This window comes from Ascaphus truei, unplaced genomic scaffold (genome assembly GCF_040206685.1).
Source record: "Ascaphus truei isolate aAscTru1 unplaced genomic scaffold, aAscTru1.hap1 HAP1_SCAFFOLD_325, whole genome shotgun sequence".
Lineage (NCBI taxonomy): Eukaryota > Metazoa > Chordata > Amphibia > Anura > Ascaphidae > Ascaphus > Ascaphus truei.
In genome coordinates, this window is record NW_027456235.1 from 1 (window position 1) to 113,328 (window position 113,328).

Here is a 113,328-nt window from a genome sequence, read left to right on the forward strand (position 1 = left end):
CCCTTTCCCCCCTTTCCCCCCCTTTTGTCATTTTGTGTTATTTTTTGTCCCTTTCCCCCTTTCCCCCCCTTTTGTCATTTTGTGTTATTTTTTGTTATTTTTGTCCTTTCCCCCCTTTCCCCCCCTTTTGTCATTTGTGTTATTTTTTGTCCCTTTCCCCCCTTTCCCCTCCTTTGTGTTATTTTTTGTCCCTTTCCCCCCTTTCCCCTCCTTTTGTGTTATTTTTTGTCCCTTTCCCCCCTTTCCCCCCCTTTTGTCATATTTAGGCCACTGGGGCTGATGTCACATGCATTATAACATTGTATCTTGTGGGTTTGTGGTAATTGTATCTGGGTAATTGAACAGAGAAAGATAGAAATTCTTGATAATAGTCCAGCACTATATTCCTGCACTTTATTTTGTCCCTTTCCCCCCTTTCCCCCCCTTTTGTCATTTTTTGTTATTTTTTGTTATTTTTTGTCCCTTTCCCCCCTTTCCCCCCCCTTTTGTCATTTTTTGTTATTTTTTGTCCCTTTCCCCCTTTCCCCCCTTTTGTCATTTTTTGTTATTTTTTGTCCCTTTCCCCCCTTTCCCCCCCTTTTGTCATTTTTTGTCCCTTTCCCCCCTTTCCCCCCTTTCCCCCCTTTTGTCATTTTTTGTTATTTTTTGTTATTTTTTGTCCCTTTCCCCCCTTTCCCCCCCTTTTGTCATTTTTTGTTATTTTTTGTCCCTTTCCCCCCTTTCCCCCCCTTTTGTCATTTTGTGTTATTTTTTGTCCCTTTCCCCCTTTCCCCCCCTTTTGTCATTTTGTGTTATTTTTTGTCCCTTTCCCCCCTTTCCCCCCTTTTGTCATTTTTTGTTATTTTTTGTTATTTTTTGTCCCTTTCCCCCTTTCCCCCCTTTCCCCCCTTTTGTCATTTTTTTGTGATTTTTTTGTCCCTTTCCCCCCTTTCCCCCCTTTTGTCATTTTGTGTTATTTTTTGTCCCTTTCCCCCTTTCCCCCCTTTTGTCATTTTTTGTTATTTTTTGTTATTTTTTGTCCCTTTCCCCCCTTTCCCCCCCTTTTGTCATTTTGTGTTATTTTTTGTCCCTTTCCCCCCTTTCCCCCCCTTTTGTCATTTTGTGTTATTTTTTGTTATTTTTTGTCCCTTTCCCCCCTTTCCCCCCTTTTGTCATTTTGTGTTATTTTTTGTCCCTTTCCCCCTTTCCCTCGTTTTGTGTTATTTTTTGTCCCTTTCCCCCCTTTCCCCTCCTTTTGTGTTATTTTTTGTCCCTTTCCCCCTTTCCCCCCCTTTTGTCATATTTAGGCCACTGGGGCTGATGTCACATGCATTATAACATTGTATCTTGTGGTTTGTGGTAATTGTATCTGGGTAATTGAACAGAGAAAGATAGAAATTCTTGATAAATAGTCCAGCACTATATTCCTGCACTTTATTTTGTCCCTTCCCCCCTTTCCCCCCCTTTTGTCATTTTTTGTTATTTTTTGTTATTTTTTGTCCCTTTCCCCCCTTCCCCCCCTTTTGTCATTTTTTGTTATTTTTGTCCCTTTCCCCCCTTTCCCCCCCTTTTGTCATTTTTTGTTATTTTTGTCCCTTCCCCCTTTCCCCCCTTTTGTCATTTTTTGTTGTTTTTTGTTATTTTTTGTCCCTTTCCCCCCTTTCCCCCCCTTTTGTCATTTTTTTGTTATTTTTTGTTATTTTTTGTCCCTTTTCCCCCCTTTCCCCCCCTTTTGTCATTTTTTGTTATTTTTTGTCCCTTTCCCCCCTTTCCCCCCCTTTCCCCCCTTTTGTCATTTTTGTGATTTTTTTGTCCCTTTCCCCCCTTTCCCCCCCTTTTGTCATTTTGTGTTATTTTTGTCCCTTTCCCCCCCTTTCCCCCCCTTTTGTCATTTTTGGTTATTTTTTGTTATTTTTTGTCCCTTTCCCCCCTTTCCCCCCCCTTTTGTCATTTTGTGTTATTTTTTGTCCCTTTCCCCCCTTTCCCCCCCTTTTGTCATTTTTTGTGATTTTTTTGTCCCTTTCCCCCCCTTTCCCCCTTTTGTCATTTTTTGTTATTTTTTGTCCCTTTCCCCCCTTTCCCCCCTTTTGTCATTTTTTGTTATTTTTTGTCCCTTTCCCCCCTTTCCCCCCCTTTTGTCATTTTTTGTTATTTTTTGTCCCTTTCCCCCCTTTCCCCCCCTTTTGTCATTTTTTGTGATTTTTTTGTCCCTTTCCCCCCTTTCCCCCCTTTTGTCATTTTTTGTTATTTTTTGTCCCTTTCCCCCCTTTCCCCCCTTTTGTCATTTTTGTTATTTTTTGTCCCTTTCCCCCTTTCCCCCCCTTTTGTCATTTTGTGTTATTTTTTGTCCCTTTCCCCCCTTTCCCCCCCTTTTGTCATTTTTGTTATTTTTTGTTATTTTTTGTCCCTTTCCCCCCCTTTTGTCATTTTTTGTTATTTTTTGTCCCTTTCCCCCCTTTCCCCCCCTTTTGTCATTTTTTGTTATTTTTTGTCCCTTTCCCCCCTTTCCCCCCCTTTTGTCATTTTGTGTTATTTTTTGTCCCTTTCCCCCCTTTCCCCCCTTTTGTCATTTTTTGTTATTTTTTGTCCCTTTCCCCCCTTTCCCCCCCTTTTGTCATTTTGTGTTTTTTTTTTGTCCCTTTCCCCCCTTTCCCCCCCTTTTGTCATTTTGTGTTATTTTTTGTCCCTTTCCCCCCTTTCCCCCCCTTTTGTCATTTTTTGTTGTTTTTGTTATTTTTTGTCCCTTTCCCCCCTTTCCCCCCTTTCCCCCCCTTTTGTCATTTTTTGTTATTTTTGTTATTTTTTGTCCCTTTCCCCCCTTTCCCCCTTTTGTCATTTTTTGTTGTTTTTTTGTCCCTTTTCCCCCCTTTCCCCCCCTTTCCCCCCCTTTTGTCATTTTTTGTCATTTTTTGTTATTTTTTGTCCCTTTCCCCCCTTCCCCCCCTTTTGTTATTTTTTGTTATTTTTTGTCCCTTTCCCCCCTTACCCCCCCTTTTGTCATTTTGTGGTTTTTTTTGTCCCTTTCCCCCCTTTCCCCCCTTTTGTCATTTTGTGGGTTTTTTTGTCCCTTTCCCCCTTTCCCCCCCTTTTGTCATTTTTTGTTATTTTTTGTCCCTTTCCCCCCTTTCCCCCCCTTTTGTCATTTTTTGTTATTTTTTGTTATTTTTTGTCCCTTTCCCCCCTTTCCCCCCCTTTTGTCATTTTTGTTATTTTTTGTCCCTTTCCCCCTTTCCCCCCCTTTTGTCATTTTGTGTTATTTTTTGTCCCTTTCCCCTTTCCCCCCCTTTTGTCATTTTGTGTTATTTTTTGTCCCTTTCCCCCCTTTCCCCCCCTTTTGTTATTTTTTGTTATTTTTTGTCCCTTTCCCCCCTTTCCCCCCCTTTTGTCATTTTGTGTTATTTTTTGTCCCTTTCCCCCCTTTCCCCCCTTTTGTCATTTTGTGTTATTTTTTGTTATTTTTTGTCCTTTCCCCCCTTTCCCCCCCTTTTGTCATTTTGTGTTATTTTTTGTCCCTTTCCCCCCTTTCCCCTCCTTTTGTGTTATTTTTTGTCCCTTTCCCCCCTTTCCCCTCCTTTTGTGTTATTTTTGTCCCTTTCCCCCCCTTTCCCCCCCTTTTGTCATATTTAGGCCACTGGGGCTGATGTCACATGCATTATAACATTGTATCTTGTGGGTTTGTGGTAATTGTATCTGGGTAATTGAACAGAGAAAGATAGAAATTCTTGATAAATAGTCCAGCACTATATTCCTGCACTTTATTTTGTCCCTTTCCCCCCTTTCCCCCCCTTTTGTCATTTTTTGTTATTTTTTGTTATTTTTTGTCCCTTTCCCCCCTTTCCCCCCCTTTTGTCATTTTTTGTTATTTTTGTCCCTTTCCCCCCTTTCCCCCCCTTTTGTCATTTTTTGTTATTTTTTGTCCCTTTCCCCCCTTTCCCCCCCTTTTGTCATTTTTTGTCCCTTTCCTCCTTTCCCCCCCTTTCCCCCCTTTTGTCATTTTTTGTTATTTTTTGTTATTTTTTGTCCCTTTCCCCCTTTCCCCCCCTTTTGTCATTTTTTGTTATTTTTTGTCCCTTTCCCCCCTTTCCCCCCCTTTTGTCATTTTGTGTTATTTTTTGTCCCTTTCCCCCTTTCCCCCCCTTTTGTCATTTTGTGTTATTTTTTGTCCCTTTCCCCCCTTTCCCCCCCTTTTGTCATTTTTGTTATTTTTTGTTATTTTTTGTCCCTTTCCCCCCTTTCCCCCCCTTTCCCCCCTTTTGTCATTTTTTGTGATTTTTTTGTCCCTTTCCCCCCTTTCCCCCCCTTTTGTCATTTTGTGTTATTTTTTGTCCTTTCCCCCCTTTCCCCCCCTTTTGTCATTTTTGTTATTTTTGTTATTTTTTTGTCCCTTTCCCCCCTTTCCCCCCCTTTGTCATTTTGTGTTATTTTTTGTCCCTTTCCCCCCTTTCCCCCCCTTTTGTCATTTTGTGTTATTTTTGTTATTTTTTGTCCCTTCCCCCCTTTCCCCCCCTTTTGTCATTTTGTGTTATTTTTTGTCCCTTTCCCCCCTTTCCCCTCGTTTTGTGTTATTTTTTGTCCCTTTCCCCCCTTTCCCCTCCTTTTGTGTTATTTTTTGTCCCTTTCCCCCCTTTCCCCCCCTTTTGTCATATTTAGGCCACTGGGGCTGATGTCACATGCATTATAACATTGTATCTTGTGGGTTTGTGGTAATTGTATCTGGGTAATTGAACAGAGAAAGATAGAAATTCTTGATAAATAGTCCAGCACTATATTCCTGCACTTTATTTTGTCCCTTTCCCCCCTTTCCCCCCCTTTTGTCATTTTTGTTATTTTTTGTTATTTTTTGTCCCTTTCCCCCCTTTCCCCCCCTTTTGTCATTTTTTGTTATTTTTTGTCCCTTTCCCCCTTTCCCCCCTTTTGTCATTTTTTGTTATTTTTGTCCCTTTCCCCCCTTTCCCCCCCTTTTGTCATTTTTTGTTGTTTTTTGTTATTTTTTGTCCCTTTCCCCCCTTTCCCCCCTTTCCCCCCCCTTTTGTCATTTTTTGTTATTTTTTGTTATTTTTTGTCCCTTTCCCCCCTTTCCCCCCTTTTGTCATTTTTGTTGTTTTTTTGTCCCTTTTCCCCCCTTTCCCCCCCTTTCCCCCCCTTTTGACATTTTTTGTCATTTTTTGTTATTTTTTGTCCCTTTCCCCCCTTTCCCCCCCTTTTGTTATTTTTTGTTATTTTTTGTCCCTTTCCCCCCTTACCCCCCCTTTTGTCATTTTGTGGTTTTTTTTGTCCCTTTCCCCCCTTTCCCCTCCTTTTGTGTTATTTTTTGTCCCTTTCCCCCCTTTCCCCCCCTTTTGTCATATTTAGGCCACTGGGGCTGATGTCACATGCATTATAACATTGTATCTTGTGGGTTTGTGGTAATTGTATCTGGGTAATTGAACAGAGAAAGATAGAAATTCTTGATAAATAGTCCAGCACTATATTCCTGCACTTTATTTTGTCCCTTTCCCCCTTTCCCCCCCTTTTGTCATTTTGTGTTATTTTTGTCCCTTTCCCCCCTTTCCCCTCCTTTTGTGTTATTTTTTGTCCCTTTCCCCCCTTTCCCCTCCTTTTGTGTTATTTTTTGTCCCTTTCCCCCCTTCCCCCCCTTTTGTCATATTTAGGCCACTGGGGCTGATGTCACATGCATTATAACATTGTATCTTGTGGGTTTGTGGTAATTGTATCTGGGTAATTGAACAGAGAAAGATAGAAATTCTTGATAAATAGTCCAGCACTATATTCCTGCACTTTATTTTGTCCCTTTCCCCCTTTCCCCCCCTTTTGTCATTTTGTGTTATTTTTTGTCCCTTTCCCCCCTTTCCCCCCCTTTTGTCATTTTTTGTTATTTTTTGTCCCTTTCCCCCCTTTCCCCCCTTTCCCCCCTTTCCCCCCCTTTTGTCATTTTGTGGGTTTTTTTGTCCCTTTCCCCCCCTTTTGTCATTTTTTGTTATTTTTTGTTATTATTTGTCCCTTTCCCCCCTTTCCCCCCCTTTTGTCACTTTTTGTTCTTTTTTTGTCCCTTTCCCCCCTTTCCCCCCCTTTTGTCATTTTTTGTTATTTTTTGTCCCTTTCCCCCCTTTCCCCCCTTTCCCCCCTTTCCCCCCCTTTTGTCATTTTTTGTTGTTTTTTGTCCCTTTCCCCCCTTTCCCCCCCTTTTGTCATTTTTTGTTATTTTTTGTCCCTTTCCCCCCTTTCCCCCCCTTTTGTCATTTTTTGTTATTTTTTGTTATTTTTTGTCCCTTTCCCCCCTTTCCCCCCCTTTTGTCATTTTGTGTTTTTTTTTGTCCCTTTCCCCCCTTTCCCCCCCTTTTGTAATTTTTTTGTTATTTTTTGTCCCTTTCCCCCCTTTCCCCCCCTTTTGTCATTTTGTGGGTTTTTTTGTCCCTTTCCCCCCCTTTTGTCATTTTTTGTTATTTTTTGTTATTATTTGTCCCTTTCCCCCCTTTCCCCCCCTTTTGTCACTTTTTGTTCTTTTTTTGTCCCTTTCCCCCCTTTCCCCCCCTTTTGTCATTTTTTGTTATTTTTTGTCCCTTTCCCCCCTTTCCCCCCTTTCCCCCCTTTCCCCCCCTTTTGTCATTTTGTGGTTTTTTTTGTCCCTTTCCCCCCTTTCCCCCCCTTTTGTCACTTTTTGTTCTTTTTTTGTCCCTTTCCCCCCTTTCCCCCCCTTTTGTCATTTTTTGTTATTTTTTGTCCCTTTCCCCCCTTTCCCCCCTTTCCCCCCTTTCCCCCCTTTCCCCCTTTTGTCATTTTTTGTTGTTTTTTTGTCCCTTTTCCCCCCTTTCCCCCCCTTTCCCCCCCTTTTGTCATTTTTTGTCATTTTTTGTTATTTTTTGTCCCTTTCCCCCCTTTCCCCCCCTTTTGTTATTTTTTGTTATTTTTTGTCCCTTTCCCCCCTTACCCCCCCTTTTGTCATTTTGTGGTTTTTTTTGTCCCTTTCCCCCCTTTCCCCCCCTTTTGTCATTTTGTGGGTTTTTTTGTCCCTTTCCCCCCTTTCCCCCCCTTTTGTCATTTTTTGTTATTTTTTGTCCCTTTCCCCCCTTTCCCCCCCTTTTGTCATTTTTTGTTATTTTTTGTTATTTTTTGTCCCTTTCCCCCCTTTCCCCCCCTTTTGTCATTTTTTGTTATTTTTTGTCCCTTTCCCCCCTTTCCCCCCCTTTTGTCATTTTGTGTTATTTTTTGTCCCTTTCCCCCTTTCCCCCCCTTTTGTCATTTTGTGTTATTTTTTGTCCCTTTCCCCCCTTTCCCCCCCTTTTGTTATTTTTTGTTATTTTTTGTCCCTTTCCCCCCTTTCCCCCCCTTTTGTCATTTTGTGTTATTTTTTGTCCCTTTCCCCCCTTTCCCCCCCTTTTGTCATTTTGTGTTATTTTTTGTTATTTTTTGTCCTTTCCCCCCTTTCCCCCCTTTTGTCATTTTGTGTTATTTTTTGTCCCTTTCCCCCCTTTCCCCTCCTTTTGTGTTATTTTTTGTCCCTTTCCCCCCTTTCCCCTCCTTTTGTGTTATTTTTTGTCCCTTTCCCCCCTTTCCCCCCCTTTTGTCATATTTAGGCCACTGGGGCTGATGTCACATGCATTATAACATTGTATCTTGTGGGTTTGTGGTAATTGTATCTGGGTAATTGAACAGAGAAAGATAGAAATTCTTGATAAATAGTCCAGCACTATATTCCTGCACTTTATTTTGTCCCTTTCCCCCCTTTCCCCCCCTTTTGTCATTTTTTGTTATTTTTTGTTATTTTTTGTCCCTTTCCCCCCTTTCCCCCCCTTTTGTCATTTTTTGTTATTTTTTGTCCCTTTCCCCCCTTTCCCCCCCTTTTGTCATTTTTTGTTATTTTTTGTCCCTTTCCCCCCTTTCCCCCCCTTTTGTCATTTTGTGTTTTTTTTTGTCCCTTTCCCCCCTTTCCCCCCTTTTGTCATTTTTTGTTATTTTTTGTCCCTTTCCCCCCTTTCCCCCCCTTTTGTCATTTTTTGTCCCTTTCCCCCCTTTCCCCCCCTTTCCCCCCTTTTGTCATTTTTTGTTATTTTTTGTTATTTTTTGTCCCTTTCCCCCCTTTCCCCCCCTTTTGTCATTTTTTGTTATTTTTTGTCCCTTTCCCCCCTTTCCCCCCCTTTTGTCATTTTTGTGTTATTTTTTGTCCCTTTCCCCCTTTCCCCCCCTTTTGTCATTTTGTGTTATTTTTTGTCCCTTTCCCCCCTTTCCCCCCCTTTTGTCATTTTTTGTTATTTTTTGTTATTTTTTGTCCCTTTCCCCCCTTTCCCCCCCTTTCCCCCCTTTTGTCATTTTTTGTGATTTTTTTGTCCCTTTCCCCCCTTTCCCCCCCTTTTGTCATTTTGTGTTATTTTTTGTCCCTTTCCCCCCTTTCCCCCCCTTTTGTCATTTTTTGTTATTTTTTGTTATTTTTTGTCCCTTTCCCCCCTTTCCCCCCCTTTTGTCATTTTGTGTTATTTTTTGTCCCTTTCCCCCCTTTCCCCCCCTTTTGTCATTTTGTATTATTTTTTGTTATTTTTTGTCCCTTTCCCCCCTTTCCCCCCCTTTTGTCATTTTGTGTTATTTTTTTGTCCCTTTCCCCCCTTTCCCCTCGTTTTGTGTTATTTTTTGTCCCTTTCCCCCCTTTCCCCTCCTTTTGTGTTATTTTTTGTCCCTTTCCCCCCTTTCCCCCCCTTTTGTCATATTTAGGCCACTGGGGCTGATGTCACATGCATTATAACATTGTATCTTGTGGGTTTGTGGTAATTGTATCTGGGTAATTGAACAGAGAAAGATAGAAATTCTTGATAAATAGTCCAGCACTATATTCCTGCACTTTATTTTGTCCCTTTCCCCCCTTTCCCCCCCTTTTGTCATTTTTTGTTATTTTTTGTTATTTTTTGTCCCTTTCCCCCCTTTCCCCCCCTTTTGTCATTTTTTGTTATTTTTTGTCCCTTTCCCCCCTTTCCCCCCCTTTTGTCATTTTTTGTTATTTTTTGTCCCTTTCCCCCCTTTCCCCCCCTTTTGTCATTTTTTGTTGTTTTTTGTTATTTTTTGTCCCTTTCCCCCCTTTCCCCCCTTTCCCCCCCCTTTTGTCATTTTTTGTTATTTTTTGTTATTTTTTGTCCCTTTCCCCCCTTTCCCCCCTTTTGTCATTTTTTGTTGTTTTTTTGTCCCTTTTCCCCCCTTTCCCCCCCTTTCCCCCCCTTTTGACATTTTTTGTCATTTTTTGTTATTTTTTGTCCCTTTCCCCCCTTTCCCCCCCTTTTGTTATTTTTTGTTATTTTTTGTCCCTTTCCCCCCTTACCCCCCCTTTTGTCATTTTGTGGTTTTTTTTGTCCCTTTCCCCCCTTTCCCCTCCTTTTGTGTTATTTTTTGTCCCTTTCCCCCCTTTCCCCCCCTTTTGTCATATTTAGGCCACTGGGGCTGATGTCACATGCATTATAACATTGTATCTTGTGGGTTTGTGGTAATTGTATCTGGGTAATTGAACAGAGAAAGATAGAAATTCTTGATAAATAGTCCAGCACTATATTCCTGCACTTTATTTTGTCCCTTTCCCCCTTTCCCCCCCTTTTGTCATTTTGTGTTATTTTTTGTCCCTTTCCCCCCTTCCCCCCCCTTTTGTCATATTTAGGCCACTGGGGCTGATGTCACATGCATTATAACATTGTATCTTGTGGGTTTGTGGTAATTGTATCTGGGTAATTGAACAGAGAAAGATAGAAAATCTTGATAAATAGTCCAGCACTATATTCCTGCACTTTATTTTGTCCCTTTCCCCCTTTCCCCCCCTTTTGTCATTTTGTGTTATTTTTTGTCCCTTTCCCCCCTTTCCCCCCCTTTTGTCATTTTTTGTTATTTTTTGTCCCTTTCCCCCCTTTCCCCCCTTTCCCCCCTTTCCCCCCCTTTTGTCATTTTGTGGGTTTTTTTGTCCCTTTCCCCCCCTTTTGTCATTTTTTGTTATTTTTTGTTATTATTTGTCCCTTTCCCCCCTTTCCCCCCCTTTTGTCACTTTTTGTTCTTTTTTTGTCCCTTTCCCCCCTTTCCCCCCCTTTTGTCATTTTTTGTTATTTTTTGTCCCTTTCCCCCCTTTCCCCCCTTTCCCCCCTTTCCCCCCCTTTTGTCATTTTTTGTTGTTTTTTGTCCCTTTCCCCCCTTTCCCCCCCTTTTGTCATTTTTTGTTATTTTTTGTCCCTTTCCCCCCTTTTCCCCCCTTTTGTCATTTTTTGTTATTTTTTGTTATTTTTTGTCCCTTTCCCCCCTTTCCCCCCCTTTTGTCAATTTGTGTTTTTTTTTGTCCCTTTCCCCCCTTTCCCCCCCTTTTGTAATTTTTTTGTTATTTTTTGTCCCTTTCCCCCCTTTCCCCCCCTTTTGTCATTTTGTGGGTTTTTTTGTCCCTTTCCCCCCCTTTTGTCATTTTTTGTTATTTTTTGTTATTATTTGTCCCTTTCCCCCCTTTCCCCCCCTTTTGTCACTTTTTGTTCTTTTTTTGTCCCTTTCCCCCCTTTCCCCCCCTTTTGTCATTTTTTGTTATTTTTTGTCCCTTTCCCCCCTTTCCCCCCTTTCCCCCCTTTCCCCCCCTTTTGTCATTTTGTGGGTTTTTTTGTCCCTTTCCCCCCTTTCCCCCCCTTTTGTCACTTTTTGTTCTTTTTTTGTCCCTTTCCCCCCTTTCCCCCCCTTTTGTCATTTTTTGTTATTTTTTGTCCCTTTCCCCCCTTTCCCCCCTTTCCCCCCTTTCCCCCCCTTTTGTCATTTTGTGGGTTTTTTTGTCCCTTTCCCCCCTTTCCCCCCTTTTGTCATTTTTTGTTCTTTTTTGTCCCTTTCCCCCCTTTCCCCCCCTTTTGTAATATTTGGTTATTTTTTGTCCCTTTCCCCCCTTTCCCCCCCTTTTGTCATTTTTTGTTATTTTTTGTTATTTTTTGTCCCTTTCCCCCCTTTCCCCCCATTTTGTCATTTTGTGGTTTTTTTTGTCCCTTTCCCCCCTTTCCCCCCCTTTTGTCATTTTGTGTTTTTTTTTGTCCCTTTCCCCCCTTTCCCTTCCTTTTGTCATTTTTTGTTGTTTTTTGTCCCTTTCCCCCCTTTCCCCCCCTTTTGTCATTTTTTGTTATTTTTTGTCCCTTTCCCCCCTTTCCCCCCCTTTTGTCATTTTTTGTTATTTTTTGTTATTTTTTGTCCCTTTCCCCCCTTTCCCCCCTTTCCCCCCCTTTTGTCATTTTGTGTTTTTTTTTGTCCCTTTCCCCCCTTTCCCCCCCTTTTGTCATTTTTTTTGTTATTTTTTGTCCCTTTCCCCCCTTTCCCCCCCTTTTGTCATTTTGTGTTATTTTTTGTCCCTTTCCCCCCTTTCCCCTCCTTTTGTGTTATTTTTTGTCCCTTTCCCCCCTTTCCCCTCCTTTTGTGTTATTTTTTGTCCCTTTCCCCCCTTTCCCCCCCTTTTGTCATATTTAGGCCACTGGGGCTGATGTCACATGCATTATAACATTGTATCTTGTGGGTTTGTGGTAATTGTATCTGGGTAATTGAACAGAGAAAGATAGAAATTCTTGATAAATAGTCCAGCACTATATTCCTGCACTTTATTTTGTCCCTTTCCCCCCTTTCCCCCCCTTTTGTCATTTTTTGTTATTTTTTGTTATTTTTTGTCCCTTTCCCCCCTTTCCCCCCCTTTTGTCATTTTTTGTTATTTTTTGTCCCTTTCCCCCCTTTCCCCCCCCTTTTGTCATTTTTTGTTATTTTTTGTCCCTTTCCCCCCTTTCCCCCCCTTTTGTCATTTTGTGTTTTTTTTTGTCCCTTTCCCCCCTTTTGTCATTTTGTGTTATTTTTTGTCCCTTTCCCCCCTTTCCCCCCCTTTTGTCATTTTTTGTTGTTTTTTGTTATTTTTTGTCCCTTTCCCCCCTTTCCCCCCTTTCCCCCCCTTTTGTCATTTTTTGTTATTTTTTGTTATTTTTTGTCCCTTTCCCCCCTTTCCCCCTTTTGTCATTTTTTGTTGTTTTTTGTCCCTTTCCCCCCTTTCCCCCCCTTTTGTCATTTTTTGTTATTTTTTGTCCCTTTCCCCCCTTTCCCCCCCTTTTGTCATTTTTTGTTATTTTTTGTTATTTTTTGTCCCTTTCCCCCCTTTCCCCCCCTTTTGTCATTTTGTGTTTTTTTTTGTCCCTTTCCCCCCTTTCCCCCCCTTTTGTAATTTTTTTGTTATTTTTTGTCCCTTTCCCCCCTTTCCCCCCCTTTTGTCATTTTGTGGGTTTTTTTGTCCCTTTCCCCCCCTTTTGTCATTTTTTGTTATTTTTTGTTTTTATTTGTCCCTTTCCCCCCTTTCCCCCCCTTTTGTCACTTTTTGTTCTTTTTTTGTCCCTTTCCCCCCTTTCCCCCCCTTTTGTCATTTTTTGTTATTTTTTGTCCCTTTCCCCCCTTTCCCCCCTTTCCCCCCTTTCCCCCCCTTTTGTCATTTTGTGGGTTTTTTTGTCCCTTTCCCCCCTTTCCCCCCCTTTTGTCACTTTTTGTTCTTTTTTTGTCCCTTTCCCCCCTTTCCCCCCCTTTTGTCATTTTTTGTTATTTTTTGTCCCTTTCCCCCCTTTCCCCCCTTTCCCCCCTTTCCCCCCTTTCCCCCCCTTTTGTCATTTTGTGGGTTTTTTTGTCCCTTTCCCCCCTTTCCCCCCTTTTGTCATTTTTTGTTCTTTTTTGTCCCTTTCCCCCCTTTCCCCCCCTTTTGTAATATTTGGTTATTTTTTGTCCCTTTCCCCCCTTTCCCCCCCTTTTGTCATTTTTTGTTATTTTTTGTTATTTTTTGTCCCTTTCCCCCCTTTCCCCCCATTTTGTCATTTTGTGGTTTTTTTTGTCCCTTTCCCCCCTTTCCCCCCCTTTTGTCATTTTGTGGTTTTTTTTGTCCCTTTCCCCCCTTTCCCTTCCTTTTGTCATTTTTTGTTGTTTTTTGTCCCTTTCCCCCCTTTCCCCCCCTTTTGTCATTTTTTGTTATTTTTTGTCCCTTTCCCCCCTTTCCCCCCCTTTTGTCATTTTTTGTTATTTTTTGTTATTTTTTGTCCCTTTCCCCCCTTTCCCCCCTTTCCCCCCCTTTTGTCATTTTGTGTTTTTTTTTGTCCCTTTCCCCCCTTTCCCCCCCTTTTGTCATTTTTTTTGTTATTTTTTGTCCCTTTCCCCCCTTTCCCCCCCTTTTGTCATTTTGTGTTATTTTTTGTCCCTTTCCCCCCTTTCCCCTCCTTTTGTGTTATTTTTTGTCCCTTTCCCCCCTTTCCCCTCCTTTTGTGTTATTTTTTGTCCCTTTCCCCCCTTTCCCCCCCTTTTGTCATATTTAGGCCACTGGGGCTGATGTCACATGCATTATAACATTGTATCTTGTGGGTTTGTGGTAATTGTATCTGGGTAATTGAACAGAGAAAGATAGAAATTCTTGATAAATAGTCCAGCACTATATTCCTGCACTTTATTTTGTCCCTTTCCCCCCTTTCCCCCCCTTTTGTCATTTTTTGTTATTTTTTGTTATTTTTTGTCCCTTTCCCCCCTTTCCCCCCCTTTTGTCATTTTTTGTTATTTTTTGTCCCTTTCCCCCCTTTCCCCCCCCTTTTGTCATTTTTTGTTATTTTTTGTCCCTTTCCCCCCTTTCCCCCCCTTTTGTCATTTTGTGGTTTTTTTTGTCCCTTTCCCCCCTTTCCCCCCTTTTGTCATTTTGTGTTATTTTTTGTCCCTTTCCCCCCTTTCCCCCCCTTTTGTCATTTTTTGTTGTTTTTTGTTATTTTTTGTCCCTTTCCCCCCTTTCCCCCCTTTCCCCCCCTTTTGTCATTTTTTGTTATTTTTTGTTATTTTTTGTCCCTTTCCCCCCTTTCCCCCTTTTGTCATTTTTTGTTGTTTTTTTGTCCCTTTTCCCCCCTTTCCCCCCCTTTCCCCCCCTTTTGTCATTTTTTGTCATTTTTTGTTATTTTTTGTCCCTTTCCCCCCTTTCCCCCCCTTTTGTTATTTTTTGTTATTTTTTGTCCCTTTCCCCCCTTACCCCCCCTTTTGTCATTTTGTGGGTTTTTTTGTCCCTTTCCCCCCTTTCCCCCCCTTTTGTCATTTTGTGGGTTTTTTTGTCCCTTTCCCCCCTTTCCCCCCCTTTTGTCATTTTTTGTTATTTTTTGTCCCTTTCCCCCCTTTCCCCCCCTTTTGTCATTTTTTGTTATTTTTTGTTATTTTTTGTCCCTTTCCCCCCTTTCCCCCCCTTTTGTCATTTTTTGTTATTTTTTGTCCCTTTCCCCCCTTTCCCCCCCTTTTGTCATTTTGTGTTATTTTTTGTCCCTTTCCCCCTTTCCCCCCCTTTTGTCATTTTGTGTTATTTTTTGTCCCTTTCCCCCCTTTCCCCCCCTTTTGTCATTTTTTGTTTTTTTTTGTTATTTTTTGTCCCTTTCCCCCCTTTCCCCCCCTTTTGTCATTTTGTGTTATTTTTTGTCCCTTTCCCCCCTTTCCCCCCCTTTTGTCATTCTGTGTTATTTTTTGTTATTTTTTGTCCCTTTCCCCCCTTTCCCCCCCTTTTGTCATTTTGTGTTATTTTTTGTCCCTTTCCCCCCTTTCCCCTCCTTTTGTGTTATTTTTTGTCCCTTTCCCCCCTTTCCCCTCCTTTTGTGTTATTTTTTGTCCCTTTCCCCCCTTTCCCCCCCTTTTGTCATATTTAGGCCACTGGGGCTGATGTCACATGCATTATAACATTGTATCTTGTGGGTTTGTGGTAATTGTATCTGGGTAATTGAACAGAGAAAGATAGAAATTCTTGATAAATAGTCCAGCACTATATTCCTGCACTTTATTTTGTCCCTTTCCCCCCTTTCCCCCCCTTTTGTCATTTTTTGTTATTTTTTGTTATTTTTTGTCCCTTTCCCCCCTTTCCCCCCCTTTTGTCATTTTTTGTTATTTTTTGTCCCTTTCCCCCCTTTCCCCCCCTTTTGTCATTTTTTGTTATTTTTTGTCCCTTTCCCCCCTTTCCCCCCCTTTTGTCATTTTGTGTTTTTTTTTGTCCCTTTCCCCCCTTTCCCCCCTTTTGTCATTTTTTGTTATTTTTTGTCCCTTTCCCCCCTTTCCCCCCCCTTTTGTCATGTTTTGTTATTTTTTGTCCCTTTCCCCCCTTTCCCCCCCTTTTGTCATTTTTTGTTATTTTTTGTCCCTTTCCCCCCTTTCCCCCCCTTTCCCCCCTTTTGTCATTTTTTGTGATTTTTTTGTCCCTTTCCCCCCTTTCCCCCCTTTTGTCATTTTGTGTTATTTTTTGTCCCTTTCCCCCCTTTCCCCCCCTTTTGTCATTTTGTGTTATTTTTTGTCCCTTTCCCCCCTTTCCCCCCCTTTTGTCATTTTGTGTTATTTTTTGTCCCTTTCCCCCCTTTCCCCCCCTTTTGTCATTTTTTGTTGTTTTTTGTTATTTTTTGTCCCTTTCCCCCCTTTCCCCCCTTTCCCCCCCTTTTGTCATTTTTTGTTGTTTTTTGTTATTTTTTGTCCCTTTCCCCCCTTTCCCCCCTTTCCCCCCCTTTTGTCATTTTTTGTTATTTTTTGTTATTTTTTGTCCCTTTCCCCCCTTTCCCCCCTTTTGTCATTTTTTGTTGTTTTTTTGTCCCTTTTCCCCCCTTTCCCCCCCTTTCCCCCCCTTTTGACATTTTTTGTCATTTTTTGTTATTTTTTGTCCCTTTCCCCCCTTTCCCCCCCTTTTGTTATTTTTTGTTATTTTTTGTCCCTTTCCCCCCTTACCCCCCCTTTTGTCATTTTGTGGTTTTTTTTGTCCCTTTCCCCCCTTTCCCCTCCTTTTGTGTTATTTTTTGTCCCTTTCCCCCCTTTCCCCCCCTTTTGTCATATTTAGGCCACTGGGGCTGATGTCACATGCATTATAACATTGTATCTTGTGGGTTTGTGGTAATTGTATCTGGGTAATTGAACAGAGAAAGATAGAAATTCTTGATAAATAGTCCAGCACTATATTCCTGCACTTTATTTTGTCCCTTTCCCCCTTTCCCCCCCTTTTGTCATTTTGTGTTATTTTTTGTCCCTTTCCCCCCTTCCCCCCCCTTTTGTCATATTTAGGCCACTGGGGCTGATGTCACATGCATTATAACATTGTATCTTGTGGGTTTGTGGTAATTGTATCTGGGTAATTGAACAGAGAAAGATAGAAAATCTTGATAAATAGTCCAGCACTATATTCCTGCACTTTATTTTGTCCCTTTCCCCCTTTCCCCCCCTTTTGTCATTTTGTGTTATTTTTTGTCCCTTTCCCCCCTTTCCCCCCCTTTTGTCATTTTTTGTTATTTTTTGTCCCTTTCCCCCCTTTCCCCCCTTTCCCCCCTTTCCCCCCCTTTTGTCATTTTGTGGGTTTTTTTGTCCCTTTCCCCCCCTTTTGTCATTTTTTGTTATTTTTTGTTATTATTTGTCCCTTTCCCCCCTTTCCCCCCCTTTTGTCACTTTTTGTTCTTTTTTTGTCCCTTTCCCCCCTTTCCCCCCCTTTTGTCATTTTTTGTTATTTTTTGTCCCTTTCCCCCCTTTCCCCCCTTTCCCCCCTTTCCCCCCCTTTTGTCATTTTTTGTTGTTTTTTGTCCCTTTCCCCCCTTTCCCCCCCTTTTGTCATTTTTTGTTATTTTTTGTCCCTTTCCCCCCTTTCCCCCCCTTTTGTCATTTTTTGTTATTTTTTGTTATTTTTTGTCCCTTTCCCCCCTTTCCCCCCCTTTTGTCATTTTGTGTTTTTTTTTGTCCCTTTCCCCCCTTTCCCCCCCTTTTGTAATTTTTTTGTTATTTTTTGTCCCTTTCCCCCCTTTCCCCCCCTTTTGTCATTTTGTGGTTTTTTTTGTCCCTTTCCCCCCCTTTTGTCATTTTTTGTTATTTTTTGTTATTATTTGTCCCTTTCCCCCCTTTCCCCCCCTTTTGTCACTTTTTGTTCTTTTTTTGTCCCTTTCCCCCCTTTCCCCCCCTTTTGTCATTTTTTGTTATTTTTTGTCCCTTTCCCCCCTTTCCCCCCTTTCCCCCCTTTCCCCCCCTTTTGTCATTTTGTGGGTTTTTTTGTCCCTTTCCCCCCTTTCCCCCCCTTTTGTCACTTTTTGTTCTTTTTTTGTCCCTTTCCCCCCTTTCCCCCCCTTTTGTCATTTTTTGTTATTTTTTGTCCCTTTCCCCCCTTTCCCCCCTTTCCCCCCTTTCCCCCCCTTTTGTCATTTTGTGGGTTTTTTTGTCCCTTTCCCCCCTTTCCCCCCTTTTGTCATTTTTTGTTCTTTTTTGTCCCTTTCCCCCCTTTCCCCCCCTTTTGTAATATTTGGTTATTTTTTGTCCCTTTCCCCCCTTTCCCCCCCTTTTGTCATTTTTTGTTATTTTTTGTTATTTTTTGTCCCTTTCCCCCCTTTCCCCCCATTTTGTCATTTTGTGGTTTTTTTTGTCCCTTTCCCCCCTTTCCCCCCCTTTTGTCATTTTGTGTTTTTTTTTGTCCCTTTCCCCCCTTTCCCTTCCTTTTGTCATTTTTTGTTGTTTTTTGTCCCTTTCCCCCCTTTCCCCCCCTTTTGTCATTTTTTGTTATTTTTTGTCCCTTTCCCCCCTTTCCCCCCCTTTTGTCATTTTTTGTTATTTTTTGTTATTTTTTGTCCCTTTCCCCCCTTTCCCCCCTTTCCCCCCCTTTTGTCATTTTGTGTTTTTTTTTGTCCCTTTCCCCCCTTTCCCCCCCTTTTTTCATTTTTTTTGTTATTTTTTGTCCCTTTCCCCCCTTTCCCCCCCTTTTGTCATTTTGTGTTATTTTTTGTCCCTTTCCCCCCTTTCCCCTCCTTTTGTGTTATTTTTTGTCCCTTTCCCCCCTTTCCCCTCCTTTTGTGTTATTTTTTGTCCCTTTCCCCCCTTTCCCCCCCTTTTGTCATTTTTTGTTATTTTTTGTCCCTTTCCCCCCTTTCCCCCCCTTTTGTCATTTTTTGTTATTTTTTGTCCCTTTCCCCCCTTTCCCCCCCTTTTGTCATTTTGTGTTTTTTTTTGTCCCTTTCCCCCCTTTCCCCCCTTTTGTCATTTTTTGTTATTTTTTGTCCCTTTCCCCCCTTTCCCCCCCCTTTTGTCATGTTTTGTTATTTTTTGTCCCTTTCCCCCCTTTCCCCCCCTTTTGTCATTTTTTGTTATTTTTTGTCCCTTTCCCCCCTTTCCCCCCCTTTCCCCCCTTTTGTCATTTTTTGTGATTTTTTTGTCCCTTTCCCCCCTTTCCCCCCTTTTGTCATTTTGTGTTATTTTTTGTCCCTTTCCCCCCTTTCCCCCCCTTTTGTCATTTTGTGTTATTTTTTGTCCCTTTCCCCCCTTTCCCCCCCTTTTGTCATTTTGTGTTATTTTTTGTCCCTTTCCCCCCTTTCCCCCCCTTTTGTCATTTTTTGTTGTTTTTTGTTATTTTTTGTCCCTTTCCCCCCTTTCCCCCCTTTCCCCCCCTTTTGTCATTTTTTGTTGTTTTTTGTTATTTTTTGTCCCTTTCCCCCCTTTCCCCCCTTTCCCCCCCTTTTGTCATTTTTTGTTATTTTTTGTTATTTTTTGTCCCTTTCCCCCCTTTCCCCCCTTTTGTCATTTTTTGTTGTTTTTTTGTCCCTTTTCCCCCCTTTCCCCCCCTTTCCCCCCCTTTTGACATTTTTTGTCATTTTTTGTTATTTTTTGTCCCTTTCCCCCCTTTCCCCCCCTTTTGTTATTTTTTGTTATTTTTTGTCCCTTTCCCCCCTTACCCCCCCTTTTGTCATTTTGTGGTTTTTTTTGTCCCTTTCCCCCCTTTCCCCTCCTTTTGTGTTATTTTTTGTCCCTTTCCCCCCTTTCCCCCCCTTTTGTCATATTTAGGCCACTGGGGCTGATGTCACATGCATTATAACATTGTATCTTGTGGGTTTGTGGTAATTGTATCTGGGTAATTGAACAGAGAAAGATAGAAATTCTTGATAAATAGTCCAGCACTATATTCCTGCACTTTATTTTGTCCCTTTCCCCCTTTCCCCCCCTTTTGTCATTTTGTGTTATTTTTTGTCCCTTTCCCCCCTTCCCCCCCCTTTTGTCATATTTAGGCCACTGGGGCTGATGTCACATGCATTATAACATTGTATCTTGTGGGTTTGTGGTAATTGTATCTGGGTAATTGAACAGAGAAAGATAGAAAATCTTGATAAATAGTCCAGCACTATATTCCTGCACTTTATTTTGTCCCTTTCCCCCTTTCCCCCCCTTTTGTCATTTTGTGTTATTTTTTGTCCCTTTCCCCCCTTTCCCCCCCTTTTGTCATTTTTTGTTATTTTTTGTCCCTTTCCCCCCTTTCCCCCCTTTCCCCCCTTTCCCCCCCTTTTGTCATTTTGTGGGTTTTTTTGTCCCTTTCCCCCCCTTTTGTCATTTTTTGTTATTTTTTGTTATTATTTGTCCCTTTCCCCCCTTTCCCCCCCTTTTGTCACTTTTTGTTCTTTTTTTGTCCCTTTCCCCCCTTTCCCCCCCTTTTGTCATTTTTTGTTATTTTTTGTCCCTTTCCCCCCTTTCCCCCCTTTCCCCCCTTTCCCCCCCTTTTGTCATTTTTTGTTGTTTTTTGTCCCTTTCCCCCCTTTCCCCCCCTTTTGTCATTTTTTGTTATTTTTTGTCCCTTTCCCCCCTTTCCCCCCCTTTTGTCATTTTTTGTTATTTTTTGTTATTTTTTGTCCCTTTCCCCCCTTTCCCCCCCTTTTGTCATTTTGTGTTTTTTTTTGTCCCTTTCCCCCCTTTCCCCCCCTTTTGTAATTTTTTTGTTATTTTTTGTCCCTTTCCCCCCTTTCCCCCCCTTTTGTCATTTTGTGGTTTTTTTTGTCCCTTTCCCCCCCTTTTGTCATTTTTTGTTATTTTTTGTTATTATTTGTCCCTTTCCCCCCTTTCCCCCCCTTTTGTCACTTTTTGTTCTTTTTTTGTCCCTTTCCCCCCTTTCCCCCCCTTTTGTCATTTTTTGTTATTTTTTGTCCCTTTCCCCCCTTTCCCCCCTTTCCCCCCTTTCCCCCCCTTTTGTCATTTTGTGGGTTTTTTTGTCCCTTTCCCCCCTTTCCCCCCCTTTTGTCACTTTTTGTTCTTTTTTTGTCCCTTTCCCCCCTTTCCCCCCCTTTTGTCATTTTTTGTTATTTTTTGTCCCTTTCCCCCCTTTCCCCCCTTTCCCCCCTTTCCCCCCTTTCCCCCCCTTTTGTCATTTTGTGGGTTTTTTTGTCCCTTTCCCCCCTTTCCCCCCTTTTGTCATTTTTTGTTCTTTTTTGTCCCTTTCCCCCCTTTCCCCCCCTTTTGTAATATTTGGTTATTTTTTGTCCCTTTCCCCCCTTTCCCCCCCTTTTGTCATTTTTTGTTATTTTTTGTTATTTTTTGTCCCTTTCCCCCCTTTCCCCCCATTTTGTCATTTTGTGGTTTTTTTTGTCCCTTTCCCCCCTTTCCCCCCCTTTTGTCATTTTGTGTTTTTTTTTGTCCCTTTCCCCCCTTTCCCTTCCTTTTGTCATTTTTTGTTGTTTTTTGTCCCTTTCCCCCCTTTCCCCCCCTTTTGTCATTTTTTGTTATTTTTTGTCCCTTTCCCCCCTTTCCCCCCCTTTTGTCATTTTTTGTTATTTTTTGTTATTTTTTGTCCCTTTCCCCCCTTTCCCCCCTTTCCCCCCCTTTTGTCATTTTGTGTTTTTTTTTGTCCCTTTCCCCCCTTTCCCCCCCTTTTGTCATTTTTTTTGTTATTTTTTGTCCCTTTCCCCCCTTTCCCCCCCTTTTGTCATTTTGTGTTATTTTTTGTCCCTTTCCCCCCTTTCCCCTCCTTTTGTGTTATTTTTTGTCCCTTTCCCCCCTTTCCCCTCCTTTTGTGTTATTTTTTGTCCCTTTCCCCCCTTTCCCCCCCTTTTGTCATATTTAGGCCACTGGGGCTGATGTCACATGCATTATAACATTGTATCTTGTGGGTTTGTGGTAATTGTATCTGGGTAATTGAACAGAGAAAGATAGAAATTCTTGATAAATAGTCCAGCACTATATTCCTGCACTTTATTTTGTCCCTTTCCCCCCTTTCCCCCCCTTTTGTCATTTTTTGTTATTTTTTGTTATTTTTTGTCCCTTTCCCCCCTTTCCCCCCCTTTTGTCATTTTTTGTTATTTTTTGTCCCTTTCCCCCCTTTCCCCCCCCTTTTGTCATTTTTTGTTATTTTTTGTCCCTTTCCCCCCTTTCCCCCCCTTTTGTCATTTTGTGGTTTTTTTTGTCCCTTTCCCCCCTTTCCCCCCTTTTGTCATTTTGTGTTATTTTTTGTCCCTTTCCCCCCTTTCCCCCCCTTTTGTCATTTTTTGTTGTTTTTTGTTATTTTTTGTCCCTTTCCCCCCTTTCCCCCCTTTCCCCCCCTTTTGTCATTTTTTGTTATTTTTTGTTATTTTTTGTCCCTTTCCCCCCTTTCCCCCTTTTGTCATTTTTTGTTGTTTTTTGTCCCTTTCCCCCCTTTCCCCCCCTTTTGTCATTTTTTGTTATTTTTTGTCCCTTTCCCCCCTTTCCCCCCCTTTTGTCATTTTTTGTTATTTTTTGTTATTTTTTGTCCCTTTCCCCCCTTTCCCCCCCTTTTGTCATTTTGTGGTTTTTTTTGTCCCTTTCCCCCCTTTCCCCCCCTTTTGTAATTTTTTTGTTATTTTTTGTCCCTTTCCCCCCTTTCCCCCCCTTTTGTCATTTTGTGGGTTTTTTTGTCCCTTTCCCCCCCTTTTGTCATTTTTTGTTATTTTTTGTTTTTATTTGTCCCTTTCCCCCCTTTCCCCCCCTTTTGTCACTTTTTGTTCTTTTTTTGTCCCTTTCCCCCCTTTCCCCCCCCTTTTGTCATTTTTTGTTATTTTTTGTCCCTTTCCCCCCTTTCCCCCCTTTCCCCCCTTTCCCCCCCTTTTGTCATTTTGTGGGTTTTTTTGTCCCTTTCCCCCCTTTCCCCCCCTTTTGTCACTTTTTGTTCTTTTTTTGTCCCTTTCCCCCCTTTCCCCCCCTTTTGTCATTTTTTGTTATTTTTTGTCCCTTTCCCCCCTTTCCCCCCTTTCCCCCCTTTCCCCCCTTTCCCCCCCTTTTGTCATTTTGTGGGTTTTTTTGTCCCTTTCCCCCCTTTCCCCCCTTTTGTCATTTTTTGTTCTTTTTTGTCCCTTTCCCCCCTTTCCCCCCCTTTTGTCATTTTTTGTTATTTTTTGTTATTTTTTGTCCCTTTCCCCCCTTTCCCCCCATTTTGTCATTTTGTGGTTTTTTTTGTCCCTTTCCCCCCTTTCCCCCCCTTTTGTCATTTTGTGGTTTTTTTTGTCCCTTTCCCCCCTTTCCCTTCCTTTTGTCATTTTTTGTTGTTTTTTGTCCCTTTCCCCCCTTTCCCCCCCTTTTGTCATTTTTTGTTATTTTTTGTCCCTTTCCCCCCTTTCCCCCCCTTTTGTCATTTTTTGTTATTTTTTGTTATTTTTTGTCCCTTTCCCCCCTTTCCCCCCTTTCCCCCCCTTTTGTCATTTTGTGTTTTTTTTTGTCCCTTTCCCCCCTTTCCCCCCCTTTTGTCATTTTTTTTGTTATTTTTTGTCCCTTTCCCCCCTTTCCCCCCCTTTTGTCATTTTGTGTTATTTTTTGTCCCTTTCCCCCCTTTCCCCTCCTTTTGTGTTATTTTTTGTCCCTTTCCCCCCTTTCCCCTCCTTTTGTGTTATTTTTTGTCCCTTTCCCCCCTTTCCCCCCCTTTTGTCATATTTAGGCCACTGGGGCTGATGTCACATGCATTATAACATTGTATCTTGTGGGTTTGTGGTAATTGTATCTGGGTAATTGAACAGAGAAAGATAGAAATTCTTGATAAATAGTCCAGCACTATATTCCTGCACTTTATTTTGTCCCTTTCCCCCCTTTCCCCCCCTTTTGTCATTTTTTGTTATTTTTTGTTATTTTTTGTCCCTTTCCCCCCTTTCCCCCCCTTTTGTCATTTTTTGTTATTTTTTGTCCCTTTCCCCCCTTTCCCCCCCCTTTTGTCATTTTTTGTTATTTTTTGTCCCTTTCCCCCCTTTCCCCCCCTTTTGTCATTTTGTGGTTTTTTTTGTCCCTTTCCCCCCTTTCCCCCCTTTTGTCATTTTGTGTTATTTTTTGTCCCTTTCCCCCCTTTCCCCCCCTTTTGTCATTTTTTGTTGTTTTTTGTTATTTTTTGTCCCTTTCCCCCCTTTCCCCCCTTTCCCCCCCTTTTGTCATTTTTTGTTATTTTTTGTTATTTTTTGTCCCTTTCCCCCCTTTCCCCCTTTTGTCATTTTTTGTTGTTTTTTTGTCCCTTTTCCCCCCTTTCCCCCCCTTTCCCCCCCTTTTGTCATTTTTTGTCATTTTTTGTTATTTTTTGTCCCTTTCCCCCCTTTCCCCCCCTTTTGTTATTTTTTGTTATTTTTTGTCCCTTTCCCCCCTTACCCCCCCTTTTGTCATTTTGTGGGTTTTTTTGTCCCTTTCCCCCCTTTCCCCCCCTTTTGTCATTTTGTGGGTTTTTTTGTCCCTTTCCCCCCTTTCCCCCCCTTTTGTCATTTTTTGTTATTTTTTGTCCCTTTCCCCCCTTTCCCCCCCTTTTGTCATTTTTTGTTATTTTTTGTTATTTTTTGTCCCTTTCCCCCCTTTCCCCCCCTTTTGTCATTTTTTGTTATTTTTTGTCCCTTTCCCCCCTTTCCCCCCCTTTTGTCATTTTGTGTTATTTTTTGTCCCTTTCCCCCTTTCCCCCCCTTTTGTCATTTTGTGTTATTTTTTGTCCCTTTCCCCCCCCTTTTGTCATTTTTTGTTTTTTTTTGTTATTTTTTGTCCCTTTCCCCCTTTCCCCCCCTTTTGTCATTTTGTGTTATTTTTTGTCCCTTTCCCCCCTTTCCCCCCCTTTTGTCATTCTGTGTTATTTTTTGTTATTTTTTGTCCCTTTCCCCCCTTTCCCCCCCTTTTGTCATTTTGTGTTATTTTTTGTCCCTTTCCCCCCTTTCCCCTCCTTTTGTGTTATTTTTTGTCCCTTTCCCCCCTTTCCCCTCCTTTTGTGTTATTTTTTGTCCCTTTCCCCCCTTTCCCCCCCTTTTGTCATATTTAGGCCACTGGGGCTGATGTCACATGCATTATAACATTGTATCTTGTGGGTTTGTGGTAATTGTATCTGGGTAATTGAACAGAGAAAGATAGAAATTCTTGATAAATAGTCCAGCACTATATTCCTGCACTTTATTTTGTCCCTTTCCCCCCTTTCCCCCCCTTTTGTCATTTTTTGTTATTTTTTGTTATTTTTTGTCCCTTTCCCCCCTTTCCCCCCCTTTTGTCATTTTTTGTTATTTTTTGTCCCTTTCCCCCCTTTCCCCCCCTTTTGTCATTTTTGTTATTTTTTGTCCCTTTCCCCCTTTCCCCCCCTTTTGTCATTTTGTGTTTTTTTTTGTCCCTTTCCCCCCTTTCCCCCCCTTTTGTCATTTTTGTTATTTTTTGTCCCTTTCCCCCCTTTCCCCCCCTTTCCCCCCTTTTGTCATTTTTTGTGATTTTTTTTGTCCCTTTCCCCCCTTTCCCCCCTTTTGTCATTTTGTGTTATTTTTTGTCCCTTTCCCCCCTTTCCCCCCCTTTTGTCATTTTGTGTTATTTTTTGTCCCTTTCCCCCCTTTCCCCCCCTTTTGTCATTTTGTGTTATTTTTTGTCCCTTTCCCCCCTTTCCCCCCCTTTTGTCATTTTTTGTTGTTTTTTGTTATTTTTTGTCCCTTTCCCCCCTTTCCCCCCTTTCCCCCCCTTTTGTCATTTTTTGTTGTTTTTTGTTATTTTTTGTCCCTTTCCCCCCTTTCCCCCCTTTCCCCCCCTTTTGTCATTTTTTGTTATTTTTTGTTATTTTTTGTCCCTTTCCCCCTTTCCCCCCCTTTTGTCATTTTGTGTTATTTTTTGTCCCTTTCCCCCCTTTCCCCCCCTTTTGTCATTTTTTGTTATTTTTGTTATTTTTTGTCCCTTTCCCCCCTTTCCCCCCCTTTTGTCATTTTTTGTTATTTTTTGTCCCTTTCCCCCCTTTCCCCCCCTTTTGTCATTTTGTGTTATTTTTTGTCCCTTTCCCCCTTTCCCCCCCTTTTGTCATTTTGTGTTATTTTTTGTCCCTTTCCCCCTTTCCCCCCCTTTTGTCATTTTTTGTTATTTTTTGTTATTTTTTGTCCCTTTCCCCCCTTTCCCCCCCTTTTGTCATTTTGTGTTATTTTTTGTCCCTTTCCCCCCTTTCCCCCCCTTTTGTCATTTTGTGTTATTTTTTGTTATTTTTTGTCCCTTTCCCCCCTTTCCCCCCCTTTTGTCATTTTGTGTTATTTTTTGTCCCTTTCCCCCCTTTCCCCTCCTTTTGTGTTATTTTTTGTCCCTTTCCCCCCTTTCCCCTCCTTTTGTGTTATTTTTTGTCCCTTTCCCCCCTTTCCCCCCCTTTTGTCATATTTAGGCCACTGGGGCTGATGTCACATGCATTATAACATTGTATCTTGTGGGTTTGTGGTAATTGTATCTGGTAATTGAACAGAGAAAGATAGAAATTCTTGATAAATAGTCCAGCACTATATTCCTGCACTTTATTTTGTCCCTTTCCCCCCTTTCCCCCCCTTTTGTCATTTTTTGTTATTTTTTGTTATTTTTTGTCCCTTTCCCCCCTTTCCCCCCCTTTTGTCATTTTTTGTTATTTTTTGTCCCTTTCCCCCCTTTCCCCCCCCTTTTGTCATTTTTTGTTATTTTTTGTCCCTTTCCCCCCTTTCCCCCCCTTTTGTCATTTTGTGGTTTTTTTTGTCCCTTTCCCCCCTTTCCCCCCCTTTTGTCATTTTGTGTTATTTTTTGTCCCTTTCCCCCCTTTCCCCCCCTTTTGTCATTTTTTGTTGTTTTTTGTTATTTTTTGTCCCTTTCCCCCCTTTCCCCCCTTTCCCCCCCTTTTGTCATTTTTTGTTATTTTTTGTTATTTTTTGTCCCTTTCCCCCCTTTCCCCCTTTTGTCATTTTTTGTTGTTTTTTTGTCCCTTTTCCCCCCTTTCCCCCCCTTTCCCCCCCTTTTGTCATTTTTTGTCATTTTTTGTTATTTTTTGTCCCTTTCCCCCTTTCCCCCCTTTTGTTATTTTTTGTTATTTTTTGTCCCTTTCCCCCCCTTACCCCCCCTTTTGTCATTTTGTGGGTTTTTTTGTCCCATTCCCCCCTTTCCCCCCCTTTTGTCATTTTGTGGGTTTTTTGTCCCTTTCCCCCCTTTCCCCCCCTTTTGTCATTTTTTGTTATTTTTTGTCCCTTTCCCCCCTTTCCCCCCCTTTTGTCATTTTTTGTTATTTTTTGTTATTTTTTGTCCCTTTCCCCCCTTTCCCCCCCTTTTGTCATTTTTTGTTATTTTTTGTCCCTTTCCCCCCTTTCCCCCCCTTTTGTCATTTTGTGTTATTTTTTGTCCCTTTCCCCCTTTCCCCCCCTTTTGTCATTTTGTGTTATTTTTTGTCCCTTTCCCCCCTTTCCCCCCCTTTTGTCATTTTTTGTTATTTTTTGTTATTTTTTGTCCCTTTCCCCCCTTTCCCCCCCTTTTGTCATTTTGTGTTATTTTTTGTCCCTTTCCCCCCTTTCCCCCCCTTTTGTCATTTTGTGTTATTTTTTGTTATTTTTTGTCCCTTTCCCCCCTTTCCCCCCCTTTTGTCATTTTGTGTTATTTTTTGTCCCTTTCCCCCCTTTCCCCTCCTTTTGTGTTATTTTTTGTCCCTTTCCCCCCTTTCCCCTCCTTTTGTGTTATTTTTTGTCCCTTTCCCCCCTTTCCCCCCCTTTTGTCATATTTAGGCCACTGGGGCTGATGTCACATGCATTATAACATTGTATCTTGTGGGTTTGTGGTAATTGTATCTGGGTAATTGAACAGAGAAAGATAGAAATTCTTGATAAATAGTCCAGCACTATATTCCTGCACTTTATTTTGTCCCTTTCCCCCCTTTCCCCCCCTTTTGTCATTTTTTGTTATTTTTTGTTATTTTTTGTCCCTTTCCCCCCTTTCCCCCCCTTTTGTCATTTTTTGTTATTTTTTGTCCCTTTCCCCCCTTTCCCCCCCCTTTTGTCATTTTTTGTTATTTTTTGTCCCTTTCCCCCCTTTCCCCCCCTTTTGTCATTTTGTGGTTTTTTTTGTCCCTTTCCCCCCTTTCCCCCCCTTTTGTCATTTTGTGTTATTTTTTGTCCCTTTCCCCCCTTTCCCCCCCTTTTGTCATTTTTTGTTGTTTTTTGTTATTTTTTGTCCCTTTCCCCCCTTTCCCCCCTTTCCCCCCCTTTTGTCATTTTTTGTTATTTTTTGTTATTTTTTGTCCCTTTCCCCCCTTTCCCCCTTTTGTCATTTTTTGTTGTTTTTTTGTCCCTTTTCCCCCCTTTCCCCCCCTTTCCCCCCCTTTTGTCATTTTTTGTCATTTTTTGTTATTTTTTGTCCCTTTCCCCCCTTTCCCCCCCTTTTGTTATTTTTTGTTATTTTTTGTCCCTTTCCCCCCTTACCCCCCCTTTTGTCATTTTGTGGGTTTTTTTGTCCCTTTCCCCCCTTTCCCCCCTTTTGTCATTTTGTGGGTTTTTTTGTCCCTTTCCCCCCTTTCCCCCCCTTTTGTCATTTTTTGTTATTTTTTGTCCCTTTCCCCCCTTTCCCCCCCTTTTGTCATTTTTTGTTATTTTTTGTTATTTTTTGTCCCTTTCCCCCCTTTCCCCCCTTTTGTCATTTTTTGTTATTTTTTTTGTCCCTTTCCCCCCTTTCCCCCCCTTTTGTCATTTTGTGTTATTTTTGTCCCTTTCCCCCTTTCCCCCCCTTTTGTCATTTTGTGTTATTTTTTGTCCCTTTCCCCCCTTTCCCCCCCTTTTGTCATTTTTTGTTATTTTTTGTTATTTTTTGTCCCTTTCCCCCCTTTCCCCCCCTTTTGTCATTTTGTGTTATTTTTTGTCCCTTTCCCCCCTTTCCCCCCCTTTTGTCATTTTGTGTTATTTTTTGTTATTTTTTGTCCCTTTCCCCCCTTTCCCCCCCTTTTGTCATTTTGTGTTATTTTTTGTCCCTTTCCCCCCTTTCCCCTCCTTTTGTGTTATTTTTTGTCCCTTTCCCCCCTTTCCCCTCCTTTTGTGTTATTTTTTGTCCCTTTCCCCCCTTTCCCCCCCCTTTTGTCATATTTAGGCCACTGGGGCTGATGTCACATGCATTATAACATTGTATCTTGTGGGTTTGTGGTAATTGTATCTGGGTAATTGAACAGAGAAAGATAGAAATTCTTGATAAATAGTCCAGCACTATATTCCTGCACTTTATTTTGTCCCTTTCCCCCCTTTCCCCCCCTTTTTGTCATTTTTTGTTATTTTTTGTTATTTTTTGTCCCTTTCCCCCCTTTCCCCCCCTTTTGTCATTTTTGTTATTTTTTGTCCCTTTCCCCCCTTTCCCCCCCTTTTGTCATTTTTTGTTATTTTTTGTCCCTTTCCCCCCTTTCCCCCCCTTTTGTCATTTTGTGTTTTTTTTTGTCCCTTTCCCCCTTTCCCCCCCTTTTGTCATTTTGTGTTATTTTTTGTCCCTTTCCCCCCTTTCCCCCCCTTTTGTCATTTTTTGTTGTTTTTTGTTATTTTTTGTCCCTTTCCCCCCTTTCCCCCCTTTCCCCCCCTTTTGTCATTTTTTGTTATTTTTTGTTATTTTTTGTCCCTTTCCCCCCTTTCCCCCCTTTTGTCATTTTTTGTTGTTTTTTTGTCCTTTTCCCCCCTTTCCCCCCTTTCCCCCCCTTTTGACATTTTTTGTCATTTTTTGTTATTTTTTGTCCCTTTCCCCCCTTTCCCCCCCTTTGTTATTTTTTGTTATTTTTTGTCCCTTTCCCCCCTTACCCCCCCTTTTGTCATTTTGTGGGTTTTTTTGTCCCTTTCCCCCCTTTCCCCTCCTTTTGTGTTATTTTTTGTCCCTTTCCCCCCTTTCCCCCCCTTTGTCATATTTAGGCCACTGGGGCTGATGTCACATGCATTATAACATTGTATCTTGTGGGTTTGTGGTAATTGTATCTGGGTAATTGAACAGAGAAAGATAGAAATTCTTGATAAATAGTCCAGCACTATATTCCTGCACTTTATTTTGTCCCTTTCCCCCTTTCCCCCCCTTTTGTCATTTTGTGTTATTTTTTGTCCCTTTCCCCCCTTTCCCCCCTTTTCGTCATTTTTTGTTATTTTTTGTTATTTTTTGTCCCTTTCCCCCCTTTCCCCCCTTTTGTCATTTTGTGTTATTTTTTGTCCCTTTCCCCCCTTTCCCCCCCTTTTTGTCATTTTGTGTTATTTTTTGTTATTTTTTGTCCCTTTCCCCCCTTTCCCCCCCCTTTTGTCATTTTGTGTTATTTTTTGTCCCTTTCCCCCCTTTCCCCTCCTTTTGTGTTATTTTTTGTCCCTTTCCCCCCTTTCCCCTCCTTTTGTGTTATTTTTTGTCCCTTTCCCCCCTTCCCCCCCCCTTTTGTCATATTTAGGCCACTGGGGCTGATGTCACATGCATTATAACATTGTATCTTGTGGGTTTGTGGTAATTGTATCTGGGTAATTGAACAGAGAAAGATAGAAATTCTTGATAAATAGTCAGCACTATATTCTCTGCACTTTATTTTGTCCCTTTCCCCCTTTCCCCCCCTTTTGTCATTTTGTGTTATTTTTTGTCCCTTTCCCCCCTTTCCCCCCCTTTTGTCATTTTTTGTGATTTTTTTGTCCCCTTTCCCCCCCTTTCCCCCCTTTTGTCATTTTTTGTTATTTTTTGTCCCTTTCCCCCCTTTCCCCCCTTTCCCCCCTTTCCCCCCTTTCCCCCCCTTTTGTCATTTTGTGGGTTTTTTTGTCCCTTTCCCCCCTTTCCCCCCCTTTTGTCACTTTTTGTTCTTTTTTTGTCCCTTTCCCCCCTTTCCCCCCCCTTTTGTCATTTTTTGTTATTTTTTGTCCCTTTCCCCCTTTCCCCCCTTTCCCCCCTTTCCCCCCTTTCCCCCCCTTTTGTCATTTTGTGGGTTTTTTTGTCCCTTTCCCCCCTTTCCCCCCCTTTTGTCATTTTTGTTCTTTTTTGTCCCTTTCCCCCCTTTCCCCCCCTTTTGTAATATTTGGTTATTTTTTGTTATTTTTTGTCCCTTTCCCCCCTTTCCCCCCCTTTTGTTATTTTTTGTTATTTTTTGTCCCTTTCCCCCCTTACCCCCCCTTTTGTCATTTTGTGGGTTTTTTTGTCCCTTTCCCCCTTTCCCCCCCTTTTGTCATTTTTTGTTATTTTTTGTTATTTTTTGTCCCTTTCCCCCCTTTCCCCCCATTTTGTCATTTTGTGGTTTTTTGTCCCTTTCCCCCCTTTCCCCCCCTTTTGTCATTTTGTGGTTTTTTTTGTCCCTTTCCCCCCTTTCCCTTCCTTTTGTCATTTTTTGTTGTTTTTGTCCCTTTCCCCCCTTTCCCCCCCTTTTGTCATTTTTTGTCATTTTTTGTTATTTTTTGTCCCTTTCCCCCCTTTCCCCCCCTTTTGTTATTTTTTGTTATTTTTTGTCCCTTTCCCCCCTTACCCCCCCTTTTGTCATTTTGTGGGTTTTTTTGTCCCTTTCCCCCCTTTCCCCCCCTTTTGTCATTTGTGGTTTTTTTTGTCCCTTTCCCCCCTTTCCCCCCCTTTTGTCATTTTTTGTTATTTTTTGTCCCTTTCCCCCCTTTCCCCCCCTTTTGTCATTTTTTGTTATTTTTTGTTATTTTTTGTCCCTTTCCCCCCTTTCCCCCCCTTTTGTCATTTTTTGTTATTTTTTGTCCCTTTCCCCCCTTTCCCCCCCTTTTGTCATTTTGTGTTATTTTTTGTCCCTTTCCCCCTTTCCCCCCCCTTTTGTCATTTTGTGTTATTTTTTGTCCCTTTCCCCCCTTTCCCCCCCTTTTGTCATTTTTTGTTATTTTTTGTTATTTTTTGTCCCTTTCCCCCCTTTCCCCCCCTTTTGTCATTTTGTGTTATTTTTTGTCCCTTTCCCCCCTTTGTTTTTTTCCCCCCCTTTTGTCATTTTGTGTTATTTTTTGTCCCTTTCCCCCCTTTCCCCTCCTTTTGTGTATTTTTTGTCCCTTTCCCCCCTTTCCCCCCCCTTTTGTCATATTTAGGCCACTGGGGCTGATGTCACATGCATTATAACATTGTATCTTGTGGGTTTGTGGTAATTGTATCTGGGTAATTGAACAGAGAAAGATAGAAATTCTTGATAAATAGTCCAGCACTATATTCCTGCACTTTATTTTGTCCCTTTCCCCCCTTTCCCCCCCTTTTGTCATTTTTTGTTATTTTTTGTTATTTTTTGTCCCTTTCCCCCCTTTCCCCCCCTTTTGTCATTTTTTGTTATTTTTTGTCCCTTTCCCCCCTTTCCCCCCCTTTTGTCATTTTTTGTTATTTTTTGTCCCTTTCCCCCCTTTCCCCCCCTTTTGTCATTTGTGTTTTTTTTTGTCCCCTTTCCCCCCTTTCTCCCCCCCTTTTGTCATTTTGTGTTATTTTTTGTCCCTTTCCCCCCTTTCCCCCCCTTTTGTCATTTTTTGTTATTTTTTGTTATTTTTTGTCCCTTTCCCCCCTTTCCCCCCTTTTGTCATTTTTTGTTGTTTTTTTGTCCCTTTTCCCCCCTTTCCCCCCCTTTCCCCCCCCTTTTGACATTTTTTGTCATTTTTTGTTATTTTTTGTCCCTTTCCCCCCCTTTCCCCCCCTTTGTTATTTTTTTGTTATTTTTTGTCCCTTTCCCCCCTTACCCCCCCTTTTGTCATTTTGTGGGTTTTTTTGTCCCTTTCCCCCCTTTCCCCTCCTTTTGTGTTATTTTTTGTCCCTTTCCCCCCCTTTCCCCCCCTTTTGTCATATTTAGGCCACTGGGGCTGATGTCACATGCATTATAACATTGTATCTTGTGGGTTTGTGGTAATTGTATCTGGGTAATTGAACAGAGAAAGATAGAAATTCTTGATAAATAGTCCAGCACTATATTCCTGCACTTTATTTTGTCCCTTTCCCCCTTTCCCCCCCTTTTGTCATTTTGTGTTATTTTTTGTCCCTTTCCCCCCTTTCCCCCCTTTTGTCATTTTTTGTTATTTTTTGTCCCTTTCCCCCCTTTCCCCCCTTTCCCCCCTTTCCCCCCCTTTTGTCATTTTGTGGGTTTTTTTGTCCCTTTCCCCCCCTTTTGTCATTTTGTGTTATTTTTTGTTATTATTTGTCCCTTTCCCCCTTTCCCCCCCTTTTGTCACTTTTTGTTCTTTTTTGTCCCTTTCCCCCTTTCCCCCCCTTTTGTCATTTTTTGTTATTTTTTGTCCCTTTCCCCCCTTTCCCCCCTTTCCCCCCCCTTTCCCCCCCTTTTGACATTTTTTGTCATTTTTTGTTATTTTTTGTCCCTTTCCCCCCTTTCCCCCCCTTTTGTTATTTTTTGTTATTTTTTGTCCCTTTCCCCCCTTACCCCCCCTTTTGTCATTTTGTGGGTTTTTTTGTCCCTTTCCCCCCTTTCCCCTCCTTTTGTGTTATTTTTGTCCCTTTCCCCCCTTTCCCCCCCTTTTGTCATATTTAGGCCACTGGGGCTGATGTCACATGCATTATAACATTGTATCTTGTGGGTTTGTGGTAATTGTATCTGGGTAATTGAACAGAGAAAGATAGAAATTCTTGATAAATAGTCCAGCACTATATTCCTGCACTTTATTTTGTCCCTTTCCCCCTTTCCCCCCCTTTTGTCATTTTGTGTTATTTTTTGTCCCTTTCCCCCCTTTCCCCCCCTTTTGTCATTTTTTGTTATTTTTTGTTATTTTTTGTCCCTTTCCCCCCTTTCCCCCCCCTTTTGTCATTTTGTGTTATTTTTTGTCCCTTTCCCCCCTTTCCCCCCCTTTTGTCATTTTGTGTTATTTTTTGTTATTTTTTGTCCCTTTCCCCCCTTTCCCCCCCTTTTGTCATTTTGTGTTATTTTTTGTCCCTTTCCCCCCTTTCCCCTCCTTTTGTGTTATTTTTTGTCCCTTTCCCCCCTTTCCCCTCCTTTTGTGTTATTTTTTGTCCCTTTCCCCCCTTCCCCCCCCTTTTGTCATATTTAGGCCCACTGGGGCTGATGTCACATGCATTATAACATTGTATCTTGTGGGTTTGTGGTAATTGTATCTGGGTAATTGAACAGAGAAAGATAGAAATTCTTGATAAATAGTCCAGCACTATATTCCTGCACTTTATTTTGTCCCTTTCCCCCTTTCCCCCCCTTTTGTCATTTTGTGTTATTTTTTGTCCCTTTCCCCCCTTTCCCCCCCCTTTTGTCATTTTTTGTGATTTTTTTGTCCCTTTCCCCCCTTTCCCCCCTTTTGTCATTTTTTGTTATTTTTTGTCCCTTTCCCCCCTTTCCCCCCTTTCCCCCCTTTCCCCCCTTTCCCCCCCCTTTTGTCATTTGTGGGTTTTTTTGTCCCTTTCCCCCCCTTTCCCCCCCTTTTGTCACTTTTTGTTCTTTTTTTGTCCCTTTCCCCCCTTTCCCCCCCTTTTGTCATTTTTTGTTATTTTTTGTCCCTTTCCCCCCTTTCCCCCCTTTCCCCCCTTTCCCCCCTTTCCCCCCCTTTTGTCATTTTGTGGGTTTTTTTGTCCCTTTCCCCCCTTTCCCCCCCTTTTGTCATTTTTTGTTCTTTTTTGTCCCTTTCCCCCCTTTCCCCCCCTTTTGTAATATTTGGTTATTTTTTGTTATTTTTTGTCCCTTTCCCCCCTTTCCCCCCCTTTTGTTATTTTTTGTTATTTTTTGTCCCTTTCCCCCCTTACCCCCCCTTTTGTCATTTTGTGGGTTTTTTTGTCCCTTTCCCCCCTTTCCCCCCCTTTTGTCATTTTTTGTTATTTTTTGTTATTTTTTGTCCCTTTCCCCCCTTTCCCCCCATTTTGTCATTTTGTGGTTTTTTTGTCCCTTTCCCCCCCTTTCCCCCCCTTTTGTCATTTTGTGGTTTTTTTTTGTCCCTTTCCCCCCTTTCCCTTCCTTTTGTCATTTTTGTTGTTTTTTGTCCCTTTCCCCCCCTTTCCCCCCCTTTTGTCATTTTTTGTCATTTTTTGTTATTTTTTGTCCCTTTCCCCCTTTCCCCCCCTTTTGTTATTTTTTGTTATTTTTTGTCCCTTTCCCCCCTTACCCCCCCTTTTGTCATTTTGTGGGTTTTTTTGTCCCTTTCCCCCCTTTCCCCCCCTTTTGTCATTTTGTGGTTTTTTTTGTCCCTTTCCCCCCTTTCCCCCCCTTTTGTCATTTTTTGTTATTTTTTGTCCCTTTCCCCCCTTTCCCCCCCTTTTGTCATTTTTTGTTATTTTTTGTTATTTTTTGTCCCTTTCCCCCCTTTCCCCCCCTTTTGTCATTTTTTGTTATTTTTTGTCCCTTTCCCCCCTTTCCCCCCCTTTTGTCATTTTGTGTTATTTTTTGTCCTTTCCCCCTTTCCCCCCCCTTTTGTCATTTTGTGTTATTTTTTGTCCCTTTCCCCCCTTTCCCCCCCTTTTGTCATTTTTTGTTATTTTTTGTTATTTTTTGTCCCTTTCCCCCCTTTCCCCCCCTTTTGTCATTTTGTGTTATTTTTTGTCCCTTTCCCCCTTTCCCCCCCCTTTTGTCATTTTGTGTTATTTTTTGTCCCTTTCCCCCCTTTCCCCTCCTTTTGTGTTATTTTTGTCCCTTTCCCCCCTTTCCCCCCCCTTTTGTCATATTTAGGCCACTGGGGCTGATGTCACATGCATTATAACATTGTATCTTGTGGGTTTGTGGTAATTGTATCTGGGTAATTGAACAGAGAAAGATAGAAATTCTTGATAAATAGTCCAGCACTATATTCCTGCACTTTATTTTGTCCCTTTCCCCCCTTTCCCCCCCTTTTGTCATTTTTTGTTATTTTTTGTTATTTTTTGTCCCTTTCCCCCCTTTCCCCCCCTTTTGTCATTTTTTGTTATTTTTTGTCCCTTTCCCCCCTTTCCCCCCCTTTTGTCATTTTTTGTTATTTTTTGTCCCTTTCCCCCCTTTCCCCCCCTTTTGTCATTTTGTGTTTTTTTTTGTCCCTTTCCCCCCTTTCCCCCCCTTTTGTCATTTTGTGTTATTTTTGTCCCTTTCCCCCCTTTCCCCCCCTTTTGTCATTTTTTGTTATTTTTTGTTATTTTTTGTCCCTTTCCCCCCTTTCCCCCCTTTTGTCATTTTTTGTTGTTTTTTTTGTCCCTTTTCCCCCCTTTCCCCCCCTTTCCCCCCCTTTTGACATTTTTTGTCATTTTTTGTTATTTTTTGTCCCTTTCCCCCCTTTCCCCCCCTTTTGTTATTTTTTTGTTATTTTTTGTCCCTTTCCCCCTTACCCCCCCTTTGTCTTAGTCCCATTCTTTGTGGGTTTTTTTGTCCCTTTCCCCCCTTTCCCCTCCTTTTGTGTTATTTTTTGTCCCTTTCCCCCCTTTCCCCCCCTTTTGTCATATTTAGGCCACTGGGGCTGATGTCACATGCATTATAACATTGTATCTTGTGGGTTTGTGGTAATTGTATCTGGTAATTGAACAGAGAAAGATAGAAATTCTTGATAAATAGTCCAGCACTATATTCCTGCACTTTATTTTGTCCCTTTCCCCCTTTCCCCCCCTTTTGTCATTTTGTGTTATTTTTTGTCCCTTTCCCCCCTTTCCCCCCCTTTTTGTCATTTTTTGTTATTTTTTGTCCCTTTCCCCCCTTTCCCCCCTTTCCCCCCTTTCCCCCCCTTTTGTCATTTTGTGGGTTTTTTTGTCCCTTTCCCCCCCCTTTTGTCATTTTGTGTTATTTTTTGTTATTATTTGTCCCTTTCCCCCCTTTCCCCCCCTTTTGTCACTTTTTGTTCTTTTTTTGTCCCTTTCCCCCCTTTCCCCCCCTTTTGTAATTTTTTGTTATTTTTTGTCCCTTTCCCCCCTTTCCCCCCTTTCCCCCCCTTTTGTCATTTTTTGTTGTTTTTTGTCCCTTTCCCCCCTTTCCCCCCCTTTTGTCATTTTTTGTTATTTTTTGTCCCTTTCCCCCCTTTCCCCCCCTTTTGTCATTTTTTGTTATTTTTTGTTATTTTTTGTCCCTTTCCCCCCCTTTCCCCCCCTTTTGTCATTTTGTGTTTTTTTTTGTCCCTTTCCCCCCTTTCCCCCCCTTTTGTAATTTTTTTTGTTATTTTTTGTCCCTTTCCCCCCTTTCCCCCCCTTTTGTCATTTTGTGGGTTTTTTTGTCCCTTTCCCCCCCTTTTGTCATTTTTTGTTATTTTTTGTTATTATTTGTCCCTTTCCCCCCTTTCCCCCCCTTTTGTCACTTTTTGTTCTTTTTTTGTCCCTTTCCCCCCTTTCCCCCCCTTTTGTCATTTTTTGTTATTTTTTGTCCCTTTCCCCCCTTTCCCCCCTTTCCCCCCTTTCCCCCCCTTTTGTCATTTTGTGGGTTTTTTTGTCCCTTTCCCCCCTTTCCCCCCCTTTTGTCATTTTTTGTTCTTTTTTGTCCCTTTCCCCCCTTTCCCCCCCTTTTGTAATATTTGGTTATTTTTTGTCCCTTTCCCCCCTTTCCCCCCTTTTGTCATTTTTTGTTATTTTATGTTATTTTTTGTCCCTTTCCCCCCCTTTCCCCCCATTTTGTCATTTTGTGTTTTTTTTTGTCCCTTTCCCCCCTTTCCCCCCCTTTTGTCATTTTGTGTTTTTTTTTGTCCCTTTCCCCCCTTTCCCTTCCTTTTGTCATTTTTTGTTGTTTTTTGTCCCTTTCCCCCCTTTCCCCCCCTTTTGTCATTTTTTGTTATTTTTTGTCCCTTTCCCCCCTTTCCCCCCTTTTGTCATTTTTTGTTATTTTTTGTTATTTTTTGTCCCTTTCCCCCCTTTCCCCCCCTTTTGTCATTTTGTGTTTTTTTTTGTCCCTTTCCCCCCTTTCCCCCCTTTTGTCATTTTTTTTGTTATTTTTTGTCCCTTTCCCCCCTTTCCTCCCCTTTTGTCATTTGTGTTATTTTTTGTCCCTTTCCCCCCTTTCCCCTCCTTTTGTGTTATTTTTTGTCCCTTTCCCCCCTTTCCCCCCCTTTTGTCATATTTAGGCCACTGGGGCTGATGTCACATGCATTATAACATTGTATCTTGTGGGTTTGTGGTAATTGTATCTGGGTAATTGAACAGAGAAAGATAGAAATTCTTGATAAATAGTCCAGCACTATATTCCTGCACTTTATTTTGTCCCTTTCCCCCTTTCCCCCCCTTTTGTCATTTTGTGTTATTTTTTGTCCCTTTCCCCCCTTTCCCCCCCTTTTGTCATTTTGTGTTATTTTTTGTTATTTTTTGTCCCTTTCCCCCCTTTCCCCCCTTTTGTCATTTTGTGTTATTTTTTGTCCCTTTCCCCCCTTTCCCCCCCTTTTGTCATTTTGTGTTATTTTTTGTTATTTTTTGTCCCTTTCCCCCTTTCCCCCCCTTTTGTCATTTTGTGTTATTTTTTGTCCCTTTCCCCCCTTTCCCCTCCTTTTGTGTTATTTTTTGTCCCTTTCCCCCCTTTCCCCTCCTTTTGTGTTATTTTTTGTCCCTTTCCCCCCTTCCCCCCCCTTTTGTCATATTTAGGCCACTGGGGCTGATGTCACATGCATTATAACATTGTATCTTGTGGGTTTTGTGGTAATTGTATCTGGGTAATTGAACAGAGAAAGATAGAAATTCTTGATAAATAGTCCAGCACTATATTCCTGCACTTTATTTTGTCCCTTTCCCCCCTTTCCCCCCCTTTTGTCATTTGTGTGTATTATTTTGTCCCTTTCCCCCCTTTCCCCCCCTTTTGTCATTTTTTGTTATTTTTTGTCCCTTTCCCCCCCTTTCCCCCCTTTCCCCCCCTTTTGTCATTTTGTGGGTTTTTTTGTCCCTTTCCCCCCCTTTTGTCATTTTTTGTTATTTTTTGTTATTATTTGTCCCTTTCCCCCCTTTCCCCCCCTTTTGTCACTTTTTGTTCTTTTTTTGTCCCTTTCCCCCCTTTCCCCCCCTTTTGTCATTTTTTGTTATTTTTTGTCCCTTTCCCCCCTTTCCCCCCTTTCCCCCCTTTCCCCCCCTTTTGTCATTTTTTGTTGTTTTTTGTCCCTTTCCCCCCTTTCCCCCCTTTTGTCATTTTGTGTTTTTTTTGTCCCTTTCCCCCCTTTCCCCCCCTTTTGTAATTTTTTTGTTATTTTTTGTCCCTTTCCCCCCTTTCCCCCCCTTTTGTCATTTTGTGGGTTTTTTTGTCCCTTTCCCCCCCTTTTGTCATTTTTTGTTATTTTTTGTTATTATTTGTCCCTTTCCCCCCTTTCCCCCCCTTTTGTCATTTTTGGTTATTTTTGGTTATTTTTTGTCCCTTTCCCCCCTTTCCCCTCCTTTTGTGTTATTTTTTGTCCCTTTCCCCCCTTTTGTCATATTTAGGCCACTGGGGCTGATGTCACATGCATTATAACATTGTATCTTGTGGGTTTGTGGTAATTGTATCTGGGTAATTGAACAGAGAAAGATAGAAATTCTTGATAAATAGTCCAGCACTATATTCCTGCACTTTATTTTGTCCCTTTCCCCCCTTTCCCCCCCCTTTTGTCATTTTTTGTTATTTTTTGTCCCTTTCCCCCCTTTCCCCCCTTTTGTCATTTTTTTTTATTTTTTGTCCCTTTCCCCCCTTTCCCCCCTTTTGTCATTTTTTGTTATTTTTTGTCCCTTTCCCCCCTTTCCCCCCCTTTCCCCCCTTTTGTCATTTTTTGTGATTTTTTTGTCCCTTTCCCCCCTTTCCCCCCCTTTTGTCATTTTGTGTTATTTTTTGTCCCTTTCCCCCCTTTCCCCCCCTTTTGTCATTTTTTGTTATTTTTTGTCCCTTTCCCCCCTTTCCCCCCCTTTTGTCATTTTTTGTGATTTTTTTGTCCCTTTCCCCCCTTTCCCCCCTTTTGTCATTTTTTGTTATTTTTTGTCCCTTTCCCCCCTTTCCCCCCTTTTGTCATTTTTTGTTATTTTTTGTCCCTTTCCCCCCTTTCCCCCCCTTTTGTCATTTTTTGTTATTTTTTGTCCCTTTCCCCCCTTTCCCCCCTTTTTGTCATTTTGTGTTATTTTTTGTCCCTTTCCCCCCTTTCCCCCCCTTTTGTCATTTTTGGTTATTTTTTGTTATTTTTTGTCCCTTTCCCCCCTTTCCCCCCCTTTTGTCATTTTTTGTTATTTTTTGTCCCTTTCCCCCCTTTCCCCCCCTTTTGTCATTTTTTGTTATTTTTTGTCCCTTTCCCCCCTTTCCCCCCTTTTTGTAATTTTGTGTTATTTTTTGTCCCTTTCCCCCCTTTCCCCCCCTTTTGTCATTTTTGGTTATTTTTTGTTATTTTTTGTCCCTTTCCCCCCTTTCCCCCCCTTTTGTCATTTTGTGTAATTTTTTGTCCCTTTCCCCCCTTTCCCCCCCTTTTGTCATTTTTTGTGATTTTTTTGTCCCTTTCCCCCCTTTCCCCCCCTTTTGTCATTTTGTGTTATTTTTTGTCCCTTTCCCCCCTTTCCCCCCTTTTGTCATTTTTTTGTTATTTTTTGTTATTTTTTGTCCCTTTCCCCCCTTTCCCCCCTTTTGTCATTTTTTTTTATTTTTTGTCCCTTTCCCCCCTTTCCCCCCTTTTGTCATTTTTTGTTATTTTTTGTCCCTTTCCCCCCTTTCCCCCCCTTTCCCCCCTTTTGTCATTTTTTGTGATTTTTTTGTCCCTTTCCCCCCTTTCCCCCCCTTTTGTCATTTTGTGTTATTTTTTGTCCCTTTCCCCCCTTTCCCCCCCTTTTGTCATTTTTTGTTATTTTTTGTCCCTTTCCCCCCTTTCCCCCCCTTTTGTCATTTTTTGTGATTTTTTTGTCCCTTTCCCCCCTTTCCCCCCTTTTGTCATTTTTTGTTATTTTTTGTCCCTTTCCCCCCTTTCCCCCCCTTTTGTCATTTTTTGTTATTTTTTGTCCCTTTCCCCCCTTTCCCCCCCTTTTGTCATTTTGTGTTATTTTTTGTCCCTTTCCCCCCTTTCCCCCCCTTTTGTCATTTTGTGTTATTTTTTGTCCCTTTCCCCCCTTTCCCCTCCTTTTGTGTTATTTTTTGTCCCTTTCCCCCCTTTCCCCTCCTTTTGTGTTATTTTTTGTCCCTTTCCCCCCTTTCCCCCCCTTTTGTCATTTTTTGTTATTTTTTGTTATTTTTTGTCCCTTTCCCCCCTTTCCCCCCCTTTTGTCATTTTGTGTTATTTTTTGTCCCTTTCCCCCCTTTCCCCTCCTTTTGTGTTATTTTTTGTCCCTTTCCCCCCTTTCCCCTCCTTTTGTGTTATTTTTTGTCCCTTTCCCCCCTTTTGTCATATTTAGGCCACTGGGGCTGATGTCACATGCATTATAACATTGTATCTTGTGGGTTTGTGGTAATTGTATCTGGGTAATTGAACAGAGAAAGATAGAAATTCTTGATAAATAGTCCAGCACTATATTCCTGCACTTTATTTTGTCCCTTTCCCCCCTTTCCCCCCCCTTTTGTCATTTTTTGTTATTTTTTGTTATTTTTTGTCCCTTTCCCCCCTTTCCCCCCCTTTTGTCATTTTTTGTTATTTTTTGTCCCTTTCCCCCCTTTCCCCCCCCTTTTGTCATTTTTTGTTATTTTTTGTCCCTTTCCCCCCTTTCCCCCCCTTTTGTCATTTTGTGGTTTTTTTTGTCCCTTTCCCCCCTTTCCCCCCCTTTTGTCATTTTGTGTTATTTTTTGTCCCTTTCCCCCCTTTCCCCCCCTTTTGTCATTTTTTGTTGTTTTTTGTTATTTTTTGTCCCTTTCCCCCCTTTCCCCCCTTTCCCCCCCTTTTGTCATTTTTTGTTATTTTTTGTTATTTTTTGTCCCTTTCCCCCCTTTCCCCCTTTTGTCATTTTTTGTTGTTTTTTTTGTCCCTTTTCCCCCCTTTCCCCCCCTTTCCCCCCCTTTTGTCATTTTTTGTCATTTTTTGTTATTTTTTGTCCCTTTCCCCCCTTTCCCCCCCTTTTGTTATTTTTTGTTATTTTTTGTCCCTTTCCCCCCTTACCCCCCCTTTTGTCATTTTGTGGTTTTTTTTGTCCCTTTCCCCCCTTTCCCCCCCTTTTGTCATTTTGTGTTATTTTTTGTCCCTTTCCCCCCTTTCCCCTCCTTTTGTGTTATTTTTTGTCCCTTTCCCCCCTTTCCCCCCCTTTTGTCATTTTTTGTTATTTTTTGTTATTTTTTGTCCCTTTCCCCCCTTTCCCCCCCTTTTGTCATTTTGTGTTATTTTTTGTCCCTTTCCCCCCTTTCCCCTCCTTTTGTGTTATTTTTTGTCCCTTTCCCCCCTTTCCCCTCCTTTTGTGTTATTTTTTGTCCCTTTCCCCCCTTTCCCCCCCTTTTGTCATTTTTTGTTATTTTTTGTTATTTTTTGTCCCTTTCCCCCCTTTCCCCCCCTTTTGTCATTTTGTGTTATTTTTTGTCCCTTTCCCCCCTTTCCCCTCCTTTTGTGTTATTTTTTGTCCCTTTCCCCCCTTTCCCCTCCTTTTGTGTTATTTTTTGTCCCTTTCCCCCCTTTTGTCATATTTAGGCCACTGGGGCTGATGTCACATGCATTATAACATTGTATCTTGTGGGTTTGTGGTAATTGTATCTGGGTAATTGAACAGAGAAAGATAGAAATTCTTGATAAATAGTCCAGCACTATATTCCTGCACTTTATTTTGTCCCTTTCCCCCCTTTCCCCCCCCTTTTGTCATTTTTTGTTATTTTTTGTCCCTTTCCCCCCTTTCCCCCCTTTTGTCATTTTTTGTTATTTTTTGTCCCTTTCCCCCCTTTCCCCCCCTTTTGTCATTTTGTGTTATTTTTTGTCCCTTTCCCCCCTTTCCCCCCCTTTTGTTATTTTTTGTTATTTTTTGTCCCTTTCCCCCCTTTCCCCCCCTTTTGTCATTTTGTGGGTTTTTTTGTCCCTTTCCCCCCTTTCCCCCCCTTTTGTCATTTTGTGTTATTTTTTGTCCCTTTCCCCCCTTTCCCCCCCTTTTGTCATTTTTTGTTATTTTTTGTTATTTTTTGTTATTTTTTGTCCCTTTCCCCCCTTTCCCCCCCTTTTGTCATTTTGTGGGTTTTTTTGTCCCTTTCCCCCCTTTCCCCCCCTTTTGTCATTTTGTGTTATTTTTTGTCCCTTTCCCCCCTTTCCCCTCCTTTTGTGTTATTTTTTGTCCCTTTCCCCCCTTTCCCCCCCTTTTGTCATTTTTTGTTATTTTTTGTTATTTTTTGTCCCTTTCCCCCCTTTCCCCCCCTTTTGTCATTTTGTGTTATTTTTTGTCCCTTTCCCCCCTTTCCCCTCCTTTTGTGTTATTTTTTGTCCCTTTCCCCCCTTTCCCCTCCTTTTGTGTTATTTTTGTCCCTTTCCCCCCTTTCCCCCCCTTTTGTCATTTTTTGTTATTTTTTGTTATTTTTTGTCCCTTTCCCCCCTTTCCCCCCCTTTTGTCATTTTGTGTTATTTTTTGTCCCTTTCCCCCCTTTCCCCTCCTTTTGTGTTATTTTTTGTCCCTTTCCCCCCTTTCCCCTCCTTTTGTGTTATTTTTTGTCCCTTTCCCCCCTTTTGTCATATTTAGGCCACTGGGGCTGATGTCACATGCATTATAACATTGTATCTTGTGGGTTTGTGGTAATTGTATCTGGGTAATTGAACAGAGAAAGATAGAAATTCTTGATAAATAGTCCAGCACTATATTCCTGCACTTTATTTTGTCCCTTTCCCCCCTTTCCCCCCCCTTTTGTCATTTTTTGTTATTTTTTGTCCCTTTCCCCCCTTTCCCCCCTTTTGTCATTTTTTGTTATTTTTTGTCCCTTTCCCCCCTTTCCCCCCCTTTCCCCCCTTTTGTCATATTTAGGCCACTGGGGCTGATGTCACATGCATTATAACATTGTATCTTGTGGGTTTGTGGTAATTGTATCTGGGTAATTGAACAGAGAAAGATAGAAATTCTTGATAAATAGTCCAGCACTATATTCCTGCACTTTATTTTGTCCCTTTCCCCCTTTCCCCCCCTTTTGTCATTTTGTGTTATTTTTTGTCCCTTTCCCCCCTTTCCCCCCCTTTTGTCATTTTTTGTTATTTTTTGTCCCTTTCCCCCCTTTCCCCCCTTTCCCCCCTTTCCCCCCCTTTTGTCATTTTGTGGGTTTTTTTGTCCCTTTCCCCCCCTTTTGTCATTTTTTGTTATTTTTTGTTATTATTTGTCCCTTTCCCCCCTTTCCCCCCCTTTTGTCACTTTTTGTTCTTTTTTTGTCCCTTTCCCCCCTTTCCCCCCCTTTTGTCATTTTTTGTTATTTTTTGTCCCTTTCCCCCCTTTCCCCCCTTTCCCCCCTTTCCCCCCCTTTTGTCATTTTTTGTTGTTTTTTGTCCCTTTCCCCCCTTTCCCCCCTTTTGTCATTTTTTGTTATTTTTTGTCCCTTTCCCCCCTTTCCCCCCCTTTTGTCATTTTTTGTTATTTTTTGTTATTTTTTGTCCCTTTCCCCCCTTTCCCCCCCTTTTGTCATTTTGTGTTTTTTTTTGTCCCTTTCCCCCCTTTCCCCCCCTTTTGTAATTTTTTTGTTATTTTTTGTCCCTTTCCCCCCTTTCCCCCCCTTTTGTCATTTTGTGGGTTTTTTTGTCCCTTTCCCCCCCTTTTGTCATTTTTTGTTATTTTTTGTTATTATTTGTCCCTTTCCCCCCTTTCCCCCCCTTTTGTCACTTTTTGTTCTTTTTTTGTCCCTTTCCCCCCTTTCCCCCCCTTTTGTCATTTTTTGTTATTTTTTGTCCCTTTCCCCCCTTTCCCCTCTTTCCCCCCTTTCCCCCCCTTTTGTCATTTTGTGGGTTTTTTTGTCCCTTTCCCCCCTTTCCCCCCCTTTTGTCATTTTTTGTTCTTTTTTGTCCCTTTCCCCCCCTTTTGTAATATTTGGTTATTTTTTGTCCCTTTCCCCCCTTTCCCCCCCTTTTGTCATTTTTTGTTATTTTATGTTATTTTTTGTCCCTTTCCCCCCTTTCCCCCCATTTTGTCATTTTGTGTTTTTTTTTGTCCCTTTCCCCCCTTTCCCCCCCTTTTGTCATTTTGTGTTTTTTTTTGTCCCTTTCCCCCCTTTCCCTTCCTTTTGTCATTTTTTGTTGTTTTTTGTCCCTTTCCCCCCTTTCCCCTCCTTTTGTGTTATTTTTTGTCCCTTTCCCCCCTTTCCCCCCCTTTTGTCATATTTAGGCCACTGGGGCTGATGTCACATGCATTATAACATTGTATCTTGTGGGTTTGTGGTAATTGTATCTGGGTAATTGAACAGAGAAAGATAGAAATTCTTGATAAATAGTCCAGCACTATATTCCTGCACTTTATTTTGTCCCTTTCCCCCTTTCCCCCCCTTTTGTCATTTTGTGTTTTTTTTTGTCCCTTTCCCCCCTTTCCCCCCCTTTTGTCATTTTTTGTTATTTTTTGTTATTTTTTGTCCCTTTCCCCCCTTCCCCCCCTTTTGTCATTTTGTGTTATTTTTTGTCCCTTTCCCCCCTTTCCCCCCCTTTTGTCATTTTGTGTTATTTTTTGTTATTTTTTGTCCCTTTCCCCCCTTTCCCCCCCTTTTGTCATTTTGTGTTATTTTTTGTCCCTTTCCCCCCTTTCCCCTCCTTTTGTGTTATTTTTTGTCCCTTTCCCCCCTTTCCCCTCCTTTTGTGTTATTTTTTGTCCCTTTCCCCCCTTCCCCCCCCTTTTGTCATATTTAGGCCACTGGGGCTGATGTCACATGCATTATAACATTGTATCTTGTGGGTTTGTGGTAATTGTATCTGGGTAATTGAACAGAGAAAGATAGAAATTCTTGATAAATAGTCCAGCACTATATTCCTGCACTTTATTTTGTCCCTTTCCCCCTTTCCCCCCCTTTTGTCATTTTGTGTTATTTTTTGTCCCTTTCCCCCCTTTCCCCCCCTTTTGTCATTTTTTGTTATTTTTTGTTATTTTTTGTCCCTTTTCCCCCCTTTACCCCCCTTTTGTCATTTTTTGTTATTTTTTGTCCCTTTCCCCCCTTTCCCCCTCTTTTGTCATTTTTTGTTATTTTGTGTTATTTTTTGTCCCTTTCCCCCCTTTCCCCCCCTTTTGTCATTTTGTGGTTTTTTTTGTCCCTTTCCCCCCTTTCCCCCCCTTTTGTCATTTTTTGTTCTTTTTTGTCCCTTTCCCCCCTTTCCCCCCCTTTTGTCATTTTGTGTTATTTTTTGTCCCTTTCCCCCCTTTCCCCCCCTTTTGTCATTTTTTGTTATTTTTTGTCCCTTTCCCCCCTTTCCCCCCCTTTTGTCATTTTGTGTTATTTTTTGTCCCTTTCCCCCCTTTCCCCCCCTTTTGTAATTTTTTGTTATTTTTTGTTATTTTTTGTCCCTTTCCCCCCTTTCCCCCCCTTTTGTCATTTTGTGTTATTTTTTGTCCCTTTCCCCCCTTTCCCCTCCTTTTGTGTTATTTTTTGTCCCTTTCCCCCCTTTCCCCTCCTTTTGTGTTATTTTTTGTCCCTTTCCCCCCTTTCCCCCCCTTTTGTCATATTTAGGCCACTGGGGCTGATGTCACATGCATTATAACATTGTATCTTGTGGGTTTGTGGTAATTGTATCTGGGTAATTGAACAGAGAAAGATAGAAATTCTTGATAAATAGTCCAGCACTATATTCCTGCACTTTATTTTTACACTACAGACATGCTAGCACTATGCGTTGGTGGTATAGTGGTGAGCATAGCTGCCTTCCAAGCAGTTGATCCGGGTTTGATTCCCGGCCAACGCAAGTTTTATTTAGCAAATAAGTGTTTTATTGAAAAATAGAAGGATATCTATTCTGGACCCAGGCTCATATGTGGCATGTGAGTATGTCCATGTAGCTTAACTCGTCCCCTTTTACAGCACGCAAAGTCCTTCTATTTTCTTCAACTTTATTGAGGGAGTTATAGCAGTTATAACAGGAGTATATAAGTTCTTGTATGTGGATTGTAATAGCAGATGCCCCTTGTGAGGAGAATTGCTTGATGAGAGAAAGGTGTCCTGCTATGTGGAAGTGCCTCTCTGAGGGGAAAGTAAAAAGGATTTCCTTTCTGAGGGAGCAGTGGAAGATGTGTCTACTCACTTTGGCTGCTTGTTGAAAAGAGGGAGCACACTTTCCTGACAAACAGGAACACACTAAGGGGCATAACAATATGCAGATAAAGCAGGGGGCGAGGACTAAAACATACTCAAATATGAGCTTTGGGAGGTTGCCAGGGCAACTGACTAGAAGCTGTGTAAAGGGTATTACTTGTAACAACTATGTTGCAATATACACAGCTCTGGCTTCTTCAGAGCTGGGAAAAAACATGTAACTTCCCTGGGGAGAGCTGACAGTGTGAGAGCAGAGACAAATATACAGAAAATATGCAATCCTGTTCCAGGACAATATTGGTAACAATACCTACCACATGGTGGCACTGTTGATTATATATCCAATGTATGTAGTCAGCTGGGCTCTAAATATGCAAAAATATTGTGTTTTAAAGCAAAGAATCACCTATGGGACTAAATATGTTTTCACTTGTTAGGAAAAAGAACAAAAAGTCTATTATTTCTATTACTATTGGGAAAAAAGTACAAGGGTGTATGGCATCCTAGGAATACGACAACGTTTGCCAGAAAAATGTGTATTTGTTCTAAATCATTCAGATTTAAGGGTAAATACGTGGTTGGAATGTAAAAATTACGTATGTACAAATAATTCTTTAATACCCATACTAGGAAAAGAAAGAGTTACTTCCTATGACAGTGCAAGGAATACCCATTAGCAATACTCAATTATTATTTTCTAATCTCCAATGTCCTGATTTTTTTTACACCATTCCATCAAGATTTGAACATGTAAATCTTACTGCTTGTTTACATTTGAATTCTAAATTAATTTGTTTATCACACCAGGCCAAGATTATTTATCACTCATGCTTTCATAATCACACTTCATTTTAGGTCGTATTGAGAATAATGAAATAGTGAAAGAATAATTTCCTATGTGTAAACTTTCCCAATGTTTTATTAAAATATATTATTGTATTAGAGGAAATCCAATAGGAATATATTTACATGAGATCCAGGTCAATATGTCACAAATTCTCTCGCGAGATCTAAATATACATCTATTACAATTTAATATATCTAAAATAAATGAGTTTCCTTGGGAGAAATGGACTGAAGAAATTGAGAAAGAAGAAGGTTAACTTCCAGTTTTAGAAAAACAATTAAAGGAAGGAGAAATTGTTTCTCAATAAGAACAGGGTAAATTAAAAAAGATTGAACATGAATGGTCAGTTATGACAGGTTCAGCTTGGTGGGCAAAGTTTAAAATAATCTGTTACAATGTGTCAGTATTGGGTAATTTTTTTTTTATTTATTTTTTTTTATTTAGCAAAAAAGTGTTTTATTGAAAAATAGAAGGATATCTATTCTAGAGAAAGATAGAGATTCTTGATAAATCGTCCAGCACAATATTCCTGCACTATATTCCAGCACTACAGATATTATTATATATTGTATATATTATTCTATTATATATAGACATTGATATAGGACATAGTTACAGTGTGCTTAAAACCAGCTTTTTCAAATGTGATATTGATTCAGGGAACTTGTTGATTTCTTTTTATATGCCTCATTAGCGCAGTAGGTAGCGCGTCAGTCTCATAATCTGAAGGTCGTGAGTTCGATCCTCACATGGGGCATTATTTTTTATTTATTTTTTTAATACAAATTAATTTCCTTTTTGTTCAAATTTGCATTTATAGTAGTAAATATTTTGTATTTTGTATGAATATTTTTGTATGACTTTTATGTTACCATTGTTAATTATAATATCTGATTAGTGTCTTAAAAATATCTTAACACATTTATTATTCAATACATTTTAAGTTCATTCACATTAACCTTTTTCTATTTCATACCTTCACATTATTATTTTTTTTATTATGTAATACAAATGTATTTCTTTTTTGGTCACATTTGCATTTATGGTAGTAAATAGTTTGTATTTTGTATGAATATATCAATGTTATTCACATGAGAAACAGAATATTTATATTTCTTGTTCAGACTAGTCTGTAATAAAATATACACAGAAAACACAGAAAACACAGAAAACACAGAAAACACAGAAAACACAGAAAACACAGAAAACACAGAAAACACAGAAAACACAGAAAACACAGAAAACACAGAAAACACAGAAAACACAGAATACACAGAATACACAGAATACAGGTTACGACAGATCCAATGTGATCCTTCTTCCTGTAATTATACAGGTAAATATGGATTTCCTTTCTGAGGGAGCAGTGGAAGATGTGTCTACTCACTTTGGCTGCTTGTTGAAAAGAGGGAGCACACTTTCCTGACAAACAGGAACACACTAAGGGGCATAACAATATGCAGATAAAGCAGGGGGCGAGGACTAAAACATACTCAAATATGAGCTTTGGGAGGTTGCCAGGGCAACTGACTAGAAGCTGTGTAAAGGGTATTACTTGTAACAACTATGTTGCAATATTCACAGCTCTGGCTTCTTCAGAGCTGGGAAAAAACATGTAACTTCCCTGGGGAGAGCTGACAGTGTGAGAGCAGAGACAAATATACAGAAAATATGCAATCCTGTTCCAGGACAATATTGGTAACAATACCTACCACATGGTGGCACTGTTGATTATATATCCAATGTATGTAGTCAGCTGGGCTCTAAATATGCAAAAAAATTGTGTTTTAAAGCAAAGAATCACCTACAGTATGGGACTAAATATGTTTTCACTTGTTAGGAAAAAGAACAAAAAGTCTATTATTTCTATTACTATTGGGAAAAAAGTACAAGGGTGTATGGCATCCTAGGAATACGACAACGTTTGCCAGAAAAATGTGTATTTGTTCTAAATCATTCAGATTTAAGGGTAAATACGTGGTTGGAATGTAAAAATTATGTATGTACATATAATTCTTTAATACCCATACTAGGAAAAGAAAGAGTTTTACTTCCTATGACAGTGCAAGGAATACCCATTAGCAATACTCAATTATTATTTTCTAATCTCCAATGTCCTGATTTTTTTTACACCATTCCATCAAGATTTGAACATGTAAATCTTACTGCTTGTTTACATTTGAATTCTAAATTAATTTGTTTATCACACCAGGCCAAGATTATTTATCACTCATGCTTTCATAATCACACTTCATTTTAGGTCGTATTGAGAATAATGAAATAGTGAAAGAATAATTTCCTTTGTGTAAACTTTCCCAATGTTTAATTAAAATATATTATTGTATTAGAGGAAATCCAATAGGAATATATTTACATGAGATCCAGGTCAATATGTCACAAATTCTCTCGCGAGATCTAAATATACTCCTATTACAATTTAATATATCTAAAATAAATGAGTTTCCTTGGGAGAAATGGACTGAAGAAATTAAGAAAGAAGAAGGTTAACTTCCAGTTTTAGAAAAACAATTAAAAGAAGGAGAAATTGTTTCTCAAGAGGAACAGGGTAAATTAAAAAAGATTGAACATGAATGGTCAGTTATGACAGGTTCAGCTTTGTAGGCAAAGTTTAAAATAATCTGTTACAATGTGTCAGTATTGGGTAATTTTTTTAAATTTATTTATTTTTATTTAGCAAAAAAGTGTTTTATTGAAAAATAGAAGGATATCTATTCTAGAGAAAGATAGAGATTCTTGATAAATCGTCCAGCACAATATTCCTGCACTATATTCCAGCACTACAGATATTATTATATATTGTATATATTATTCTATTATATATAGACATTGATATAGGACATAGTTACAGTGTGCTTAAAACCAGCTTTTTCAAATGTGATATTGATTCAGGGAACTTGTTGATTTCTTTTTATATGCCTCGTTAGCGCAGTAGGTAGCGCGTCAGTCTCATAATCTGAAGGTTGTGAGTTCGATCCTCACATGGGGCATTATTTTTTATTTATTTTTTTAATACAAATTAATTTCCTTTTTGTTCAAATTTGCATTTATAGTAGTAAATATTTTGTATTTTGTATGAATATTTTTGTATGACTTTTATGTTACCATTGTTAATTATAATATCTGATTAGTGTCTTAAAAATATCTTAACACATTTATTATTCAATACATTTTAAGTTCATTCACATTAACCTTTTTCTATTTCATACCTTCACATTATTATTTTTTTTATTATGTAATACAAATGTATGTATGTATGTATGTATGTATGTATGTATGTATGTATGTATGTATGTATGTATGTATGTCTTTATTTGTATAGCGCCATAAAATGTACATAGCGCTTCACAGTAGTAATACATGTCATATAAATAACAAATATAAATAACAGATCATGGGAATAAGTGCTTCAGACATACTGTAAAAGTAACATTAAGGAAGGAGTCCCTGCTCCGAGGAGCTTACAATCTAATTGGTAGGTAGGGAGAACGTACAGAGACAGTAGGAGGGAATACTAGTAAGTGCGTCTGCAGGGGGCCAAGCTTTGTGTCATGTGTCCATGATTATCCAGTGCTACTCATATGCTTCTTTAAGCAGATGTGTCTTAAGGTGGGTCTTAAAGGTGGATAGCGAGGGGGCTAGTCGGGTATTGAGGGGAAGGGCATTCCAGAGGTGTGGGGCAGAAAGTGAGAAAGGTTTAAGGCGGGAGAGAGCTTTAGATACAAAGGGGGTAGTAAGAAGACTTCCTTGAGAAGAACGCAAGAGTCGTGATGGTGCATAGCGAGAAATTAGGGCTGAGATGTAATGAGGGGCAGAAGAATGTAAAGCTTTAAAAGTGAGCAGTAGAATTGAGTGTGAGATACGCGATTTAATCGGAAGCCAGGAGAGGGATTTCAGCAGGGGAGACGCTGAGACAGATTTAGGAAAGAGTAGAGTGATTCTGGCAGCAGTGTTTAGGATAGATTGTAGGGGAGACAGGTGAGAGGTAGGAAGGCCGGACAGCAGGAGGTTGCAGTAATCGAGACGTGAGAGAATGAGGGCCTGAGTCAGAGTTTTGGCAGTTGAGTAACAGAGGAAAGGGGGTATCTTTGTGATATTGCGGAGGAAAAAGCGACAAGTTTTAGAAACATTTTGAATATGAGAGGAGAATGAGAGAGAGGAATCAAGTGTGACCCCTAGGCAGCGTGCTTTGGCTACTGGGTGAATGATCGTATTTCCAATAGCAATGTGGAAGGATGTAGTAGGGCCAGGTTTGGGAGGTAGTATAAGGAGCTCTGTTTTTGCCATGTTAAGTTTCAGTCGGCGGATGGCCATCCAGGATGATATTCCAGAGAGGCATTCAGAAACTTTGGTCTGTATAGCAGGTGTAAGGTCAGGGGTTGAAAGGTAAATTTGTGTGTCGTCAGCATAGAGGTGATATTTAAACCCAAAAGATGTGATTAGGTCACCTAGAGAGAGTGTGTAGAGAGAAAAGAGAAGGGGTCCCAGGACAGAGCCCTGGGGTACCCCCACAGAGAGATCAATAGAGGAGGAGGAGGTGTTAGCAAAAGAGACACCGAAGGTACGATGGGAGAGGTAAGAGGAGATCCAGGATAAAGCTTTGTTCCGAATACCAAGAGTATGGAGAATGTGAAGGAGAAGAGGGTGGTCCACGGTGTCGAATGCTGCAGAGAGGTCGAGTAATATGAGCAGAGTGTAATGACCTCTGTCTTTGGCAGCGTGGAGGTCGTCAGTTATTTTAGTGAGGGCTGTTTCAGTAGAGTGAGCAGTGCGGAAGCCAGATTGTAGAGGGTCTAGTACAGAATAGGTGTTGAGAAAGTGTAGCAATCGAGAGAATACAAGACGTTCAAGGAGTTTGGAGGCAAAAGGCAGGAGGGAGACAGGTCGATAGTTAGAAGGACAGGTAGGGTCAAGCTTGCTGTTTTTGAGTAATGGTATAACGGTTGCATGCTTGAAGGATGAAGGAAAGGTACCAGAGTAGAGGGAAGAGTTAAAGATCTGTGTGAGCATAGGGATTATAGAAGGAGCAAGAGGTTTTAGGAGATGGGAGGGAATGGGATCAAGAGGGCAAGTGGTAGAGGGAGAAGAGGAGATCAGCAGTGATACATCCTCCTCCGAGATAGCAGAAAAAGAGTCAAGAAAGACAGGAGGAGAGTTGGGAAGCATTGTGGGATGGGAGGAGGCAACAGATGGGATGTTCTGCCGTATGGACTCCACCTTTTTCTTAAAAAAGTCAGCAAAGTCCTGAGGTGAGATGGAGGAAGAAGAGGAGGCAGCTGAGGGTGGTCTGAGTAGAGAGTCAAAGACAGAAAAGAGACGGCGTGGGTTAGACTTGTGTGTGTTGATTAGTGATGAAAAGTAGGTTTGTTTAGCCTGAAAGAGGGCAGAGTTGAAACAGGATAGCATAAATTTGTAGTGAATGAAGTCTGTGAGCGTATGAGATTTCCTCCAGAGGCGTTCAGAGGAACGAGTGGAGGAACGCAGCATGCGTGTGTGGGAGTTTAGCCAGGGTCTGGGGTTAGAAGGGCGAGGACGGCAGAGAGAAAGTGGGGCATGAAGATCAAGAGAGGAAGATAAGGCAGAGTTGTAGTTCCTGACCAGGTTGTCAGGGTCTGAAGCAGAACTGAGAGAGGAGAGGGAGGAGCGTAAAGTGGAATCAAGAGCTGGTAGGTTAATAGAGCGCAGGTTTCTGCAAAAACGAGGGCGAGATGGAGATGGAGAGAAGCGAGAGAGAGAAAATGAGATGAGGTGATGGTCGGAGAGAGGAAAAGGGGAAATGGAGAAGTCGGAGAGAGAGAAGTTTTTAGTGAAAACCAGGTCTAAGTAGTGGCCATCCTTGTGGGTGCTGGCTGCAGTCCACTGTTAAAGGCCAAAAGAAGAGGTTAGAGAAAGAAAGCGGGAAGCCCAAGGGAGAGAGGGGTCATCAATGTGGCAGTTGAAGTCCCCAAGGAGAAGAACAGGGGAGTCTGAGGAGAGAAAGAAAGAGAGCCAGGATTCAAAGTGAGAGAGAAAGGCAGAAGGGGGATGAGTAGAGGAAGGTGGGCGATAGATGACCGCCACATGGACCGGGAGAGGAGAGAAGATCTGGACTGTGTGAGCCTCGAAGGAGGGAAAAGCAAGAGAGGGGGGAATAGAAACTGTTCTGTAACGGCAGAGAGAGGAGAGCAGGAGCCCCACGCCTCCACCCCTGCCACCAGGGCGTGGAGTGTGGGAGAAGGAAAGGCCACCATAGGAGAGGGCAGCTTCCAGAGCAGAGTCAGACTGAGTGAGCCAGGTCTCAGTTATAGCAAAGAGAAGCAGGGAGTGAGAGAGAAAGAAGTCATGCACAGAGAGGAACTTGTTAGAGAGGGAGCGAGCATTCCAAAGGGCACAGGAGAAAGGGAGAGAGGAGGGAGGGTGGCAGGGGATGGGTATGAGGTTAGAGGGTTTGACACCAAAGGAGTAGAAGTTGCATGTGGAAGGCGAGGACGAGAGCAAGTAGAAATAAGGCAGGGACCAGGATTGGGAGAGATATCCCCAGAAGCAAGGAGGAGAAGCATGGACAGAAAGAGAATGTGAGAGGATGATTTGTAGGGGTGTGTTTTAGTGCAGGCGGCATAACTGTGTGGTGTCAGAGGACGCAGGTAAGAGAGGAGTTCATGTGAACTGAGAAGTGGTGAAGTAAGGAGAGATGGCGAAATATGAATAGAGTTAGAGACATGATGAGGCTGGTGGAAGGAAGTGCATAATTTGAGAATAAGTGAGGTTACAGTAAATATAAAAAGTAAAGGTGGCATCACAGCAATAGTAATGTGTTGAGATGTGCAGTGTGGGATGATAACCTCCTTTCCAGCGTAGTTCAACTGCAGGAATCAGAAGCAGTAGATTGTGTTCACTTTTTCCACTTCTTTTTTGAACTTCCTTTTTTCTATTTTGGTCACATTTGCATTTATGGTAGTAAATAGTTTGTATTTTGTATGAATATATCAATGTTATTCACATGAGAAACAGAATATTTATATTTCTTGTTCAGACTAGTCTGTAATAAAATAAACACAGAAAACACAGAAAACACAGAAAACACAGAAAACACAGAAAACACAGAAAACACAGAAAACACAGAAAACACAGAAAACACAGAAAACACAGAAAACACAGAAAACACAGAAAACACAGAAAACACAGAAAACACAGATCCAATGTGATCCTTCTTCCTGTAATTATACAGGTAAATACGAATTTTAACCCAGGTGAGTGTTTGGACCTGCTAAGGTCCTGCCTTGTAAGTGGCAGCAGGCTTAAGGATTAAACGAAATGACCCTTTTACAAGAGATATATAGCTATTGCAGTGTGTATTTTTGTCACATTGGAAGTAGCTTTGGGCATTTTTCTTTTTTTTTGTATTTAAATATACACATTTTTAGGAAAAATAGGATCCTGTAATCTTGTCTGCACCCTGGTAAGCAGGCTTTTGACGCTTTGGCCAAAGGGTTTAACTAAATAACCAAAAAAATATTATTATTGAAGTATTTAACTTTATACTTATTACCATATATGTTTTGTCAATTGGATGTAGCATTGGGCTCACCTATCTTTTGTCATGACGTCATGTGGAACCACATTACGAGACACCGCGTGACTTCATGACGTCACCGCGTCCCATTGTCATTTGCCGCCGTGCAACCATTTTAGCTGGAGCTGCAGGGGAAAAGATGAATTTGCATGGGAGAAGACAGAGAAGGCCGCACCATGCTTTTGAATAAGATCCTGCAATCCTGTCTGCACCTGGGTTAAATACGTCAGATTGCTTGGTCTGTATGAAAACATATTTGGAATTGTTGTCTAATTTATTAATGATAAGTAACACCGGACTGAATATGTTTTTAAATAAAAACTTATGCTTTGTGGATAAAATGTAGCCACCCCAGATGGGACTTGAACCCACAATCCCTGGCTTAGGAGGCCAGTGCCTTATCCATTAGGCCACTGGGGCTGATGTCAAATGCATTATAACATTGTATCTTGCGGGTTTGTGGTAATTGTATCTGGGTAATTGAACAGAGAAAGATAGAAATTCTTAATAAATAGTCCAGCACTATATTCCTGCACTTTATTTCTACACTACAGACATGCTAGCACTATGCGTTGGTGGTATAGTGGTGAGCATAGCTGCCTTCCAAGCAGTTGACCGGGGTTCGATTCCCGGCCAACGCAAGTTTTATTTAGCAAATAGTGTTTTATTGAAAAATAGAAGGATATCTATTCTGGACCCAGGCTCATATGTGGCATGTGAGTAAGTCCATGTAGCTTAACTCATCCCCTTTTACAGCACACAAAGTCCTTCTATTTTCTTCAACTTTATTGAGGGAGTTATAGCAGTTATAACAGGAGTATATAAGTTCTTGTATGTGGATTGTAATAGCAGATGTCCCTTGTGAGGAGAATTGCTTGATGAGAGAAAGGTGTCCTGCTATGTGGAAGTGCCTCTCTGAGGGGAAAGTAAAAAGGATTTCCTTTCTGAGGGAGCAGTGGAAGATGTGTCTACTCACTTTGGCTGCTTGTTGAAAAGAGGGAGCACACTTTCCTGACAAACAGGAACACATTAAGGGGCATAACAATATGCAGATAAAGCAGGGGGCGAGGACTAAAACATACTCAAATATGAGCTTTGGGAGGTTGCCAGGGCAACTGACTAGAAGCTGTGTAAAGGGTATTACTTGTAACAACTATGTTGCAATATACACAGCTCTGGCTTCTTCAGAGCTGGGAAAAAACATGTAACTTCCCTGGGGAGAGCTGACAGTGTGAGAGCAGAGACAAATATACAGAAAATATGCAATCCTGTTCCAGGACAATATTGGTAACAATACCTACCACATGGTGGCACTGTTGATTATATATCCAATGTATGTAGTCAGCTGGGCTCTAAATATGCAAAAATATTGTGTTTTAAAGCAAAGAATCACCTATGGGACTAAATATGTTTTCACTTGTTAGGAAAAAGAACAAAAGTCTATTATTTCTATTACTATTGGGAAAAAAGTACAAGGGTGTATGGCATCCTAGGAATACGACAACGTTTGCCAGAAAAATGTGTATTTGTTCTAAATCATTCAGATTTAAGGGTAAATACGTGGTTGGAATGTAAAAATTATGTATGTACAAATAATTCTTTAATACCCATACTAGGAAAAGAAAGAGTTTTACTTCCTATGACAGTGCAAGGAATACCCATTAGCAATACTCAATTATTATTTTCTAATCTCCAATGTCCTGATTTTTTTTTACACCATTCCATCAAGATTTGGACATGTAAATCTTATTGCTTGTTTACATTTGAATTCTAAATTAATTTGTTTATCACACCAGGCCAAGATTATTTATCACTCATGCTTTCATAATCACACTTCATTTTAGGTCGTATTGAGAATAATGAAATAGTGAAAGAATAATTTCCTATGTGTAAACTTTCCCAATGTTTTATTAAAATATATTATTGTATTAGAGGAAATCCAATAGGAATATATTTACATGAGATCCAGGTCAATATGTCACAAATTCTCTCGCGAGATCTAAATATACTTCTATTACAATTTAATATATCTAAAATAAATGAGTTTCCTTGGGAGAAATGGACTGAAGAAATTAAGAAAGAAGAAGGTTAACTTCCAGTTCTAGAAAAACAATTAAAAGAAGGAGAAATTGTTTCTCAAGAGGAACAGGGTAAATTAAAAAAGATTGAACATGAATGGTCAGTTATGACAGGTTCAGCTTGGTGGGCAAAGTTTAAAATAATCTGTTACAATGTGTCAGTATTGGGTATTTTTTTATTTATTTATTTATTTTTATTTAGCAAAAAAGTGTTTTATTGAAAAATAGAAGGATATCTATTCTAGAGAAAGATAGAGATTCTTGATAAATCGTCCAGCACAATATTCCTGCACTATATTCCAGCACTACAGATATTATTATATATTGTATATATTATTCTATTATATATAGACATTGATATAGGACATAGTTACAGTGTGCTTAAAACCAGCTTTTTCAAATGTGATATTGATTCAGGGAACTTGTTGATGTCTTTTTATATGCCTCGTTAGCGCAGTAGGTAGCGCGTCAGTCTCATAATCTGAAGGTCGTGAGTTCGATCCTCACATGGGGCATTATTTTTCATTTATTTTTTTAATACAAATTAATTTCCTTTTTGTTCACATTTGCATTTATAGAAGTAAATATTTTGTATTTTGTATGAATATTTTTGTATGACTTTTATGTTACCATTGTTAATTATAATATCTGATTAGTGTCTTAAAAATATCTTAACACATTTATTATTCAATACATTTTAAGTTCATTCACATTAACCTTTTTCTATTTCATACCTTCACATTATTATTTTTTTTATTATGTAATACAAATGTATTTCTTTTTTGGTCACATTTGCATTTATGGTAGTAAATAGTTTGTATTTTGTATGAATATATCAATGTTATTCACATGAGAAACAGAATATTTATATTTCTTGTTCAGACTAGTCTGTAATAAAATATACACAGAAAACACAGAAAACACAGAAAACACAGAAAACACAGAAAACACAGAAAACACAGAAAACACAGAAAACACAGAAAACACAGAAAACACAGAAAACACAGAAAACACAGAAAACACAGAAAACACAGAAAACACAGAAAACACAGAAAACACAGAAAACACAGAATACACAGAATACACAGAATACACAGAATACACAGAATACACAGATCCAGGTTACGACAGATCCAATGTGATCCTTCTTCCTGTAATTATACAGGTAAATATGGATTTCCTTTCTGAGGGAGCAGTGGAAGATGTGTCTACTCACTTTGGCTGCTTGTTGAAAAGAGGGAGCACACTTTCCTGACAAACAGGAACACACTAAGGGGCATAACAATATGCAGATAAAGCAGGGGGCGAGGACTAAAACATACTCAAATATGAGCTTTGGGAGGTTGCCAGGGCAACTGACTAGAAGCTGTGTAAAGGGTATTACTTGTAACAACTATGTTGCAATATACACAGCTCTGGCTTCTTCAGAGCTGGGAAAAAACATGTAACTTCCCTGGGGAGAGCTGACAGTGTGAGAGCAGAGACAAATATACAGAAAATATGCAATCCTGTTCCAGGACAATATTGGTAACAATACCTACCACATGGTGGCACTGTTGATTATATATCCAATGTATGTAGTCAGCTGGGCTCTAAATATGCAAAAATATTGTGTTTTAAAGCAAAGAATCACCTATGGGACTAAATATGTTTTCACTTGTTAGGAAAAAGAACAAAAGTCTATTATTTCTATTACTATTGGGAAAAAAGTACAAGGGTGTATGGCATCCTAGGAATACGACAACGTTTGCCAGAAAAATGTGTATTTGTTCTAAATCATTCAGATTTAAGGGTAAATACGTGGTTGGAATGTAAAAATTATGTATGTACAAATAATTCTTTAATACCCATACTAGGAAAAGAAAGAGTTTTACTTCCTATGACAGTGCAAGGAATACCCATTAGCAATACTCAATTATTATTTTCTAATCTCCAATGTCCTGATTTTTTTTTACACCATTCCATCAAGATTTGAACATGTAAATCTTATTGCTTGTTTACATTTGAATTCTAAATTAATTTGTTTATCACACCAGGCCAAGATTATTTATCACTCATGCTTTCATAATCACACTTCATTTGAGGTCGTATTGAGAATAATGAAATAGTGAAAGAATAATTTCCTATGTGTAAACTTTCCCAATGTTTTATTAAAATATATTATTGTATTAGAGGAAATCCAATAGGAATATATTTACATGAGATCCAGGTCAATATGTCACAAATTCTCTCGCGAGATCTAAATATACTTCTATTACAATTTAATATATCTAAAATAAATGAGTTTCCTTGGGAGAAATGGACTGAAGAAATTAAGAAAGAAGAAGGTTAACTTCCAGTTCAAGAAAAACAATTAAAAGAAGGAGAAATTGTTTCTCAAGAGGAACAGGGTAAATTAAAAAAGATTGAACATGAATGGTCAGTTATGACAGGTTCAGCTTGGTGGGCAAAGTTTAAAATAATCTGTTACAATGTGTCAGTATTGGGTATTTTTTTATTTATTTATTTATTTTTATTTAGCAAAAAAGTGTTTTATTGAAAAATAGAAGGATATCTATTCTAGAGAAAGATAGAGATTCTTGATAAATCGTCCAGCACAATATTCCTGCACTATATTCCAGCACTACAGATATTATTATATATTGTATATATTATTCTATTATATATAGACATTGATATAGGACATAGTTACAGTGTGCTTAAAACCAGCTTTTTCAAATGTGATATTGATTCAGGGAACTTGTTGATGTCTTTTTATATGCCTCGTTAGCGCAGTAGGTAGCGCGTCAGTCTCATAATCTGAAGGTCGTGAGTTCGATCCTCACATGGGGCATTATTTTTCATTTATTTTTTTAATACAAATTAATTTCCTTTTTGTTCACATTTGCATTTATAGAAGTAAATATTTTGTATTTTGTATGAATATTTTTGTATGACTTTTATGTTACCATTGTTAATTATAATATCTGATTAGTGTCTTAAAAATATCTTAACACATTTATCATTCAATACATTTTAAGTTCATTCACATTAACCTTTTTCTATTTCATACCTTCACATTATTATTTTTTTTATTATGTAATACAAATGTATTTCTTTTTTGGTCACATTTGCATTTATGGTAGTAAATAGTTTGTATTTTGTATGAATATATCAATGTTATTCACATGAGAAACAGAATATTTATATTTCTTGTTCAGACTAGTCTGTAATAAAATATACACAGAAAACACAGAAAACACAGAAAACACAGAAAACACAGAAAACACAGAAAACACAGAAAACACAGAAAACACAGAAAACACAGAAAACACAGAAAACACAGAAAACACAGAAAACACAGAAAACACAGAAAACACAGAAAACACAGAAAACACAGAAAACACAGAATACACAGAAAACACAGAATACACAGAATACACAGAATACACAGAATACACAGAATACACAGAATACACAGAATACACAGATCCAGGTTACGACAGATCCAATGTGATCCTTCTTCCTGTAATTATACAGGTAAATATGGATTTCCTTTCTGAGGGAGCAGTGGAAGATGTGTCTACTCACTTTGGCTGCTTGTTGAAAAGAGGGAGCACACTTTCCTGACAAACAGGAACACACTAAGGGGCATAACAATATGCAGATAAAGCAGGGGGCGAGGACTAAAACATACTCAAATATGAGCTTTGGGAGGTTGCCAGGGCAACTGACTAGAAGCTGTGTAAAGGGTATTACTTGTAACAACTATGTTGCAATATACACAGCTCTGGCTTCTTCAGAGCTGGGAAAAAACATGTAACTTCCCTGGGGAGAGCTGACAGTGTGAGAGCAGAGACAAATATACAGAAAATATGCAATCCTGTTCCAGGACAATATTGGTAACAATACCTACCACATGGTGGCACTGTTGATTATATATCCAATGTATGTAGTCAGCTGGGCTCTAAATATGCAAAAATATTGTGTTTTAAAGCAAAGAATCACCTATGGGACTAAATATGTTTTCACTTGTTAGGAAAAAGAACAAAAGTCTATTATTTCTATTACTATTGGGAAAAAAGTACAAGGGTGTATGGCATCCTAGGAATACGACAACGTTTGCCAGAAAAATGTGTATTTGTTCTAAATCATTCAGATTTAAGGGTAAATACGTGGTTGGAATGTAAAAATTATGTATGTACAAATAATTCTTTAATACCCATACTAGGAAAAGAAAGAGTTTTACTTCCTATGACAGTGCAAGGAATACCCATTAGCAATACTCAATTATTATTTTCTAATCTCCAATGTCCTGATTTTTTTTTACACCATTCCATCAAGATTTGAACATGTAAATCTTATTGCTTGTTTACATTTGAATTCTAAATTAATTTGTTTATCACACCAGGCCAAGATTATTTATCACTCATGCTTTCATAATCACACTTCATTTTAGGTCGTATTGAGAATAATGAAATAGTGAAAGAATAATTTCCTATGTGTAAACTTTCCCAATGTTTTATTAAAATATATTATTGTATTAGAGGAAATCCAATAGGAATATATTTACATGAGATCCAGGTCAATATGTCACAAATTCTCTCGCGAGATCTAAATATACTTCTATTACAATTTAATATATCTAAAATAAATGAGTTTCCTTGGGAGAAATGGACTGAAGAAATTAAGAAAGAAGAAGGTTAACTTCCAGTTCTAGAAAAACAATTAAAAGAAGGAGAAATTGTTTCTCAAGAGGAACAGGGTAAATTAAAAAAGATTGAACATGAATGGTCAGTTATGACAGGTTCAGCTTGGTGGGCAAAGTTTAAAATAATCTGTTACAATGTGTCAGTATTGGGAATTTTTTTTAAATTTATTTATTTTTATTTAGCAAAAAAGTGTTTTATTGAAAAATAGAAGGATATCTATTCTAGAGAAAGATAGAGATTCTTGATAAATCGTCCAGCACAATATTCCTGCACTATATTCCAGCACTACAGATATTATTATATATTGTATATATTATTCTATTATATATAGACATTGATATAGGAAATAGTTACAGTGTGCTTAAAACCAGCTTTTTCAAATGTGATATTGATTCAGGGAACTTGTTGATTTCTTTTTATATGCCTCGTTAGCGCAGTGGGTAGCGCGTCAGTCTCATAATCTGAAGGTCGTGAGTTCGATCCTCACATGGGGCATTATTTTTTATTTATTTTTTTAATACAAATTAATTTCCTTTTTGTTCACATTTGCATTTATAGTAGTAAATATTTTGTATTTTGTATGAATATTTTTGTATGACTTTTATGTTACCATTGTTAATTATAATATCTGATTAGTGTCTTAAAAATATCTTAACACATTTATTATTCAATACATTTTAAGTTCATTCACATTAACCTTTTTCTATTTCATACCTTCACATTATTATTTTTTTTATTATGTAATACAAATGTATTTCTTTTTTGGTCACATTTGCATTTATGGTAGTAAATAGTTTGTATTTTGTATGAATATATCAATGTTATTCACATGAGAAACAGAATATTTATATTTCTTGTTCAGACTAGTCTGTAATAAAATATACACAGAAAACACAGAAAACACAGAAAACACAGAAAACACAGAAAACACAGAAAACACAGAAAACACAGAAAACACAGAAAACACAGAAAACACAGAAAACACAGAAAACACAGAAAACACAGAAAACACAGAAAACACAGAAAACACAGAAAACACAGAATACACAGATCCAATGTGATCCTTCTTCCTGTAATTATACAGGTAAATACGAATTTTAACCCAGGTGAGTGTTTGGACCTGCTAAGGTCCTGCCTTGTAAGTGGCAGCAGGCTTAAGGATTAAACGAAATTACCCTTTTACAAGAGATATATAGCTATTGCAGTGTGTATTTTTGTCACATTGGAAGTAGCTTTGGGCATTTTTCTTTTTTTTTGTATTTAAATATACACATTTTTAGGAAAAATAGGATCCTGTAATCTTGTCTGCACCCTGGTAAGCACGCTTTTGACGCTTTGGCCAAAGGGTTTAACTAAATAACCAAAAAAATATTATTATTGAAGTATTTAACTTTATACTTATTACCATATATGTTTTGTCAATTGGATGTAGCATTGGGCTCACCTATCTTTTGTCATGACGTCATGTGGAACCACATTACGAGACACCGCGTGACTTCATGACGTCACCGCGTCCCATTGTCATTTGCCGCCGTGCAGCCATTTTAGCTGGAGCTGCAGGGGAAAAGATGAATTTGCATGGGAGAAGACAGAGAAGGCCGCACCATGCTTTTGAATAAGATCCTGCAATCCTGTCTGCACCTGGGTAAAATACGTCAGATTGCTTGGTCTGTATGAAAACATATTTGGAATTGTTGTCTAATTTATTAATGATAAGTAACACCGGACTGAATATGTTTTTAAATAAAAACTTATGCTTTGTGGATAAAATGTAGCCACCCCAGATGGGACTTGAACCCACAATCCCTGGCTTAGGAGGCCAGTGCCTTATCCATTAGGCCACTGGGGCTGATGTCAAATGCATTATAACATTGTATCTTGCGGGTTTGTGGTAATTGTATCTGGGTAATTGAACAGAGAAAGATAGAAATTCTTAATAAATAGTCCAGCACTATATTCCTGCACTTTATTTCTACACTACAGACATGCTAGCACTATGCGTTGGTGGTATAGTGGTGAGCATAGCTGCCTTCCAAGCAGTTGACCGGGGGTTCGATTCCCGGCCAACGCAAGTTTTATTTAGCAAATAGTGTTTTATTGAAAAATAGAAGGATATCTATTCTGGACCCAGGCTCATATGTGGCATGTGAGTAAGTCCATGTAGCTTAACTCATCCCCTTTTACAGCACACAAAGTCCTTCTATTTTCTTCAACTTTATTGAGGGAGTTATAGCAGTTATAACAGGAGTATATAAGTTCTTGTATGTGGATTGTAATAGCAGATGTCCCTTGTGAGGAGAATTGCTTGATGAGAGAAAGGTGTCCTGCTATGTGGAAGTGCCTCTCTGAGGGGAAAGTAAAAAGGATTTCCTTTCTGAGGGAGCAGTGGAAGATGTGTCTACTCACTTTGGCTGCTTGTTGAAAAGAGGGAGCACACTTTCCTGACAAACAGGAACACACTAAGGGGCATAACAATATGCAGATAAAGCAGGGGGCGAGGACTAAAACATACTCAAATATGAGCTTTGGGAGGTTGCCAGGGCAACTGACTAGAAGCTGTGTAAAGGGTATTACTTGTAACAACTATGTTGCAATATACACAGCTCTGGCTTCTTCAGAGCTGGGAAAAAACATGTAACTTCCCTGGGGAGAGCTGACAGTGTGAGAGCAGAGACAAATATACAGAAAATATGCAATCCTGTTCCAGGACAATATTGGTAACAATACCTACCACATGGTGGCACTGTTGATTATATATCCAATGTATGTAGTCAGCTGGGCTCTAAATATGCAAAAATATTGTGTTTTAAAGCAAAGAATCACCTATGGGACTAAATATGTTTTCACTTGTTAGGAAAAAGAACAAAAGTCTATTATTTCTATTACTATTGGGAAAAAAGTACAAGGGTGTATGGCATCCTAGGAATACGACAACGTTTGCCAGAAAAATGTGTATTTGTTCTAAATCATTCAGATTTAAGGGTAAATACGTGGTTGGAATGTAAAAATTATGTATGTACAAATAATTCTTTAATACCCATACTAGGAAAAGAAAGAGGTTTACTTCCTATGACAGTGCAAGGAATACCCATTAGCAATACTCAATTATTATTTTCTAATCTCCAATGTCCTGATTTTTTTTTACACCATTCCATCAAGATTTGAACATGTAAATCTTATTGCTTGTTTACATTTGAATTCTAAATTAATTTGTTTATCACACCAGGCCAAGATTATTTATCACTCATGCTTTCATAATCACACTTCATTTTAGGTCGTATTGAGAATAATGAAATAGTGAAAGAATAATTTCCTATGTGTAAACTTTCCCAATGTTTTATTAAAATATATTATTGTATTAGAGGAAATCCAATAGGAATATATTTACATGAGATCCAGGTCAATATGTCACAAATTCTCTCGCGAGATCTAAATATACTTCTATTACAATTTAATATATCTAAAATAAATGAGTTTCCTTGGGAGAAATGGACTGAAGAAATTAAGAAAGAAGAAGGTTAACTTCCAGTTCTAGAAAAACAATTAAAAGAAGGAGAAATTGTTTCTCAAGAGGAACAGGGTAAATTAAAAAAGATTGAACATGAATGGTCAGTTATGACAGGTTCAGCTTGGTGGGCAAAGTTTAAAATAATCTGTTACAATGTGTCAGTATTGGGTATATTTTTTTTTATTTATTTATTTTTATTTAGCAAAAAAGTGTTTTATTGAAAAATAGAAGGATATCTATTCTAGAGAAAGATAGAGATTCTTGATAAATCGTCCAGCACAATATTCCTGCACTATATTCCAGCACTACAGATATTATTATATATTGTATATATTATTCTATTATATATAGACATTGATATAGGACATAGTTACAGTGTGCTTAAAACCAGCTTTTTCAAATGTGATATTGATTCAGGGAACTTGTTGATGTCTTTTTATATGCCTCGTTAGCGCAGTAGGTAGCGCGTCAGTCTCATAATCTGAAGGTCGTGAGTTCGATCCTCACATGGGGCATTATTTTTCATTTATTTTTTAATACAAATTAATTTCCTTTTTGTTCACATTTGCATTTATAGAAGTAAATATTTTGTATTTTGTATGAATATTTTTGTATGACTTTTATGTTACCATTGTTAATTATAATATCTGATTAGTGTCTTAAAAATATCTTAACACATTTATTATTCAATACATTTTAAGTTCATTCACATTAACCTTTTTCTATTTCATACCTTCACATTATTATTTTTTTTATTATGTAATACAAATGTATTTCTTTTTTGGTCACATTTGCATTTATGGTAGTAAATAGTTTGTATTTTGTATGAATATATCAATGTTATTCACATGAGAAACAGAATATTTATATTTCTTGTTCAGACTAGTCTGTAATAAAATATACACAGAAAACACAGAAAACACAGAAAACACAGAAAACACAGAAAACACAGAAAACACAGAAAACACAGAAAACACAGAAAACACAGAAAACACAGAAAACACAGAAAACACAGAAAACACAGAAAACACAGAATACACAGAATACACAGAATACACAGATCCAGGTTACGACAGATCCAATGTGATCCTTCTTCCTGTAATTATACAGGTAAATATGGATTTCCTTTCTGAGGGAGCAGTGGAAGATGTGTCTACTCACTTTGGCTGCTTGTTGAAAAGAGGGAGCACACTTTCCTGACAAACAGGAACACACTAAGGGGCATAACAATATGCAGATAAAGCAGGGGGCGAGGACTAAAACATACTCAAATATGAGCTTTGGGAGGTTGCCAGGGCAACTGACTAGAAGCTGTGTAAAGGGTATTACTTGTAACAACTATGTTGCAATATACACAGCTCTGGCTTCTTCAGAGCTGGGAAAAAACATGTAACTTCCCTGGGGAGAGCTGACAGTGTGAGAGCAGAGACAAATATACAGAAAAGATGCAATCCTGTTCCAGGACAATATTGGTAACAATAACTACCACATGGTGACACTGTTGATTATATATCCAATGTATGTAGTCAGCTGGGCTCTAAATATGCAAAAATATTGTGTTTTAAAGCAAAGAATCACCTATGGGACTAAATATGTTTTCACTTGTTAGGAAAAAGAACAAAAGTCTATTATTTCTATTACTATTGGGAAAAAAGTACAAGGGTGTATGGCATCCTAGGAATACGACAACGTTTGCCAGAAAAATGTGTATTTGTTCTAAATCATTCAGATTTAAGGGTAAATACGTGGTTGGAATGTAAAAATTATGTATGTACAAATAATTCTTTAATACCCATACTAGGAAAAGAAAGAGTTTTACTTCCTATGACAGTGCAAGGAATACCCATTAGCAATACTCAATTATTATTTTCTAATCTCCAATGTCCTGATTTTTTTTTACACCATTCCATCAAGATTTGAACATGTAAATCTTATTGCTTGTTTACATTTGAATTCTAAATTAATTTGTTTATCACACCAGGCCAAGATTATTTATCACTCATGCTTTCATAATCACACTTCATTTTAGGTCGTATTGAGAATAATGAAATAGTGAAAGAATAATTTCCTATGTGTAAACTTTCCCAATGTTTTATTAAAATATATTATTGTATTAGAGGAAATCCAATAGGAATATATTTACATGAGATCCAGGTCAATATGTCACAAATTCTCTCGCGAGATCTAAATATACTTCTATTACAATTTAATATATCTAAAATAAATGAGTTTCCTTGGGAGAAATGGACTGAAGAAATTAAGAAAGAAGAAGGTTAACTTCCAGTTCTAGAAAAACAATTAAAAGAAGGAGAAATTGTTTCTCAAGAGGAACAGGGTAAATTAAAAAAGATTGAACATGAATGGTCAGTTATGACAGGTTCAGCTTGGTGGGCAAAGTTTAAAATAATCTGTTACAATGTGTCAGTATTGGGTATTTTTTTTTTATTTATTTATTTTATTTAGCAAAAAAGTGTTTTATTGAAAAATAGAAGGATATCTATTCTAGAGAAAGATAGAGATTCTTGATAAATCGTCCAGCACAATATTCCTGCACTATATTCCAGCACTACAGATATTATTATATATTGTATATATTATTCTATTATATATAGACATTGATATAGGACATAGTTACAGTGTGCTTAAAACCAGCTTTTTCAAATGTGATATTGATTCAGGGAACTTGTTGATGTCTTTTTATATGCCTCGTTAGCGCAGTAGGTAGCGCGTCAGTCTCATAATCTGAAGGTCGTGAGTTCGATCCTCACATGGGGCATTATTTTTTATTTATTTTTTTAATACAAATTAATTTCCTTTTTGTTCACATTTGCATTTATAGTAGTAAATATTTTGTATTTTGTATGAATATTTTTGTATGACTTTTATGTTACCATTGTTAATTATAATATCTGATTAGTGTCTTAAAAATATCTTAACACATTTATTATTCAATACATTTTAAGTTCATTCACATTAACCTTTTTCTATTTCATACCTTCACATTATTATTTTTTTTATTATGTAATACAAATGTATGTATGTATGTATGTATGTATGTATGTATGTATGTATGTATGTATGTATGTATGTCTTTATTTGTATAGCGCCATAAAATGTACATAGCGCTTCACAGTAGTAATACATGTCATATAAATAACAAATATAAATAACAGATCATGGGAATAAGTGCTTCAGACATACTGTAAAAGTAACATTAAGGAAGGAGTCCCTGCTCCGAGGAGCTTACAATCTAATTGGTAGGTAGGGAGAACGTACAGAGACAGTAGGAGGGAATACTAGTAAGTGCGTCTGCAGGGGGCCAAGCTTTGTGTCATGTGTCCATGATTATCCAGTGCTACTCATATGCTTCTTTAAGCAGATGTGTCTTAAGGTGGGTCTTAAAGGTGGATAGCGAGGGGGCTAGTCGGGTATTGAGGGGAAGGGCATTCCAGAGGTGTGGGGCAGAAAGTGAGAAAGGTTTAAGGTGGGAGAGAGCTTTAGATACAAAGGGGGTAGTAAGAAGACTTCCTTGAGAAGAACGCAAGAGTCGTGATGGTGCATAGCGAGAAATTAGGGCTGAGATGTAATGAGGGGCAGAAGAATGTAAAGCTTTAAAAGTGAGCAGTAGAATTGAGTGTGAGATACGCGATTTAATCGGAAGCCAGGAGAGGGATTTCAGCAGGGGAGACGCTGAGACAGATTTAGGAAAGAGTAGAGTGATTCTGGCAGCAGTGTTTAGGATAGATTGTAGGGGAGACAGGTGAGAGGTAGGAAGGCCGGAAAGCAGGAGGTTGCAGTAATCGAGACGTGAGAGAATGAGGGCCTGAGTCAGAGTTTTGGCAGTTGAGTAACAGAGGAAAGGGGGTATCTTTGTGATATTGCGGAGGAAAAAGCGACAAGTTTTAGAAACATTTTGAATATGAGAGGAGAATGAGAGAGAGGAATCAAGTGTGACCCCTAGGCAGCGTGCTTTGGCTACTGGGTGAATGATCGTATTTCCAATAGCAATGTGGAAGGATGTAGTAGGGCCAGGTTTGGGAGGTAGTATAAGGAGCTCTGTTTTTGCCATGTTAAGTTTCAGTCGGCGGATGGCCATCCAGGATGATATTCCAGAGAGGCATTCAGAAACTTTGGTCTGTATAGCAGGTGTAAGGTCAGGGGTTGAAAGGTAAATTTGTGTGTCGTCAGCATAGAGGTGATATTTAAACCCAAAAGATGTGATTAGGTCACCTAGAGAGAGTGTGTAGAGAGAAAAGAGAAGGGGTCCCAGGACAGAGCCCTGGGGTACCCCCACAGAGAGATCAATAGAGGAGGAGGAGGTGTTAGCAAAAGAGACACTGAAGGTACGATGGGAGAGGTAAGAGGAGATCCAGGATAAAGCTTTGTTCCGAATACCAAGAGTATGGAGAATGTGAAGGAGAAGAGGGTGGTCCACGGTGTCGAATGCTGCAGAGAGGTCGAGTAATATGAGCAGAGTGTAATGACCTCTGTCTTTGGCAGCGTGGAGGTCGTCAGTTATTTTAGTGAGGGCTGTTTCAGTAGAGTGAGCAGTGCGGAAGCCAGATTGTAGAGGGTCTAGTACAGAATAGGTGTTGAGAAAGTGTAGCAATCGAGAGAATACAAGACGTTCAAGGAGTTTGGAGGCAAAAGGCAGGAGGGAGACAGGTCGATAGTTAGAAGGACAGGTAGGGTCAAGCTTGCTGTTTTTGAGTAATGGTATAACGGTTGCATGCTTGAAGGATGAAGGAAAGGTACCAGAGTAGAGGGAAGAGTTAAAGATCTGTGTGAGCATAGGGATTATAGAAGGAGCAAGAGGTTTTAGGAGATGGGAGGGAATGGGATCAAGAGGGCAAGTGGTAGAGGGAGAAGAGGAGATCAGCAGTGATACATCCTCCTCCGAGATAGCAGAAAAAGAGTCAAGAAAGACAGGAGGAGAGTTGGGAAGCATTGTGGGATGGGAGGAGGCAACAGATGGGATGTTCTGCCGTATGGACTCCACCTTTTTCTTAAAAAAGTCAGCAAAGTCCTGAGGTGAGATGGAGGAAGAAGAGGAGGCAGCTGAGGGTGGTCTGAGTAGAGAGTCAAAGACAGAAAAGAGACGGCGTGGGTTAGACTTGTGTGTGTTGATTAGTGATGAAAAGTAGGTTTGTTTAGCCTGAAAGAGGGCAGAGTTGAAACAGGATAGCATAAATTTGTAGTGAATGAAGTCTGCGAGCGTATGAGATTTCCTCCAGAGGCGTTTAGAGGAACGAGTGGAGGAACGCAGCATGCGTGTGTGGGAGTTTAGCCAGGGTCTGGGGTTAGAAGGGCGAGGACGGCAGAGAGAAAGTGGGGCATGAAGATCAAGAGAGGAAGATAAGGCAGAGTTGTAGTTCCTGACCAGGTTGTCAGGGTCTGAAGCAGAACTGAGAGAGGAGAGGGAGGAGCGTAAAGTGGAATCAAGAGCTGGTAGGTTAATAGAGCCCAGGTTTCTGCAAAAACGAGGGCGAGATGGAGATGGAGAGAAGCGAGAGAGAGAAAATGAGATGAGGTGATGGTCGGAGAGAGGAAAAGGGGAAATGGAGAAGTCGGAGAGAGAGAAGTTTTTAGTGAAAACCAGGTCTAAGTAGTGGCCATCCTTGTGGGTGCTGGCTGCAGTCCACTGTTAAAGGCCAAAAGAAGAGGTTAGAGAAAGAAAGCGGGAAGCCCAAGGGAGAGAGGGGTCATCAATGTGGCAGTTGAAGTCCCCAAGGAGAAGGACAGGGGAGTCTGAGGAGAGAAAGAAAGAGAGCCAGGATTCAAAGTGAGAGAGAAAGGCAGAAGGGGGATGAGTAGAGGAAGGTGGGCGATAGATGACTGCCACATGGACCGGGAGAGGAGAGAAGATCTGGACTGTGTGAGCCTCGAAGGAGGGAAAAGCAAGAGAGGGGGGAATAGAAACTGTTCTGTAACGGCAGAGAGAGGAGAGCAGGAGCCCCACGCCTCCACCCCTGCCACCAGGGCGTGGAGTGTGGGAGAAGGAAAGGCCACCATAGGAGAGGGCAGCTTCCAGAGCAGAGTCAGACTGAGTGAGCCAGGTCTCAGTTATAGCAAAGAGAAGCAGGGAGTGAGAGAGAAAGAAGTCATGCACAGAGAGGAACTTGTTAGAGAGGGAGCGAGCATTCCAAAGGGCACAGGAGAAAGGGAGAGAGGAGGGAGGGTGGCAGGGGATGGGTATGAGGTTAGAGGGGTTGACACCAGAAGGAGTAGAAGTTGCATGTGGAAGGCGAGGACGAGAGCAAGTAGAAATAAGGCAGGGACCAGGATTGGGAGAGATATCCCCAGAAGCAAGGAGGAGAAGCATGGACAGAAAGAGAATGTGAGAGGATGATTTGTAGGGGTGTGTTTTAGTGCAGGCGGCATAACTGTGTGGTGTCAGAGGACGCAGGTAAGAGAGGAGTTCATGTGAACTGAGAAGTGGTGAAGTAAGGAGAGATGGCGAAATATGAATAGAGTTAGAGACATGATGAGGCTGGTGGAAGGAAGTGCATAATTTGAGAATAAGTGAGGTTACAGTAAATATAAAAAGTAAAGGTGGCATCACAGCAATAGTAATGTGTTGAGATGTGCAGTGTGGGATGATAACCTCCTTTCCAGCGTAGTTCAACTGCAGGAATCAGAAGCAGTAGATTGTGTTCACTTTTTCCACTTCTTTTTTGAACTTCCTTTTTTCTATTTTGGTCACATTTGCATTTATGGTAGTAAATAGTTTGTATTTTGTATGAATATATCAATGTTATTCACATGAGAAACAGAATATTTATATTTCTTGTTCAGACTAGTCTGTAATAAAATAAACACAGAAAACACAGAAAACACAGAAAACACAGAAAACACAGAAAACACAGAAAACACAGAAAACACAGAAAACACAGAAAACACAGAAAACACAGAAAACACAGAAAACACAGAATATACAGAATACACAGATCCAGGTTACGACAGATCCAATGTGATCCTTCTTCCTGTAATTATACAGGTAAATACGAATTTTAACCCAGGTGAGTGTTTGGACCTGCTAAGGTCCTGCCTTGTAAGTGGCAGCAGGCTTAAGGATTAAACGAAATGACCCTTTTACAAGAGATATATAGCTATTGCAGTGTGTATTTTTGTCACATTGGAAGTAGCTTTGGGCATTTTTCTTTTTTTTTGTATTTAAATATACACATTTTTAGGAAAAATAGGATCCTGTAATCTTGTCTGCACCCTGGTAAGCAGGCTTTTGACGCTTTGGCCAAAGGGTTTAACTAAATAACCAAAAAAATATTATTATTGAAGTATTTAACTTTATACTTATTACCATATATGTTTTGTCAATTGGATGTAGCATTGGGCTCACCTATCTTTTGTCATGACGTCATGTGGAACCACATTACGAGACACCGCGTGACTTCATGACGTCACCGCGTCCCATTGTCATTTGCCGCCGTGCAACCATTTTAGCTGGAGCTGCAGGGGAAAAGATGAATTTGCATGGGAGAAGACAGAGAAGGCCGCACCATGCTTTTGAATAAGATCCTGCAATCCTGTCTGCACCTGGGTAAAATACGTCAGATTGCTTGGTCTGTATGAAAACATATTTGGAATTGTTGTCTAATTTATTAATGATAAGTAACACCGGACTGAATATGTTTTTAAATAAAAACTTATGCTTTGTGGATAAAATGTAGCCACCCCAGATGGGACTTGAACCCACAATCCCTGGCTTAGGAGGCCAGTGCCTTATCCATTAGGCCACTGGGGCTGATGTCAAATGCATTATAACATTGTATCTTGCGGGTTTGTGGTAATTGTATCTGGGTAATTGAACAGAGAAAGATAGAAATTCTTAATAAATAGTCCAGCACTATATTCCTGCACTTTATTTCTACACTACAGACATGCTAGCACTATGCGTTGGTGGTATAGTGGTGAGCATAGCTGCCTTCCAAGCAGTTGACCGGGGGTTCGATTCCCGGCCAACGCAAGTTTTATTTAGCAAATAGTGTTTTATTGAAAAATAGAAGGATATCTATTCTGGACCCAGGCTCATATGTGGCATGTGAGTAAGTCCATGTAGCTTAACTCATCCCCTTTTACAGCACACAAAGTCCTTCTATTTTCTTCAACTTTATTGAGGGAGTTATAGCAGTTATAACAGGAGTATATAAGTTCTTGTATGTGGATTGTAATAGCAGATGTCCCTTGTGAGGAGAATTGCTTGATGAGAGAAAGGTGTCCTGCTATGTGGAAGTGCCTCTCTGAGGGGAAAGTAAAAAGGATTTCCTTTCTGAGGGAGCAGTGGAAGATGTGTCTACTCACTTTGGCTGCTTGTTGAAAAGAGGGAGCACACTTTCCTGACAAACAGGAACACACTAAGGGGCATAACAATATGCAGATAAAGCAGGGGGCGAGGACTAAAACATACTCAAATATGAGCTTTGGGAGGTTGCCAGGGCAACTGACTAGAAGCTGTGTAAAGGGTATTACTTGTAACAACTATGTTGCAATATACACAGCTCTGGCTTCTTCAGAGCTGGGAAAAAACATGTAACTTCCCTGGGGAGAGCTGACAGTGTGAGAGCAGAGACAAATATACAGAAAATATGCAATCCTGTTCCAGGACAATATTGGTAACAATACCTACCACATGGTGGCACTGTTGATTATATATCCAATGTATGTAGTCAGCTGGGCTCTAAATATGCAAAAATATTGTGTTTTAAAGCAAAGAATCACCTATGGGACTAAATATGTTTTCACTTGTTAGGAAAAAGAACAAAAGTCTATTATTTCTATTACTATTGGGAAAAAAGTACAAGGGTGTATGGCATCCTAGGAATACGACAACGTTTGCCAGAAAAATGTGTATTTGTTCTAAATCATTCAGATTTAAGGGTAAATACGTGGTTGGAATGTAAAAATTATGTATGTACAAATAATTCTTTAATACCCATACTAGGAAAAGAAAGAGGTTTACTTCCTATGACAGTGCAAGGAATACCCATTAGCAATACTCAATTATTATTTTCTAATCTCCAATGTCCTGATTTTTTTTTACACCATTCCATCAAGATTTGAACATGTAAATCTTATTGCTTGTTTACATTTGAATTCTAAATTAATTTGTTTATCACACCAGGCCAAGATTATTTATCACTCATGCTTTCATAATCACACTTCATTTTAGGTCGTATTGAGAATAATGAAATAGTGAAAGAATAATTTCCTATGTGTAAACTTTCCCAATGTTTTATTAAAATATATTATTGTATTAGAGGAAATCCAATAGGAATATATTTACATGAGATCCAGGTCAATATGTCACAAATTCTCTCGCGAGATCTAAATATACTTCTATTACAATTTAATATATCTAAAATAAATGAGTTTCCTTGGGAGAAATGGACTGAAGAAATTAAGAAAGAAGAAGGTTAACTTCCAGTTCTAGAAAAACAATTAAAAGAAGGAGAAATTGTTTCTCAAGAGGAACAGGGTAAATTAAAAAAGATTGAACATGAATGGTCAGTTATGACAGGTTCAGCTTGGTGGGCAAAGTTTAAAATAATCTGTTACAATGTGTCAGTATTGGGTATTTTTTTATTTATTTATTTATTTTTATTTAGCAAAAAAGTGTTTTATTGAAAAATAGAAGGATATCTATTCTAGAGAAAGATAGAGATTCTTGATAAATCGTCCAGCACAATATTCCTGCACTATATTCCAGCACTACAGATATTATTATATATTGTATATATTATTCTATTATATATAGACATTGATATAGGACATAGTTACAGTGTGCTTAAAACCAGCTTTTTCAAATGTGATATTGATTCAGGGAACTTGTTGATGTCTTTTTATATGCCTCGTTAGCGCAGTAGGTAGCGCGTCAGTCTCATAATCTGAAGGTCGTGAGTTCGATCCTCACATGGGGCATTATTTTTCATTTATTTTTTTAATACAAATTAATTTCCTTTTTGTTCACATTTGCATTTATAGAAGTAAATATTTTGTATTTTGTATGAATATTTTTGTATGACTTTTATGTTACCATTGTTAATTATAATATCTGATTAGTGTCTTAAAAATATCTTAACACATTTATTATTCAATACATTTTAAGTTCATTCACATTAACCTTTTTCTATTTCATACCTTCACATTATTATTTTTTTTATTATGTAATACAAATGTATTTCTTTTTTGGTCACATTTGCATTTATGGTAGTAAATAGTTTGTATTTTGTATGAATATATCAATGTTATTCACATGAGAAACAGAATATTTATATTTCTTGTTCAGACTAGTCTGTAATAAAATATACACAGAAAACACAGAAAACACAGAAAACACAGAAAACACAGAAAACACAGAAAACACAGAAAACACAGAAAACACAGAAAACACAGAAAACACAGAAAACACAGAAAACACAGAAAACACAGAAAACACAGAAAACACAGAATACACAGAATACACAGAATACACAGAATACACAGAATACACAGATCCAGGTTACGACAGATCCAATGTGATCCTTCTTCCTGTAATTATACAGGTAAATATGGATTTCCTTTCTGAGGGAGCAGTGGAAGATGTGTCTACTCACTTTGGCTGCTTGTTGAAAAGAGGGAGCACACTTTCCTGACAAACAGGAACACACTAAGGGGCATAACAATATGCAGATAAAGCAGGGGGCGAGGACTAAAACATACTCAAATATGAGCTTTGGGAGGTTGCCAGGGCAACTGACTAGAAGCTGTGTAAAGGGTATTACTTGTAACAACTATGTTGCAATATACACAGCTCTGGCTTCTTCAGAGCTGGGAAAAAACATGTAACTTCCCTGGGGAGAGCTGACAGTGTGAGAGCAGAGACAAATATACAGAAAATATGCAATCCTGTTCCAGGACAATATTGGTAACAATACCTACCACATGGTGGCACTGTTGATTATATATCCAATGTATGTAGTCAGCTGGGCTCTAAATATGCAAAAATATTGTGTTTTAAAGCAAAGAATCACCTATGGGACTAAATATGTTTTCACTTGTTAGGAAAAAGAACAAAAGTCTATTATTTCTATTACTATTGGGAAAAAAGTACAAGGGTGTATGGCATCCTAGGAATACGACAACGTTTGCCAGAAAAATGTGTATTTGTTCTAAATCATTCAGATTTAAGGGTAAATACGTGGTTGGAATGTAAAAATTATGTATGTACAAATAATTCTTTAATACCCATACTAGGAAAAGAAAGAGTTTTACTTCCTATGACAGTGCAAGGAATACCCATTAGCAATACTCAATTATTATTTTCTAATCTCCAATGTCCTGATTTTTTTTTACACCATTCCATCAAGATTTGAACATGTAAATCTTATTGCTTGTTTACATTTGAATTCTAAATTAATTTGTTTATCACACCAGGCCAAGATTATTTATCACTCATGCTTTCATAATCACACTTCATTTGAGGTCGTATTGAGAATAATGAAATAGTGAAAGAATAATTTCCTATGTGTAAACTTTCCCAATGTTTTATTAAAATATATTATTGTATTAGAGGAAATCCAATAGGAATATATTTACATGAGATCCAGGTCAATATGTCACAAATTCTCTCGCGAGATCTAAATATACTTCTATTACAATTTAATATATCTAAAATAAATGAGTTTCCTTGGGAGAAATGGACTGAAGAAATTAAGAAAGAAGAAGGTTAACTTCCAGTTCTAGAAAAACAATTAAAAGAAGGAGAAATTGTTTCTCAAGAGGAACAGGGTAAATTAAAAAAGATTGAACATGAATGGTCAGTTATGACAGGTTCAGCTTGGTGGGCAAAGTTTAAAATAATCTGTTACAATTTGTCAGTATTGGGTATTTTTTTTTTTATTTATTTATTTTTATTTAGCAAAAAAGTGTTTTATTGAAAAATAGAAGGATATCTATTCTAGAGAAAGATAGAGATTCTTGATAAATCGTCCAGCACAATATTCCTGCACTATATTCCAGCACTACAGATATTATTATATATTGTATATATTATTCTATTATATATAGACATTGATATAGGACATAGTTACAGTGTGCTTAAAACCAGCTTTTTCAAATGTGATATTGATTCAGGGAACTTGTTGATGTCTTTTTATATGCCTCGTTAGCGCAGTAGGTAGCGCGTCAGTCTCATAATCTGAAGGTCGTGAGTTCGATCCTCACATGGGGCATTATTTTTCATTTATTTTTTTAATACAAATTAATTTCCTTTTTGTTCACATTTGCATTTATAGAAGTAAATATTTTGTATTTTGTATGAATATTTTTGTATGACTTTTATGTTACCATTGTTAATTATAATATCTGATTAGTGTCTTAAAAATATCTTAACACATTTATTATTCAATACATTTTAAGTTCATTCACATTAACCTTTTTCTATTTCATACCTTCACATTATTATTTTTTTTATTATGTAATACAAATGTATTTCTTTTTTGGTCACATTTGCATTTATGGTAGTAAATAGTTTGTATTTTGTATGAATATATCAATGTTATTCACATGAGAAACAGAATATTTATATTTCTTGTTCAGACTAGTCTGTAATAAAATATACACAGAAAACACAGAAAACACAGAAAACACAGAAAACACAGAAAACACAGAAAACACAGAAAACACAGAAAACACAGAAAACACAGAAAACACAGAAAACACAGAAAACACAGAAAACACAGAAAACACAGAAAACACAGAAAACACAGAAAACACAGAAAACACAGAAAACACAGAATACACAGAATACACAGAATACACAGAATACACAGAATACACAGAATACACAGATCCAGGTTACGACAGATCCAATGTGATCCTTCTTCCTGTAATTATACAGGTAAATATGGATTTCCTTTCTGAGGGAGCAGTGGAAGATGTGTCTACTCACTTTGGCTGCTTGTTGAAAAGAGGGAGCACACTTTCCTGACAAACAGGAACACACTAAGGGGCATAACAATATGCAGATAAAGCAGGGGGCGAGGACTAAAACATACTCAAATATGAGCTTTGGGAGGTTGCCAGGGCAACTGACTAGAAGCTGTGTAAAGGGTATTACTTGTAACAACTATGTTGCAATATACACAGCTCTGGCTTCTTCAGAGCTGGGAAAAAACATGTAACTTCCCTGGGGAGAGCTGACAGTGTGAGAGCAGAGACAAATATACAGAAAATATGCAATCCTGTTCCAGGACAATATTGGTAACAATACCTACCACATGGTGGCACTGTTGATTATATATCCAATGTATGTAGTCAGCTGGGCTCTAAATATGCAAAAATATTGTGTTTTAAAGCAAAGAATCACCTATGGGACTAAATATGTTTTCACTTGTTAGGAAATGCCTATATGCCTTTATATGCCTCGTTAGCGCAGTAGGTAGCGCGTCAGTCTCATAATCTGAAGGTCGTGAGTTCGATCCTCACATGGGGCATTATTTTTCATTTATTTTTTTAATACAAATTAATTTCCTTTTTGTTCACATTTGCATTTATAGAAGTAAATATTTTGTATTTTGTATGAATATTTTTGTATGACTTTTATGTTACCATTGTTAATTATAATATCTGATTAGTGTCTTAAAAATATCTTAACACATTTATTATTCAATACATTTTAAGTTCATTCACATTAACCTTTTTCTATTTCATACCTTCACATTATTATTTTTTTTATTATGTAATACAAATGTATTTCTTTTTTGGTCACATTTGCATTTATGGTAGTAAATAGTTTGTATTTTGTATGAATATATCAATGTTATTCACATGAGAAACAGAATATTTATATTTCTTGTTCAGACTAGTCTGTAATAAAATATACACAGAAAACACAGAAAACACAGAAAACACAGAAAACACAGAAAACACAGAAAACACAGAAAACACAGAAAACACAGAAAACACAGAAAACACAGAAAACACAGAAAACACAGAAAACACAGAAAACACAGAAAACACAGAAAACACAGAAAACACAGAATACACAGAATACACAGAATACACAGAATACACAGAATACACAGATCCAGGTTACGACAGATCCAATGTGATCCTTCTTCCTGTAATTATACAGGTAAATATGGATTTCCTTTCTGAGGGAGCAGTGGAAGATGTGTCTACTCACTTTGGCTGCTTGTTGAAAAGAGGGAGCACACTTTCCTGACAAACAGGAACACACTAAGGGGCATAACAATATGCAGATAAAGCAGGGGGCGAGGACTAAAACATACTCAAATATGAGCTTTGGGAGGTTGCCAGGGCAACTGACTAGAAGCTGTGTAAAGGGTATTACTTGTAACAACTATGTTGCAATATACACAGCTCTGGCTTCTTCAGAGCTGGGAAAAAACATGTAACTTCCCTGGGGAGAGCTGACAGTGTGAGAGCAGAGACAAATATACAGAAAATATGCAATCCTGTTCCAGGACAATATTGGTAACAATACCTACCACATGGTGGCACTGTTGATTATATATCCAATGTATGTAGTCAGCTGGGCTCTAAATATGCAAAAATATTGTGTTTTAAAGCAAAGAATCACCTATGGGACTAAATATGTTTTCACTTGTTAGGAAAAAGAACAAAAGTCTATTATTTCTATTACTATTGGGAAAAAAGTACAAGGGTGTATGGCATCCTAGGAATACGACAACGTTTGCCAGAAAAATGTGTATTTGTTCTAAATCATTCAGATTTAAGGGTAAATACGTGGTTGGAATGTAAAAATTATGTATGTACAAATAATTCTTTAATACCCATACTAGGAAAAGAAAGAGTTTTACTTCCTATGACAGTGCAAGGAATACCCATTAGCAATACTCAATTATTATTTTCTAATCTCCAATGTCCTGATTTTTTTTTACACCATTCCATCAAGATTTGAACATGTAAATCTTATTGCTTGTTTACATTTGAATTCTAAATTAATTTGTTTATCACACCAGGCCAAGATTATTTATCACTCATGCTTTCATAATCACACTTCATTTGAGGTCGTATTGAGAATAATGAAATAGTGAAAGAATAATTTCCTATGTGTAAACTTTCCCAATGTTTTATTAAAATATATTATTGTATTAGAGGAAATCCAATAGGAATATATTTACATGAGATCCAGGTAAATATGTCACAAATTCTCTCGCGAGATCTAAATATACTTCTATTACAATTTAATATATCTAAAATAAATGAGTTTCCTTGGGAGAAATGGACTGAAGAAATTAAGAAAGAAGAAGGTTAACTTCCAGTTCTAGAAAAACAATTAAAAGAAGGAGAAATTGTTTCTCAAGAGGAACAGGGTAAATTAAAAAAGATTGAACATGAATGGTCAGTTATGACAGGTTCAGCTTGGTGGGCAAAGTTTAAAATAATCTGTTACAATTTGTCAGTATTGGGTATTTTTTTTTTTATTTATTTATTTTTATTTAGCAAAAAAGTGTTTTATTGAAAAATAGAAGGATATCTATTCTAGAGAAAGATAGAGATTCTTGATAAATCGTCCAGCACAATATTCCTGCACTATATTCCAGCACTACAGATATTATTATATATTGTATATATTATTCTATTATATATAGACATTGATATAGGACATAGTTACAGTGTGCTTAAAACCAGCTTTTTCAAATGTGATATTGATTCAGGGAACTTGTTGATGTCTTTTTATATGCCTCGTTAGCGCAGTAGGTAGCGTGTCAGTCTCATAATCTGAAGGTCGTGAGTTCGATCCTCACATGGGGCATTATTTTTCATTTATTTTTTTAATACAAATTAATTTCCTTTTTGTTCACATTTGCATTTATAGAAGTAAATATTTTGTATTTTGTATGAATATTTTTGTATGACTTTTATGTTACCATTGTTAATTATAATATCTGATTAGTGTCTTAAAAATATCTTAACACATTTATTATTCAATACATTTTAAGTTCATTCACATTAACCTTTTTCTATTTCATACCTTCACATTATTATTTTTTTTATTATGTAATACAAATGTATTTCTTTTTTGGTCACATTTGCATTTATGGTAGTAAATAGTTTGTATTTTGTATGAATATATCAATGTTATTCACATGAGAAACAGAATATTTATATTTCTTGTTCAGACTAGTCTGTAATAAAATATACTCAGAAAACACAGAAAACACAGAAAACACAGAAAACACAGAAAACACAGAAAACACAGAAAACACAGAAAACACAGAAAACACAGAAAACACAGAAAACACAGAAAACACAGAAAACACAGAAAACACAGAAAACACAGAAAACACAGAAAACACAGAAAACACAGAAAACACAGAATACACAGAATACACAGAATACACAGAATACACAGAATACACAGATCCAGGTTACGACAGATCCAATGTGATCCTTCTTCCTGTAATTATACAGGTAAATATGGATTTCCTTTCTGAGGGAGCAGTGGAAGATGTGTCTACTCACTTTGGCTGCTTGTTGAAAAGAGGGAGCACACTTTCCTGACAAACAGGAACACACTAAGGGGCATAACAATATGCAGATAAAGCAGGGGGCGAGGACTAAAACATACTCAAATATGAGCTTTGGGAGGTTGCCAGGGCAACTGACTAGAAGCTGTGTAATGGGTATTACTTGTAACAACTATGTTGCAATATACACAGCTCTGGCTTCTTCAGAGCTGGGAAAAAACATGTAACTTCCCTGGGGAGAGCTGACAGTGTGAGAGCAGAGACAAATATACAGAAAATATGCAATCCTGTTCCAGGACAATATTGGTAACAATACCTACCACATGGTGGCACTGTTGATTATATATCCAATGTATGTAGTCAGCTGGGCTCTAAATATGCAAAAATATTGTGTTTTAAAGCAAAGAATCACCTATGGGACTAAATATGTTTTCACTTGTTAGGAAAAAGAACAAAAGTCTATTATTTCTATTACTATTGGGAAAAAAGTACAAGGGTGTATGGCATCCTAGGAATACGACAACGTTTGCCAGAAAAATGTGTATTTGTTCTAAATCATTCAGATTTAAGGGTAAATACGTGGTTGGAATGTAAAAATTATGTATGTACAAATAATTCTTTAATACCCATACTAGGAAAAGAAAGAGTTTTACTTCCTATGACAGTGCAAGGAATACCCATTAGCAATACTCAATTATTATTTTCTAATCTCCAATGTCCTGATTTTTTTTTACACCATTCCATCAAGATTTGAACATGTAAATCTTATTGCTTGTTTACATTTGAATTCTAAATTAATTTGTTTATCACACCAGGCCAAGATTATTTATCACTCATGCTTTCATAATCACACTTCATTTTAGGTCGTATTGAGAATAATGAAATAGTGAAAGAATAATTTCCTATGTGTAAACTTTCCCAATGTTTTATTAAAATATATTATTGTATTAGAGGAAATCCAATAGGAATATATTTACATGAGATCCAGGTCAATATGTCACAAATTCTCTCGCGAGATCTAAATATACTTCTATTAAAATTTAATATATCTAAAATAAATGAGTTTCCTTGGGAGAAATGGACTGAAGAAATTAAGAAAGAAGAAGGTTAACTTCCAGTTCTAGAAAAACAATTAAAAGAAGGAGAAATTGTTTCTCAAGAGGAACAGGGTAAATTAAAAAAGATTGAACATGAATGGTCAGTTATGACAGGTTCAGCTTGGTGGGCAAAGTTTAAAATAATCTGTTACAATTTGTCAGTATTGGGTATTTTTTTTTTTATTTATTTATTTTTATTTAGCAAAAAAGTGTTTTATTGAAAAATAGAAGGATATCTATTCTAGAGAAAGATAGAGATTCTTGATAAATCGTCCAGCACAATATTCCTGCACTATATTCCAGCACTACAGATATTATTATATATTGTATATATTATTCTATTATATATAGACATTGATATAGGACATAGTTACAGTGTGCTTAAAACCAGCTTTTTCAAATGTGATATTGATTCAGGGAACTTGTTGATGTCTTTTTATATGCCTCGTTAGCGCAGTAGGTAGCGCGTCAGTCTCATAATCTGAAGGTCGTGAGTTCGATCCTCACATGGGGCATTATTTTTCATTTATTTTTTTAATACAAATTAATTTCCTTTTTGTTCACATTTGCATTTATAGAAGTAAATATTTTGTATTTTGTATGAATATTTTTGTATGACTTTTATGTTACCATTGTTAATTATAATATCTGATTAGTGTCTTAAAAATATCTTAACACATTTATTATTCAATACATTTTAAGTTCATTCACATTAACCTTTTTCTATTTCATACCTTCACATTATTATTTTTTTTATTATGTAATACAAATGTATTTCTTTTTTGGTCACATTTGCATTTATGGTAGTAAATAGTTTGTATTTTGTATGAATATATCAATGTTATTCACATGAGAAACAGAATATTTATATTTCTTGTTCAGACTAGTCTGTAATAAAATATACACAGAAAACACAGAAAACACAGAAAACACAGAAAACACAGAAAACACAGAAAACACAGAAAACACAGAAAACACAGAAAACACAGAAAACACAGAAAACACAGAAAACACAGAAAACACAGAAAACACAGAAAACACAGAAAACACAGAATACACAGAATACACAGAATACACAGAATACACAGAATACACAGATCCAGGTTACGACAGATCCAATGTGATCCTTCTTCCTGTAATTATACAGGTAAATATGGATTTCCTTTCTGAGGGAGCAGTGGAAGATGTGTCTACTCACTTTGGCTGCTTGTTGAAAAGAGGGAGCACACTTTCCTGACAAACAGGAACACACTAAGGGGCATAACAATATGCAGATAAAGCAGGGGGCGAGGACTAAAACATACTCAAATATGAGCTTTGGGAGGTTGCCAGGGCAACTGACTAGAAGCTGTGTAATGGGTATTACTTGTAACAACTATGTTGCAATATACACAGCTCTGGCTTCTTCAGAGCTGGGAAAAAACATGTAACTTCCCTGGGGAGAGCTGACAGTGTGAGAGCAGAGACAAATATACAGAAAATATGCAATCCTGTTCCAGGACAATATTGGTAACAATACCTACCACATGGTGGCACTGTTGATTATATATCCAATGTATGTAGTCAGCTGGGCTCTAAATATGCAAAAATATTGTGTTTTAAAGCAAAGAATCACCTATGGGACTAAATATGTTTTCACTTGTTAGGAAAAAGAACAAAAGTCTATTATTTCTATTACTATTGGGAAAAAAGTACAAGGGTGTATGGCATCCTAGGAATACGACAACGTTTGCCAGAAAAATGTGTATTTGTTCTAAATCATTCAGATTTAAGGGTAAATACGTGGTTGGAATGTAAAAATTATGTATGTACAAATAATTCTTTAATACCCATACTAGGAAAAGAAAGAGTTTTACTTCCTATGACAGTGCAAGGAATACCCATTAGCAATACTCAATTATTATTTTCTAATCTCCAATGTCCTGATTTTTTTTTACACCATTCCATCAAGATTTGAACATGTAAATCTTATTGCTTGTTTACATTTGAATTCTAAATTAATTTGTTTATCACACCAGGCCAAGATTATTTATCACTCATGCTTTCATAATCACACTTCATTTTAGGTCGTATTGAGAATAATGAAATAGTGAAAGAATAATTTCCTATGTGTAAACTTTCCCAATGTTTTATTAAAATATATTATTGTATTAGAGGAAATCCAATAGGAATATATTTACATGAGATCCAGGTCAATATGTCACAAATTCTCTCGCGAGATCTAAATATACTTCTATTAAAATTTAATATATCTAAAATAAATGAGTTTCCTTGGGAGAAATGGACTGAAGAAATTAAGAAAGAAGAAGGTTAACTTCCAGTTCTAGAAAAACAATTAAAAGAAGGAGAAATTGTTTCTCAAGAGGAACAGGGTAAATTAAAAAAGATTGAACATGAATGGTCAGTTATGACAGGTTCAGCTTGGTGGGCAAAGTTTAAAATAATCTGTTACAATTTGTCAGTATTGGGTATTTTTTTTTTTATTTATTTATTTTTATTTAGCAAAAAAGTGTTTTATTGAAAAATAGAAGGATATCTATTCTAGAGAAAGATAGAGATTCTTGATAAATCGTCCAGCACAATATTCCTGCACTATATTCCAGCACTACAGATATTATTATATATTGTATATATTATTCTATTATATATAGACATTGATATAGGACATAGTTACAGTGTGCTTAAAACCAGCTTTTTCAAATGTGATATTGATTCAGGGAACTTGTTGATGTCTTTTTATATGCCTCGTTAGCGCAGTAGGTAGCGCGTCAGTCTCATAATCTGAAGGTCGTGAGTTCGATCCTCACATGGGGCATTATTTTTCATTTATTTTTTTAATACAAATTAATTTCCTTTTTGTTCACATTTGCATTTATAGAAGTAAATATTTTGTATTTTGTATGAATATTTTTGTATGACTTTTATGTTACCATTGTTAATTATAATATCTGATTAGTGTCTTAAAAATATCTTAACACATTTATTATTCAATACATTTTAAGTTCATTCACATTAACCTTTTTCTATTTCATACCTTCACATTATTATTTTTTTTATTATGTAATACAAATGTATTTCTTTTTTGGTCACATTTGCATTTATGGTAGTAAATAGTTTGTATTTTGTATGAATATATCAATGTTATTCACATGAGAAACAGAATATTTATATTTCTTGTTCAGACTAGTCTGTAATAAAATATACACAGAAAACACAGAAAACACAGAAAACACAGAAAACACAGAAAACACAGAAAACACAGAAAACACAGAAAACACAGAAAACACAGAAAACACAGAAAACACAGAAAACACAGAAAACACAGAATACACAGAATACACAGAATACACAGAATACACAGAATACACAGATCCAGGTTACGACAGATCCAATGTGATCCTTCTTCCTGTAATTATACAGGTAAATATGGATTTCCTTTCTGAGGGAGCAGTGGAAGATGTGTCTACTCACTTTGGCTGCTTGTTGAAAAGAGGGAGCACACTTTCCTGACAAACAGGAACACACTAAGGGGCATAACAATATGCAGATAAAGCAGGGGGCGAGGACTAAAACATACTCAAATATGAGCTTTGGGAGGTTGCCAGGGCAACTGACTAGAAGCTGTGTAATGGGTATTACTTGTAACAACTATGTTGCAATATACACAGCTCTGGCTTCTTCAGAGCTGGGAAAAAACATGTAACTTCCCTGGGGAGAGCTGACAGTGTGAGAGCAGAGACAAATATACAGAAAATATGCAATCCTGTTCCAGGACAATATTGGTAACAATACCTACCACATGGTGGCACTGTTGATTATATATCCAATGTATGTAGTCAGCTGGGCTCTAAATATGCAAAAATATTGTGTTTTAAAGCAAAGAATCACCTATGGGACTAAATATGTTTTCACTTGTTAGGAAAAAGAACAAAAGTCTATTATTTCTATTACTATTGGGAAAAAAGTACAAGGGTGTATGGCATCCTAGGAATACGACAACGTTTGCCAGAAAAATGTGTATTTGTTCTAAATCATTCAGATTTAAGGGTAAATACGTGGTTGGAATGTAAAAATTATGTATGTACAAATAATTCTTTAATACCCATACTAGGAAAAGAAAGAGTTTTACTTCCTATGACAGTGCAAGGAATACCCATTAGCAATACTCAATTATTATTTTCTAATCTCCAATGTCCTGATTTTTTTTTACACCATTCCATCAAGATTTGAACATGTAAATCTTATTGCTTGTTTACATTTGAATTCTAAATTAATTTGTTTATCACACCAGGCCAAGATTATTTATCACTCATGCTTTCATAATCACACTTCATTTTAGGTCGTATTGAGAATAATGAAATAGTGAAAGAATAATTTCCTATGTGTAAACTTTCCCAATGTTTTATTAAAATATATTATTGTATTAGAGGAAATCCAATAGGAATATATTTACATGAGATCCAGGTCAATATGTCACAAATTCTCTCGCGAGATCTAAATATACTTCTATTAAAATTTAATATATCTAAAATAAATGAGTTTCCTTGGGAGAAATGGACTGAAGAAATTAAGAAAGAAGAAGGTTAACTTCCAGTTCTAGAAAAACAATTAAAAGAAGGAGAAATTGTTTCTCAAGAGGAACAGGGTAAATTAAAAAAGATTGAACATGAATGGTCAGTTATGACAGGTTCAGCTTGGTGGGCAAAGTTTAAAATAATCTGTTACAATTTGTCAGTATTGGGTATTTTTTTTTTTATTTATTTATTTTTATTTAGCAAAAAAGTGTTTTATTGAAAAATAGAAGGATATCTATTCTAGAGAAAGATAGAGATTCTTGATAAATCGTCCAGCACAATATTCCTGCACTATATTCCAGCACTACAGATATTATTATATATTGTATATATTATTCTATTATATATAGACATTGATATAGGACATAGTTACAGTGTGCTTAAAACCAGCTTTTTCAAATGTGATATTGATTCAGGGAACTTGTTGATGTCTTTTTATATGCCTCGTTAGCGCAGTAGGTAGCGCGTCAGTCTCATAATCTGAAGGTCGTGAGTTCGATCCTCACATGGGGCATTATTTTTCATTTATTTTTTTAATACAAATTAATTTCCTTTTTGTTCACATTTGCATTTATAGAAGTAAATATTTTGTATTTTGTATGAATATTTTTGTATGACTTTTATGTTACCATTGTTAATTATAATATCTGATTAGTGTCTTAAAAATATCTTAACACATTTATTATTCAATACATTTTAAGTTCATTCACATTAACCTTTTTCTATTTCATACCTTCACATTATTATTTTTTTTATTATGTAATACAAATGTATTTCTTTTTTGGTCACATTTGCATTTATGGTAGTAAATAGTTTGTATTTTGTATGAATATATCAATGTTATTCACATGAGAAACAGAATATTTATATTTCTTGTTCAGACTAGTCTGTAATAAAATATACACAGAAAACACAGAAAACACAGAAAACACAGAAAACACAGAAAACACAGAAAACACAGAAAACACAGAAAACACAGAAAACACAGAAAACACAGAAAACACAGAAAACACAGAAAACACAGAATACACAGAATACACAGAATACACAGAATACACAGATCCAGGTTACGACAGATCCAATGTGATCCTTCTTCCTGTAATTATACAGGTAAATATGGATTTCCTTTCTGAGGGAGCAGTGGAAGATGTGTCTACTCACTTTGGCTGCTTGTTGAAAAGAGGGAGCACACTTTCCTGACAAACAGGAACACACTAAGGGGCATAACAATATGCAGATAAAGCAGGGGGCGAGGACTAAAACATACTCAAATATGAGCTTTGGGAGGTTGCCAGGGCAACTGACTAGAAGCTGTGTAATGGGTATTACTTGTAACAACTATGTTGCAATATACACAGCTCTGGCTTCTTCAGAGCTGGGAAAAAACATGTAACTTCCCTGGGGAGAGCTGACAGTGTGAGAGCAGAGACAAATATACAGAAAATATGCAATCCTGTTCCAGGACAATATTGGTAACAATACCTACCACATGGTGGCACTGTTGATTATATATCCAATGTATGTAGTCAGCTGGGCTCTAAATATGCAAAAATATTGTGTTTTAAAGCAAAGAATCACCTATGGGACTAAATATGTTTTCACTTGTTAGGAAAAAGAACAAAAGTCTATTATTTCTATTACTATTGGGAAAAAAGTACAAGGGTGTATGGCATCCTAGGAATACGACAACGTTTGCCAGAAAAATGTGTATTTGTTCTAAATCATTCAGATTTAAGGGTAAATACGTGGTTGGAATGTAAAAATTATGTATGTACAAATAATTCTTTAATACCCATACTAGGAAAAGAAAGAGTTTTACTTCCTATGACAGTGCAAGGAATACCCATTAGCAATACTCAATTATTATTTTCTAATCTCCAATGTCCTGATTTTTTTTACACCATTCCATCAAGATTTGAACATGTAAATCTTATTGCTTGTTTACATTTGAATTCTAAATTAATTTGTTTATCACACCAGGCCAAGATTATTTATCACTCATGCTTTCATAATCACACTTCATTTTAGGTCGTATTGAGAATAATGAAATAGTGAAAGAATAATTTCCTACAGTATGTGTAAACTTTCCCAATGTTTTATTAAAATATATTATTGTATTAGAGGAAATCCAATAGGAATATATTTACATGAGATCCAGGTCAATATGTCACAAATTCTCTCGCGAGATCTAAATATACTTCTATTACAATTTAATATATCTAAAATAAATGAGTTTCCTTGGGAGAAATGGACTGAAGAAATTAAGAAAGAAGAAGGTTAACTTCCAGTTCTAGAAAAACAATTAAAAGAAGGAGAAATTGTTTCTCAAGAGGAACAGGGTAAATTAAAAAAGATTGAACATGAATGGTCAGTTATGACAGGTTCAGCTTGGTGGGCAAAGTTTAAAATAATCTGTTACAATTTGTCAGTATTGGGTATTTTTTATTTTTTTTATTTTTTTTTATTTAGCAAAAAAGTGTTTTATTGAAAAATAGAAGGATATCTATTCTAGAGAAAGATAGAGATTCTTGATAAATCGTCCAGCACAATATTCCTGCACTATATTCCAGCACTACAGATATTATTATATATTGTATATATTATTCTATTATATATAGACATTGATATAGGACATAGTTACAGTGTGCTTAAAACCAGCTTTTTCAAATGTGATATTGATTCAGGGAACTTGTTGATGTCTTTTTATATGCCTCGTTAGCGCAGTAGGTAGCGCGTCAGTCTCATAATCTGAAGGTCGTGAGTTCGATCCTCACATGGGGCATTATTTTTCATTTATTTTTTTAATACAAATTAATTTCCTTTTTGTTCACATTTGCATTTATAGAAGTAAATATTTTGTATTTTGTATGAATATTTTTGTATGACTTTTATGTTACCATTGTTAATTATAATATCTGATTAGTGTCTTAAAAATATCTTAACACATTTATTATTCAATACATTTTAAGTTCATTCACATTAACCTTTTTCTATTTCATACCTTCACATTATTATTTTTTTTATTATGTAATACAAATGTATTTCTTTTTTGGTCACATTTGCATTTATGGTAGTAAATAGTTTGTATTTTGTATGAATATATCAATGTTATTCACATGAGAAACAGAATATTTATATTTCTTGTTCAGACTAGTCTGTAATAAAATATACACAGAAAACACAGAAAACACAGAAAACACAGAAAACACAGAAAACACAGAAAACACAGAAAACACAGAAAACACAGAAAACACAGAAAACACAGAAAACACAGAAAACACAGAATACACAGAAAACACAGAATACACAGAAAACACAGAATACACAGAATACACAGAATACACAGAATACACAGATCCAGGTTACGACAGATCCAATGTGATCCTTCTTCCTGTAATTATACAGGTAAATATGGATTTCCTTTCTGAGGGAGCAGTGGAAGATGTGTCTACTCACTTTGGCTGCTTGTTGAAAAGAGGGAGCACACTTTCCTGACAAACAGGAACACACTAAGGGGCATAACAATATGCAGATAAAGCAGGGGGCGAGGACTAAAACATACTCAAATATGAGCTTTGGGAGGTTGCCAGGGCAACTGACTAGAAGCTGTGTAATGGGTATTACTTGTAACAACTATGTTGCAATATACACAGCTCTGGCTTCTTCAGAGCTGGGAAAAAACATGTAACTTCCCTGGGGAGAGCTGACAGTGTGAGAGCAGAGACAAATATACAGAAAATATGCAATCCTGTTCCAGGACAATATTGGTAACAATACCTACCACATGGTGGCACTGTTGATTATATATCCAATGTATGTAGTCAGCTGGGCTCTAAATATGCAAAAATATTGTGTTTTAAAGCAAAGAATCACCTATGGGACTAAATATGTTTTCACTTGTTAGGAAAAAGAACAAAAGTCTATTATTTCTATTACTATTGGGAAAAAAGTACAAGGGTGTATGGCATCCTAGGAATACGACAACGTTTGCCAGAAAAATGTGTATTTGTTCTAAATCATTCAGATTTAAGGGTAAATACGTGGTTGGAATGTAAAAATTATGTATGTACAAATAATTCTTTAATACCCATACTAGGAAAAGAAAGAGTTTTACTTCCTATGACAGTGCAAGGAATACCCATTAGCAATACTCAATTATTATTTTCTAATCTCCAATGTCCTGATTTTTTTTTACACCATTCCATCAAGATTTGAACATGTAAATCTTATTGCTTGTTTACATTTGAATTCTAAATTAATTTGTTTATCACACCAGGCCAAGATTATTTATCACTCATGCTTTCATAATCACACTTCATTTTAGGTCGTATTGAGAATAATGAAATAGTGAAAGAATAATTTCCTATGTGTAAACTTTCCCAATGTTTTATTAAAATATATTATTGTATTAGAGGAAATCCAATAGGAATATATTTACATGAGATCCAGGTCAATATGTCACAAATTCTCTCGCGAGATCTAAATATACTTCTATTACAATTTAATATATCTAAAATAAATGAGTTTCCTTGGGAGAAATGGACTGAAGAAATTAAGAAAGAAGAAGGTTAACTTCCAGTTCTAGAAAAACAATTAAAAGAAGGAGAAATTGTTTCTCAAGAGGAACAGGGTAAATTAAAAAAGATTGAACATGAATGGTCAGTTATGACAGGTTCAGCTTGGTGGGCAAAGTTTAAAATAATCTGTTACAATTTGTCAGTATTGGGTATTTTTTTTTTTATTTATTTATTTTTATTTAGCAAAAAAGTGTTTTATTGAAAAATAGAAGGATATCTATTCTAGAGAAAGATAGAGATTCTTGATAAATCGTCCAGCACAATATTCCTGCACTATATTCCAGCACTACAGATATTATTATATATTGTATATATTATTCTATTATATATAGACATTGATATAGGACATAGTTACAGTGTGCTTAAAACCAGCTTTTTCAAATGTGATATTGATTCAGGGAACTTGTTGATGTCTTTTTATATGCCTCGTTAGCGCAGTAGGTAGCGCGTCAGTCTCATAATCTGAAGGTCGTGAGTTCGATCCTCACATGGGGCATTATTTTTCATTTATTTTTTTAATACAAATTAATTTCCTTTTTGTTCACATTTGCATTTATAGAAGTAAATATTTTGTATTTTGTATGAATATTTTTGTATGACTTTTATGTTACCATTGTTAATTATAATATCTGATTAGTGTCTTAAAAATATCTTAACACATTTATTATTCAATACATTTTAAGTTCATTCACATTAACCTTTTTCTATTTCATACCTTCACATTATTATTTTTTTTATTATGTAATACAAATGTATTTCTTTTTTGGTCACATTTGCATTTATGGTAGTAAATAGTTTGTATTTTGTATGAATATATCAATGTTATTCACATGAGAAACAGAATATTTATATTTCTTGTTCAGACTAGTCTGTAATAAAATAAACACAGAAAACACAGAAAACACAGAAAACACAGAAAACACAGAAAACACAGAAAACACAGAAAACACAGAAAACACAGAAAACACAGAATACACAGAATACACAGATCCAGGTTACGACAGATCCAATGTGATCCTTCTTCCTGTAATTATACAGGTAAATATGGATTTCCTTTCTGAGGGAGCAGTGGAAGATGTGTCTACTCACTTTGGCTGCTTGTTGAAAAGAGGGAGCACACTTTCCTGACAAACAGGAACACACTAAGGGGCATAACAATATGCAGATAAAGCAGGGGGCGAGGACTAAAACATACTCAAATATGAGCTTTGGGAGGTTGCCAGGGCAACTGACTAGAAGCTGTGTAATGGGTATTACTTGTAACAACTATGTTGCAATATACACAGCTCTGGCTTCTTCAGAGCTGGGAAAAAACATGTAACTTCCCTGGGGAGAGCTGACAGTGTGAGAGCAGAGACAAATATACAGAAAATATGCAATCCTGTTCCAGGACAATATTGGTAACAATACCTACCACATGGTGGCACTGTTGATTATATATCCAATGTATGTAGTCAGCTGGGCTCTAAATATGCAAAAATATTGTGTTTTAAAGCAAAGAATCACCTATGGGACTAAATATGTTTTCACTTGTTAGGAAAAAGAACAAAAAGTCTATTATTTCTATTACTATTGGGAAAAAAGTACAAGGGTGTATGGCATCCTAGGAATACGACAACGTTTGCCAGAAAAATGTGTATTTGTTCTAAATCATTCAGATTTAAGGGTAAATACGTGGTTGGAATGTAAAAATTATGTATGTACAAATAATTCTTTAATACCCATACTAGGAAAAGAAAGAGTTTTACTTCCTATGACAGTGCAAGGAATACCCATTAGCAATACTCAATTATTATTTTCTAATCTCCAATGTCCTGATTTTTTTTTACACCATTCCATCAAGATTTGAACATGTAAATCTTACTGCTTGTTTACATTTGAATTCTAAATTAATTTGTTTATCACACCAGGCCAAGATTATTTATCACTCATGCTTTCATAATCACACTTCATTTTAGGTCGTATTGAGAATAATGAAATAGTGAAAGAATAATTTCCTTTGTGTAAACTTTCCCAATGTTTAATTAAAATATATTATTGTATTAGAGGAAATCCAATAGGAATATATTTACATGAGATCCAGGTCAATATGTCACAAATTCTCTCGCGAGATCTAAATATACTTCTATTACAATTTAATATATCTAAAATAAATGAGTTTCCTTGGGAGAAATGGACTGAAGAAATTAAGAAAGAAGAAGGTTAACTTCCAGTTTTAGAAAAACAATTAAAAGAAGGAGAAATTGTTTCTCAAGAGGAACAGGGTAAATTAAAAAAGATTGAACATGAATGGTCAGTTATGACAGGTTCAGCTTTGTAGGCAAAGTTTAAAATAATCTGTTACAATGTGTCAGTATTGGGTAATTTTTTTTTAATTTATTTATTTTTATTTAGCAAAAAAGTGTTTTATTGAAAAATAGAAGGATATCTATTCTAGAGAAAGATAGAGATTCTTGATAAATCGTCCAGCACAATATTCCTGCACTATATTCCAGCACTACAGATATTATTATATATTGTATATATTATTCTATTATATATAGACATTGATATAGGACATAGTTACAGTGTGCTTAAAACCAGCTTTTTCAAATGTGATATTGATTCAGGGAACTTGTTGATTTCATTTTATATGCCTCGTTAGCGCAGTAGGTAGCGCGTCAGTCTCATAATCTGAAGGTCGTGAGTTCGATCCTCACATGGGGCATTATTTTTTATTTATTTTTTTAATACAAATTAATTTCCTTTTTTTTCACATTTGCATTTATAGTAGTAAATATTTTGTATTTTGTATGAATATTTTTGTATGACTTTTATGTTACCATTGTTAATTATAATATCTGATTAGTGTCTTAAAAATATCTTAACACATTTATTATTCAATACATTTTAAGTTAATTCACATTAACCTTTTTCTATTTCATACCTTCACATTATTTTTTTTTTTATTATGTAATACAAATGTATGTATGTATGTATGTATGTATGTATGTATGTATGTATGTATGTATGTCTTTATTTGTATAGCGCCATAAAATGTACATAGCGCTTCACAGTAGTAATACATGTCATATAAATAACAAATATAAATAACAGATCATGGGAATAAGTGCTTCAGACATACTGTAAAAGTAACATTAAGGAAGGAGTCCCTGCTCCGAGGAGCTTACAATCTAATTGGTAGGTAGGGAGAACGTACAGAGACAGTAGGAGGGAATACTAGTAAGTGCGTCTGCAGGGGGCCAAGCTTTGTGTCATGTGTCCATGATTATCCAGTGCTACTCATATGCTTCTTTAAGCAGATGTGTCTTAAGGTGGGTCTTAAAGGTGGATAGCGAGGGGGCTAGTCGGGTATTGAGGGGAAGGGCATTCCAGAGGTGTGGGGCAGAAAGTGAGAAAGGTTTAAGGCGGGAGAGAGCTTTAGATACAAAGGGGGTAGTAAGAAGACTTCCTTGAGAAGAACGCAAGAGTCGTGATGGTGCATAGCGAGAAATTAGGGCTGAGATGTAATGAGGGGCAGAAGAATGTAAAGCTTTAAAAGTGAGCAGTAGAATTGAGTGTGAGATACGCGATTTAATCGGAAGCCAGGAGAGGGATTTCAGCAGGGGAGACGCTGAGACAGATTTAGGAAAGAGTAGAGTGATTCTGGCAGCAGTGTTTAGGATAGATTGTAGGGGAGACAGGTGAGAGGTAGGAAGGCCGGACAGCAGGAGGTTGCAGTAATCGAGACGTGAGAGAATGAGGGCCTGAGTCAGAGTTTTGGCAGTTGAGTAACAGAGGAAAGGGGGTATCTTTGTGATATTGCGGAGGAAAAAGCGACAAGTTTTAGAAACATTTTGAATATGAGAGGAGAATGAGAGAGAGGAATCAAGTGTGACCCCTAGGCAGCGTGCTTTGGCTACTGGGTGAATGATCGTATTTCCAATAGCAATGTGGAAGGATGTAGTAGGGCCAGGTTTGGGAGGTAGTATAAGGAGCTCTGTTTTTGCCATGTTAAGTTTCAGTCGGCGGATGGCCATCCAGGATGATATTCCAGAGAGGCATTCAGAAACTTTGGTCTGTATAGCAGGTGTAAGGTCAGGGGTTGAAAGGTAAATTTGTGTGTCGTCAGCATAGAGGTGATATTTAAACCCAAAAGATGTGATTAGGTCACCTAGAGAGAGTGTGTAGAGAGAAAAGAGAAGGGGTCCCAGGACAGAGCCCTGGGGTACCCCCACAGAGAGATCAATAGAGGAGGAGGAGGTGTTAGCAAAAGAGACACTGAAGGTACGATGGGAGAGGTAAGAGGAGATCCAGGATAAAGCTTTGTTCCGAATACCAAGAGTATGGAGAATGTGAAGGAGAAGAGGGTGGTCCACGGTGTCGAATGCTGCAGAGAGGTCGAGTAATATGAGCAGAGTGTAATGACCTCTGTCTTTGGCAGCGTGGAGGTCGTCAGTTATTTTAGTGAGGGCTGTTTCAGTAGAGTGAGCAGTGCGGAAGCCAGATTGTAGAGGGTCTAGTACAGAATAGGTGTTGAGAAAGTGTAGCAATCGAGAGAATACAAGACGTTCAAGGAGTTTGGAGGCAAAAGGCAGGAGGGAGACAGGTCGATAGTTAGAAGGACAGGTAGGGTCAAGCTTGCTGTTTTTGAGTAATGGTATAACGGTTGCATGCTTGAAGGATGAAGGAAAGGTACCAGAGTAGAGGGAAGAGTTAAAGATCTGTGTGAGCATAGGGATTATAGAAGGAGCAAGAGGTTTTAGGAGATGGGAGGGAATGGGATCAAGAGGGCAAGTGGTAGAGGGAGAAGAGGAGATCAGCAGTGATACATCCTCCTCCGAGATAGCAGAAAAAGAGTCAAGAAAGACAGGAGGAGAGTTGGGAAGCATTGTGGGATGGGAGGAGGCAACAGATGGGATGTTCTGCCGTATGGACTCCACCTTTTTCTTAAAAAAGTCAGCAAAGTCCTGAGGTGAGATGGAGGAAGAAGAGGAGGCAGCTGAGGGTGGTCTGAGTAGAGAGTCAAAGACAGAAAAGAGACGGCGTGGGTTAGACTTGTGTGTGTTGATTAGTGATGAAAAGTAGGTTTGTTTAGCCTGAAAGAGGGCAGAGTTGAAACAGGATAGCATAAATTTGTAGTGAATGAAGTCTGCGAGCGTATGAGATTTCCTCCAGAGGCGTTCAGAGGAACGAGTGGAGGAACGCAGCATGCGTGTGTGGGAGTTTAGCCAGGGTCTGGGGTTAGAAGGGCGAGGACGGCAGAGAGAAAGTGGGGCATGAAGATCAAGAGAGGAAGATAAGGCAGAGTTGTAGTTCCTGACCAGGTTGTCAGGGTCTGAAGCAGAACTGAGAGAGGAGAGGGAGGAGCGTAAAGTGGAATCAAGAGCTGGTAGGTTAATAGAGCCCAGGTTTCTGCAAAAACGAGGGCGAGATGGAGATGGAGAGAAGCGAGAGAGAGAAAATGAGATGAGGTGATGGTCGGAGAGAGGAAAAGGGGAAATGGAGAAGTCGGAGAGAGAGAAGTTTTTAGTGAAAACCAGGTCTAAGTAGTGGCCATCCTTGTGGGTGCTGGCTGCAGTCCACTGTTAAAGGCCAAAAGAAGAGGTTAGAGAAAGAAAGCGGGAAGCCCAAGGGAGAGAGGGGTCATCAATGTGGCAGTTGAAGTCCCCAAGGAGAAGAACAGGGGAGTCTGAGGAGAGAAAGAAAGAGAGCCAGGATTCAAAGTGAGAGAGAAAGGCAGAAGGGGGATGAGTAGAGGAAGGTGGGCGATAGATGACCGCCACATGGACCGGGAGAGGAGAGAAGATCTGGACTGTGTGAGCCTCGAAGGAGGGAAAAGCAAGAGAGGGGGGAATAGAAACTGTTCTGTAACGGCAGAGAGAGGAGAGCAGGAGCCCCACGCCTCCACCCCTGCCACCAGGGCGTGGAGTGTGGGAGAAGGAAAGGCCACCATAGGAGAGGGCAGCTTCCAGAGCAGAGTCAGACTGAGTGAGCCAGGTCTCAGTTATAGCAAAGAGAAGCAGGGAGTGAGAGAGAAAGAAGTCATGCACAGAGAGGAACTTGTTAGAGAGGGAGCGAGCATTCCAAAGGGCACAGGAGAAAGGGAGAGAGGAGGGAGGGTGGCAGGGGATGGGTATGAGGTTAGAGGGGTTGACACCAGAAGGAGTAGTAGTTGCATGTGGAAGGCGAGGACGAGAGCAAGTAGAAATAAGGCAGGGACCAGGATTGGGAGAGATATCCCCAGAAGCAAGGAGGAGAAGCATGGACAGAAAGAGAATGTGAGAGGATGATTTGTAGGGGTGTGTTTTAGTGCAGGCGGCATAACTGTGTGGTGTCAGAGGACGCAGGTAAGAGAGGAGTTCATGTGAACTGAGAAGTGGTGAAGTAAGGAGAGATGGCGAAATATGAATAGAGTTAGAGACATGATGAGGCTGGTGGAAGGAAGTGCATAATTTGAGAATAAGTGAGGTTACAGTAAATATAAAAAGTAAAGGTGGCATCACAGCAATAGTAATGTGTTGAGATGTGCAGTGTGGGATGATAACCTCCTTTTCAGCGTAGTTCAACTGCAGGAATCAGAAGCAGTAGATTGTGTTCATTTTTTTCCACTTCTTTTTTGAACTTCCTTTTTTCTATTTTGGTCACATTTGCATTTATGGTAGTAAATAGTTTGTATTTTGTATGAATATATCAATGTTATTCACATGAGAAACAGAATATTTATATTTCTTGTTCAGACTAGTCTGTAATAAAATAAACACAGAAAACACAGAAAACACAGAAAACACAGAAAACACAGAAAACACAGAAAACACAGAAAACACAGAAAACACAGAAAACACAGAAAACACAGAAAACACAGAAAACACAGAAAACACAGAATATACAGAATACACAGAATACACAGAATACACAGATCCAGGTTACGACAGATCCAATGTGATCCTTCTTCCTGTAATTATACAGGTAAATACGAATTTTAACCCAGGTGAGTGTTTGGACCTGCTAAGGTCCTGCCTTGTAAGTGGCAGCAGGCTTAAGGATTAAACGAAATGACCCTTTTACAAGAGATATATAGCTATTGCAGTGTGTATTTTTGTCACATTGGAAGTAGCTTTGGGCATTTTTCTTTTTTTTTGTATTTAAATATACACATTTTTAGGAAAAATAGGATCCTGTAATCTTGTCTGCACCCTGGTAAGCAGGCTTTTGACGCTTTGGCCAAAGGGTTTAACTAAATAACCAAAAAAATATTATTATTGAAGTATTTAACTTTATACTTATTACCATATATGTTTTGTCAATTGGATGTAGCATTGGGCTCACCTATCTTTTGTCATGACGTCATGTGGAACCACATTACGAGACACCGCGTGACTTCATGACGTCACCGCGTCCCATTGTCATTTGCCGCCGTGCAGCCATTTTAGCTGGAGCTGCAGGGGAAAAGATGAATTTGCATGGGAGAAGACAGAGAAGGCCGCACCATGCTTTTGAATAAGATCCTGCAATCCTGTCTGCACCTGGGTAAAATACGTCAGATTGCTTGGTCTGTATGAAAACATATTTGGAATTGTTGTCTAATTTATTAATGATAAGTAACACCGGACTGAATATGTTTTTAAATAAAAACTTACGCTTTGTGGATAAAATGTAGCCACCCCAGATGGGACTTGAACCCACAATCCCTGGCTTAGGAGGCCAGTGCCTTATCCATTAGGCCACTGGGGCTGATGTCAAATGCATTATAACATTGTATCTTGCGGGTTTGTGGTAATTGTATCTGGGTAATTGAACAGAGAAAGATAGAAATTCTTAATAAATAGTCCAGCACTATATTCCTGCACTTTATTTCTACACTACAGACATGCTAGCACTATGCGTTGGTGGTATAGTGGTGAGCATAGCTGCCTTCCAAGCAGTTGACCGGGGTTCGATTCCCGGCCAACGCAAGTTTTATTTAGCAAATAGTGTTTTATTGAAAAATAGAAGGATATCTATTCTGGACCCAGGCTCATATGTGGCATGTGAGTAAGTCCATGTCGCTTAACTCATCCCCTTTTACAGCACACAAAGTCCTTCTATTTTCTTCAACTTTATTGAGGGAGTTATAGCAGTTATAACAGGAGTATATAAGTTCTTGTATGTGGATTGTAATAGCAGATGTCCCTTGTGAGGAGAATTGCTTGATGAGAGAAAGGTGTCCTGCTATGTGGAAGTGCCTCTCTGAGGGGAAAGTAAAAAGGATTTCCTTTCTGAGGGAGCAGTGGAAGATGTGTCTACTCACTTTGGCTGCTTGTTGAAAAGAGGGAGCACACTTTCCTGACAAACAGGAACACACTAAGGGGCATAACAATATGCAGATAAAGCAGGGGGCGAGGACTAAAACATACTCAAATATGAGCTTTGGGAGGTTGCCAGGGCAACTGACTAGAAGCTGTGTAAAGGGTATTACTTGTAACAACTATGTTGCAATATACACAGCTCTGGCTTCTTCAGAGCTGGGAAAAAACATGTAACTTCCCTGGGGAGAGCTGACAGTGTGAGAGCAGAGACAAATATACAGAAAATATGCAATCCTGTTCCAGGACAATATTGGTAACAATACCTACCACATGGTGGCACTGTTGATTATATATCCAATGTATGTAGTCAGCTGGGCTCTAAATATGCAAAAATATTGTGTTTTAAAGCAAAGAATCACCTATGGGACTAAATATGTTTTCACTTGTTAGGAAAAAGAACAAAAGTCTATTATTTCTATTACTATTGGGAAAAAAGTACAAGGGTGTATGGCATCCTAGGAATACGACAACGTTTGCCAGAAAAATGTGTATTTGTTCTAAATCATTCAGATTTAAGGGTAAATACGTGGTTGGAATGTAAAAATTATGTATGTACAAATAATTCTTTAATACCCATACTAGGAAAAGAAAGAGTTTTACTTCCTATGACAGTGCAAGGAATACCCATTAGCAATACTCAATTATTATTTTCTAATCTCCAATGTCCTGATTTTTTTTTACACCATTCCATCAAGATTTGAACATGTAAATCTTATTGCTTGTTTACATTTGAATTCTAAATTAATTTGTTTATCACACCAGGCCAAGATTATTTATCACTCATGCTTTCATAATCACACTTCATTTTAGGTCGTATTGAGAATAATGAAATAGTGAAAGAATAATTTCCTATGTGTAAACTTTCCCAATGTTTTATTAAAATATATTATTGTATTAGAGGAAATCCAATAGGAATATATTTACATGAGATCCAGGTCAATATGTCACAAATTCTCTCGCGAGATCTAAATATACTTCTATTACAATTTAATATATCTAAAATAAATGAGTTTCCTTGGGAGAAATGGACTGAAGAAATTAAGAAAGAAGAAGGTTAACTTCCAGTTCTAGAAAAACAATTAAAAGAAGGAGAAATTGTTTCTCAAGAGGAACAGGGTAAATTAAAAAAGATTGAACATGAATGGTCAGTTATGACAGGTTCAGCTTGGTGGGCAAAGTTTAAAATAATCTGTTACAATGTGTCAGTATTGGGTATTTTTTTTTTTATTTATTTATTTTTATTTAGCAAAAAAGTGTTTTATTGAAAAATAGAAGGATATCTATTCTAGAGAAAGATAGAGATTCTTGATAAATCGTCCAGCACAATATTCCTGCACTATATTCCAGCACTACAGATATTATTATATATTGTATATATTATTCTATTATATATAGACATTGATATAGGACATAGTTACAGTGTGCTTAAAACCAGCTTTTTCAAATGTGATATTGATTCAGGGAACTTGTTGATGTATTTTTATATGCCTCGTTAGCGCAGTAGGTAGCGCGTCAGTCTCATAATCTGAAGGTCGTGAGTTCGATCCTCACATGGGGCATTATTTTTCATTTATTTTTTTAATACAAATTAATTTCCTTTTTGTTCACATTTGCATTTATAGAAGTAAATATTTTGTATTTTGTATGAATATTTTTGTATGACTTTTATGTTACCATTGTTAATTATAATATCTGATTAGTGTCTTAAAAATATCTTAACACATTTATTATTCAATACATTTTAAGTTCATTCACATTAACCTTTTTCTATTTCATACCTTCACATTATTATTTTTTTTATTATGTAATACAAATGTATTTCTTTTTTGGTCACATTTGCATTTATGGTAGTAAATAGTTTGTATTTTGTATGAATATATCAATGTTATTCACATGAGAAACAGAATATTTATATTTCTTGTTCAGACTAGTCTGTAATAAAATATACACAGAAAACACAGAAAACACAGAAAACACAGAAAACACAGAAAACACAGAAAACACAGAAAACACAGAAAACACAGAAAACACAGAAAACACAGAAAACACAGAAAACACAGAAAACACAGAAAACACAGAAAACACAGAAAACACAGAAAACACAGAAAACACAGAATACACAGAATACACAGAAAACACAGAATACACAGAATACACAGAATACACAGATCCAGGTTACGACAGATCCAATGTGATCCTTCTTCCTGTAATTATACAGGTAAATATGGATTTCCTTTCTGAGGGAGCAGTGGAAGATGTGTCTACTCACTTTGGCTGCTTGTTGAAAAGAGGGAGCACACTTTCCTGACAAACAGGAACACACTAAGGGGCATAACAATATGCAGATAAAGCAGGGGGCGAGGACTAAAACATACTCAAATATGAGCTATGGGAGGTTGCCAGGGCAACTGACTAGAAGCTGTGTAAAGGGTATTACTTGTAACAACTATGTTGCAATATACACAGCTCTGGCTTCTTCAGAGCTGGGAAAAAACATGTAACTTCCCTGGGGAGAGCTGACAGTGTGAGAGCAGAGACAAATATACAGAAAATATGCAATCCTGTTCCAGGACAATATTGGTAACAATACCTACTACATGGTGGCACTGTTGATTATATATCCAATGTATGTAGTCAGCTGGGCTCTAAATATGCAAAAATATTGTGTTTTAAAGCAAAGAATCACCTATGGGACTAAATATGTTTTCACTTGTTAGGAAAAAGAACAAAAGTCTTTTATTTCTATTACTATTGGGAAAAAAGTACAAGGGTGTATGGCATCCTAGGAATACGACAACGTTTGCCTGAAAAATGTGTATTCAGATTTAAGGGTAAATACGTGGTTGGAATGTAAAAATTATGTATGTACAAATAATTCTTTAATACCCATACTAGGAAAAGAAAGAGTTTTACTTCCTATGACAGTGCAAGGAATACCCATTAGCAATACTCAATTATTATTTTCTAATCTCCAATGTCCTGATTTTTTTTTACACCATTCCATCAAGATTTGAACATGTAAATCTTATTGCTTGTTTACATTTGAATTCTAAATTAATTTGTTTATCACACCAGGCCAAGATTATTTATCACTCATGCTTTCATAATCACACTTCATTTTAGGTCGTATTGAGAATAATGAAATAGTGAAAGAATAATTTCCTATGTGTAAACTTTCCCAATGTTTTATTAAAATATATTATTGTATTAGAGGAAATCCAATAGGAATATATTTACATGAGATCCAGGTCAATATGTCACAAATTCTCTCGCGAGATCTAAATATACTTCTATTACAATTTAATATATCTAAAATAAATGAGTTTCCTTGGGAGAAATGGACTGAAGAAATTAAGAAAGAAGAAGGTTAACTTCCAGTTCTAGAAAAACAATTAAAAGAAGGAGAAATTGTTTCTCAAGAGGAACAGGGTAAATTAAAAAAGATTGAACATGAATGGTCAGTTATGACAGGTTCAGCTTGGTGGGCAAAGTTTAAAATAATCTGTTACAATGTGTCAGTATTGGGTATTTTTTTTTTATTTATTTATTTTTATTTAGCAAAAAAGTGTTTTATTGAAAAATAGAAGGATATCTATTCTAGAGAAAGATAGAGATTCTTGATAAATCGTCCAGCACAATATTCCTGCACTATATTCCAGCACTACAGATATTATTATATATTGTATATATTATTCTATTATATATAGACATTGATATAGGACATAGTTACAGTGTGCTTAAAACCAGCTTTTTCAAATGTGATATTGATTCAGGGAACTTGTTGATGTCTTTTTATATGCCTCGTTAGCGCAGTAGGTAGCGCGTCAGTCTCATAATCTGAAGGTCGTGAGTTCGATCCTCACATGGGGCATTATTTTTCATTTATTTTTTTAATACAAATTAATTTCCTTTTTGTTCACATTTGCATTTATAGAAGTAAATATTTTGTATTTTGTATGAATATTTTTGTATGACTTTTATGTTACCATTGTTAATTATAATATCTGATTAGTGTCTTAAAAATATCTTAACACATTTATTATTCAATACATTTTAAGTTCATTCACATTAACCTTTTTCTATTTCATACCTTCAAATTATTATTTTTTTTATTATGTAATACAAATGTATTTCTTTTTTGGTCACATTTGCATTTATGGTAGTAAATAGTTTGTATTTTGTATGAATATATCAATGTTATTCACATGAGAAACAGAATATTTATATTTCTTGTTCAGACTAGTCTGTAATAAAATAAACACAGAAAACACAGAAAACACAGAAAGCACAGAAAACACAGAAAACACAGAAAACACAGAAAACACAGAAAACACAGAAAACACAGAAAACACAGAAAACACAGAAAACACAGAATACACAGAATACACAGAAAACACAGAATACACAGATCCAGGTTACGACAGATCCAATGTGATCCTTCTTCCTGTAATTATACAGGTAAATATGGATTTCCTTTCTGAGGGAGCAGTGGAAGATGTGTCTACTCACTTTGGCTGCTTGTTGAAAAGAGGGAGCACACTTTCCTGACAAACAGGAACACACTAAGGGGCATAACAATATGCAGATAAAGCAGGGGGCGAGGACTAAAACATACTCAAATATGAGCTTTGGGAGGTTGCCAGGGCAACTGACTAGAAGCTGTGTAAAGGGTATTACTTGTAACAACTATGTTGCAATATACACAGCTCTGGCTTCTTCAGAGCTGGGAAAAAACATGTAACTTCCCTGGGGAGAGCTGACAGTGTGAGAGCAGAGACAAATATACAGAAAATATGCAATCCTGTTCCAGGACAATATTGGTAACAATACCTACCACATGGTGGCACTGTTGATTATATATCCAATGTATGTAGTCAGCTGGGCTCTAAATATGCAAAAATATTGTGTTTTAAAGCAAAGAATCACCAATGGGACTAAATATGTTTTCACTTGTTAGGAAAAAGAACAAATAGTCTTTTATTTCTATTACTATTGGGAAAAAAGTACAAGGGTGTATGGCATCCTAGGAATACGACAACGTTTGCCAGAAAAATGTGTATTTGTTCTAAATCATTCAGATTTAAGGGTAAATACGTGGTTGGAATGTAAAAATTATGTATGTACAAATAATTCTTTAATACCCATACTAGGAAAAGAAAGAGTTTTACTTCCTATGACAGTGCAAGGAATACCCATTAGCAATACTCAATTATTATTTTCTAATCTCCAATGTCCTGATTTTTTTTTACACCATTCCATCAAGATTTGAACATGTAAATCTTATTGCTTGTTTACATTTGAATTCTAAATTAATTTGTTTATCACACCAGGCCAAGATTATTTATCACTCATGCTTTCATAATCACACTTCATTTTAGGTCGTATTGAGAATAATGAAATAGTGAAAGAATAATTTCCTATGTGTAAACTTTCCCAATGTTTTATTAAAATATATTATTGTATTAGAGGAAATCCAATAGGAATATATTTACATGAGATCCAGGTCAATATGTCACAAATTCTCTCGCGAGATCTAAATATACTTCTATTACAATTTAATATATCTAAAATAAATGAGTTTCCTTGGGAGAAATGGACTGAAGAAATTAAGAAAGAAGAAGGTTAACTTCCAGTTCTAGAAAAACAATTAAAAGAAGGAGAAATTGTTTCTCAAGAGGAACAGGGTAAATTAAAAAAGATTGAACATGAATGGTCAGTTATGACAGGTTCAGCTTGGTGGGCAAAGTTTAAAATAATCTGTTACAATGTGTCAGTATTGGGTATTTTTTTTTTTATTTATTTATTTTTATTTAGCAAAAAAGTGTTTTATTGAAAAATAGAAGGATATCTATTCTAGAGAAAGATAGAGATTCTTGATAAATCGTCCAGCACAATATTCCTGCACTATATTCCAGCACTACAGATATTATTATATATTGTATATATTATTCTATTATATATAGACATTGATATAGGACATAGTTACAGTGTGCTTAAAACCAGCTTTTTCAAATGTGATATTGATTCAGGGAACTTGTTGATGTATTTTTATATGCCTCGTTAGCGCAGTAGGTAGCGCGTCAGTCTCATAATCTGAAGGTCGTGAGTTCGATCCTCACATGGGGCATTATTTTTCATTTATTTTTTTAATACAAATTAATTTCCTTTTTGTTCACATTTGCATTTATAGAAGTAAATATTTTGTATTTTGTATGAATATTTTTGTATGACTTTTATGTTACCATTGTTAATTATAATATCTGATTAGTGTCTTAAAAATATCTTAACACATTTATTATTCAATACATTTTAAGTTCATTCACATTAACCTTTTTCTATTTCATACCTTCACATTATTATTTTTTTTATTATGTAATACAAATGTATTTCTTTTTTGGTCACATTTGCATTTATGGTAGTAAATAGTTTGTATTTTGTATGAATATATCAATGTTATTCACATGAGAAACAGAATATTTATATTTCTTGTTCAGACTAGTCTGTAATAAAATATACACAGAAAACACAGAAAACACAGAAAACACAGAAAACACAGAAAACACAGAAAACACAGAAAACACAGAAAACACAGAAAACACAGAAAACACAGAAAACACAGAAAACACAGAAAACACAGAAAACACAGAAAACACAGAAAACACAGAAAACACAGAAAACACAGAAAACACAGAATACACAGAATACACAGAAAACACAGAATACACAGAATACACAGAATACACAGATCCAGGTTACGACAGATCCAATGTGATCCTTCTTCCTGTAATTATACAGGTAAATATGGATTTCCTTTCTGAGGGAGCAGTGGAAGATGTGTCTACTCACTTTGGCTGCTTGTTGAAAAGAGGGAGCACACTTTCCTGACAAACAGGAACACACTAAGGGGCATAACAATATGCAGATAAAGCAGGGGGCGAGGACTAAAACATACTCAAATATGAGCTATGGGAGGTTGCCAGGGCAACTGACTAGAAGCTGTGTAAAGGGTATTACTTGTAACAACTATGTTGCAATATACACAGCTCTGGCTTCTTCAGAGCTGGGAAAAAACATGTAACTTCCCTGGGGAGAGCTGACAGTGTGAGAGCAGAGACAAATATACAGAAAATATGCAATCCTGTTCCAGGACAATATTGGTAACAATACCTACTACATGGTGGCACTGTTGATTATATATCCAATGTATGTAGTCAGCTGGGCTCTAAATATGCAAAAATATTGTGTTTTAAAGCAAAGAATCACCTATGGGACTAAATATGTTTTCACTTGTTAGGAAAAAGAACAAAAGTCTTTTATTTCTATTACTATTGGGAAAAAAGTACAAGGGTGTATGGCATCCTAGGAATACGACAACGTTTGCCTGAAAAATGTGTATTCAGATTTAAGGGTAAATACGTGGTTGGAATGTAAAAATTATGTATGTACAAATAATTCTTTAATACCCATACTAGGAAAAGAAAGAGTTTTACTTCCTATGACAGTGCAAGGAATACCCATTAGCAATACTCAATTATTATTTTCTAATCTCCAATGTCCTGATTTTTTTTTACACCATTCCATCAAGATTTGAACATGTAAATCTTATTGCTTGTTTACATTTGAATTCTAAATTAATTTGTTTATCACACCAGGCCAAGATTATTTATCACTCATGCTTTCATAATCACACTTCATTTTAGGTCGTATTGAGAATAATGAAATAGTGAAAGAATAATTTCCTATGTGTAAACTTTCCCAATGTTTTATTAAAATATATTATTGTATTAGAGGAAATCCAATAGGAATATATTTACATGAGATCCAGGTCAATATGTCACAAATTCTCTCGCGAGATCTAAATATACTTCTATTACAATTTAATATATCTAAAATAAATGAGTTTCCTTGGGAGAAATGGACTGAAGAAATTAAGAAAGAAGAAGGTTAACTTCCAGTTCTAGAAAAACAATTAAAAGAAGGAGAAATTGTTTCTCAAGAGGAACAGGGTAAATTAAAAAAGATTGAACATGAATGGTCAGTTATGACAGGTTCAGCTTGGTGGGCAAAGTTTAAAATAATCTGTTACAATGTGTCAGTATTGGGTATTTTTTTTTTATTTATTTATTTTTATTTAGCAAAAAAGTGTTTTATTGAAAAATAGAAGGATATCTATTCTAGAGAAAGATAGAGATTCTTGATAAATCGTCCAGCACAATATTCCTGCACTATATTCCAGCACTACAGATATTATTATATATTGTATATATTATTCTATTATATATAGACATTGATATAGGACATAGTTACAGTGTGCTTAAAACCAGCTTTTTCAAATGTGATATTGATTCAGGGAACTTGTTGATGTCTTTTTATATGCCTCGTTAGCGCAGTAGGTAGCGCGTCAGTCTCATAATCTGAAGGTCGTGAGTTCGATCCTCACATGGGGCATTATTTTTCATTTATTTTTTTAATACAAATTAATTTCCTTTTTGTTCACATTTGCATTTATAGAAGTAAATATTTTGTATTTTGTATGAATATTTTTGTATGACTTTTATGTTACCATTGTTAATTATAATATCTGATTAGTGTCTTAAAAATATCTTAACACATTTATTATTCAATACATTTTAAGTTCATTCACATTAACCTTTTTCTATTTCATACCTTCACATTATTATTTTTTTTATTATGTAATACAAATGTATTTCTTTTTTGGTCACATTTGCATTTATGGTAGTAAATAGTTTGTATTTTGTATGAATATATCAATGTTATTCACATGAGAAACAGAATATTTATATTTCTTGTTCAGACTAGTCTGTAATAAAATATACACAGAAAACACAGAAAACACAGAAAACACAGAAAACACAGAAAACACAGAAAACACAGAAAACACAGAAAACACAGAAAACACAGAAAACACAGAAAACACAGAAAACACAGAAAACACAGAAAACACAGAAAACACAGAAAACACAGAAAACACAGAAAACACAGAAAACACAGAATACACAGAATACACAGAAAACACAGAATACACAGAATACACAGAATACACAGATCCAGGTTACGACAGATCCAATGTGATCCTTCTTCCTGTAATTATACAGGTAAATATGGATTTCCTTTCTGAGGGAGCAGTGGAAGATGTGTCTACTCACTTTGGCTGCTTGTTGAAAAGAGGGAGCACACTTTCCTGACAAACAGGAACACACTAAGGGGCATAACAATATGCAGATAAAGCAGGGGGCGAGGACTAAAACATACTCAAATATGAGCTATGGGAGGTTGCCAGGGCAACTGACTAGAAGCTGTGTAAAGGGTATTACTTGTAACAACTATGTTGCAATATACACAGCTCTGGCTTCTTCAGAGCTGGGAAAAAACATGTAACTTCCCTGGGGAGAGCTGACAGTGTGAGAGCAGAGACAAATATACAGAAAATATGCAATCCTGTTCCAGGACAATATTGGTAACAATACCTACTACATGGTGGCACTGTTGATTATATATCCAATGTATGTAGTCAGCTGGGCTCTAAATATGCAAAAATATTGTGTTTTAAAGCAAAGAATCACCTATGGGACTAAATATGTTTTCACTTGTTAGGAAAAAGAACAAAAGTCTTTTATTTCTATTACTATTGGGAAAAAAGTACAAGGGTGTATGGCATCCTAGGAATACGACAACGTTTGCCTGAAAAATGTGTATTCAGATTTAAGGGTAAATACGTGGTTGGAATGTAAAAATTATGTATGTACAAATAATTCTTTAATACCCATACTAGGAAAAGAAAGAGTTTTACTTCCTATGACAGTGCAAGGAATACCCATTAGCAATACTCAATTATTATTTTCTAATCTCCAATGTCCTGATTTTTTTTTACACCATTCCATCAAGATTTGAACATGTAAATCTTATTGCTTGTTTACATTTGAATTCTAAATTAATTTGTTTATCACACCAGGCCAAGATTATTTATCACTCATGCTTTCATAATCACACTTCATTTTAGGTCGTATTGAGAATAATGAAATAGTGAAAGAATAATTTCCTATGTGTAAACTTTCCCAATGTTTTATTAAAATATATTATTGTATTAGAGGAAATCCAATAGGAATATATTTACATGAGATCCAGGTCAATATGTCACAAATTCTCTCGCGAGATCTAAATATACTTCTATTACAATTTAATATATCTAAAATAAATGAGTTTCCTTGGGAGAAATGGACTGAAGAAATTAAGAAAGAAGAAGGTTAACTTCCAGTTCTAGAAAAACAATTAAAAGAAGGAGAAATTGTTTCTCAAGAGGAACAGGGTAAATTAAAAAAGATTGAACATGAATGGTCAGTTATGACAGGTTCAGCTTGGTGGGCAAAGTTTAAAATAATCTGTTACAATGTGTCAGTATTGGGTATTTTTTTTTTATTTATTTATTTTTATTTAGCAAAAAAGTGTTTTATTGAAAAATAGAAGGATATCTATTCTAGAGAAAGATAGAGATTCTTGATAAATCGTCCAGCACAATATTCCTGCACTATATTCCAGCACTACAGATATTATTATATATTGTATATATTATTCTATTATATATAGACATTGATATAGGACATAGTTACAGTGTGCTTAAAACCAGCTTTTTCAAATGTGATATTGATTCAGGGAACTTGTTGATGTCTTTTTATATGCCTCGTTAGCGCAGTAGGTAGCGCGTCAGTCTCATAATCTGAAGGTCGTGAGTTCGATCCTCACATGGGGCATTATTTTTCATTTATTTTTTTAATACAAATTAATTTCCTTTTTGTTCACATTTGCATTTATAGAAGTAAATATTTTGTATTTTGTATGAATATTTTTGTATGACTTTTATGTTACCATTGTTAATTATAATATCTGATTAGTGTCTTAAAAATATCTTAACACATTTATTATTCAATACATTTTAAGTTCATTCACATTAACCTTTTTCTATTTCATACCTTCAAATTATTATTTTTTTTATTATGTAATACAAATGTATTTCTTTTTTGGTCACATTTGCATTTATGGTAGTAAATAGTTTGTATTTTGTATGAATATATCAATGTTATTCACATGAGAAACAGAATATTTATATTTCTTGTTCAGACTAGTCTGTAATAAAATATACACAGAAAACACAGAAAACACAGAAAACACAGAAAACACAGAAAACACAGAAAACACAGAAAACACAGAAAACACAGAAAACACAGAAAACACAGAATACACAGAATACACAGAAAACACAGAATACACAGATCCAGGTTACGACAGATCCAATGTGATCCTTCTTCCTGTAATTATACAGGTAAATATGGATTTCCTTTCTGAGGGAGCAGTGGAAGATGTGTCTACTCACTTTGGCTGCTTGTTGAAAAGAGGGAGCACACTTTCCTGACAAACAGGAACACACTAAGGGGCATAACAATATGCAGATAAAGCAGGGGGCGAGGACTAAAACATACTCAAATATGAGCTTTGGGAGGTTGCCAGGGCAACTGACTAGAAGCTGTGTAAAGGGTATTACTTGTAACAACTATGTTGCAATATACACAGCTCTGGCTTCTTCAGAGCTGGGAAAAAACATGTAACTTCCCTGGGGAGAGCTGACAGTGTGAGAGCAGAGACAAATATACAGAAAATATGCAATCCTGTTCCAGGACAATATTGGTAACAATACCTACCACATGGTGGCACTGTTGATTATATATCCAATGTATGTAGTCAGCTGGGCTCTAAATATGCAAAAATATTGTGTTTTAAAGCAAAGAATCACCAATGGGACTAAATATGTTTTCACTTGTTAGGAAAAAGAACAAATAGTCTTTTATTTCTATTACTATTGGGAAAAAAGTACAAGGGTGTATGGCATCCTAGGAATACGACAACGTTTGCCAGAAAAATGTGTATTTGTTCTAAATCATTCAGATTTAAGGGTAAATACGTGGTTGGAATGTAAAAATTATGTATGTACAAATAATTCTTTAATACCCATACTAGGAAAAGAAAGAGTTTTACTTCCTATGACAGTGCAAGGAATACCCATTAGCAATACTCAATTATTATTTTCTAATCTCCAATGTCCTGATTTTTTTTTACACCATTCCATCAAGATTTGAACATGTAAATCTTATTGCTTGTTTACATTTGAATTCTAAATTAATTTGTTTATCACACCAGGCCAAGATTATTTATCACTCATGCTTTCATAATCACACTTCATTTTAGGTCGTATTGAGAATAATGAAATAGTGAAAGAATAATTTCCTATGTGTAAACTTTCCCAATGTTTTATTAAAATATATTATTGTATTAGAGGAAATCCAATAGGAATATATTTACATGAGATCCAGGTCAATATGTCACAAATTCTCTCGCGAGATCTAAATATACTTCTATTACAATTTAATATATCTAAAATAAATGAGTTTCCTTGGGAGAAATGGACTGAAGAAATTAAGAAAGAAGAAGGTTAACTTCCAGTTCTAGAAAAACAATTAAAAGAAGGAGAAATTGTTTCTCAAGAGGAACAGGGTAAATTAAAAAAGATTGAACATGAATGGTCAGTTATGACAGGTTCAGCTTGGTGGGCAAAGTTTAAAATAATCTGTTACAATGTGTCAGTATTGGGTATTTTTTTTTTTATTTATTTATTTTTATTTAGCAAAAAAGTGTTTTATTGAAAAATAGAAGGATATCTATTCTAGAGAAAGATAGAGATTCTTGATAAATCGTCCAGCACAATATTCCTGCACTATATTCCAGCACTACAGATATTATTATATATTGTATATATTATTCTATTATATATAGACATTGATATAGGACATAGTTACAGTGTGCTTAAAACCAGCTTTTTCAAATGTGATATTGATTCAGGGAACTTGTTGATGTATTTTTATATGCCTCGTTAGCGCAGTAGGTAGCGCGTCAGTCTCATAATCTGAAGGTCGTGAGTTCGATCCTCACATGGGGCATTATTTTTCATTTATTTTTTTAATACAAATTAATTTCCTTTTTGTTCACATTTGCATTTATAGAAGTAAATATTTTGTATTTTGTATGAATATTTTTGTATGACTTTTATGTTACCATTGTTAATTATAATATCTGATTAGTGTCTTAAAAATATCTTAACACATTTATTATTCAATACATTTTAAGTTCATTCACATTAACCTTTTTCTATTTCATACCTTCACATTATTATTTTTTTTATTATGTAATACAAATGTATTTCTTTTTTGGTCACATTTGCATTTATGGTAGTAAATAGTTTGTATTTTGTATGAATATATCAATGTTATTCACATGAGAAACAGAATATTTATATTTCTTGTTCAGACTAGTCTGTAATAAAATATACACAGAAAACACAGAAAACACAGAAAACACAGAAAACACAGAAAACACAGAAAACACAGAAAACACAGAAAACACAGAAAACACAGAAAACACAGAAAACACAGAAAACACAGAAAACACAGAAAACACAGAAAACACAGAAAACACAGAAAACACAGAAAACACAGAAAACACAGAATACACAGAATACACAGAAAACACAGAATACACAGAATACACAGAATACACAGATCCAGGTTACGACAGATCCAATGTGATCCTTCTTCCTGTAATTATACAGGTAAATATGGATTTCCT

At 37.4% G+C, this 113,328-nt stretch overlaps 27 non-coding genes across 27 annotated transcripts; 23 read left to right on the top strand and 4 right to left on the bottom strand.

The window, feature by feature from the left end:
- The first annotated feature begins 47,384 nt into the window (after window positions 1–47,384).
- TRNAM-CAU (transfer RNA methionine (anticodon CAU)) lies at window positions 47,385–47,457 on the top strand. The gene has a single exon. It is a non-coding gene; the product is annotated as a tRNA-Met (tRNA).
- Window positions 47,458–49,635: 2,178 nt separating this feature from the next.
- Window positions 49,636–49,708, top strand: TRNAM-CAU (transfer RNA methionine (anticodon CAU)). Its single transcript has one exon. It is a non-coding gene; the product is annotated as a tRNA-Met (tRNA).
- Window positions 49,709–54,617: 4,909 nt separating this feature from the next.
- TRNAR-CCU (transfer RNA arginine (anticodon CCU)) lies at window positions 54,618–54,690 on the bottom strand. The gene has a single exon. It is a non-coding gene; the product is annotated as a tRNA-Arg (tRNA).
- Window positions 54,691–56,790: 2,100 nt separating this feature from the next.
- TRNAM-CAU (transfer RNA methionine (anticodon CAU)) lies at window positions 56,791–56,863 on the top strand. The gene has a single exon. It is a non-coding gene; the product is annotated as a tRNA-Met (tRNA).
- A 2,245-nt stretch (window positions 56,864–59,108) lies between these two features.
- Window positions 59,109–59,181, top strand: TRNAM-CAU (transfer RNA methionine (anticodon CAU)). The gene has a single exon. It is a non-coding gene; the product is annotated as a tRNA-Met (tRNA).
- A 2,280-nt stretch (window positions 59,182–61,461) lies between these two features.
- Window positions 61,462–61,534, top strand: TRNAM-CAU (transfer RNA methionine (anticodon CAU)). The gene has a single exon. It is a non-coding gene; the product is annotated as a tRNA-Met (tRNA).
- Window positions 61,535–62,815: 1,281 nt separating this feature from the next.
- Window positions 62,816–62,888, bottom strand: TRNAR-CCU (transfer RNA arginine (anticodon CCU)). The gene has a single exon. It is a non-coding gene; the product is annotated as a tRNA-Arg (tRNA).
- A 2,101-nt stretch (window positions 62,889–64,989) lies between these two features.
- TRNAM-CAU (transfer RNA methionine (anticodon CAU)) lies at window positions 64,990–65,062 on the top strand. The gene has a single exon. It is a non-coding gene; the product is annotated as a tRNA-Met (tRNA).
- Window positions 65,063–67,250: 2,188 nt separating this feature from the next.
- TRNAM-CAU (transfer RNA methionine (anticodon CAU)) lies at window positions 67,251–67,323 on the top strand. Its single transcript has one exon. It is a non-coding gene; the product is annotated as a tRNA-Met (tRNA).
- A 4,913-nt stretch (window positions 67,324–72,236) lies between these two features.
- On the bottom strand, window positions 72,237–72,309 carry TRNAR-CCU (transfer RNA arginine (anticodon CCU)). The gene has a single exon. It is a non-coding gene; the product is annotated as a tRNA-Arg (tRNA).
- Window positions 72,310–74,410: 2,101 nt separating this feature from the next.
- Window positions 74,411–74,483, top strand: TRNAM-CAU (transfer RNA methionine (anticodon CAU)). The gene has a single exon. It is a non-coding gene; the product is annotated as a tRNA-Met (tRNA).
- Window positions 74,484–76,701: 2,218 nt separating this feature from the next.
- TRNAM-CAU (transfer RNA methionine (anticodon CAU)) lies at window positions 76,702–76,774 on the top strand. The gene has a single exon. It is a non-coding gene; the product is annotated as a tRNA-Met (tRNA).
- A 1,190-nt stretch (window positions 76,775–77,964) lies between these two features.
- Window positions 77,965–78,037, top strand: TRNAM-CAU (transfer RNA methionine (anticodon CAU)). Its single transcript has one exon. It is a non-coding gene; the product is annotated as a tRNA-Met (tRNA).
- A 2,236-nt stretch (window positions 78,038–80,273) lies between these two features.
- Window positions 80,274–80,346, top strand: TRNAM-CAU (transfer RNA methionine (anticodon CAU)). The gene has a single exon. It is a non-coding gene; the product is annotated as a tRNA-Met (tRNA).
- Window positions 80,347–82,600: 2,254 nt separating this feature from the next.
- Window positions 82,601–82,673, top strand: TRNAM-CAU (transfer RNA methionine (anticodon CAU)). Its single transcript has one exon. It is a non-coding gene; the product is annotated as a tRNA-Met (tRNA).
- A 2,227-nt stretch (window positions 82,674–84,900) lies between these two features.
- TRNAM-CAU (transfer RNA methionine (anticodon CAU)) lies at window positions 84,901–84,973 on the top strand. Its single transcript has one exon. It is a non-coding gene; the product is annotated as a tRNA-Met (tRNA).
- A 2,200-nt stretch (window positions 84,974–87,173) lies between these two features.
- Window positions 87,174–87,246, top strand: TRNAM-CAU (transfer RNA methionine (anticodon CAU)). Its single transcript has one exon. It is a non-coding gene; the product is annotated as a tRNA-Met (tRNA).
- Window positions 87,247–89,441: 2,195 nt separating this feature from the next.
- Window positions 89,442–89,514, top strand: TRNAM-CAU (transfer RNA methionine (anticodon CAU)). Its single transcript has one exon. It is a non-coding gene; the product is annotated as a tRNA-Met (tRNA).
- A 2,218-nt stretch (window positions 89,515–91,732) lies between these two features.
- On the top strand, window positions 91,733–91,805 carry TRNAM-CAU (transfer RNA methionine (anticodon CAU)). Its single transcript has one exon. It is a non-coding gene; the product is annotated as a tRNA-Met (tRNA).
- A 2,138-nt stretch (window positions 91,806–93,943) lies between these two features.
- On the top strand, window positions 93,944–94,016 carry TRNAM-CAU (transfer RNA methionine (anticodon CAU)). Its single transcript has one exon. It is a non-coding gene; the product is annotated as a tRNA-Met (tRNA).
- A 4,933-nt stretch (window positions 94,017–98,949) lies between these two features.
- Window positions 98,950–99,022, bottom strand: TRNAR-CCU (transfer RNA arginine (anticodon CCU)). The gene has a single exon. It is a non-coding gene; the product is annotated as a tRNA-Arg (tRNA).
- A 2,100-nt stretch (window positions 99,023–101,122) lies between these two features.
- On the top strand, window positions 101,123–101,195 carry TRNAM-CAU (transfer RNA methionine (anticodon CAU)). Its single transcript has one exon. It is a non-coding gene; the product is annotated as a tRNA-Met (tRNA).
- A 2,239-nt stretch (window positions 101,196–103,434) lies between these two features.
- Window positions 103,435–103,507, top strand: TRNAM-CAU (transfer RNA methionine (anticodon CAU)). The gene has a single exon. It is a non-coding gene; the product is annotated as a tRNA-Met (tRNA).
- Window positions 103,508–105,690: 2,183 nt separating this feature from the next.
- Window positions 105,691–105,763, top strand: TRNAM-CAU (transfer RNA methionine (anticodon CAU)). Its single transcript has one exon. It is a non-coding gene; the product is annotated as a tRNA-Met (tRNA).
- A 2,248-nt stretch (window positions 105,764–108,011) lies between these two features.
- Window positions 108,012–108,084, top strand: TRNAM-CAU (transfer RNA methionine (anticodon CAU)). The gene has a single exon. It is a non-coding gene; the product is annotated as a tRNA-Met (tRNA).
- A 2,248-nt stretch (window positions 108,085–110,332) lies between these two features.
- TRNAM-CAU (transfer RNA methionine (anticodon CAU)) lies at window positions 110,333–110,405 on the top strand. The gene has a single exon. It is a non-coding gene; the product is annotated as a tRNA-Met (tRNA).
- Window positions 110,406–112,570: 2,165 nt separating this feature from the next.
- Window positions 112,571–112,643, top strand: TRNAM-CAU (transfer RNA methionine (anticodon CAU)). Its single transcript has one exon. It is a non-coding gene; the product is annotated as a tRNA-Met (tRNA).
- The last annotated feature ends 685 nt before the right edge of the window (window positions 112,644–113,328 follow it).